The sequence below is a fragment of the Harmonia axyridis genome, chromosome X (assembly GCF_914767665.1).
Source record: "Harmonia axyridis chromosome X, icHarAxyr1.1, whole genome shotgun sequence".
NCBI lineage: Eukaryota > Metazoa > Arthropoda > Insecta > Coleoptera > Coccinellidae > Harmonia > Harmonia axyridis.
The window spans coordinates 21,962,822-22,065,010 of record NC_059508.1 but is presented as its reverse complement, the minus strand read 5'-3'; the positions used below and the strand labels follow the sequence as shown (position 1 = coordinate 22,065,010).

Sequence of the window (102,189 nt, the reverse complement as noted above, 5' to 3'; positions counted from 1 at the left end):
TTGAATATTTAGAAGCCCCATTTTCTATAGCCGATTCAGTTTATGGAAGAACATTCTTTATAGCTACAGGATTCCATGGTTTACATGTTATTATTGGTTCTATTTTTCTTTTAGTTTGTTTAACTCGATTAAACTTTAATCATTTTAGAAACAATCACCATTTTGGATTTGAAGCAGCAGCATGATATTGACATTTTGTAGACGTAGTATGACTATTCCTATATATATCTATTTATTGATGAGGTAGATATCTATATAGTATAAATATTACATTTGATTTCCAATCAAAAAATCTTTTAAAAGTATAGATAATATTCTTAATTTCATCTTTAATTTTAATAATTCTTAGAATTATAATAATTTTAATAATTACTGCAAATTATATCTCAATAAAAACATTTAAAGATCGAGAAAAAAGTTCTCCCTTTGAATGCGGATTTGACCCTAAAAATTCTGCACGCCTACCATTCTCAATTCACTTTTTTTTAATCGCTTTAATTTTTTTAATTTTTGATGTAGAAATTACCCTTATTATCCCTTTTATTTATAGAATAAAATATTCTAATATTATAATTATTAGCATTATATTTTTTATATTCATAGCAATCTTAATTTTAGGTTTATACCATGAATGAAAACAAGGAGCCTTAAACTGATCTTTATAGGATAATAGTTAAATTAACATTTAATTTGCATTTAAAAAATACTGTTTTTCAGTTTATCTTAAATAAGAAGCAAAATATTGCTTTTAGTTTCGACCTAAAAATTTGAATTTAAATTCCTTATTTAATTGAAACCAAACTAGAGGTAAGTCACTGTTAATGATTCCAATGAGAAACTCTCCAATTAAAGAAATATAAAAATTTAAGCTTCTAACTTAATATATAGCAATTTGTTAATATTTCTATTTATATAGTTTATCTAAAACATTATATTTTCATTATAAAAAAAGATTAATTCTTATAAATACTTAAAAAATATTTTAATTTACCTCAATATCTTCAATATTGCGCTCTATTAAGCTATTTAAGTAGAATATATAAATCAATAACAAAATAATTCAAATTAAAAATATGATTATATAAATCTTTAAACTATTTTTAAAAATATACTGAAATAAAACAGAAATTTTTTTAAAAAATTTAAATAAACCCTGACTTCCTAAGAACTCTGATCAACCCTGATCTAAAAATTTATAATTTAGTATTCCTAAATTAATAAAAAAATAATTTATTCCAAAAGTTGAAATATAAGGCAAATTCCATATTAATACTAAAAAAATTAAAATTTTTATTAAATTAGAAAAAATTAAATTATAATTTAATTTTAATAAAGAAATCTCAAAACCTATAATTACCCCAATTATTACTATAATTAAAATTAAAATTTTCATAAAAAAAGGTAATACAACTAAATTGATATCCTTAAATATAAATCATATAAGAACCGTTCCTGAAAATAATACAATAATAAATATAAATCCTATTCTATAAACTATTTCATCTCTTAATTCTTCAGTTCTATTTATTCTAAACCCACAATAATCTGTAAATATTAAATAATTTAATAAACGCACTGTATAAGAAACTGTTAATGTTAAAGAAATTAATATGATTAAATAAATTACAATATTTAATCTTATCATAGAATGAACCTCTATAATTAAATCTTTTGAGTAAAATCCAGAAAAAAAGGGAATACCACATAATGATAAATTTCTTACATTAAAATATATTACAGTTATAGGAGTTTTATAAACTAAACCTCCTATAAAACGAATATCTTGACATTCTCCTATTAAATGAATAAAATTACCTGCACATATAAATAATAAGGCTTTAAATAAAGCATGAATTAATAAATGAAAAAAAGCTAATTCATATAAACCTAATCTTAAAATAGTAACTATTAAACCTAACTGACTTAAAGTTGATAAAGCAATAATTTTTTTTAAATCATATTCAAAATTAGCTGCTAAACCTGAGATTAATATTGTTATCAATCCAATGAATATTAACACAAAAGAATAATTTTCCAATAATAAATGAAATCGAATTAATAAATAAACCCCTGCTGTTACTAAAGTTGAAGAATGTACTAATGCTGAAACAGGAGTAGGAGCAGCTATAGCTGCTGGTAATCAAGCTGAAAAAGGAATTTGTGCACTTTTAGTTAAAGCAGCAATAATAATTAACAAACCTACAATTATTATTCTTTTATCTCTATAATAATAATCAATATATAATATAAAATTTCATCTTCCAAAATTTATTATCCAAGCAATAGAAATTATTAATATTGCATCTCCTACTCGATTAGATAAAGCTGTTAATATACCAGCTGAATAAGATTTTACATTTTGATAATAAATTACTAAACAATAAGAAACTAATCCTAACCCATCTCAACCCAATAAAATTGAAATTAAATTTGGACTTAAAATTATTAATAATATAGATAGAACAAATATAAAAACTAGTATAATAAAACGATTAATAGATAAATCCTTAGATATATAAGATTTTCTATAAAAAATTACTATGGTAGAAATAAATAAAACAAAAGAAACAAATAATAAAGATATTCAATCTAAAAGAATTAATATTTCTACTTCTATTGAATTTAAATTAAAAATTCTTCACTCAATAAAATAAACCTTTCCTGTATTAAGTAAAAATAATCTAAAACAAAAAAAAAAAAAAAAAACCTAAGTATTAATCTAGAAAAAATTACACAAAAAGATATTACTTAAAGTTAAAGTAACTTCATTGACTCCACAAATCAATATTTTATATAAACTATTTAAGTAAAAGAAAAATAAATCTCTTTTTAATAAAATTAAATTTAAAGGAACCCAATGTATGAGTAATAAAATTAATTCTCGATAAGAAATTAATTCAAAAAAATATAATCTTCTGTAAAATTTTCCATGTTGACTAAAAGAATATAAATACAAACTATAAGAAGCTCTCAAAAAAGTTATAATTATTAATATAAATATACAAATATGAGAATAATTAATTAAACTATTAATTAACAAAATTTCTCTTAACAAATTTAAAGAAGGTGGTGCAGCTATATTTCTAATTACTAACAAAAATCACCATAAAGATGAAAAAGGTACAATATTAATTAAACCTTTATTAATAAAAATGCTTCGACTAACAATACGTTCATAATTTATATTTACTAAAACAAATAATCCTGAAGAACAACAGCCATGAGCTAATATTATTATTAAAGATCCAGTAATTCCTCAAGAATTAAATGTTAATAAACCTGACAATAAAAGTCCTATATGAACAACTGAAGAATAAGCAATTAAAGATTTTATATCTCTTTGACGTAAACAACTTAAAGAAACTAAAATCCCTCCTATTAAAGATAAATTAATTAAAAAAAAATTAACCTTAACTCCTAGATATATAAATATAGTTAAAAATCGAATAAGTCCATATCTTCCTAACTTTAATATCACTCCTGCTAATATTATAGACCCAGCAACTGAAGCTTCTACATGTGCTTTAGGCAATCATAAATGAAATAAAAATATCGGCATTTTAACTAAAAATACTATTATTATTATAAAATATAAAATAAAACTAAATAAATTTACATTAATATAAGTCAAATCTAATGTTTTAAACTTTGAATAATAAATAAAAATAAACAATATTATTGGTAAAGAAGCTATAATTGTATAAAAAAATATATATATTCCAGCTTGAATACGTTCAGGCTGATATCCTCAACCTAAAATCAAAATCAAAATTGGAATTAACCTAGCCTCAAAAAATATATAAAATAAAAATATATTTATAGAAGAAAAAGTTAATAATAAAAAAAGCAATAATAATAATAATAAAATACTAAATAACTCACTGAAATCTTTCAAATTAAAAAGTTTTTCTCTAGCTATAAATATTAAAAATGAAATTCAAAACCTTAATAATAACAAAAAATATGATAAAAAATCTATACCTATAAAAAAATTTAATGAACTAAAAAATAAAAAAGAAATTTTTGAAAAAAATCAAATTCTTATTAAAATTAAATAATTTTTAATTAATCAAAATTTATTTATAAAACATAAAGGAATCATAAATACTAATATTATTAATATTATCATAAAATATTTAATGAATTAAAATAATCATTTCCATAAGAACGAATTATTGACACTAATAAAGATAATCCCAAAACTCTTTCACAAACACTTATAGTTAAAAAAACTACTACAAAATAAAATTCATAACTAAAATAAGATAAATAAAAATATATTATTATAAATAAAGTTAAAATTACTAATTCTAATCTAAGTAATGTTATTAATAAATGTTTTCGATTAATAAAAAAATTTAAAATTCTAAAAATAAACATACTTAAAAAAATTATTTCCATATTTTAATAATTTAAAAAAAATACTGGTCTTGTAAACCAGCTTTAAGATTTAATCTTTTAAAATATCAGAGGAAAACAAATATATCTTTAATCTCCAAAATTAATATTTTTTATTAAACTACCCTCTGAAATCTTAATTTTAACATTTTTAAATTTTTTGGCAATTTTTCTTACCCACCCCCTATCCTTAGGACTACTTATTTTAACTTATACAATTATAACTTGTATCATTATAGGATTAATAAGATCAAACTTTTGATTTTCATATATTTTAATATTAATTATAATTGGAGGTTTACTAATTTTATTTATTTATATAACAAGAACTGCCTCTAATGAAAAATTTAAATTTAATAAATATATTATATTTATTATAATTAGTTCATTTATAATTACTATATTTATAAATAATATAAATCTATATTTAATAAATCAAAATATTAATAATGAAATTTTACATAAAATAGATTTAATTAGAAATTTTTATTTAAATTTAAATAAATTTTTAAATTACCCAAATTCTAACATATTTTTAATTTTGATTTTTTATTTATTAATTTCAATAATTGCAGTTGTAAAAATTACTAAAGTAAAATTTGGACCGTTACGTCAATTTAAATATGAAAATACCAATACGAAAAATTAATTCTTTAACGAAAATTATTAACAACTCTTTAATCGATCTACCTACACCAAGAAATATTTCATATTTATGAAATTTTGGATCTTTATTAGGCTTGTGTTTAATAATACAAATTATTACAGGATTATTTTTATCTATACATTATTGTGCAAACGTAGATTTAGCTTTTAATAGAGTGACTCATATTTGTCGAGACGTAAATATAGGATGGTTAATACGAACTATTCATGCAAATGGAGCCTCTTTATTTTTTATATGTTTATATTTACATATTAGGCGAGGCTTATATTTTGGTTCTTACAAACTTACAGAAACTTGAATGACAGGAACTACTATTTTATTTATATCTATAGCTACAGCCTTTTTAGGTTATGTTCTTCCCTGAGGGCAAATATCTTTTTGAGGAGCAACTGTAATTACAAATTTAGTTTCTGCAATCCCTTACCTAGGAAATTCTATCGTTATTTGACTATGAGGAGGTTTTGCTGTTGACAATGCTACATTAAACCGATTTTATTCATTTCATTTTATTTTACCTTTCATTATTTCAGCTTTAATTATAATTCATTTACTATTTTTACATAACTCTGGCTCTAGTAATCCTTTAGGATCTAATTCTAATCTAGATAAAATTAGTTTTCATCCATATTTCTCCTTTAAAGATATTTTAGGTTTTCTCATTATAATATTTTTTATTTTAAATATTATTATTCTATATCCTTATATATTAAGAGATCCTGATAATTTTATCCCAGCTAATCCTCTTTCCACCCCTCCTCATATTCAACCAGAATGATATTTTTTATTTGCTTATGCAATTCTTCGCTCTATTCCCAATAAACTTGGAGGTGTAATTGCTTTAGTAATATCAATTGCTATTCTTTATTTTATACCTTTTATTAATTTCAAAATAATGAAAAGAAACAGCTTTTATTATATTAATAAAATTATATTTTGAAATTTTATCGTTACAGTTATAATTTTAACATGAATCGGAGCTAAACCAGTTGAAAATCCTTTTATTTTCATAGGACAAATTTTTACCTTAATCTATTTCATATACTTTATATTAAACTCAATTATTTACAAAATTTGAGACTGATGAATATTTAATTAATCAATGAGCTTGAAAAGCATATATTTTGAAAATATAAGAAAGAATTTAAATTTCTATTGATTTATACAAAATTTAATTAACTATATAATTAATACTATAAATAATAATCTTAATCTAAAATTTAATATAAGTATATTCAAAGAAACAGGCAAAAAAACCTTTCAAGATAAATATATTAATTCATCATATCGATAACGAGGTAAAGTCCCTCGAACCCAAATTCATATAAAAGAAAAAAATAATAATTTTAAAAAAAATATAATAGAATAAAAATCTCCTCCTATAAAAATCAACCTTCTTATTATTCTTATAAAAATAATATTAGAATATTCAGCCATAAAAATAAAAGCAAATCCAAAACTTCTATATTCAACGTTAAATCCTGAAACTAACTCTGATTCACCCTCAGAAAAATCAAAAGGAGTTCGATTAGTTTCAGCTAATCTTGAAATAAATCATATTATTCTTAGAGGAAAATTAAATATAACAAATCAAACATATTTTTGATAAAAAATAAAATCTATTAAATTTAAAGATATAATTAACACTAAAAATGATAATAAAATTAAAAATATTCTTACTTCATAAGAAATTACTTGAGCAACAGAACGAAGCCTTCCTAATAAAGAATAAATCGAATTTGAAGATCAACCCGATAATATAATTGTATACACACTAAAACTAGAAATTACAAAAAAAAACAATACAGAAAAATTAAACTTAAATAAATAACAATAAAAAGGTATTCTAATTCATAATATTAATGCTAAAATTAAATTAAAAACTGGTGATATAATATAAATTAAAATATTAGCCATATAAGGAAAAATTATTTCTTTTCTAAATAATTTAATTGCATCACTAAAAGGCTGTAAAATTCCTAAAAAACCTACTTTATTAGGGCCTTTTCGAATTTGAATATACCCTAATAACTTACGTTCTAATAAAGTTAAAAAAGCTACTCTAACTAAAATACAATTAATTATTAAAATAAAAATTATCAAAATTAAAATTATATCAATTATTATTTGTATAAAATACTTATAAAGATTCTAAATCTAACGCACTAATCTGCCAAAATAATAATTTTATTCATTTATAAAATTTTAAATCATAAACTTGGTCCTTTCGTACTAAAATTTATTAAATTATTAAAGATAGAAACCAACCTGGCTTACACCGGTTTAAACTCAGATCATGTAAAGTTTTAATGGTCGAACAGACCAAATATTTAAGCTTCTACACCTAAATTTAACTTTAATCCAACATCGAGGTCGCAATCTTTTCTTTCGATTTGAACTCTAAAAAAAAATAACGCTGTTATCCCTAAGGTAATTTATTCTTTTAATCATAAAAATGGATCAATTTTTCATAAATTAATGGTTAAAATTAAAAAAGTTAATCTAATTTTTTTATCACCCCAATCAAATTTAACAAAAATTTTAAATTTTATAATTCTTTAAATTAAAAATCTTTTATAAATTAAACTCTATAGGGTCTTCTCGTCTTTTAAAAAAATTTAAGCTTTTTAACTTAAAAATAAAATTTTTAAATAATAAAATTTAGAAAGTTATCTTCTCATCAAACCATTCATACAAGCTTTCAATTAAAAAACTAATGATTATGCTACCTTTGCACAGTCAAAATACTGCGGCCCTTCAAATTTTATTCAGTGGGCAGGTCCTACTTTAAATTATAATCAAAAAGAGATGTTTTTATTAAACAGGTGAAAGATATTTTTGCCTAATTACTTAATTATACCTTTCGTAATTACTTATATTTTTACAAAATAATTAATACTAATTTTATCATTATTTCAATATAATTTTTATTATTAAATTTACTTTAATAAAAAAATTAAATTAATATATAAATATTTTTAATTAAATAACAAATTTTAACAAACTTCAAATAGTAAAAATTTCTAATTCTATAAATTATTAATTTATAATATTTAATTATAATAATTTAATTTTAAGCTTATCCCTAAAACTATTAAAATAAAAATTCAAAAAATTAAAAATTAAATTTTTATAATTTTTATAATGAATTAAATTCTTTTCTTAAAAAACTAGATATATTTAAAAACGAATAACGTTTCATTACTATATAATTATTATAAATATTTATTAAACAATAATATTTATAACTATATAGCTCTTTTAAATTCGAGATAAATATATAAATATTAAATTTTTAATAAACCCTGATACACAAGGTACACAATATTGTTTCTTTCATAAATTTATATAATTTTCCTTTTCAGTACTATTAATCTATCATAAAATAAAATTTTTCTTAATCTAATAAAAATACTAATTATTTAATAAAATTATATATATATATATATATATATATATTAATTAAATAAATTTTAAAATTCAATTTAAATTATTAATTATCTTCTTAATGTAAATAAGATGCTTATTCAAGCTCTAAACTGACATTCTAGAATCACTTTCCAGTAAATCTACTATGTTACGACTTATTCCATATTAGATGAAAGCGACGGGCAATATGTGCATATTTTAGTACTAAATCATTAAAAATAAAAATATTTAATTACAATCAAATCCAATTTCATAAAACTTTTAAAATATATAAATCCATAAATATAATTTAATGTAACCCATTTCTACTTTAATATAAACTTCACCTTGATCTGATTTAAATTTTTAAAAAATATCTAAATATTAATTTCTAAAAAAATATTTAACAACGACGATATAAAAGTTTCTAACTAAAGTAATTTTAATCGTGGATTATCGTTTATAGAACAGGTTCCTCTGAAAAGTAAAAATACCGCCAAATCATTTAGCTTTAAAGAACTTAACTATTAATCACTTAACTTTATAATTTACTTAATTAATAATAGGGTATCTAATCCTAGTTTATTATAATAATTTCTTAACCTCATAAAAACATAATTAAAAATATTAATAAATTAAAATTTCACCTTAAAACTTAAAATTTCTTTTTTAATTTTTAATTCTATTAATTAAAGCTAATAAATATATATTATATTTTTTGTATAACCGCTGCTGCTGGCACAAAAATTGCAAATACTAAATCTTATCACTAATTCTAAATTTCTTTAATAATTAAAAATATACACTACTAATTTATTAAATTTAAAACAATATTCATATAAATCTTGAATGAATATATATATCTAATACCATAATCAAATATCTAATTAACTAAAACCCAAAAAAGACTACATTTAGTTAAAATTTATTTCAAACAAAAAAAAATTAACTTTATTTAGAAATAATAATAATTAAATTAAATTTAAAAAATTAAATTATTAAAACTAATAATTTTAAAAACTTTATGTTAACAAATCTTTGTAACTTCCTCCCGTCAAAAGCGTCCCCTTAGATAATAACCAAACCTTAAACTTTTTAACTCTAAATTAAAAAATTTTCCCCCAAGGATTTACAAGTTATACCCTTAAATTTAGTGCTACCCTACTCACTAAATCCAATACTAAACAATTTAAATTGTAACAATTCTTATTGCCGACTGTTATAGCTTTATTCAAATTTAATTTTAATAAAATAAATTTTGTAATAAACTGAAGCCTACCAAATATCAAAAATATTTTAAATTATCGGATTTAAAAAATTCTTAATAAATACAATAATTTTTAAAAAATAAATTATAATTATAAAAACTTTATGTTAACAAATCTTTGTAACTTCCTCCCGTCAAAAACGTCCCCTTAGATAATAACCAAACCTTAAACTTTTTAACTCTAAATTAAAAAATTTTCCCCCAAGGATTTACAAGTTATACCCTTAAATTTAGTGCTACCCTACTCACTAAATCCAATACTAAACAATATAAATTGTAACAATTCTTATTGCCGACTGTTATAGCTTTATTCAAATTTAATTTTAATAAAATAAATTTTGTAATAAACTGAAGCCTACCAAATATCAAAAATATTTTAAATTATCGGATTTAAAAAATTCTTAATAAATACAATAATTTTTGAAAAATAAATTATAATTATAAAAACTTTATGTTAACAAATCTTTGTAACTTCCTCCCGTCAAAAACGTCCCCTTAGATAATAACCAAACCTTAAACTTTTTAACTCTAAATTAAAAAATTTTCCCCCAAGGATTTACAAGTTATACCCTTAAATTTAGTGCTACCCTACTCACTAAATCCAATACTAAACAATATAAATTGTAACAATTCTTATTGCCGACTGTTATAGCTTTATTCAAATTTAATTTTAATAAAATAAATTTTGTAATAAACTGAAGCCTACCAAATATCAAAAATATTTTAAATTATCGGATTTAAAAAATTCTTGATAAATACAATAATTTTAAAAAAATAAATTATAATTTTATTATAAAATAAAATAATCAAAAATTAAATTTTTTAAAATTCAAAATAAATTTAAATTTAAATTTATTAATTTAGTTCCCCCCGAAACTAAACATTTTCTATTTTTATTAAAATATTTAAATTAACCTATTCTAAAAATTTTCAAAATTATATAAAAATCAAATTTATGAAAAATGAAAAAAAAAATTCCTCCCCTAATCATCAAAATTTTCAAAAATCCATAAATTTTGATAAATTTTTAACAATTTTTCACAAAATTTTTAAACGAAATAACTTTATTACACTAACAAATAATTTTTTCAAAAAAAATTATTAGATAATTTCCATATCACAATTTTTAAAAATTATTTAAATTTAAATTTCTAACAAAAAAATATAGATTTTTTTTTTATGAGCGATTTCCTTTTAAGCATTTATATAAAATTTTCAAAAATTACTCGAATTTTATGAAAATCCTAAATTTTTATACATAATTTTTTTAACTATGTAATAATTAAACTTAAAATAATTATAATTTAAATCAAAATATTGACATAATAACTTTACTTTACTAACAAATCATTTTTTTACCCTTTAAGATCACTTTTTATCCAATAAATTAAAAATTATTCGAGACAACCAAAAAATAGACAAATTTAACCAAATATTTAAAAATTACATTTTTTTGTTAGATATTTTAATTTAAATTTTTTATGAAATCTTTATTAATTTTATTTTTCTAAATCTATTTTTCACGTAATTTTTAATAGATTTAGTTAAAATAAGAATAACCTCATTTTCATGATAAATACCATAATACTTTAGAAATAATATTTCTTAATGATAATTTAATTCATTAATACTTAGGTTTTTTTTTTTTTTTTTCATTAATTTTGAATTTTTCATTAAAAATTAACTTTATTAATAACTAATAATTTTTAATATATTATTAATAATTATAGATTAATTATAATTTAATTCTTATATAAATAAAATGTTAATATTTTAATGTTAAATTAATTATTAATAATTTATACTCTTTATATATATATTATAAATATTATTAATATATAAAATATTTATTAATATAGAAATTCTCGAAATTCACCGTCGTTTTTATATACTGATTTACTTTATATATTCTTTCTCTTTTTTTCGGGAGTACTATTATATATCCCTTAAGATACCAATATTAAATCGGTTTTTATATATTTAAAAATCTTTATTTTAACTATTTAATTAAAATTAGCACCTAGAATATTACTAATGGTACTATCCAATGTAAGATATATTTCGCCCTTATATATAAATAATTATATATTAATAAGTAATTATTAATTATTAAATATTATAGATATATATAAATAAATTCTTTAATTAAAAAGGCATAGGGTCCAAGAGAAAAACCCTATTAAAAGACAAAATTTAAATTAATACTGCTAATAAAGTATCGATTTTAGGCCATTTTTTTTTGCCCAAATTTTGACCCAAAAAATGCAAAAAATTGCAAAATTTTGCATTTTTTTCGTTTTTTTTTGAAATTTTTCAAAAAATTTGATCTTTAAAATTGACATTATTGTCTAAAAAACAATTATAACACTTGGATATAAAAACCGATGTATGAGGAAATTCCTATTAGGGCGCCTGAAGAAAGGGTCATTTTGATGAGATGAAACATGTGCAACCCACCCCTAGTTCCATCCCCGAAATTTTTGAAAAAAATGCCAAATTTCGTGAAATTTGATGAAATTTGGAAAAAATCTTCGGATTACAAAATTTTACAGGGATCGATTATTTTTTATGTGAAAAAAGGATTTATCATAAAATCTCTTTTTCCAAACTATTTTGTTAGAAAAATCAACTTTTAGAAAAAATTCTTCTTCTAGTCTAACAGAAAATTTATTTTATAGAAAATTTAAACCTTTTCTGTGAAAATAAAATTGAAAGAATAATTTTTAATTACAAAATTTTTTGATTTTTAAATATAAATCCATTTATTCAAATTTTTGTAAATTGAATTCTATTGATCCCCCCCCCATAGAATTCTTATACAAATTTATTAATAAGGTGATATTTAAAAATTTTAAAAATTTAAAAGTCAGTTTCTTAGTTATTCAAAATCAAAAACTAATAATTTTAAAAACTTAAACGTTGATTGTTGGACTTAGCCTCAGGATTAGTTTAGAATGTTGAAATTGATCCTGAAGTAGGACGACCGAAATCAACTCAAATTTATCGGATTTGGTGTTGATTGTTGGACTTAGCCTCAGGATTGGTTTAGAATGTTGAAATTGATCCTGAAGTAGGGCACCAAAATCAACTCAAATTTATCGGGTTTGGTGTTGATTGTTGGGCTTAGCCTCAGGATTGGTTTAGAATATTGAAATTGATCCTGAAGTAGGACACCAAAATCAACTCAAATTTATCGGATTTGGTGTTGATTGTTGGACTTAGCCTCAGGATTGGTTTAGAATATTGGAATTGATCCTGAAGAAGGACGACCAAAATCAACTCAAATTTATCGGGTTTGGTGTTGATTGTTGGACTTAGCCTCAGGATTGGTTTAGAATGTTGAAATTGATCCTGAAGTAGGGCACCAAAATCAACTCAAATTTATCGGATTTGGTGCTGATTGTTGGACTTAGCCTCAGGATTAGTTTAGAATGTTGAAATTGATCCTGAAGTAGGGCACCAAAATCAACTCAAATTTATCGGATTTGGTGTTGATTGTTGGACTTAGCCTCAGGATTGGTTTAGAATGTTGAAATTGATCCTGAAGTAGGACACCAAAATCAACTCAAATTTATCGGATTTGGTATTGATTGTTGGGCTTAGCCTCAGGATTGGTTTAGAATGTTGAAATTGATCCTGAAGTAGGGCACCAAAATCAACTCAAATTTATCGGATTTGGTGTTGATTGTTGGACTTAGCCTCAGGATTGGTTTAGAATATTGGAATTGATCCTGAAGAAGGGCACCAAAATCAACTCAAATTTATCGGATTTGGTGCTGATTGTTGGACTTAGCCTCAGGGTTAGTTTAGAATGTTGAAATTGATCCTGAAGTAGGACGACCAAAATCAACTCAAATTTATCGGATTTGGTGCTGATTGTTGGACTTAGCCTCAGGGTTAGTTTAGAATGTTGAAATTGATCCTGAAGTAGGACGACCAAAATCAACTCAAATTTATCGGATTTGGTGTTGATTGTTGGGCTTAGCCTCAGGATTGGTTTAGAATGTTGAAATTGATCCTGAAGTAGGGCACCAAAATCAACTCAAATTTATCGGATTTGGTGCTGATTGTTGGACTTAGCCTCAGGATTGGTTTAGAATATTGGAATTGATCCTGAAATAGGACGACCAAAATCAACTCAAATTTATCGGATTTGATGTTGATTGTTGGGCTTAGTCTCAGGATTGGTTTAGAATGTTGAAATTGATCCTGAAGTAGGGCACCAAAATCAACTCAAATTTATCGGATTTGGTGCTGATTGTTGGACTTAGCCTCAGGATTAGTTTAGAATGTTGAAATTGATCCTGAAGTAGGGCACCAAAATCAACTCAAATTTATCGGATTTGGTGTTGATTGTTGGGCTTAGCCTCAGGATTGATTTAGAATATTGAAATTGATCCTGAAGTAGGGCACCAAAATCAACTCAAATTTATCGGATTTGGTATTGATTGTTGGGCTTAGTCTCAGGATTGGTTTAGAATGTTGAAATTGATCCTGAAGTAGGGCACCAAAATCAACTCAAATTTATCGGATTTGGTGCTGATTGTTGGACTTAGCCTCAGGATTAGTTTAGAATGTTGAAATTGATCCTGAAGTAGGGCACCAAAATCAACTCAAATTTATCGGATTTGGTATTGATTGTTGGGCTTAGTCTCAGGATTGGTTTAGAATATTGGAATTGATCCTGAAGTAGGACGACCAAAATCAACTCAAATTTATCGGGTTTGGTGTTGATTGTTGGACTTAGCCTCAGGATTGGTTTAGAATGTTGAAATTGATCCTGAAGTAGGACGACCAAAATCAACTCAAATTTATCGAATATATTTATATAAATAATCCTATCTTATAGGATTTTTTACTTTGTGAATTAATTTTTGTACACTTAAATTAATGAAAATTTAATAGTTTTTATTTAAGGTTAAAATATTAAATTTTAAATTTAACTTAATAAGTTAAATTTTTAATTGTTAATTTTTTTTTGTAATTATATTCAATAAAATTAAATTATTTCTTAGAGTTTCAAAAACTCTTGTACATCTTATACTAGAATATAAAGATAAGCTAAAGAAGCTGATGGGTTCATACCCCATTTATAAAGGTATACCCCTTTTCTTTATAATTAAAACTATAAAATTAATATTTTTAATTTTAATAATAAGAGGAACTCTTATTTCTATTTCTGCTTATTCATGAATTAATATCTGGATTGGTTTAGAATTAAACCTCTTAGCTTTTATTCCTATTATAAATTTAGATAATTTTAAGTATTCTTCTGAATCCTCCTTGAAATATTTTTTAGTTCAAGTTTCTGCATCAATTCTAGTTTTATTTTCTTTTTTAAATTCATTTATTTTAATCAATTCTATCGAGCAATTAATACCTACTTCTATATTTTTGTTTAACAGAGCTATCCTTATAAAAATAGGAGCAGCCCCTTTTCACTTTTGATACCCAGAAGTCCTAGAAGGACTAAGATGAGCTAATGCATTATTATTAATAACTTGACAAAAAATTGCCCCAATAATTTTAATTATATATAATTTTAAATTAAACCTATTCTTTATTTTGATTATTTTGATATGTATAACCTTAGGGAGTGTAAAAACATGGAATCAAACCAGATTAAAAAAAATTCTTGCCTTATCTTCCATTAACCATATTGGTTGAATATTAAGAATAATAATATTAAATCAATCCTTATGAATATTATACTTTTTAATTTATACTTTTATTTCTTTAAATATAATCTTAATTTTTAATAAATTTAAAATCTTTAACATTAAAGATCTTATAAATAATATGAATTACAATAAAACTTTAAAATTCTATTTTTTTTTAAATTTCTTTTCTCTAGGAGGAATCCCCCCCTTTTTAGGATTTTTTCCTAAGTGACTAATTCTAAAAACTTTAATTGAAAATCACTTTTATTTTCTATCTTTTATAATAATTTTTATTACTTTAATTTGTATATATATTTATATACGCTTAATACTTCAATCTTTAATAATAAAATTAAATGAAAATAAAAAATTTAATTATATTAACTCTTACTATGTAATTTTTTTAAATTGAGTGAATATTTACGGATTAATCATTTTTACTGTAATTTTTAGAATTTATTAAGGATTTAAGTTAAATAAACTAGTAACCTTCAAAGTTAAAAATAGAATTATTCTAAGCCTTAGAATAATATTCACCTATAAATTTGCAATTTATAATCATAATTGAATATAAGGCTTAATAAAGGAGAAAACTCATAATTAAATTTACAATTTAACGCTTTAATTCAGCCACTTTATCGAATAAATGATTATTTTCTACTAATCATAAAGATATTGGAACATTATACTTTTTATTTGGAATATGGGCAGGAATAGTAGGAACATCGTTAAGTATTTTAATTCGGTTAGAATTAGGAACTAGAGGAAGATTAATTGGAAACGACCAAATTTATAATATAATTGTTACAGCTCATGCTTTCATTATAATTTTCTTTATAGTAATACCTATTATAATTGGGGGTTTTGGAAATTGATTAGTTCCTTTAATAATTGGAGCTCCTGATATAGCATTTCCACGATTAAATAACATAAGATTTTGACTTTTACCCCCTGCTTTAACTCTTTTAATTTTAAGAACAATCGTAGAAATAGGGGCAGGAACAGGATGAACTGTTTACCCTCCTCTTTCTTCTAATTTAACACATAACGGGCCTTCAGTAGATTTAGTGATTTTTAGTTTACATTTAGCAGGAATTTCCTCAATTTTAGGTGCAGTAAATTTCATTTCAACTATTATAAATAAACGTCCATTTGGTATAATACTTGATAAAACTCCTTTATTTGTATGATCTGTTCTTATTACAGCAATTCTTTTATTACTATCACTACCAGTTCTTGCAGGAGCAATTACTATACTATTAACTGACCGAAACTTAAATTCTTCTTTTTTTGATCCAACCGGTGGGGGAGACCCAATTTTGTACCAACATTCATTTTGATTTTTTGGCCATCCTGAAGTTTATATTTTAATTCTCCCAGGATTTGGTATAATTTCCCATATTATTACACAAGAAAGAGGGAAAAAAATTGCCTTTGGTTCTTTAGGAATAATTTATGCTATATTAGCTATTGGACTTCTAGGATTTGTAGTATGAGCTCATCACATATTTACAGTGGGAATAGATGTTGATACTCGAGCTTATTTTACTTCAGCTACTATAATTATTGCAGTACCCACTGGAATTAAAATTTTTTCTTGATTAGCAACTTTACATGGAATACAATTTTACTATACACCTTCAATTTTATGAACCCTGGGATTTTTATTTTTATTTACAATTGGTGGATTAACAGGAGTAATTTTAGCTAACTCTTCCATAGATATTATTTTACATGATACCTATTATGTTGTAGCTCATTTCCATTACGTTTTATCTATAGGAGCTGTATTTGCCATTATAGCAGGATTTATCCATTGATTCCCTTTAATTACAGGATTCAATCTTAACAATAAATTATTACAAATCCAATTTTTAATTATATTTATTGGGGTAAACTTAACATTTTTTCCTCAACACTTCTTAGGACTAAGAGGAATACCTCGACGATACTCTGATTATCCTGATGCTTATTACAAATGAAATAAAATTTCTTCTATTGGATCTATAATTTCCTCTCTTAGAATAATCTTTATAATCTTAATTATTTGAGAAAGATTTTATTCAATACGTTTAAGAAAGTTTAATTCTAATGTACCCTCTTTAATTGAATGACTCCAACTTTCTCCCCCTAATGAACATTCTTATTCAGAAGTACCAATCTTAGCTCAAAAATTCTAATATGGCAGATTAGTGCATTGGATTTAAACCCCAATTATAAAGATTTACCTTTTTTTAGAAATAGCGACTTGAAAATCATATATATTTTTAGACAGAGCTTCATATTTACTGGAACAATTAAGATTTTTTCATGATCACGCCCTTTTAATCTTAATAATAATCACTTGTATTGTAACATATACCATAATGAGACTAACATTAAATAATTATAACCATCGTTTTATATTAGAAGGACACAATATTGAAACAATTTGAACTATCATACCAGCATTAACTTTAATTTTTATTGCTTTTCCTTCTTTAAAATTAATTTACTTAATTGATGAAATCCGTAACCCTTTAGTTACTATTAAAACTATTGGTCATCAATGATATTGAACCTATGAATATACAGATTTTAAAAATCTTGAATTTGATTCATATTTAATTAATAATAATCAACTTTTTAATTTTCGATTACTAGAAGTTGATAATCGAACTATTTTACCATATCTTTCTCATATTCGAATTCTAACTTCATCTTCTGACGTAATTCATTCTTGAACAGTTCCTTCAACAGGAGTAAAAGTCGATGCCTCCCCAGGGCGATTAAATCAACTTAGATTTAATTTAAATCGAACTGGAATTTTTTTTGGTCAATGTTCAGAAATTTGTGGAGCAAACCATAGATTTATACCTATTTCTATTGAAAGAATTTCTCCCCAAAATTTCATTAAATGGGTAGAAAATTTTTCATTAGATGACTGAAAGATAAGTATTGGTCTCTTAAACCACTTTATAGTAATTAACGACTACTTCTAATGAAAAATTTAGTTAACCTATAACATTAGTTTGTCAAACTAAAATCATTCTCAGAATAATTTTTAATTCCTCAAACTATACCTATGGATTGGTTTTCCTTATATATTTTTATAACACTTTTATTTATTATTTTAAACATTAAAATATTTTATTCTCATAAAAAATCTCCTTTAAAAAATTTTAAATTATTAAATAAAAAACTTTCTTGAAAATGATAATAAATCTTTTTTCTTCTTTTGATCCTTCATCTTATTTTATATTACCTTTAAATTGACTAAGAATAATTATTAGTTTTTTATTTATTCCTTCTATATTCTGACTAATTCCTAATCGATTTAACTTTTTAATTCAAAATATATTAATTACTCTACATAAAGAATTCAAAATCATTACAAAAAAAAATAATACTTTAATATTTATTGTATTATTTTACTTCATTATAATTAATAACTTAATAGGGTTATTTCCTTACATTTTTACAGCCTCAAGTCATATAATTTTTACTCTATCCCTAGCTTTACCTTTATGGTTAAGATTTATATTAAATAGTTGAATTAGTCACACTTATCACTCATTTGCCCATCTAATGCCTCAAGGAACTCCTTCTATTTTAATACCTTTTATAGTATGTATTGAAACAATTAGAAATATTATTCGTCCTGGAACTCTCGCTATTCGTTCATCAGCTAATATAATTGCAGGACACCTTTTATTAACTCTTTTAGGAAACACTGGTCCTATAGTAAATTTGCTTATTTTATTAATTATTATAATTCAATTTATACTAATTTTATTAGAATCAGCAGTAGCTTTAATTCAATCTTATGTTTTTGCTATCCTTAGAACTCTTTATTCTAGAGAAAATAATTATGATAAAAAATCACCCATTTCATTTAGTAGATTATAGTCCTTGACCAATTTTAGGAGCTTTTAGAGCTATAACTGCAATAATAGGAATAATTAAATGATTCCATCTTTTTAACTCTAATTTATTTATTTTAAGAAATATAATTCTTTTACTAATTATATTTCAATGATGACGAGATGTAATTCGAGAAAGAACCTTTCAAGGAAACCACACTCTTTTAGTATCTTTTGGTTTACGATGAGGAATAATTTTATTTATTACCTCAGAGATTTTTTTCTTTGTTAGTTTTTTTTGAAGATTTTATCATATAAGATTATCTCCTTCTATCGAACTAGGAATAGCTTGACCTCCAAAAGGAATTAATACCTTTAATCCTAATGAAATCCCATTATTAAACACTATTATTCTATTAAGATCAGGCCTAAGAGTAACTTGAGCCCACCATAGATTAATAGAAAATAATTTTAATCAAACATTTCAAAGATTAATTATTACTGTTTTTCTAGGAATATATTTTTCTTTACTACAAGGAATTGAATATTTAGAAGCCCCATTTTCTATAGCCGATTCAGTTTATGGAAGAACATTCTTTATAGCTACAGGATTCCATGGTTTACATGTTATTATTGGTTCTATTTTTCTTTTAGTTTGTTTAACTCGATTAAACTTTAATCATTTTAGAAACAATCACCATTTTGGATTTGAAGCAGCAGCATGATATTGACATTTTGTAGACGTAGTATGACTATTCCTATATATATCTATTTATTGATGAGGTAGATATCTATATAGTATAAATATTACATTTGATTTCCAATCAAAAAATCTTTTAAAAGTATAGATAATATTCTTAATTTCATCTTTAATTTTAATAATTCTTAGAATTATAATAATTTTAATAATTACTGCAAATTATATCTCAATAAAAACATTTAAAGATCGAGAAAAAAGTTCTCCCTTTGAATGCGGATTTGACCCTAAAAATTCTGCACGCCTACCATTCTCAATTCACTTTTTTTTAATCGCTTTAATTTTTTTAATTTTTGATGTAGAAATTACCCTTATTATCCCTTTTATTTATAGAATAAAATATTCTAATATTATAATTATTAGCATTATATTTTTTATATTCATAGCAATCTTAATTTTAGGTTTATACCATGAATGAAAACAAGAAGCCTTAAACTGATCTTTATAGGATAATAGTTAAATTAACATTTAATTTGCATTTAAAAAATACTGTTTTTCAGTTTATCTTAAATAAGAAGCAAAATATTGCTTTTAGTTTCGACCTAAAAATTTGAATTTAAATTCCTTATTTAATTGAAACCAAACTAGAGGTAAGTCACTGTTAATGATTCCAATGAGAAACTCTCCAATTAAAGAAATATAAAAATTTAAGCTTCTAACTTAATATATAGCAATTTGTTAATATTTCTATTTATATAGTTTATCTAAAACATTATATTTTCATTATAAAAAAAGATTAATTCTTATAAATACTTAAAAAATATTTTAATTTACCTCAATATCTTCAATATTGCGCTCTATTAAGCTATTTAAGTAGAATATATAAATCAATAACAAAATAATTCAAATTAAAAATATGATTATATAAATCTTTAAACTATTTTTAAAAATATACTGAAATAAAACAGAAATTTTTTTAAAAAATTTAAATAAACCCTGACTTCCTAAGAACTCTGATCAACCCTGATCTAAAAATTTATAATTTAGTATTCCTAAATTAATAAAAAAATAATTTATTCCAAAAGTTGAAATATAAGGCAAATTCCATATTAATACTAAAAAAATTAAAATTTTTATTAAATTAGAAAAAATTAAATTATAATTTAATTTTAATAAAGAAATCTCAAAACCTATAATTACCCCAATTATTACTATAATTAAAATTAAAATTTTCATAAAAAAAGGTAATACAACTAAATTGATATCCTTAAATATAAATCATATAAGAACCGTTCCTGAAAATAATACAATAATAAATATAAATCCTATTCTATAAACTATTTCATCTCTTAATTCTTCAGTTCTATTTATTCTAAACCCACAATAATCTGTAAATATTAAATAATTTAATAAACGCACTGTATAAGAAACTGTTAATGTTAAAGAAATTAATATGATTAAATAAATTACAATATTTAATCTTATCATAGAATAAACCTCTATAATTAAATCTTTTGAGTAAAATCCAGAAAAAAAGGGAATACCACATAATGATAAATTTCTTACATTAAAATATATTACAGTTATAGGAGTTTTATAAACTAAACCTCCTATAAAACGAATATCTTGACATTCTCCTATTAAATGAATAAAATTACCTGCACATATAAATAATAAGGCTTTAAATAAAGCATGAATTAATAAATGAAAAAAAGCTAATTCATATAAATCTAATCTTAAAATAGTAACTATTAAACCTAACTGACTTAAAGTTGATAAAGCAATAATTTTTTTTAAATCATATTCAAAATTAGCTGCTAAACCTGAGATTAATATTGTTATCAATCCAATGAATATTAACACAAAAGAATAATTTTCCAATAATAAATGAAATCGAATTAATAAATAAACCCCTGCTGTTACTAAAGTTGAAGAATGTACTAATGCTGAAACAGGAGTAGGAGCAGCTATAGCTGCTGGTAATCAAGCTGAAAAAGGAATTTGTGCACTTTTAGTTAAAGCAGCAATAATAATTAACAAACCTACAATTATTATTCTTTTATCTCTATAATAATAATCAATATATAATATAAAATTTCATCTTCCAAAATTTATTATCCAAGCAATAGAAATTATTAATATTGCATCTCCTACTCGATTAGATAAAGCTGTTAATATACCAGCTGAATAAGATTTTACATTTTGATAATAAATTACTAAACAATAAGAAACTAATCCTAACCCATCTCAACCCAATAAAATTGAAATTAAATTTGGACTTAAAATTATTAATAATATAGATAGAACAAATATAAAAACTAGTATAATAAAACGATTAATAGATAAATCCTTAGATATATAACATTTTCTATAAAAAATTACTATGGTAGAAATAAATAAAACAAAAGAAACAAATAATAAAGATATTCAATCTAAAAGAATTAATATTTCTACTTCTATTGAATTTAAATTAAAAATTCTTCACTCAATAAAATAAACCTTTCCTGTATTAAGTAAAAATAATCTAAAACAAAAAAAAAAAAAAAAAAACCTAAGTATTAATCTAGAAAAAATTACACAAAAAGATATTACTTAAAGTTAAAGTAACTTCATTGACTCCACAAATCAATATTTTATATAAACTATTTAAGTAAAAGAAAAATAAATCTCCTCTTTTTAATAAAATTAAATTTAAAGGAACCCAATGTATGAGTAATAAAATTAATTCTCGATAAGAAATTAATTCAAAAAAATATAATCTTCTGTAAAATTTTCCATGTTGACTAAAAGAATATAAATACAAACTATAAGAAGCTCTCAAAAAAGTTATAATTATTAATATAAATATACAAATATGAGAATAATTAATTAAACTATTAATTAACAAAATTTCTCTTAACAAATTTAAAGAAGGTGGTGCAGCTATATTTCTAATTACTAACAAAAATCACCATAAAGATAAAAAAGGTACAATATTAATTAAACCTTTATTAAGAAAAATACTTCGACTAACAATACGTTCATAATTTATATTTACTAAAACAAATAATCCTGAAGAACAACAGCCATGAGCTAATATTATTATTAAAGATCCAGTAATTCCTCAAGAATTAAATGTTAATAAACCTGACAATAAAAGTCCTATATGAACAACTGAAGAATAAGCAATTAAAGATTTTATATCTCTTTGACGTAAACAACTTAAAGAAACTAAAATCCCTCCTATTAAAGATAAATTAATTAAAAAAAAATTAACCTTAACTCCTAGATATATAAATATAGTTAAAAATCGAATAAGTCCATATCTTCCTAACTTTAATATCACTCCTGCTAATATTATAGACCCAGCAACTGAAGCTTCTACATGTGCTTTAGGCAATCATAAATGAAATAAAAATATCGGCATTTTAACTAAAAATACTATTATTATTATAAAATATAAAATAAAACTAAATAAATTTACATTAATATAAGTCAAATCTAATGTTTTAAACTTTGAATAATAAATAAAAATAAACAATATTATTGGTAAAGAAGCTATAATTGTATAAAAAAATATATATATTCCAGCTTGAATACGTTCAGGCTGATATCCTCAACCTAAAATCAAAATCAAAATTGGAATTAACCTAGCCTCAAAAAATATATAAAATAAAAATATATTTATAGAAGAAAAAGTTAATAATAAAAAAAGCAATAATAATAATAATAAAATACTAAATAACTCACTGAAATCTTTCAAATTAAAAAGTTTTTCTCTAGCTATAAATATTAAAAAAGAAATTCAAAACCTTAATAATAACAAAAAATATGATAAAAAATCTATACCTATAAAAAAATTTAATGAACTAAAAAATAAAAAAGAAATTTTTGAAAAAAATCAAATTCTTATTGAAATTAAATAATTTTTAATTAATCAAAATTTATTTATAAAACATAAAGGAATCATAAATACTAATATTATTAATATTATCATAAAATATTTAATGAATTAAAATAATCATTTCCATAAGAACGAATTATTGACACTAATAAAGATAATCCCAAAACTCTTTCACAAACACTTATAGTTAAAAAAACTACTACAAAATAAAATTCATAACTAAAATAAGATAAATAAAAATATATTATTATAAATAAAGTTAAAATTACTAATTCTAATCTAAGTAATGTTATTAATAAATGTTTTCGATTAATAAAAAAATTTAAAATTCTAAAAATAAACATACTTAAAAAAATTATTTCCATATTTTAATAATTTAAAAAAAATACTGGTCTTGTAAACCAGCTTTAAGATTTAATCTTTTAAAATATCAGAGGAAAACAAATATATCTTTAATCTCCAAAATTAATATTTTTTATTAAACTACCCTCTGAAATCTTAATTTTAACATTTTTAAATTTTTTGGCAATTTTTCTTACCCACCCCCTATCCTTAGGACTACTTATTTTAACTTATACAATTATAACTTGTATCATTATAGGATTAATAAGATCAAACTTTTGATTTTCATATATTTTAATATTAATTATAATTGGAGGTTTACTAATTTTATTTATTTATATAACAAGAACTGCCTCTAATGAAAAATTTAAATTTAATAAATATATTATATTTATTATAATTAGTTTATTTATAATTACTATATTTATAAATAATATAAATCTATATTTAATAAATCAAAATATTAATAATGAAATTTTACATAAAATAGATTTAATTAGAAATTTTTATTTAAATTTAAATAAATTTTTAAATTACCCAAATTCTAACATATTTTTAATTTTGATTTTTTATTTATTAATTTCAATAATTGCAGTTGTAAAAATTACTAAAGTAAAATTTGGACCGTTACGTCAATTTAAATATGAAAATACCAATACGAAAAATTAATTCTTTAACGAAAATTATTAACAACTCTTTGATCGATCTACCTACACCAAGAAATATTTCATATTTATGAAATTTTGGATCTTTATTAGGCTTGTGTTTAATAATACAAATTATTACAGGATTATTTTTATCTATACATTATTGTGCAAACGTAGATTTAGCTTTTAATAGAGTGACTCATATTTGTCGAGACGTAAATATAGGATGGTTAATACGAACTATTCATGCAAATGGAGCCTCTTTATTTTTTATATGTTTATATTTACATATTAGGCGAGGCTTATATTTTGGTTCTTACAAACTTACAGAAACTTGAATGACAGGAACTACTATTTTATTTATATCTATAGCTACAGCCTTTTTAGGTTATGTTCTTCCCTGAGGGCAAATATCTTTTTGAGGAGCAACTGTAATTACAAATTTAGTTTCTGCAATCCCTTACCTAGGAAATTCTATCGTTATTTGACTATGAGGAGGTTTTGCTGTTGACAATGCTACATTAAACCGATTTTATTCATTTCATTTTATTTTACCTTTCATTATTTCAGCTTTAATTATAATTCATTTACTATTTTTACATAACTCTGGCTCTAGTAATCCTTTAGGATCTAATTCTAATTTAGATAAAATTAGTTTTCATCCATATTTCTCCTTTAAAGATATTTTAGGTTTTCTCATTATAATATTTTTTATTTTAAATATTATTATTCTATATCCTTATATATTAAGAGATCCTGATAATTTTATCCCAGCTAATCCTCTTTCCACCCCTCCTCATATTCAACCAGAATGATATTTTTTATTTGCTTATGCAATTCTTCGCTCTATTCCCAATAAACTTGGAGGTGTAATTGCTTTAGTAATATCAATTGCTATTCTTTATTTTATACCTTTTATTAATTTCAAAATAATGAAAAGAAACAGCTTTTATTATATTAATAAAATTATATTTTGAAATTTTATCGTTACAGTTATAATTTTAACATGAATCGGAGCTAAACCAGTTGAAAATCCTTTTATTTTCATAGGACAAATTTTTACCTTAATCTATTTCATATACTTTATATTAAACTCAATTATTTATAAAATTTGAGACTGATGAATATTTAATTAATCAATGAGCTTGAAAAGCATATATTTTGAAAATATAAGAAAGAATTTAAATTTCTATTGATTTATACAAAATTTAATTAACTATATAATTAATACTATAAATAATAATCTTAATCTAAAATTTAATATAAGTATATTCAAAGAAACAGGCAAAAAAACCTTTCAAGATAAATATATTAATTTATCATATCGATAACGAGGTAAAGTCCCTCGAACCCAAATTCATATAAAAGAAAAAAATAATAATTTTAAAAAAAATATAATAGAATAAAAATCTCCTCCTATAAAAATCAACCTTCTTATTATTCTTATAGAAATAATATTAGAATATTCAGCCATAAAAATAAAAGCAAATCCAAAACTTCTATATTCAACGTTAAATCCTGAAACTAACTCTGATTCACCCTCAGAAAAATCAAAAGGAGTTCGATTAGTTTCAGCTAATCTTGAAATAAATCATATTATTCTTAGAGGAAAATTAAATATAACAAATCAAACATATTTTTGATAAAAAATAAAATCTATTAAATTTAAAGATATAATTAACACTAAAAATGATAATAAAATTAAAAATATTCTTACTTCATAAGAAATTACTTGAGCAACAGAACGAAGCCTTCCTAATAAAGAATAAATCGAATTTGAAGATCAACCCGATAATATAATTGTATACACACTAAAACTAGAAATTACAAAAAAAAACAATACAGAAAAATTAAACTTAAATAAATAACAATAAAAAGGTATTCTAATTCATAATATTAATGCTAAAATTAAATTAAAAACTGGTGATATAATATAAATTAAAATATTAGCCATATAAGGAAAAATTATTTCTTTTCTAAATAATTTAATTGCATCACTAAAAGGCTGTAAAATTCCTAAAAAACCTACTTTATTAGGGCCTTTTCGAATTTGAATATACCCTAATAACTTACGTTCTAATAAAGTTAAAAAAGCTACTCTAACTAAAATACAAATAATTATTAAAATAAAAATTATCAAAATTAAAATTATATCAATTATTATTTGTATAAAATACTTATAAAGATTCTAAATCTAACGCACTAATCTGCCAAAATAATAATTTTATTCATTTATAAAATTTTAAATCATAAACTTGGTCCTTTCGTACTAAAATTTATTAAATTATTAAAGATAGAAACCAACCTGGCTTACACCGGTTTAAACTCAGATCATGTAAAGTTTTAATGGTCGAACAGACCAAATATTTAAGCTTCTACACCTAAATTTAACTTTAATCCAACATCGAGGTCGCAATCTTTTCTTTCGATTTGAACTCTAAAAAAAAATAACGCTGTTATCCCTAAGGTAATTTATTCTTTTAATCATAAAAATGGATCAATTTTTCATAAATTAATGGTTAAAATTAAAAAAGTTAATCTAATTTTTTTATCACCCCAATCAAATTTAACAAAAATTTTAAATTTTATAATTCTTTAAATTAAAAATCTTTTATAAATTAAACTCTATAGGGTCTTCTCGTCTTTTAAAAAAATTTAAGCTTTTTAACTTAAAAATAAAATTTTTAAATAATAAAATTTAGAAAGTTATCTTCTCATCAAACCATTCATACAAGCTTTCAATTAAAAAACTAATGATTATGCTACCTTTGCACAGTCAAAATACTGCGGCCCTTCAAATTTTATTCAGTGGGCAGGTCCTACTTTAAATTATAATCAAAAAGAGATGTTTTTATTAAACAGGTGAAAGATATTTTTGCCTAATTACTTAATTATACCTTTCGTAATTACTTATATTTTTACAAAATAATTAATACTAATTTTATCATTATTTCAATATAATTTTTATTATTAAATTTACTTTAATAAAAAAATTAAATTAATATATAAATATTTTTAATTAAATAACAAATTTTAACAAACTTCAAATAGTAAAAATTTCTAATTCTATAAATTATTAATTTATAATATTTAATTATAATAATTTAATTTTAAGCTTATCCCTAAAACTATTAAAATAAAAATTCAAAAAATTAAAAATGAAATTTTTATAATTTTTATAATGAATTAAATTCTTTTCTTAAAAAACTTGATATATTTAAAAACGAATAACGTTTCATTACTATATAATTATTATAAATATTTATTAAACAATAATATTTATAACTATATAGCTCTTTTAAATTCGAGATAAATATATAAATATTAAATTTTTAATAAACCCTGATACACAAGGTACACAATATTGTTTCTTTTATAAATTTATATAATTTTCCTTTTCAGTACTATTAATCTATCATAAAATAAAATTTTTCTTAATCTAATAAAAATACTAATTATTTAATAAAATTATATATATATATATATATATATATTAATTAAATAAATTTTAAAATTCAATTTAAATTATTAATTATCTTCTTAATGTAAATAAGATGCTTATTCAAGCTCTAAACTGACATTCTAGAATCACTTTCCAGTAAATCTACTATGTTACGACTTATTCCATATTAGATGAAAGCGACGGGCAATATGTGCATATTTTAGTACTAAATCATTAAAAATAAAAATATTTAATTACAATCAAATCCAATTTCATAAAACTTTTAAAATATATAAATCCATAAATATAATTTAATGTAACCCATTTCTACTTTAATATAAACTTCACCTTGATCTGATTTAAATTTTTAAAAAATATCTAAATATTAATTTCTAAAAAAATATTTAACAACGACGATATAAAAGTTTCTAACTAAAGTAATTTTAATCGTGGATTATCGTTTATAGAACAGGTTCCTCTGAAAAGTAAAAATACCGCCAAATCATTTAGCTTTAAAGAACTTAACTATTAATCACTTAACTTTATAATTTACTTAATTAATAATAGGGTATCTAATCCTAGTTTATTATAATAATTTCTTAACCTCATAAAAACATAATTAAAAATATTAATAAATTAAAATTTCACCTTAAAACTTAAAATTTCTTTTTTAATTTTTAATTCTATTAATTAAAGCTAATAAATATATATTATATTTTTTGTATAACCGCTGCTGCTGGCACAAAAATTGCAAATACTAAATCTTATCACTAATTCTAAATTTTTTTAATAATTAAAAATATACACTACTAATTTATTAAATTTAAAACAATATTCATATAAATCTTGAATGAATATATATATCTAATACCATAATCAAATATCTAATTAACTAAAACCCAAAAAAGACTACATTTAGTTAAAATTTATTTCAAACAAAAAAAAATTAACTTTATTTAAAAATAATAATAATTAAATTAAATTTAAAAAATTAAATTATTAAAACTAATAATTTTAAAAACTTTATGTTAACAAATCTTTGTAACTTCCTCCCGTCAAAAGCGTCCCCTTAGATAATAACCAAACCTTAAACTTTTTAACTCTAAATTAAAAAATTTTCCCCCAAGGATTTACAAGTTATACCCTTAAATTTAGTGCTACCCTACTCACTAAATCCAATACTAAACAATTTAAATTGTAACAATTCTAATTGCCGACTGTTATAGCTTTATTCAAATTTAATTTTAATAAAATAAATTTTGTAATAAACTGAAGCCTACCAAATATCAAAAATATTTTAAATTATCGGATTTAAAAAATTCTTAATAAATACAATAATTTTTAAAAAATAAATTATAATTATAAAAACTTTATGTTAACAAATCTTTGTAACTTCCTCCCGTCAAAAACGTCCCCTTAGATAATAACCAAACCTTAAACTTTTTAACTCTAAATTAAAAAATTTTCCCCCAAGGATTTACAAGTTATACCCTTAAATTTAGTGCTACCCTACTCACTAAATCCAATACTAAACAATATAAATTGTAACAATTCTTATTGCCGACTGTTATAGCTTTATTCAAATTTAATTTTAATAAAATAAATTTTGTAATAAACTGAAGCCTACCAAATATCAAAAATATTTTAAATTATCGGATTTAAAAAATTCTTAATAAATACAATAATTTTTAAAAAATAAATTATAATTATAAAAACTTTATGTTAACAAATCTTTGTAACTTCCTCCCGTCAAAAACGTCCCCTTAGATAATAACCAAACCTTAAACTTTTTAACTCTAAATTAAAAAATTTTCCCCCAAGGATTTACAAGTTATACCCTTAAATTTAGTGCTACCCTACTCACTAAATCCAATACTAAACAATATAAATTGTAACAATTCTTATTGCCGACTGTTATAGCTTTATTCAAATTTAATTTTAATAAAATAAATTTTGTAATAAACTGAAGCCTACCAAATATCAAAAATATTTTAAATTATCGGATTTAAAAAATTCTTGATAAATACAATAATTTAAAAAAAATAAATTATAATTTTATTATAAAATAAAATAATCAAAAATTAAATTTTTTAAAATTCAAAATAAATTTAAATTTAAATTTATTAATTTAGTTCCCCCCGAAACTAAACATTTTCTATTTTTATTAAAATATTTAAATTAACCTATTCTAAAAATTTTCAAAATTATATAAAAATCAAATTTATGAAAAATGAAAAAAAAAATTCCTCCCCTAATCATCAAAATTTTCAAAAATCCATAAATTTTGATAAATTTTTAACAATTTTTCACAAAATTTTTAAACGAAATAACTTTATTACACTAACAAATAATTTTTTCAAAAAAAATTATTAGATAATTTCCATATCACAATTTTTAAAAATTATTTAAATTTAAATTTCTAACAAAAAAATATAGATTTTTTTTTTATGAGCGATTTCCTTTTAAGCATTTATATAAAATTTTCAAAAATTACTCGAATTTTATGAAAATCCTAAATTTTTATACATAATTTTTTTAACTATGTAATAATTAAACTTAAAATAATTATAATTTAAATCAAAATATTGACATAATAACTTTACTTTACTAACAAATCATTTTTTTACCCTTTAAGATCACTTTTTATCCAATAAATTAAAAATTATTCGAGACAACCAAAAAATAGACAAATTTAACCAAATATTTAAAAATTAGATTTTTTTGTTAGATATTTTAATTTAAATTTTTTATGAAATCTTTATTAATTTTATTTTTCTAAATCTATTTTTCACGTAATTTTCAATAGATTTAGTTAAAATAAGAATAACTTCATTTTCATGATAAATACCATAATACTTTAGAAATAATATTTCTTAATGATAATTTAATTCATTAATACTTAGGTTTTTTTTTTTTTTTTTCATTAATTTTGAATTTTTCATTAAAAATTAACTTTATTAATAACTAATAATTTTTAATATATTATTAATAATTATAGATTAATTATAATTTAATTCTTATATAAATAAAATGTTAATATTTTAATGTTAAATTAATTATTAATAATTTATACTCTTTATATATATATATTATAAATATTATTAATATATAAAATATTTATTAATATAGAAATTCTCGAAATTCACCGTCGTTTTTATATACTGATTTACTTTATATATTCTTTCTCTTTTTTTCGGGAGTACTATTATATATCCCTTAAGATACCAATATTAAATCGGTTTTTATATATTTAAAAATGTTTATTTTAACTATTTAATTAAAATTAGCACCTAGAATATTACTAATGGTACTATCCAATGTAAGATATATTTCGCCCTTATATATAAATAATTATATATTAATAAGTAATTATTAATTATTAAATATTATAGATATATATAAATAAATTCTTTAATTAAAAAGGCATAGGGTCCAAGAGAAAAACCCTATTAAAAGACAAAATTTAAATTAATACTGCTAATAAAGTATCGATTTTAGGCCATTTTTTTTTGCCCAAATTTTGACCCAAAAAATGCAAAAAATTGCAAAATTTTGCATTTTTTTCGTTTTTTTTTGAAATTTTTCAAAAAATTTGATCTTTAAAATTGACATTATTGTCTAAAAAACAATTATAACACTTGGATATAAAAACCGATGTATGAGGAAATTCCTATTAGGGCGCCTGAAGAAAGGGTCATTTTGATGAGATGAAACATGTGCAACCCACCCCTAGTTCCATCCCCGAAATTTTTGAAAAAAATGCCAAATTTCGTGAAATTTGATGAAATTTGGAAAAAATCTTCGGATTACAAAATTTTACAGGGATCGATTATTTTTTATGTGAAAAAAGGATTTATCATAAAATCTCTTTTTCCAAACTATTTTGTTAGAAAAATCAACTTTTAGAAAAAATTCTTCTTCTAGTCTAACAGAAAATTCATTTTATAGAAAATTTAAACCTTTTCTGTGAAAATAAAATTGAAAGAATAATTTTTAATTACAAAATTTTTTGATTTTTAAATATAAATCCATTTATTCAAATTTTTGTAAATTGAATTCTATTGATCCCCCCCCCATAGAATTCTTATACAAATTTATTAATAAGGTGATATTTAAAAATTTTAAAAATTTAAAAGTCAGTTTCTTAGTTATTCAAAATCAAAAACTAATAATTTTAAAAACTTAAACGTTGATTGTTGGACTTAGCCTCAGGATTGGTTTAGAATATTGAAATTGATCCTGAAGTAGGACGACCAAAATCAACTCAAATTTATCGGATTTGGTGTTGATTGTTGGACTTAGCCTCAGGATTGGTTTAGAATGTTGAAATTGATCCTGAAGTAGGGCACCAAAATCAACTCAAATTTATCGGGTTTGGTGTTGATTGTTGGACTTAACCTCAGGATTGGTTTAGAATATTGAAATTGATCCTGAAATAGGACGACCAAAATCAACTCAAATTTATCGGATTTGGTGCTGATTGTTGGACTTAGCCTCAGGATTAGTTTAGAATGTTGAAATTGATCCTGAAGTAGGACACCAAAATCAACTCAAATTTATCGGATTTGGTGTTGATTGTTGGACTTAGCCTCAGGGTTAGTTTAGAATGTTGAAATTGATCCTGAAGAAGGACGACCAAAATCAACTCAAATTTATCGGATTTGGTGTTGATTGTTGGACTTAGCCTCAGGATTGGTTTAGAATGTTGAAATTGATCCTGAAGTAGGGCACCAAAATCAACTCAAATTTATCGGATTTGGTGTTGATTGTTGGACTTAGCCTCAGGATTGGTTTAGAATGTTGAAATTGATCCTGAAGTAGGACGACCAAAATCAACTCAAATTTATCGGGTTTGGTGTTGATTGTTGGACTTAGCTTCAGGATTGGTTTAGAATGTTGAAATTGATCCTGAAGTAGGGCACCAAAATCAACTCAAATTTATCGGATTTGGTGCTGATTGTTGGGCTTAGCCTCAGGATTGGTTTAGAATGTTGAAATTGATCCTGAAGTAGGGCACCAAAATCAACTCAAATTTATCGGATTTGGTGCTGATTGTTGGACTTAGCCTCAGGGTTAGTTTAGAATGTTGAAATTGATCCTGAAGTAGGGCACCAAAATCAACTCAAATTTATCGGGTTTGGTGTTGATTGTTGGGCTTAGCCTCAGGATTGGTTTAGAATGTTGAAATTGATCCTGAAGTAGGGCACCAAAATCAACTCAAATTTATCGGATTTGGTGTTGATTGTTGGACTTAGCCTCAGGATTGGTTTAGAATATTGAAATTGATCCTGAAGTAGGGCACCAAAATCAACTCAAATTTATCGGATTTGGTGTTGATTGTTGGACTTAGCCTCAGGATTGGTTTAGAATGTTGAAATTGATCCTGAAGTAGGACGACCAAAATCAACTCAAATTTATCGGATTTGGTGTTGATTGTTGGACTTAGCCTCAGGATTGGTTTAGAATATTGGAATTGATCCTGAAATAGGACGACCAAAATCAACTCAAATTTATCGGATTTGATGTTGATTGTTGGGCTTAGTCTCAGGATTGGTTTAGAATGTTGAAATTGATCCTGAAGTAGGGCACCAAAATCAACTCAAATTTATCGGATTTGGTGCTGATTGTTGGGCTTAGCCTCAGGATTGGTTTAGAATGTTGAAATTGATCCTGAAGTAGGGCACCAAAATCAACTCAAATTTATCGGATTTGGTGCTGATTGTTGGACTTAGCCTCAGGATTAGTTTAGAATGTTGAAATTGATCCTGAAGTAGGGCACCAAAATCAACTCAAATTTATCGGATTTGGTGTTGATTGTTGGGCTTAGCCTCAGGATTGGTTTAGAATATTGAAATTGATCCTGAAGTAGGGCACCAAAATCAACTCAAATTTATCGGGTTTGGTGTTGATTGTTGGACTTAACCTCAGGATTGGTTTAGAATGTTGAAATTGATCCTTAAGTAGGGCACCAAAATCAACTCAAATTTATCGGATTTGGTATTGATTGTTGGGCTTAGTCTCAGGATTGGTTTAGAATGTTGAAATTGATCCTGAAGTAGGGCACCAAAATCAACTCAAATTTATCGGATTTGGTGCTGATTGTTGGACTTAGCCTCAGGATTAGTTTAGAATGTTGAAATTGATCCTGAAGTAGGACACCAAAATCAACTCAAATTTATCGGATTTGGTATTGATTGTTGGGCTTAGTCTCAGGATTGGTTTAGAATATTGGAATTGATCCTGAAGTAGGACGACCAAAATCAACTCAAATTTATCGGATTTGGTGTTGATTGTTGGACTTAGCCTCAGGATTAGTTTAGAATGTTGAAATTGATCCTGAAGTAGGGCACCAAAATCAACTCAAATTTATCGAATATATTTATATAAATAATCCTATTTTATAGGATTTTTTACTTTGTGAATTAATTTTTGTACACTTAAATTAATGAAAATTTAATAGTTTTTATTTAAGGTTAAAATATTAAATTTTAAATTTAACTTAATAAGTTAAATTTTTAATTGTTAATTTTTTTTTGTAATTATATTCAATAAAATTAAATTATTTCTTAGAGTTTCAAAAACTCTTGTACATCTTATACTAGAATATAAAGATAAGCTAAAGAAGCTGATGGGTTCATACCCCATTTATAAAGGTATACCCCTTTTCTTTATAATTAAAACTATAAAATTAATATTTTTAATTTTAATAATAAGAGGAACTCTTATTTCTATTTCTGCTTATTCATGAATTAATATCTGGATTGGTTTAGAATTAAACCTCTTAGCTTTTATTCCTATTATAAATTTAGATAATTTTAAGTATTCTTCTGAATCCTCCTTGAAATATTTTTTAGTTCAAGTTTCTGCATCAATTCTAGTTTTATTTTCTTTTTTAAATTCATTTATTTTAATCAATTCTATCGAGCAATTAATACCTACTTCTATATTTTTGTTTAACAGAGCTATCCTTATAAAAATAGGAGCAGCCCCTTTTCACTTTTGATACCCAGAAGTCCTAGAAGGACTAAGATAAGCTAATGCATTATTATTAATAACTTGACAAAAAATTGCCCCAATAATTTTAATTATATATAATTTTAAATTAAACCTATTCTTTATTTTGATTATTTTGATATGTATAACCTTAGGGAGTGTAAAAACATGGAACCAAACCAGATTAAAAAAAATTCTTGCCTTATCTTCCATTAACCATATTGGTTGAATATTAAGAATAATAATATTAAATCAATCCTTATGAATATTATACTTTTTAATTTATACTTTTATTTCTTTAAATATAATCTTAATTTTTAATAAATATAAAATCTTTAACATTAAAGATCTTATAAATAATATGAATTACAATAAAACTTTAAAATTCTATTTTTTTTTAAATTTCTTTTCTCTAGGAGGAATCCCCCCCTTTTTAGGATTTTTTCCTAAGTGACTAATTCTAAAAACTTTAATTGAAAATCACTTTTATTTTCTATCTTTTATAATAATTTTTATTACTTTAATTTGTATATATATTTATATACGCTTAATACTTCAATCTTTAATAATAAAATTAAATGAAAATAAAAAATTCAATTATATTTACTCTTACTATGTAATTTTTTCAAATTGAGTGAATATTTACGGATTAATCATTTTTACTGTAATTTTTAGAATTTATTAAGGATTTAAGTTAAATAAACTAGTAACCTTCAAAGTTAAAAATAGAATTTTTCTAAGCCTTAGAATAATATTCCCCTATAAATTTGCAATTTATAATCATAATTGAATATAAGGCTTAATAAAGGAGAAAACTCATAATTAAATTTACAATTTAACGCTTTAATTCAGCCACTTTATCGAATAAATGATTATTTTCTACTAATCATAAAGATATTGGAACATTATACTTTTTATTTGGAATATGGGCAGGAATAGTAGGAACATCGTTAAGTATTTTAATTCGGTTAGAATTAGGAACTAGAGGAAGATTAATTGGAAACGACCAAATTTATAATATAATTGTTACAGCTCATGCTTTCATTATAATTTTCTTTATAGTAATACCTATTATAATTGGGGGTTTTGGAAATTGATTAGTTCCTTTAATAATTGGAGCTCCTGATATAGCATTTCCACGATTAAATAACATAAGATTTTGACTTTTACCCCCTGCTTTAACTCTTTTAATTTTAAGAACAATCGTAGAAATAGGGGCAGGAACAGAATGAACTGTTTACCCTCCTCTTTCTTCTAATTTAACACATAACGGGCCTTCAGTAGATTTAGTGATTTTTAGTTTACATTTAGCAGGAATTTCCTCAATTTTAGGTGCAGTAAATTTCATTTCAACTATTATAAATATACGTCCATTTGGTATAATACTTGATAAAACTCCTTTATTTGTATGATCTGTTCTTATTACAGCAATTCTTTTATTACTATCACTACCAGTTCTTGCAGGAGCAATTACTATACTATTAACTGACCGAAACTTAAATTCTTCTTTTTTTGATCCAACCGGTGGGGGAGACCCAATTTTATACCAACATTTATTTTGATTTTTTGGCCATCCTGAAGTTTATATTTTAATTCTCCCAGGATTTGGTATAATTTCCCATATTATTACACAAGAAAGAGGGAAAAAAATTGCCTTTGGTTCTTTAGGAATAATTTATGCTATATTAGCTATTGGACTTCTAGGATTTGTAGTATGAGCTCATCACATATTTACAGTGGGAATAGATGTTGATACTCGAGCTTATTTTACTTCAGCTACTATAATTATTGCAGTACCCACTGGAATTAAAATTTTTTCTTGATTAGCAACTTTACATGGAATACAATTTTACTATACACCTTCAATTTTATGAACCCTGGGATTTTTATTTTTATTTACAATTGGTGGATTAACAGGAGTAATTTTAGCTAACTCTTCTATAGATATTATTTTACATGATACCTATTATGTTGTAGCTCATTTCCATTACGTTTTATCTATAGGAGCTGTATTTGCCATTATAGCAGGATTTATCCATTGATTCCCTTTAATTACAGGATTCAATCTTAACAATAAATTATTACAAATCCAATTTTTAATTATATTTATTGGGGTAAACTTAACATTTTTTCCTCAACACTTCTTAGGACTAAGAGGAATACCTCGACGATACTCTGATTATCCTGATGCTTATTACAAATGAAATAAAATTTCTTCTATTGGATCTATAATTTCCTCTCTTAGAATAATCTTTATAATCTTAATTATTTGAGAAAGATTTTATTCAATACGTTTAAGAAAGTTTAATTCTAATGTACCCTCTTTAATTGAATGACTCCAACTTTCTCCCCCTAATGAACATTCTTATTCAGAAGTACCAATCTTAGCTCAAAAATTCTAATATGGCAGATTAGTGCATTGGATTTAAACCCCAATTATAAAGATTTACCTTTTTTTAGAAATAGCGACTTGAAAATCATATATATTTTTAGACAGAGCTTCATATTTACTGGAACAATTAAGATTTTTTCATGATCACGCCCTTTTGATCTTAATAATAATCACTTGTATTGTAACATATACCATAATGAGACTAACATTAAATAATTATAACCATCGTTTTATATTAGAAGGACACAATATTGAAACAATTTGAACTATCATACCAGCATTAACTTTAATTTTTATTGCTTTTCCTTCTTTAAAATTAATTTACTTAATTGATGAAATCCGTAACCCTTTAGTTACTATTAAAACTATTGGTCATCAATGATATTGAACCTATGAATATATATATATATAATCTGTATCCCATTTGATACCTTTCGGTGTATGGGTTTCATTATCTACATTTTCCAACTTAACAATAACTTAAGAATAATTCTAATTTGATTCAATGAATTTCTTCCATTCTGTCCTATTTGATGTCATCATCTCAGCTTCCCTGACGCTTTTCCCTCTTTTCTTTATTTCCTCCTCTACCATATCCTCCCATGTTTGTTGCGGTCTCCCCCTTTTTGCCTTTTTCTCGACTTTTGCCTCCCATATTTGTTTGATTGGTCTCTCCTCCTCCATACGATGTAAGTGTCCCCACCATCCCAACTGCCTCTCACCCACAAACCTTTCCAATGATTTTATCCCCAATTCACCTCTTATGTCGTCATTTCTCCTTCTGTCCATCCTTGTAACCCCCTTCACTCCTCTCAAAAATTTCATTTCTACTGCCTGTAGTTTACTCCTCATTCTCCTTGTTGTGTTCCAAGTTTCACATCCATACGACAGAACAGGTCTGAATATCGACTTAAACACGGTCATTTTAGTTTTCTCTTCGACTTCAGTTCTTCTTAGGAATTTCCTATTGACTGTGTGATATAATCTGCCGGCTTTTTCAATTCTCTCGTTAATCTCCTTTTCTTGGCTTCCCGTATTTTCTATGTTCACTCCTAAATATCTGAAACATTTCACCTTTTCAACTTCCTCTCCCTCAATTTCCAATCTCCAATCATCCTCCCGTTCATCGTTCACTTCCATCACTTTTGTCTTTCTTCTATTTATTTCCATCCCATATTTTCTCAGTATTCCATTCCATATATCCAAATTTCCCTGTATACTCCTCCTTGTTCCCGCCATCAATACGATGTCATCCGCAAAGGCACATTCTGATATTACAACTCTTCTTAAGTTCTTAAAACCAATTGTAAGCTTCTCTGTTCTCTCCTTTGCTTCTCTGATTATCTCATCCAAAAACAGTATAAACAATGTCGGACTCAGCACTCCACCCTGCCTCAGTCCCTCCTTTGTCTCAAATAACTCCGACTTCATATTTCTGACAATAACACAGTTCAAGCTTTCACAATAAACACTTTTAATAGACTCCACCAAATTTCTGTTTATCCCTCTTGTTTTCAATATATCCCACATTTTCGATCTACTAACCCTGTCAAAAGCTTTCACCAGATCTATAAATACAAAATAAGCCTTTCTTCCACTTCTTTTCATCTTATGAATGGTCTGTTTCAGAGTGAAAATGTGGTCTTGTACACTTCTCCCTCTCATAAACCCACTCTGAGCTTTATCTAGTGTGTCCTCTGTGCTTATTTTTAGTCTACTCTCCAATATCGCTTCGTATACTTTGAGAGCTGTACATAGCAAGTTTATACCTCTATAATTATCACATTTCTTTCTGTCCCCATTCTTGTAAGCTGGTACTATCATCGCCATTTTCCAATCTTGTGGTATTTCTTTCGAATTCCATGCTTTCTGACATATTTCCCTGAATACATTTATACCTTTTTCTCCCATGTTCTTCATCATTTCCGGTGTAATTCTATCGTATCCTGCAGCTTTTCCATTCTTGACTCTTCTGAGAGCTACCTTAACCTCTTCAATGCTTATCAAGTCTTCCCCGTCGTCCTCCCATCGCTTATCTTTTTTTTGTGTATCTTCTTTTTTGACTTCATTTCCCTTCAGTAATTCAATGAAGTGTTCCTTCCATCTTTCCATTATTTCCTTCTCTCCCACAAGCAATCTGTTTCCTTTACACTTGATCGATGTATTGTCAATCTTCTCCCCCTTCCTCATATTTTTCATGACTCTGTAAAAAAGCTTTCTATTTTCCGTGTAATTTTTCTCCATTCTCTCTCCAAAATCTCTCCATGTTTTCTCCTTTTCTTCCAATGTTACTTGCTTAACTCTCTTCCTTTGTTCTTTATATTTCCGATAATTACATGCATTTCTATTCTTTAGATATTCCTTCCACAATATTTTCTTCATTTTAATTTGTCTCTTCAAGTTGTCACTCCACCAGGCTGTTCCCCTTCTGTTTCTCCCAATTTTAACACTACCACACACTCTTTTTGCTGATTCCATTAGTATATTCTTGAACCTTCCCCATACTTCCTCCACTCCCTCCTCAACTCCTATTTCCACCCTAGTCATATTCTCTTCTACATCTTTCCTGTACTCTTCTGCTACACTCATTTCTCTCAGTTTATAGCTTTTTATATTTTCATATCCTTCATTAAGTTGCCTATGTTCGACCTTCTCTTTTCCTTCACTCATTATCTTTGCTACAAGCATATAATGGTCACTTCCTATTTCCGCTCCCCTGTGCACTCTTACATCTGCGATGTCCCTTCTATTATCTCTTTCTACTAAGAAGTAATCTATTATTGATCTATCGTCAACGTTATGTCCATGCCTTGTGTACCTATGTACATCTTTATGCTCAAAGAATGTATTCGAAACTATCATATTATTCATCCTGCAGTACTCTATAAGTCTTTCTCCGTTGTTCGTTTTCTTTGTTTCTCCATATTTACCGACGATCCCATCTCTTCCTCCTCCTATTCCAACCCTGCTATTAAAATCTCCACACACCACGATTTTTCCCCTGCATTCCTCTGTTACCATGTTCAATTCTTCCCAAAATTTGTTCTTATCCTCCACCTTTGCGTCTTCATTTGGTCCATATGCTACTATTATGTTCCACAACTCGGATTTTTCTCTCCTCAGACGTACCTTCAATAGTCTCTCCGAATATACCTGCCAGTGTTCCACATATTTTCTCCAATTCTTGTCAATTATGCATCCCACGCCTGCCGCTCCATGTTGTTCATATTTCACTCCTCCGTAAATCATTAAATGATCACCCCTCATCACTTGCTCTCCTATTCCTTTCTTCTTTGTTTCTGTCACCGTTAATATTTTTATCTGATACCTCTCCAATTCCTGTATTAGCTCGTCCTCTCTGCCTTTTATACCTCTCACATTCCAGGTTGCCAACTTCCAGTTATCTCTCCCTTTTTTCTCTTTTACTTCTCTAGTTTCCCTACTCATTTCTTCCATTTGTGTTTTCCTATACTCATATTCCTTTCCTCGCTTTGTCTCCAACTTAATAATCAGCCGTCCTTTATCTATCCCTATTGGTTTTTTGAACTCTGACCCAGGTCAGATTTCTTCAGAACTTCTTGTTCCTTTACACCTTGTTCTCTTTCATCCCATACAAAAACCTTCTCTTCTATGAACAATTTTCTGTATCCAACCCTCACATTCTTCCCTCTTTTCTTCTCCTCCTTGCTTATTTCCACAATCTGATTTTGTATCTTCCTCTCCTTCGCTGTCAGATCGTTATCAATAAAGATATCTTTTCCCTTTAACATTTGTTTCTTTCTCATTATATTCTGTTTCTGTTCCCAGCTTTCAACTTCAGCAACTATCATTTCATTTTCCTTTCCTCGATTTATTTTGTATGCCTTAGCTATGTTTACCTTTATCTTCAGCTCCTCATTGATGAATTTTTCGATCTTTTCCCTTTCATTTCCATCACTTGTTTTTAATTTCTTCACAACTATATTATTCTTCCTTTTCTGTCTTTCTTCTCGGTCTACTTTATCCTCCAAATTCCTTATTCTACTTTCTAGTTCTCTCTTTTCATTTTCCCACTGACTTTCCCTAACCTGCATTTCCTTCCTCAATTTATTCATCTCTAATTTTACTTCCTCCGTATTTCTTCGCATCTCCAATTTCATCTGCTCCATCATATTCTCAAACATTGCCTTCAAACTCTCGACTTCCATATCTTTTCCCTTATTTTTGATGTTGGGTGACCTTATTACCTTTTTTGACTTTGCGAAAATATCTTCCTCTTCTTCTTCACTTCTACTTCTTTTGAAATCGCCCTTGTTCATTAGAGATGTCGAGTTACAACACTCTCTTCAGAATTCACAAATCTCGTTCCGCTACCTCTGTGCGTCGAGAGCACGGTTGCGCCGCCGCCGGTCCCCTACTCGATTCAGGTCCCGACCCGATACTCTCGCTAGCGCTTCAGTTGCAGAAAACCTATGATTTCAATCTCTGTTATTGCTTAGTTTATTTTAACCTCAATCTTTTAAGTCTATATTTTCCTTCTTTATATTCTTACTATGAAATATCTCATCAACTGCCTTTATCACCACCTGAGAATTCCACCTTTCTCTCACTTCTCCACACAAGTCTTTTCAAATTCACTCACTTTTCCACTAATTATCGCTTTCTTGACACGACCGTACTTATCGGTTTGGCGCCTAAGAAATTAACCTATGAATATACAGATTTTAAAAATCTTGAATTTGATTCATATTTAATTAATAATAATCAACTTTTTAATTTTCGATTACTAGAAGTTGATAATCGAACTATTTTACCATATCTTTCTCATATTCGAATTCTAACTTCATCTTCTGACGTAATTCATTCTTGAACAGTTCCTTCAACAGGAGTAAAAGTTGATGACTCCCCAGGGCGATTAAATCAACTTAGATTTAATTTAAATCGAACTGGAATTTTTTTTGGCCAATGTTCAGAAATTTGTGGAGCAAACCATAGATTTATACCTATTTCTATTGAAAGAATTTCTCCCCAAAATTTCATTAAATGGGTAGAAAATTTTTCATTAGATGACTGAAAGATAAGTATTGGTCTCTTAAACCACTTTATAGTAATTAACGACTACTTCTAATGAAAAATTTAGTTAACCTATAACATTAGTTTGTCAAACTAAAATCATTCTTAGAATAATTTTCAATTCCTCAAACTATACCTATAGATTGGTTTTCCTTGTATATTTTTATAACACTTTTATTTATTATTTTAAACATTAAAATATTTTATTCTCATAAAAAATCTCCTTTAAAAAATTTTAAATTATTAAATAAAAAATTTTCTTGAAAATGATAATAAATCTTTTTTCTTCTTTTGATCCTTCATCTTATTTTATATTACCTTTAAATTGACTAAGAATAATTATTAGTTATTTATTTATTCCTTCTATATTCTGACTAATTCCTAATCGATTTAACTTTTTAATTCAAAATATATTAATTACTCTACATAAAGAATTCAAAATCATTACAAAAAAAAATAACACTTTAATATTTATAGTATTGTTTTACTTCATTATAATTAATAACTTAATAGGGTTATTTCCTTACATTTTTACAGCCTCAAGTCATATAATTTTTACTCTATCCCTAGCTTTACCTTTATGGTTAAGATTTATATCAAATAGTTGAATTAGCCACACTTATCACTCATTTGCTCATCTAATGCCCCAAGGAACTCCTACTATTTTAATACCTTTTATAGTATGTATTGAAACAATTAGAAATATTATTCGTCCTGGAACTCTCGCTATTCGTTTATCAGCTAATATAATTGCAGGACACCTTTTATTAACTCTTTTAGGAAATACTGGTCCTATAGTGAATTTGCTTATTTTATTAATTATTATAATTCAGTTTATACTAATTTTATTAGAATCAGCAGTAGCTTCAATTCAATCTTATGTTTTTGCTATCCTTAGAACTCTTTATTCTAGAGAAAATAATTATGATAAAAAATCACTCATTTCATTTAGTAGATTATAGTCCTTGACCAATTTTAGGCGCTTTTAGAGCTATAACTGCTATACTAGGAATAATTAAATGATTCCATCTTTTTAACTCAAATTTATTTATATTAAGAAATTTAATTCTTTTACTAATTATATTTCAATGATGACGAGATGTAATTCGAGAAAGAACCTTTCAAGGAAACCACACTCTTTTAGTATCTTTTGGTTAACGATAAGGAATAATTTTATTTATTACCTCAGAGATTTTTTTCTTTATTAGTTTTTTTTGAAGATTTTATCATATAAGATTATCTCCTTCTATCGAATTAGGAATAACTTGACCTCCAAAAGGAATTAATACTTTTAATCCTAATGAAATCCCATTATTAAACACTATTATTCTATTAAGATCAGGCCTAAGTGTAACTTGAGCCCACCATAGATTAATAGAAAATAATTTTAATCAAACATTTCAAAGATTAATTATTACTGTTTTACTAGGAATATATTTTTCTTTACTACAAGGAATTGAATATTTAGAAGCCCCATTTTCTATAGCCGATTCAGTTTATGGAAGAACATTCTTTATAGCTACAGGATTCCATGGTTTACATGTAATTATTGGTTCTATTTTTCTTTTAGTATGTTCAACTCGATTAAACTTTAATCATTTTAGAAACAATCACCATTTTGGATTCGAAGCAGCAGCATGATATTGACATTTTGTAGACGTAGTATGACTATTCCTATATATATCTATTTATTGATGAGGTAGATATCTATATAGTATAAATATTACATTTGATTTCCAATCAAAAAATCTTTTAAAAGTATAGTTAATATTCTTAATTTAATCTTTAATTTTGATAATTTTTAGAATTATAATAATTTTAATAATTATTGCAAATTATATTTCAATAAAAACATTTAAAGATCGAGAAAAAAGTTCTCCCTTTGAATGCGGATTTGACCCTAAAAATTCTGCACGCCTACCATTCTCAATTCACTTTTTTTTAATCGCTTTAATCTTTTTAATTTTTGATGTAGAAATTACCCTTATTATCCCTTTTATTTATAGAATAAAATATTCTAATATTATAATTATTAGCATTATATTTTTTATATTCATGGCAATCTTAATTTTAGGTTTATACCATGAATGAAAACAAGGAGCCTTAAACTGATCTTTATAGGATAATAGTTAAATTAACATTTAATTTGCATTTGAAAAATACTGTTTTTCAGTTTATCTTAAATAAGAAGCAAAATATTGCATTTAGTTTCGACCTAAAAATTTGAATTTAAATTCCTTATTTAATTGAAACCAAACTTGAGGTAAGTCACTGTTAATGATTCCAATGAGAAACTCTCCAATTAAAGAAATATAAATATTTAAGCTTCTAACTTGATATATAGCAATTTGTTAATATTTCTATTTATATAGTTTATCTAAAACATTATATTTTCATTATAAAAAAAGATTAATTCTTATAAATACTTAAAAAATATTTTAATTTACCTCAATATCTTCAATATTGCGCTCTATTAAGCTATTTAAGTAAAATATATAAATCAATAACAAAATAATCCAAATTAAAAATATTATTATATAAATCTTTAAACTATTTTCAAAAATATACTGAAATAAAACAGAATTTTTTTAAAAAAATTTAAATAAACCCCGGCTTCCTAAGAACTCTGATCAACCTTGATCTAAAACTTTATAATTTAGTATTCCTGAATTAATAAAAAAATTATTTATTCCAAAAGTTGAAATATAAGGCAAATTCCATATTAATACTAAAAAAATTAAAATTTTTATTAAATTAGAAAAAATTAAATTATAATTTAATTTTAATAAAGAAATCTCAAAACCTATAATTACCCCAATTATTACTATAATTAAAATTAAAATTTTCATAAAAAAAGGTAATACAACTAAATTAATATCCTTAAATATAAATCATATAAGAACCGTTCCTGAAAATAATACGATAATAAATATAAATCCTATTCTATAAACTATTTCATCTCTTAATTCTTCAGTTTTATTTATTCTAAACCCACAATAATCTGTAAATATTAAATAATTTAATAAACGCACTGTATAAGAAACTGTTAATGTTAAAGAAATTAATATAATTAAATAAATTGAAATATTTAATCTTAACATAGAATAAACCTCTATAATTAAATCTTTTGAGTGAAATCCAGAAAAAAAAGGAATCCCACATAATGATAGATTTCTTACATTAAAATATATTACAGTTATAGGAGTTTTATAAACTAAACCCCCTATAAAACGAATATCTTGACATTCTCCTATTAAATGAATAAAATTACCTGCACATATAAATAATAAAGCTTTAAATAAAGCATGAATTAATAAATGAAAAAAAGCTAATTCATATAAACGTAATCTTAAAATAGTAACTATTAAACCTAACTGACTTAAAGTTGATAAAGCAATAATTTTTTTTAAATCATATTCAAAATTAGCCGCTAAACCTGAAATTAATATTGTTATCAATCCAATGAATATTAACACAAAAGAATAATTTTCCAATAATAAATGAAATCGAATTAATAAATAAACCCCTGCTGTTACTAAAGTTGAAGAATGTACTAATGCTGAAACAGGAGTAGGAGCAGCTATAGCTGCTGGTAATCAAGCTGAAAAAGGAATTTGTGCACTTTTAGTTAAAGCAGCAATAATAATTAACAAACCTACAATTATTATTCTTTTATCTCTATAATAATAATCAATATATAATATAAAATTCCATCTTCCAAAATTTATTATCCAAGCAATAGAAATTATTAATATCGCGACTCCTACTCGATTAGATAAAGCTGTTAATATACCAGCTGAATAAGATTTTACATTTTGATAATAAATCACTAAACAATAAGAAACTAATCCTAACCCATCTCAACCCAATAAAATTGAAATTAAATTTGGACTTAAAATTATTAATAATATAGAAAGAACAAATATAAAAACTAATATGATAAAACGATTAATAGATAAATCCTTAGATATATAAGATTTTCTATAAAAAATTACTATTGTAGAAATAAATAAAACAAAAGAAACAAATAATAAGGATATTCAATCTAAAAGAATTAATATTTCTACTTCTATTGAATTTAAACTGAAAATTCTTCACTCAATAAAATAAACCTTTCCTGTATTAAGTGAAAATAATCTAAAACTAAAAAAAAAAAAAAAACCTAAGTATTAATCTAGAAAAAATTACACAAAAAGATATTACTTAAAGTTAAAGTAACTTCATTGACTCCACAAATCAATATTTTATATAAACTATTTAAGTATAAGAAAAATAAATCTCTTTTTAATAAAATTAAATTTAAAGGAACCCAATGCATTAATAATAAAATTAATTCTCGATAAGAAATTAATTCAAAAAAATATAATCTTCTGTAAAATTTTCCATGTTGACTAAAAGAATATAAATACAAACTATATGAAGCTCTCAAAAAAGTTATAATTATTAATATAAATATACAAATATGAGAATAATTAATTAAACTATTAATTAACAAGATTTCTCTTAACAAATTTAAAGAAGGAGGTGCAGCTATATTTCTAATTACTAACAAAAATCACCATAAAGATAAAAAAGGTACAATATTAATTAAACCTTAATTAATAAAAATGCTTCGACTAACAATACGTTCATAATTTATATTTACTAAAACAAATAATCCTGAAGAGCAACAACCATGAGCTAATATTATTATTAAAGATCCAGTAATTCCTCAAGAATTAAATGTTAATAAACCTGACAATAAAAGTCCTATATGAACAACTGAAGAATAAGCAATTAAAGATTTTATATCTCTTTGACGTAAACAACTTAAAGAAACTAAAATCCCTCCTACTAAAGATAAATTAATTTAAAAAAAATTAACCTTAACTCCTAAATATATAAATATAATCAAAAACCGAATAAGCCCGTATCTTCCTAACTTTAATATCACTCCTGCTAATATTATAGACCCAGCAACTGAAGCTTCTACATGTGCTTTAGGCAATCATAAATGAAATAAAACTATCGGTATTTTAACTAAAAATACTATTATTATTATAAAATATAAAATAAAACTAAATAAATTTACATTAATATAAGTCAAATCTAATGTTTTAAACTTTGAATAATAAATAAAAATAAATAATATTATTGGTAAAGAAGCTATAATTGTATAAAAAAATATATATATACCAGCTTGAATACGTTCAGGCTGATATCCTCAACCTAAAATTAAAATCAAAATTGGAATTAACCTAGCCTCAAAAAATATGTAAAATAAAAATATATTTATAGAAGTAAAAGTTAATAATAAAAAAGCAATAATAATAATAATAAAATACTAAATAACTCACTAAAATCTTTTGAATTGAAAAGTTTTTCTCTAGCTATAAATATTAAAAAAGAAATTCAAAACCTTAATAATAACAAAAAATATGATAAAAAATCTATACCTATAAAAAAATTTAATGAACTAAAAAATAAAAAAGAAATTTTTGAAAAGAATCAAATTCTTATTAAAATTAAATAATTCTTAATTAATCAAAATTTATTTAAAAAACATAAAGGAATCATAAATACTAATATTATTACTATTATCATAAAATATTTAATGAATTAAAATAATCATTTCCATAAGAACGAATTATTGACACTAATAAAGATAATCCCAAAACTCTTTCACAAACACTTATAGTTAAAAAAACTACTACAAAATAAAATTCATAACTAAAATAAGATAAATAAAAATATATTATTATAAATAAAGTTAAAATTACTAATTCTAATCTAAGCAATGTTATTAATAAATGTTTTCGATCAATAAAAAAATTTAAAATTCTAAAAATAAACATACTTAAAAAAATTATTTCCATATTTTAATAATTTAATAAAAATACTGGTCTTGTAAACCAGCTTTAAGATTTAATCTTTTAAAATATCAGAGGAAAACAAATATATCTTTAATCTCCAAAATTAATATTTTTTATTAAACTACCCTCTGAAATCTTAATTTTAACATTTTTAACTTTTTTAGCAATTTTCCTTACCCACCCACTATCTTTAGGACTACTTATTTTAACTTATACTATTATAACTTGTATTATTATAGGATTAATAAGATCAAACTTTTGATTTTCATATATTTTAATATTAATTATAATTGGTGGTTTACTAATTTTATTTATTTATATAACAAGAACTGCCTCTAATGGAAAATTTAAATTTAATAAATATATTCTATTAATTATAATTAGTTTATTTATAATTACTTTATTTATAAATAATATAAATCTATATTTAATAAATCAAAATATTAATAATGAAATTTTACATAAAATAGATTCAATTAGAAATTTTTATTTAAATTTAAATAAATTTTTAAATTATCCAAATTCTAACATATTTTTAAATTTGATTTTTTATTTATTAATTTCAATAATTGCAGTTGTAAAAATTACTAAAGTAAAATTTGGACCGTTACGTCAATTTAAATATGAAAATACCAATACGAAAAATTAATTCTTTAACGAAAATTATTAACAATTCTTTAATCGACCTACCTACACCAAGACATATTTCATATTTATGAAATTTTGGATCTTTATTAGGCTTATGTTTAATAATACAAATTATTACAGGATTATTTTTATCTATACATTATTGTGCTAACGTAGATTTAGCTTTTAATAGAGTACCTCATATTTGTCGAGACGTAAATATAGGATGATTAATACGAACTATTCATGCAAATGGGGCCTCTTTATTTTTTATATGTTTATACTTACATATTAGGCGAGGCTTATATTTTGGTTCTTACAAACTTACAGAAACTTGAATGACAGGAACTACTATTTTGTTTATATCTATAGCTACAGCCTTTTTAGGTTATGTTCTTCCCTGAGGGCAAATATCTTTTTGAGGAGCAACTGTAATTACTAATTTAGTTTCTGCAATCCCTTACCTAGGAAATTCTATCGTTATTTGACTATGAGGAAGTTTTGCTGTTGACAATGCTACACTAAACCGATTTTATTCATTTCATTTTATCTTACCTTTTATTATTTCAGCTTTAATTATAATTCATTTAATATTTTTACATAACTCTGGCTCTAGTAATCCTTTAGGATCTAATTCTAATTTAGATAAAATTAGTTTTCATCCATATTTCTCCTTTAAAGATATTTTAGGTTCTCTCATTATAATATTTTTTATTTTAAATATTATTATTCTATATCCTTATATATTAAGAGATCCTGATAATTTTATTCCAGCTAATCCTCTTTCCACCCCTCCTCATATTCAACCAGAATGATATTTTTTATTTGCTTATGCAATTCTTCGTTCTATTCCCAATAAACTTGGGGGTGTAATTGCTTTAGTAATATCAATTGCAATTCTTTATTTTATACCTTTTATTAATTTCAAAATAATGAAAAGAAACAGCTTTTATTATATTAATAAAATTATATTTTGAAATTTTATCGTTACAGTTATAATTTTTACATGAATCGGAGCTAAACCAGTTGAAGATCCTTTTATTTTAATAGGACAAATTTTTACCTTAATCTATTTCGTATACTTTATATTAAACTCAATTATTTATAAAATTTGAGACTGATGAATATTTAATTAATCAATGAGCTTGAAAAGCATATATTTTGAAAATATGAGAAAGAATTTAAATTTCTATTGATTTATACAAAATTTAATTAACTATATAATTAATACCATAAATAATAATCTTAATCTAAAATTTAGTATAAGTATATTTAAAGAAACAGGCAAAAAAACCTTTCAAGATAAATATATTAATTTATCATATCGATAACGAGGTAAAGTCCCTCGAACCCAAATTCATATAAAAGAAAAAAATAATAATTTAAAAAAAAATATAATAGAATAAAAATCACCTCCTATAAAAATCAACCTTCTTAATATTCTTATAAAAATAATATTGGAATATTCAGCCATAAAAATAAAAGCAAATCCAAAACTTCTATATTCAACATTAAACCCTGAAACTAACTCTGATTCACCCTCAGAAAAATCAAAAGGAGTTCGATTAGTTTCAGCTAATCTTGAGATAAATCATATTATTCTAAGAGGAAAATTAAATATAACAAATCAAACATATTTTTGATAAAAAATAAAATCTATTAAATTCAAAGATATAATTAACACTGAAAATGATAATAAAATTAAAAATATTCTTACTTCATAAGAAATTACTTGAGCAACTGAACGAAGCCTTCCTAATAAAGAATAAATCGAATTTGAAGATCAACCCGATAATATAATTGTATACACACTAAAACTAGAAATTACAAAAAAAAACAATACAGAAAAATTAAACTTAAATAAATAACAATAAAAAGGTATTCTAATTCATAATATTAATGCTAAAATTAAATTAAAAACTGGTGATATAATATAAATTAAAATATTCGCCATATAAGGAAAAATTATTTCTTTTCTAAATAATTTAATTGCATCACTAAAAGGTTGTAAAATTCCTAAATAACCTACTTCATTAGGACCTTTTCGAATTTGAATATACCCTAATAACTTCCGTTCTAATAAAGTTAAAAAAGCTACTCTAACTAAAATACAAATAATTATTAAAATAAAAATTATCAAAATTAAAATTATATCAATTATTATTTGTATAAAATACTTATAAAGATTCTAAATCTAATGCACTAATCTGCCAAAATAATAATTCTATTCATTTATAAAATTTTAAATCATAAACTTGGTCCTTTCGTACTAAAATTTATTAAATTATTAAAGATAAAAACCAACCTGGCTTACACCGGTTTAAACTCAGATCATGTAAAGTTTAAATGGTCGAACAGACCAAATATTTAAGCTTCTACACCTAAATTTAACTTTAATCCAACATCGAGGTCGCAATCTTTTCTTTCGATTTGAACTCTAAAAAAAAATAACGCTGTTATCCCTAAGGTAATTTATTCTTTTAATCATAAAAATGGATCAATTTTTCATAAATTAATGGTTAAAGTTAAAAAAGTTAATGTAATTTTTTTATCACCCCAATCAAATTCAATAAAAATTTTAAATTTTATAATTCTTTAAATTAAAAATCTTTTATAAATTAAACTCTATAGGGTCTTCTCGTCTTTTAAAAAAATTTGAGCTTTTTAACTTAAAAATAAAATTTTTAAATAATAAAATTTAGAAAGTTATCTTCTCATCAAACCATTCATACAAGCTTTCAATTAAAAAACTAATGATTATGCTACCTTTGCACAGTCAAAATACTGCGGCCCTTCAAATTTTATTCAGTGGGCAGGTCCTACTTTAAATTATAATCAAAAAGAGATGTTTTTATTAAACAGGTGAAAGATATTTTTGCCTAATTACTTAATTATACCTTTCGTAATTACTTATATTTTTACAAAATAATTAATACTAATTTTATCATTATTTCAATATAATTTTTATTTTTAAATTTACTTTAATAAAAAAATTTAATCAATATATAAATATTTTTAATTAAATAACAAATTTTAACAAACTTCAAATAGTAAAAATTTCTAATTCTATAAATTATTAATTCAAAATATTTAATTATAATAATTTAATTTTAAGCTCATCCCTAAAACTATTAAAATAAAAATTCAAAAAATTAAAAATTAAATTTTTATAATTTTTATAATGAATTAAATTCTTTTCTTAAAAAACTAGATATATTTAAAAACGAATAACGTTTCACTACTATATAATTATTATAAATATTTATTAAACAATAATATTTATAACTATATAGCTCTTTTAAATTCGAGATAAATATATAAATATTAAATTTTTAATAAACCCTGATACACAAGGTACACAATATTGTTTCTTTTATAAATTTATATAATTTTCCTTTTCAGTACTATTAATCTATCATAAAATAAAATTTTTTTCAATCTAATAAAAATACTAATTATTTAATAAAATTATATATATATATATATATATATATATATATATATATATATATATATATATATATATATATATATATATATATATATATATATATATATATATATATTAATTAAATAAATTTTAAAATTCAATTTAAATTATTAATTATCTTCTTAATGTAAATAAGATGCTTATTCAAGCTCTAAACTGACATTCTAGAATCACTTTCCAGTAAATCTACTATGTTACGACTTATTCCATATTAGATGAAAGCGACGGGCAATATGTGCATATTTTAGTACTAAATCATTAAAAATAAAAATATTTAATTACAATCAAATCCAATTTCATAAAACTTTTAAAATATATAAATCCATAAATATAATTTAATGTAACCCATTTCTACTTTAATATAAACTTCAACTTGATCTGATTTAAATTTTTAAAAAATATCTAAATATTAATTTCTAAAAAAATATTTAACAACGACGATATAAAAGTTTCTAATTAAAGTTATTCTAATCGTGGATTATCGTTTATAGAACAGGTTCCTCTGAAAAGTAAAAATACCGCCAAATCATTTTGCTTCAAAGAACTTAACTATTAATCACTTAACTTTATAATTTACTTAATTAATAATAGGGTATCTAATCCTAGTTTATTATAATAATTTCTTAACCTCATAAAAACATAATTAAAAATATAAATAAATTAAAATTTCACCTTAAAACTTAAAATTTCTTTTTTAATTTTTAATTCTATTAATTGAAGCTAATAAATATATATTATATTTTTTGTATAACCGCTGCTGCTGGCACAAAAATTGCAAATACTAAATCTTATCACTAATTCTAAATTTTTTTAATAATTAAAAATAAACACTACTAATTTATTAAATTTAAAACAATATTCATATAAATCTTGAATGAATATATATATCTAATACCATAATCAAATATCTAATTAACTAAAACCCAAAAAAGACTACATTTAGTTAAAATTTAGTTTAAACAAAAAAAAAATTAACTTAATTTAGAAATAATAATAATTAAATTAAATTTAAAAAATTAAATTATTGAAACTATAATTTTAAAAACTTTATGTTAACAAATCTTTGTAACTTCCTCCCGTCAAAAACGTCCCCTTAGATAATAACCAAACCTTAAACTTTTTAACTCTAAATTAAAAAATTTTCCCCCAAGGATTTACAAGTTATACCCTTAAATTTAGTGCTACCCTACTCACTAAATCCAATACTAAACAATTTAAATTGTAACAATTCTTATTGCTGACTGTTATAGCTTTATTCAAATTTAATTTTAATAAAATAAATTTTGAAATAAACTGAAGCCTACCAAATATCGAAAATATTTTAAATTATCGGATTTAAAAAATTCTTGATAAATACAATAATTTTAAAAAAATAAATTATAATTTTAAAAACTTTATGTTAACAAATCTTTGTAACTTTCTCCCGTCAAAAACGTCCCCTTAGATAATAACCAAACCTTAAACTTTTTAACTCTAAATTAAAAAATTTTCCCCCAAGGATTTACAAGTTATACCCTTAAATTTAGTGCTACCCTACTCACTAAATCCAATACTAAACAATTTAAATTGTAACAATTATTATTGCTGACTGTTATAGCTTTATTCAAATTTAATTTTAATAAAATAAATTTTGGAATAAACTGAAGCCTACCAAATATCAAAAATATATTAAATTATCGGATTTAAAAAATTCTTGATAAATACAATAATTTAAAAAAAATAAATTATAATTTTAAAAACTTTATGTTAACAAATCTTTGTAACTTCCTCCCGTCAAAAACGTCCCCTTAGATAATAACCAAACCTTAAACTTTTTAACTCTAAATTAAACAATTTTCCCCCAAGGATTTACAAGTTATACCCTTAAATTTAGTGCTACCCTACTCACTAAATCCAATACTAAACAATTTAAATTGTAACAATTCTTATTGCTGACTGTTATAGCTCTATTCAAATTTAATTTTAATAAAATAAATTTTGGAATAAACTGAAGCCTACCAAATATCAAAAATATTTTAAATTATCGGAATCAAAAAATTCTTGATAAATACAATAATTTAAAAAAAATAAATTATAATTTTATTATTAAATAAAATAATCAAAAATTAAATTTTTTAAAATTCGAAATGAATTTAATTTCAAATTTATTAATTCTGTTCCCCCCAAAACTAAACATTTACAATTTTTGGAAAATATTTAAATTAATCTATTCTAAAAATTTTCAAAATTATATAAAAATCAAATTTATGAAAAATGAAAAAAAAAATTCCTCCCCTAATCATCAAAATTTGCAAAAATCCATAAATTTTGAAAAATTTTTAACAATTTTTCACAAAATTTTTAAACGAAATAACTTTATTACACTAACAAATAATTTTTTCAAAAAAAATTGTTAGATAATTTCCATATCACAATTTTTTAAAATTATTTAAATTAAAATTTCTAACAAAAAAATATAGATTTTTTTTTATGAGCGATTTCCTTTTAAGCATTTATATAAAATTTTCAAAAATTACTCGAATTTTATGAAAATCCTAAATTTTTATACATAATTTTTTTAACTATGTACTAATTAAACTTAAAATAATTATAATTTTAATCAAAATATTGACATAATAACTTTATTATACTAACAAATCATTTTTTTACCCTTTAAGATCACTTTTTATCCAATAAATTAAAAATTATTCGAGACAATTAAAAAATAGACAAATTTAACCAAATATTAAAAAATTACATTTTTTTGTTAGATATTTTAATTTAATTTTTTTATGAAATCTTTATTAATTTTATTTTTCTGAATCTATTTTTCACGTAATTTTTAATAGATTCAGTTAAAATAAGAATAACTTCATTTTCATGAAAAATACTTTAGAAATAATATTTCTTAATGATAATTTAATTCATTAATACTTAGGTTTTTTTTTTTCATTAATTTTGAATTTTTCATTAAAAATTAACTTTATTAATAACTAATAATTTTTAATATATTATTAATGATTATAGATTAATTATAATTTAATTCTTATATAAATAAAATATTAATATTTTAATGTTAAATTAATTATTAATAATTTATACTCTTTATATATATATTATAAATATTATTAATATATAAAATATTTATTAATATAGAAATTCTCGAAATTCACCGTCGTTTTTATATACTGATTTACTTTATATATTCTTTTTTTTTTTTCGGGAGTACTATTATATATCCCTTAAGATACCAATATTAAATCGGTTTTTATATATTTAAAGATGTTTATTTTAACTATTTAATTAAAATTAGCACCTAGAATATTACTAATAGTACTATCCAATGTAAGATATATTTCGCCCTTATATATAAATAATTATATATTAATAAGTAATTATTAATTATTAAATATTATAGATATATATAAATAAATTCTTTAATTAAAAAAGCATAGGGTCCAAGAGAAAAACCCTATTAAAAGACAAAATTTAAATTAATACTGCTAATAAAGTATCGATTTTAGGCCATTTTTTTTTGCCCAAATTTTGACCCAAAAAATGCAAAAAATTGCAAAATTTTGCATTTTTTTCGTTTTTTTTTGAAATTTTTCAAAAAATTTGATCTTTAAAATTGACATTATTGTCTAAGAAACAATTATAACACTTGGATATAAAAACCAATGTATGAGGAAATTCCTATTAGGGCGCCTGAAGAAAGGATCATTTTGATGAGATGAAACATGTGCAACCCACCCCTAGTTCCATCCCCGAAATTTTTGAAAAAAATGCCAAATTTCACGAAATTTGATGAAATTTGGGAAAAATCTTCGGATTTCAAAATTTTACAGGGATCGATTATTTTTTATGTGAAAAAAGGATTTATCATAAAATTTCTTTTTCCAAACTATTTTGTTAGAAAAATCAACTTTTAGAAAAAATTCTTCTTCTAGTCTAACAGATAATTTATTTTATAGAAAATTTAAACCTTTTCTGTGAAAATAAAATTGAAAGAATAATTTTTAATTACAAAATTTTTTGATTTTTAAATATAAATTCATTTATTCAAATTTTCGTAAATTGAATTCTATTGATCCCCCCCAATAGAATTCTGATACAAATTTATAAATAAGGTAATATTTAAAAATTTTTAAAATTTAAAAGTTAATTTCTTAGTTAATCAAAATCAAAAACTAATAATTTTAAAAACTTGAACGTTGATTGTTGGACTTAGCCTCAGGATTGGTTTAGAATATTGGAATTGATCCTGAAGTAGGACGACCAAAATCAATTCAAATTTATCGGGTTTGGTGTTTATTGTTGGACTTAGCCTCAGGATTGGTTTAGAATGTTGAAATTGATCCTGAAGTAGGACGACCAAATCAATTCAAATTTATCGGATTTGGTATTGATTGTTGGACTTAGCCTCAGGATTGGTTTAGAATGTTGAAATTGATCCTGAAGTAGGACGACCAAAATCAATTCAAATTTATCGGGTTTGGTGTTGATTGTTGGACTTAGCCTCAGGATTGGTTTAGAATGTTGGAATTGATCCTGAAGTAGGACGACCAAAATCAATTCAAATTTATCGGGTTTGGTGTTGATTGTTGGACTTAGCCTCAGGATTGGTTTAGAATGTTGAAATTGATCCTGAAGTAGGACGACCAAAATCAATTCAAATTTATCGGGTTTGGTGTTGATTGTTGGACTTAGCCTCAGGATTGGTTTAGAATGTTGGAATTGATCCTGAAGAAGGACACCAAAATCAATTCAAATTTATCGGGTTTGGTGTTGATTGTTGGACTTAGCCTCAGGATTGGTTTAGAATGTTGAAATTGATCCTGAAGTAGGACGACCAAAATCAATTCAAATTTATCGGATTTGGTATTGATTGTTGGACTTAGCCTCAGGATTGGTTTAGAATGTTGGAATTGATCCTGAAGTAGGACGACCAAAATCAATTCAAATTTATCGGATTTGGTATTGATTGTTGGACTTAGCCTCAGGATTGGTTTAGAATGTTGGAATTGATCCTGAAGTAGGACGACCAAAATCAATTCAAATTTATCGGGTTTGGTGTTGATTGTTGGACTTAGCCTCAGGATTGGTTTAGAATGTTGGAATTGATCCTGAAGTAGGACGACCAAAATCAATTCAAATTTATCGGATTTGGTGTTGATTGTTGGACTTAGCCTCAGGATTGGTTTAGAATGTTGGAATTGATCCTGAAGTAGGACGACCAAAATCAATTCAAATTTATCGGGTTTGGTGTTGATTGTTGGACTTAGCCTCAGGATTGGTTTAGAATGTTGGAATTGATCCTGAAGTAGGACGACCAAAATCAATTCAAATTTATCGGGTTTGGTGTTGATTGTTGGACTTAGCCTCAGGATTGGTTTAGAATGTTGGAATTGATCCTGAAGTAGGACGACCAAAATCAATTCAAATTTATCGGATTTGATATTGATTGTTGGACTTAGCCTCAGGATTGGTTTAGAATGTTGAAATTGATCCTGAAGTAGGACGACCAAAATCAACTCAAATTTATCGGGTTTGGTGTTGATTGTTGGACTTAGCCTCAGGATTGGTTTAGAATGTTGAAATTGATCCTGAAGTAGGACGACCAAAATCAATTCAAATTTATCGGGTTTGGTGTTGATTGTTGGACTTAGCCTCAGGATTGGTTTAGAATGTTGAAATTGATCCTGAAGTAGGACGACCAAAATCAATTCAAATTTATCGGGTTTGGTGTTGATTGTTGGACTTAGCCTCAGGATTGGTTTAGAATGTTGAAATTGATCCTGAAGTAGGACGACCAAAATCAATTCAAATTTATCGGGTTTGGTGTTGATTGTTGGACTTAGCCTCAGGATTGGTTTAGAATGTTGAAATTGATCCTGAAGTAGGACGACCAAAATCAATTCAAATTTATCGGGTTTGGTGTTGATTGTTGGACTTAGCCTCAGGATTGGTTTAGAATGTTGGAATTGATCCTGAAGAAGGACACCAAAATCAATTCAAATTTATCGGGTTTGGTGTTGATTGTTGGACTTAGCCTCAGGATTGGTTTAGAATGTTGAAATTGATCCTGAAGTAGGACGACCAAAATCAATTCAAATTTATCGGATTTGGTATTGATTGTTGGACTTAGCCTCAGGATTGGTTTAGAATGTTGGAATTGATCCTGAAGTAGGACGACCAAAATCATTTCAAATTTATCGGGTTTGGTGTTGATTGTTGGACTTAGCCTCAGGATTGGTTTAGAATGTTGGAATTGATCCTGAAGTAGGACGACCAAAATCAATTCAAATTTATCGGGTTTGGTGTTGATTGTTGGACTTAGCCTCAGGATTGGTTTAGAATGTTGGAATTGATCCTGAAGTAGGACGACCAAAATCAATTCAAATTTATCGGATTTGGTGTTGATTGTTGGACTTAGCCTCAGGATTGGTTTAGAATGTTGGAATTGATCCTGAAGAAGGACACCAAAATCAATTTAAATTTATCGGGTTTGGTGTTGATTGTTGGACTTAGCCTAAGGATTGGTTTAGAATGTTGAAATTGATCCTGAAGTAGGACGACCAAAATCAATTCAAATTTATCGGATTTGGTATTGATTGTTGGACTTAGCCTCAGGATTGGTTTAGAATGTTGGAATTGATCCTGAAGTAGGACGACCAAAATCAATTCAAATTTATCGGGTTTGGTTTTGATTTTTGGACTTAGCCTCAGGATTGGTTCAGAATATTGGAATTGATCCTGAAGTAGGACGACCAAAATCAATTCAAATTTATCGGGTTTGGTGTTGATTGTTGGACTTAGCCTCAGGATTGGTTTAGAATGTTGGAATTGATCCTGAAGTAGGACGACCAAAATCAATTCAAATTTATCGGATTTGGTGTTGATTGTTGGACTTAGCCTCAGGATTGGTTTAGAATGTTGGAATTGATCCTGAAGTAGGACGACCAAAATCAATTCAAATTTATCGGGTTTGGTATTTATTGTTGGACTTAGCCTCAGGATTGGTTTAGAATGTTGAAATTGATCCTGAAGTAGGACGACCAAAATCAATTCAAATTTATCGGGTTTGGTATTGATTGTTGGACTTAGCCTCAGGATTGGTTTAGAATATTGGAATTGATCCTGAAGTAGGACGACCAAAATCAATTCAAATTTATCGGGTTTGGTGTTGATTGTTGGACTTAGCCTCAGGATTGGTTTAGAATGTTGGAATTGATCCTGAAGTAGGACACCAAAATCAATTCAAATTTATCGAATATATTTATATAAATAATCCTATTTTATAGGATTTTTTACTTTGTGAATTAATTTTTGTACACTTAAATTAATAAAAATTTAATAGTTTTTATTAAAGTTTGAAATATTAAATTTAAAATTTAACTTAATAAGTTAAATTTTTAATTGTTAATTTTTTTTTGTAATTATATTCAATAAAATTAAAATATTTCTTAAAGTTTCAAAAACTACATCTTATACTAGAATATAAAGATAAGCTAAAGAAGCTGATGGGTTCATACCCCATTTATAAAGGTATACCCCTTTTCTTTATAATTAAAACTATAAAATTAATATTTTTAATTTTAATAATAAGAGGAACTCTTATTTCTATTTCTGCTTATTCATGAATTAATATCTGGATTGGTTTAGAATTAAACCTCTTAGCTTTTATTCCTATTATAAACTTAGATAATTTTAAGTATTCTTCTGAATCCTCCTTGAAATATTTTTTAGTCCAAGTTTCTGCATCAATTCTAGTTTTATTTTCTTTTTTAAATTCATTTATTTTAATCAATTCTATCGAGCAATTAATACCTACTTCTATATTTTTGTTTAACAGAGCTATCCTTATAAAAATAGGAGCAGCCCCTTTCCACTTTTGATATCCAGAAGTCCTAGAAGGACTAAGATGAACTAATGCATTATTATCAATAACTTGACAAAAAATTGCTCCAATAATTTTAATTATATATAATTTTAAATTTAACCTATTCTTTATTTTGATTATTTTGATGTGTATAACCTAAGGGAGTGTAAAAACATGAAACCAAACCAGATTAAAAAAAATTCTTGCCTTATCTTCCATCAACCATATTGGTTGAATATTAAGAATAATAATATTAAATCAATCCTTATGAATATTATACTTTTTAATTTATACTTTTATTTCTTTAAATTTAATCCTAATTTTTAATAAATATAAAATCTTTAACATTAAAGATCTTATAAATAATATGAATTACAATAAAACTTTAAAATTCTATTTTTTTTTAAATTTCTTTTCTCTAGGAGGAATCCCCCCTTTTTTAGGATTTTTTCCTAAGTGACTAATTCTAAAAACTTTAATTGGAAATCACTTTTATTTTCTATCTTTTATGATAATTTTTATTACTTTAATTTGTATATATATTTATATACGCTTAATACTTCAATCTTTAATAATAAAATTAAATGAAAATAAAAAATTTAATTATACTAACTCTTACTATGTAATTTTTTTAAATTGAGTGAATATTTACGGATTAATCATTTTTACTGTAATTTTTAGAATTTATTAAGGATTTAAGTTAAATAAACTAGTAACCTTCAAAGTTAAAAATAGAATTATTCTAAGCCTTAGAATAATATTCACCTATAAATTTGCAATTTATAATCATAATTGAATATAAGGCTTAATAAAGGAGAAAACTCATAATTAAATTTACAATTTAACGCTTTAATTCAGCCACTTTATCGAATAAATGATTATTTTCTACTAATCATAAAGATATTGGAACATTATACTTTTTATTTGGAATATGAGCAGGAATAGTAGGAACATCGTTAAGTATTTTAATTTTAGGTGCAGTAAATTTCATTTCAACTATTATAAATATACGTCCATTTGGTATAATACTTGATAAAACTCCTTTATTTGTATGACCTGTTCTTATTACAGCAATTCTTTTATTATTATCACTTCCAGTTCTTGCAGGAGCAATTACTATACTATTAACTGACCGAAACTTAAATTCTTCTTTTTTTGATCCAACCGGTGGGGGAGACCCAATTTTATACCAACATTTATTTTGATTTTTTGGTCATCCTGAAGTTTATATTTTAATTCTCCCAGGGTTTGGTATAATTTCCCATATTATTACACAAGAAAGAGGAAAAAAAATTGCCTTTGGTTCTCTAGGAATAATTTATGCTATATTAGCTATTGGACTTCTAGGATTTGTAGTATGAGCTCATCACATATTTACAGTGGGAATAGATGTTGATACTCGAGCTTATTTTACTTCAGCTACAATAATTATTGCAGTACCCACTGGAATTAAAATTTTTTCTTGATTAGCAACTTTACATGGAATACAATTTTACTATACACCTTCAATTTTATGAACCCTGGGATTTTTATTTTTATTTACAATTGGTGGATTAACAGGAGTAATTTTAGCTAACTCTTCCATAGATATTATTTTACATGACACCTATTATGTTGTAGCTCATTTTCATTACGTTTTATCTATAGGAGCTGTATTTGCCATTATAGCAGGATTTATCCATTGATTCCCTTTAATTACAGGATTCAATCTTAACAATAAATTATTACAAATCCAATTTTTAATTATATTTATTGGGGTAAACTTAACATTTTTTCCTCAACACTTCTTAGGACTAAGAGGGATACCTCGACGATACTCTGATTATCCTGATGCTTATTACAAATGAAATAAAATTTCTTCTATTGGATCTATAATTTCCTCTATTAGAATAATCTTTATAATCTTAATTATTTGAGAAAGATTTTATTCAATACGTTTAAGAAAGTTTAATTCTAATGTACCCTCTTTAATTGAATGACTTCAACTTTCTCCTCCTAATGAACATTCTTATTCAGAAGTACCAATCTTAGCTCAAAAATTCTAATATGGCAGATTAGTGCATTGGATTTAAACCCCAATTATAAAGATTTACCTTTTTTTAGAAATAGCGACTTGAAAATCATATATATTTTTAGACAGAGCTTCGTATTTACTTGAACAATTAAGATTTTTTCATGATCACGCCCTTTTGATCTTAATAATAATCACTTGTATTGTAACATATACCATAGTGAGACTAACATTAAATAATTATAACCATCGTTTTATATTAGAAGGACACAATATTGAAACAATTTGAACTATCATACCAGCATTAACTTTAATTTTTATTGCTTTTCCTTCTTTAAAATTAATTTACTTAATTGATGAAATCCGTAACCCTTTAGTTACTATTAAAACTATTGGTCATCAATGATATTGAACCTATGAATATACAGATTTTAAAAATCTTGAATTTGATTCATATTTAATTAATAATAATCAACTTTTTAATTTTCGATTACTAGAAGTTGATAATCGAACTATTTTACCATATCTTTCTCATATTCGAATTCTAACTTCATCTTCTGACGTAATTCATTCTTGAACAGTTCCTTCAACAGGAGTAAAAGTTGATGCCTCCCCAGGGCGATTAAATCAACTTAGATTTAATTTAAATCGAACTGGAATTTTTTTTGGCCAATGTTCAGAAATTTGTGGAGCAAACCATAGATTTATACCTATTTCTATTGAAAGAATTTCTCCCCAAAATTTCATTAAATGGGTAGAAAATTTTTCATTAGATGACTGAAAGATAAGTATTGGTCTCTTAAACCACTTTATAGTAATTAACGACTACTTCTAATGAAAAATTTAGTTAACCTATAACATTAGTTTGTCAAACTAAAATCATTCTTAGAATAATTTTCAATTCCTCAAACTATACCTATAGATTGGTTTTCCTTGTATATTTTTATAACACTTTTATTTATTATTTTAAACATTAAAATATTTTATTCTCATAAAAAATCTCCTTTAAAAAATTTTAAATTATTAAATAAAAAATTTTCTTGAAAATGATAATAAATCTTTTTTCTTCTTTTGATCCTTCATCTTATTTTATAATACCTTTAAATTGACTAAGAATAATTATTAGTTTTTTATTTATTCCTTCTATATTCTGACTAATTTCTAATCGATTTAACTTTTTAATTCAAAATATATTAATTACTCTACATAAAGAATTCAAAATCATTACAAAAAAAAATAACACTTTAATATTTATTCTATTGTTTTACTTCATTATAATTAATAACTTAATAGGGTTATTTCCTTACATTTTTACAGCCTCAAGTCATATAATTTTTACTCTATCCCTAGCTTTACCTTTATGGTTAAGATTTATATTAAATAGTTGAATTAGCCACACTTATCACTCATTTGCTCATCTAATGCCCCAAGGAACTCCTACTATTTTAATACCTTTTATAGTATGTATTGAAACAATTAGAAATATTATTCGTCCTGGAACTCTCGCTATTCGTTTATCAGCTAATATAATTGCAGGACACCTTTTATTAACTCTTTTAGGAAATACTGGTCCTATAGTAAATTTGCTTATTTTATTAATTATTATAATTCAATTTATACTAATTTTATCAGAATCAGCAGTAGCTTTAATTCAATCTTATGTTTTTGCTATCCTTAGAACTCTTTATTCTAGAGAAAATAATTATGATAAAAAATCACTCATTTCATTTAGTAGATTATAGTCCTTGACCAATTTTAGGCGCTTTCAGAGCTATAACTTCTATAATAGGAATAATTAAATGATTCCATCTTTTTAACTCAAATTTATTTATATTAAGAAATTTAATTCTTTTACTAATTATATTTCAATGATGACGAGATGTAATTCGAGAAAAAACCTTTCAAGGAAACCACACTCTTTTAGTATCTTTTGGTTTACGATGAAGAATAATTTTATTTATTACCTCAGAGATTTTTTTCTTTATTAGTTTTTTTTGAAGATTTTATCATATAAGATTATCTCCTTCTATCGAATTAGGAATAACTTGACCTCCAAAAGGAATTAATACCTTTAATCCTAATGAAATCCCATTATTAAACACTATTATTCTATTAAGATCAGGCCTAAGTGTAACTTGAGCCCACCATAGATTAATAGAAAATAATTTTAATCAAACATTTCAAAGATTAATTATTACTGTTTTACTAGGAATATATTTTTCTTTACTACAAGGATTTGAATATTTAGAAGCCCCATTTTCTATAGCCGATTCAGTTTATGGAAGAACATTCTTTATAGCTACAGGATTCCATGGTTTACATGTAATTATTGGTTCTATTTTTCTTTTAGTATGTTTAACTCGATTAAACTTTAATCATTTTAGAAACAATCACCATTTTGGATTCGAAGCAGCAGCATGATATTGACATTTTGTAGACGTAGTATGACTATTCCTATATATATCTATTTATTGATGAGGTAGATATCTATATAGTATAAATATTACATTTGATTTCCAATCAAAAAATCTTTTAAAAGTATAGTTAATATTCTTGATTTCATCTTTAATTTTGATAATTTTTAGAATTATAATAATTTTAATAATTATTGCAAATTATATTTCAATAAAAACATTTAAAGATCGAGAAAAAATTCTCCCTTTGAATGCGGATTTGACCCTAAAAATTCTGCACGCCTACCATTCTCAATTCACTTTTTTTTAATCGCTTTAATCTTTTTAATTTTTGATGTAGAAATTACCCTTATTATCCCTTTCATTTATAGAATAAAATATTCTAATATTATAATTATTAGCATTATATTTTTTATATTCATGGCAATCTTAATTTTAGGTTTATACCATGAATGAAAACAAGGAGCCTTAAACTGATCTTTATAGGATAATAGTTAAATTAACATTTAATTTGCATTTAAAAAATACTGTTTTTCAGTTTATCTTAAATAAGGAGCAAAATATTGCATTTAGTTTCGACCTAAAAATTTGAATTTAAATTCCTTATTTAATTGAAACCAAACTAGAGGTAAGTCACTGTTAATGATTCCAATGAGAAACTCTCCAATTAAAGAAATATAAAAATTTAAGCTTCTAACTTAATATATAGCAATTTGTTAATATTTCTATTTATATAGTTTATCTAAAACATTATATTTTCATTATAAAAAAAGATTAATTCTTATAAATACTTAAAAAATATTTTAATTTACCTCAATATCTTCAATATTGCGCTCTATTAAGCTATTTAAGTAGAATATATAAATCAATAACAAAATAATCCAAATTAAAAATATTATTATATAAATCTTTGAACTATTTTTAAAAATATACTGAAATAAAACAGAAATTTTTTTAAAAAATTTAAATAAACCCTGGCTTCCTAAGAACTCTGATCAACCTTGATCTAGAAATTTATAATTTAGTATTCCTGAATTAATAAAAAAATAATTTATTCCAAAAGTTGAAATATAAGGCAAATTCCATATTAATACTAAAAAAATTAAAATTTTTATTAAATTAGAAAAAATTAAATTATAATTTAATTTTAATAAAGAAATCTCAAAACCTATATTTACCCCAATTATTACTATAATTAAAATTAAAATTTTCATAAAAAAAGGTAATACAACTAAATTAATATCCTTAAATATAAATCATATAAGAACCGTTCCTGAAAATAATACAATAATAAATATAAATCCTATTCTATAAACTATTTCATCTCTTAATTCTTCAGTTCTATTCATTCTAAACCCACAATAATCTGTAAATATTAAATAATTTAATAAACGCACTGTATAAGAAACTGTTAATGTTAAAGAAATTAATATAATTAAATAAATTAAACTATTTAATCTTAACATAGAATAAACCTCTATAATTAAATCTTTTGAGTAAAATCCAGAAAAAAAAGGAATCCCACATAATGATTGATTTCTTACATTAAAATATATTACAGTTATAGGAGTTTTATAAACTAAACCGCCTATAAAACGAATATCTTGACATTCTCCTATTAAATGAATGAAATTACCTGCACATATAAATAATAAAGCTTTAAATAAAGCATGAATTAATAAATGAAAAAAAGCTAATTCATATAAACCTAATCTTAAAATAGTAACTATTAAACCTAACTGACTTAAAGTTGATAAAGCAATAATTTTTTTTAAATCATATTCAAAATTAGCCGCTAAACCTGAAATTAATATTGTTATCAATCCAATGAATATTAACACAAAAGAATAATTTTCCAATAATAAATGAAATCGAATTAATAAATAAACCCCTGCTGTTACTAAAGTTGAAGAATGTACTAATGCTGAAACAGGAGTAGGAGCTGCTGGTAATCAAGCTTAAAAAGGAATTTGTGCACTTTTAGTTAAAGCAGCAATAATAATTAACAAACCTACAATTATTATTCTTTTATCTCTATAATAATAATCAATATATAATATAAAATTCCATCTTCCAAAATTTATTATCGAAGCAATAGAAATTATTAATATCGCGTCTCCTACTCGATTAGATAAAGCTGTTAATATACCAGCTGAATAAGATTTTACATTTTGATAATAAATCACTAAACAATAAGAAACTAATCCTAACCCATCTCAACCCAATAAAATTGAAATTAAATTTGGATTTAAAATTATTAATAATATAGAAAGAACAAATATAAAAACTAATATGATAAAACGATTAATAGATAAATCCTTAGATATATAAGATTTTCTATAAAAAATTACTATTGTAGAAATAAATAAAACAAAAGAAACAAATAATGAGGATATTCAATCTAAAAGAATTGATATTTCTACTTCTATTGAATTTAAACTAAAAATTCTTCACTCAATAAAATAAACCTTTCCTGTATTAAGTAAAAATAATCTAAAACTAAAAAAAAAAAAAAAATTTAAGTATTAATCTAGAAAAAATTACACAATAAGATATTACTTAAAGTTAAAGTAACTTCATTGACTCCACAAATCAATATTTTATATAAACTATTCAAGTATAAGAAAAATAAATCTCTTTTTGATAAAATTAAATTTGAAGGAACCCAATGCATTAATAATAAAATTAATTCTCGATAAGAAATTAATTCAAAAAAATATAATCTTCTGTAAAATTTTCCATGTTGACTAAAAGAATATAAATACAAACTATATGAAGCTCTCAAAAAAGTTATAATTATTAATATAAATATACAAATATGAGAATAATTAATTAAACTATTAATTAACAAGATTTCTCTTAACAAATTTAAAGAAGGAGGTGCAGCTATATTTCTAATTACTAACAAAAATCACCATAAAGATAAAAAAGGTACAATATTAATTAAACCTTTATTAATAAAAATGCTTCGACTAACAATACGTTCATAATTTATATTTACTAAAACAAATAATCCTGAAGAGCAACAACCATGAGCTAATATTATTATTAAAGATCCAGTAATTCCTCAAGAATTAAATGTTAATAAACCTGACAATAAAAGTCCTATATGAACAACTGAAGAATAAGCAATTAAAGATTTTATATCTCTTTGACGTAAACAACTTAAAGAAACTAAAATCCCTCCTATTAAAGATAAATTAATTAAAAAAAATTAACCTTAACTCCTAAATATATGAATATAATTAAAAACCGAATAAGCCCGTATCTTCCTAACTTTAATATCACTCCTGCTAATATTATAGACCCAGCAACTGAAGCTTCTACATGTGCTTTAGGCAATCATAAATGAAATAAAAATATCGGTATTTTAACTAAAAATACTATTATTATTATAAAATATAAAATAAAACTAAATAAATTTACATTAATATAAGTCAAATCTAATGTTTTAAACTTTGAATAATAAATAAAAATAAATAATATTATTGGTAAAGAAGCTATAATTGTATAAAAAAATATATATATACCAGCTTGAATACGTTCAGGCTGATATCCTCAACCTAAAATTAAAATCAAAATTGGAATTAACCTAGCCTCAAAAAATATGTAAAATAAAAATATATTTATAGAAGTAAAAGTAAATAATAAAAAAAGCAATAATAATAAGAATAAAATACTAAATAACTCACTAAAATCTTTTAAATTAAAAAGTTTTTCTCTAGCTATAAATATTAAAAAAGAAATTCAAAACCTTAATAATAACAAAAAATATGATAAAAAATCTATACCTATAAAAAAATTTAATGAACTAAAAAATAAAAAAGAAATTTTTGAAAAGAATCAAATTCTTATTAAAATTAAATAATTCTTAATTAATCAAAATTTATTTAAAAAACATAAAGGAATCATAAATACTAATATTATTACTATTATCATAAAATATTTAATGAATTAAAATAATCATTTCCATAAGAACGAATTATTGACACTAATAAAGATAATCCCAAAACTCTTTCACAAACACTTATAGTTAAAAAAACTACTACAAAATAAAATTCATAACTAAAATAAGATAAATAAAAATATATTATTATAAATAAAGTTAAAATTACTAATTCTAATCTAAGCAATGTTATTAATAAATGTTTTCGATTAATAAATAAATTTAAAATTCTAAAAATAAACATACTTAAAAAAATTATTTCCATATTTTAATAATTTAATAAAAATACTGGTCTTGTAAACCAGCTTTAAGATTTAATCTTTCAAAATATCAGACGAAAACAAATATATCTTTAATCTCCAAAATTAATATTTTTTATTAAACTACCCTCTGAAATCTTAATTTTAACATTTTTAACTTTTTTAGCAATTTTCCTTACCCACCCACTATCTTTAGGACTACTTATTTTAACTTATACTATTATAACTTGTATTATTATAGGATTAATAAGATCAAACTTTTGATTTTCATATATTTTAATATTAATTATAATTGGTGGTTTACTAATTTTATTTATTTATATAACAAGAACTGCCTCTAATGAAAAATTTAAATTTAATAAATATATTCTATTAATTATAATTAGTTTATTTATAATTACTATATTTATAAATAATATAAATCCATATTTAATAAATCAAAATATTAATAATGAAATTTTACATAAAATAGATTTAATTAGAAATTTTTATTTAAATTTAAATAAATTTTCAAATTACCCAAATTCTAACATATTTTTAATTTTGATTTTTTATTTATTAATTTCAATAATTGCAGTTGTAAAAATTACTAAAGTAAAATTTGGACCGTTACGTCAATTTAAATATGAAAATACCAATACGAAAAATTAATTCTTTAACGAAAATTATTAACAATTCTTTAATCGACCTACCTACACCAAGAAATATTTCATATTTATGAAATTTTGGATCTTTATTAGGCTTATGTTTAATAATACAAATTATTACAGGATTATTTTTATCTATACATTATTGTGCTAAAGTAGATTTAGCTTTTAATAGAGTAACTCATATTTGTCGAGACGTAAATATAGGATGATTAATACGAACTATTCATGCAAATGGGGCCTCTTTATTTTTTATATGTTTATACTTACATATTAGGCGAGGCTTATATTTTGGTTCTTACAAACTTACAGAAACTTGAATGACAGGAACTACTATTTTGTTTATATCTATAGCTACAGCCTTTTTAGGTTATGTTCTTCCCTGAGGGCAAATATCTTTTTGAGGAGCAACTGTAATTACTAATTTAGTTTCTGCAATCCCTTACCTAGGAAATTCTATCGTTATTTGACTATGAGGAGGTTTTGCTGTTGACAATGCTACACTAAACCGATTTTATTCATTTCATTTTATCTTACCTTTTATTATTTCAGCTTTAATTATAATTCATTTAATATTTTTACATAACTCTGGCTCTAGTTATCCTTCAGGATCTAATTCTAATTTAGATAAAATTAGTTTTCATCCATATTTCTCCTTTAAAGATATTTTAGGTTTTCTCATTATAATATTTTTTATTTTAAATATTATTATTCTATATCCTTATATATTAAGAGATCCTGATAATTTTATTCCAGCTAATCCTCTTTCCACCCCTCCTCATATTCAACCAGAATGATATTTTTTATTTGCTTATGCAATTCTTCGTTCTATTCCCAATAAACTTGGGGGTGTAATTGCTTTAGTAATATCAATTGCAATTCTTTATTTTATACCTTTTATTAATTTCAAAATAATTAAAAGAAACAGCTTTTATTATATTAATAAAATTATATTTTGAAATTTTATCGTTACAGTTATAATTTTAACATGAATCGGAGCTAAACCAGTTGAAGATCCTTTCATTCTAATAGGACAAATTTTTACCTTAATCTATTTCGTATACTTTATATTAAACTCAATTATTTATAAAATTTGAGACTGATGAATATTTAATTAATCAATGAGCTTGAAAAGCATATATTTTGAAAATATAAGAAAGAATTTAAATTTCTATTGATTTATACAAAATTTAATTAACTATATAAGTAATACCATAAATAATAATCTTAATCTAAAATTTAGTATAAGTATATTCAAAGAAACAGGCAAAAAAACCTTTCAAGATAAATATATTAATTTATCATATCGATAACGAGGTAAAGTCCCTCGAACCCAAATTCATATAAAAGAAAAAAATAATAATTTAAAAAAAAATATAATAGAATAAAAATCTCCTCCTATAAAAATCAACCTTCTTAATATTCTTATAAAAATAATATTGGAATATTCAGCCATAAAAATAAAAGCAAATCCAAAACTTCTATATTCAACATTAAACCCTGAAACTAACTCTGATTCACCCTCAGAAAAATCAAAAGGGGTTCGATTAGTTTCAGCTAATCTTGAGATAAATCATATTATTCTAAGAGGAAAATTAAATATCACAAATCAAACATATTTTTGATAAAAAATAAAATCTATTAAATTCAAAGATATAATTAACACTAAAAATGATAATAAAATTAAAAATATTCTTACTTCATAAGAAATTACTTGAGCAACTGAACGAAGCCTTCCTAATAAAGAATAAATCGAATTTGAAGATCAACCCGATAATATAATTGTATACACACTAAAACTAGAAATTACAAAAAAAAACAATACAGAAAAATTAAACTTAAATAAATAACAATAAAAAGGTATTCTTATTCATAATATTAATGCTAAAATTAAATTAAAAACTGGTGATATAATATAAATTAAAATATTCGCCATATAAGGAAAAATTATTTCTTTTCTAAATAATTTAATTGCATCACTAAAAGGTTGTAAAATTCCTAAATAACCTACTTTATTAGGACCTTTTCGAATTTGAATATACCCTAATAACTTCCGTTCTAATAAAGTTAAAAAAGCTACTCTAACTAAAATACAAATAATTATTAAAATAAAAATTATCAAAATTGAAATTATATCAATTATTATTTGTATAAAATACTTATAAAGATTCTAAATCTAATGCACTAATCTGCCAAAATAATAATTCTATTCATTTATAAAATTTTAAATCATAAACTTGTTCCTTTCGTACTAAAATTTATTAAATTATTAAAGATAAAAACCAACCTGGCTTACACCGGTTTAAACTCAGATCATGTAAAGTTTAAATGGTCGAACAGACCAAATATTTAAGCTTCTACACCTAAATTTAACTTTAATCCAACATCGAGGTCGCAATCTTTTCTTTCGATTTGAACTCTAAAAAAAAATAACGCTGTTATCCCTAAGGTAATTTATTCTTTTAATCATAAAAATGGATCAATTTTTCATAAATTAATGGTTAAAGTTAAAAAAGTTAATCTAATTTTTTTATCACCCCAATCAAATTTAATAAAAATTTTAAATTTTATAATTCTTTAAATCAAAAATCTTTTATAAATTAAACTCTATAGGGTCTTCTCGTCTTTTAAAAAAATTTAAGCTTTTTAACTTAAAAATAAAATTTTTAAATAATAAAATTTAGAAAGTTATCTTCTCATCAAACCATTCATACAAGCTTTCAATTAAAAAACTAATGATTATGCTACCTTTGCACAGTCAAAATACTGCGGCCCTTCAAATTTTATTCAGTGGGCAGGTCCTACTTTAAATTATAATCAAAAAGAGATGTTTTTATTAAACAGGTGAAAGATATTTTTGCCTAATTACTTAATTATACCTTTCGTAATTACTTATATTTTTACAAAATAATTAATACTAATTTTATCATTATTTCAATATAATTTTTCATTAAATTTACTTCAATAAAAAAATTAAATTAATATATAAATATTTTTAATTAAATAACAAATTTTAACAAACTTAAAATAGTAAAAATTTCTAGTTCTATAAATTATTTATTTATAATATTCAATTATAATAATTTAAATTTAAGCTTATCCCTAAAACTATTAAAATAAAAATTCAAAAAATTAAAAATTAAATTTTTATAATTTTTATAATGAATTAAATTCTTTCCTTAAAAAACTAGATATATTTAAAAACGAATAACGTTTCACTACTATATAATTATTATAAATATTTATTAAACAATAATATTTATAACTATATAGCTCTTTTAAATTCGAGATAAATATATAAATATTAAATTTTTAATAAACCCTGATACACAAGGTACACAATATTGTTTCTTTTATAAATTTATATAATTTTCCTTTTCAGTACTATTAATCTATCATAAAATAAAATTTTTCTTAATCTAATAAAAATACTAATTCTTTAATAAAATTATATATATATATATATATATATATATATATATATATATATATATATATATATATATATATTAATTAAATAAATTTTAAAATTCAATTTAAATTATTAATTATCTTCTTAATGTAAATAAGATGCTTATTCAAGCTCTAAACTGACATTCTAGAATCACTTTCCAGTAAATCTACTATGTTACGACTTATTCCATATTAGATGAAAGCGACGGGCAATATGTGCATATTATCGGATTTAAAAAATTCTTGATAAATACAATAATTTAAAAAAAATAAATTATAATTTTAAAAACTTTATGTTAACAAATCTTTGTAACTTCCTCCCGTCAAAAACGTCCCCTTAGATAATAACCAAACCTTAAACTTTTTAACTCTAAATTGAAAAATTTTCCCCCAAGGATTTACAAGTTATACCCTTAAATTTAGTGCTACCCTACTCACTAAATCCAATACTAAACAATTTAAATTGTAACAATTCTTATTGCTGACTGTTATAGCTTTATTCAAATTTAATTTTAATAAAATAAATTTTGAAATAAACTGAAGCCTACCAAATATCAAAAATATTTTAAATTATCGGATTTAAAAAATTCTTGATAAATACAATAATTTTAAAAAAATAAATTATAATTTTAAAAACTTTATGTTAACAAATCTTTGTAACTTCCTCCCGTCAAAAACGTCCCCTAAGATAATAACCAAACCTTAAACTTTTTAACTCTAAATTAAAAAATTTTCCCCCAAGGATTTACAAGTTATACCCTTAAATTTAGTGCTTCCCTACTCACTAAATCCAATACTAAACAATTTAAATTGTAACAATTCTTATTGCTGACTGTTATAGCTTTATTCAAATTCAATTTTAATAAAATAAATTTTGGAATAAACTGAAGCCTACCAAATATCAAAAATATTTTAAATTATCGGATTTAAAAAATTCTTGATAAATACAATAATTTAAAAAAAATAAATTATAATTTTATTATTAAATAAAATAATCAAAAATTAAATTTTTTAAAATTCGAAATAAATTTAATTTTAAATTTATTAATTTTGTTCCCCCCAAAACTAAACATTTACAATTTTTGAAAAATATTTAAATTAATCTATTCTAAAAATTTTCAAAATTATATAAAAATCAAATTTATGAAAAATGAAAAAAAAATTCCTCCCCTAATCATCAAAATTTTCAAAAATCCATAAATTTTGAAAAATTTTTAACAATTTTTCACAAAATTTTTAAACGAAATAACTTTATTACACTAACAAATAATTTTTTCAAAAAAAATTGTTAGATAATTTCCATATCACAATTTTTTAAAATTATTTAAATTAAAATTCCTAACAAAAAAATATAGATTTTTTTTTTATGAGCGATTTCCTTTTGAGCATTTATATAAAATTTTCAAAAATTACTCGAATTTTATGAAAATCCTAAATTTTTATACATAATTTTTTTAACTATGTACTAATTAAACTTAAAATAATTATAATTTAAATCAAAATATTGACATAATAACTTTATTATACTAACAAATCATTTTTTTACCCTTTAAGATCACTTTTTATCCAATAAATTAAAAATTATTCGAGACAACTAAAAAATAGACAAATTCAACCAAATATTAAAAAATTACATTTTTTTGTTAGATATTTTAATTTAATTTTTTTATGAAATCTTTATTAATTTTATTTTTCTAAATCTATTTTTCACGTAATTTTTAATAGATTTAGTTAAAATAAGAATAACTTCATTTTCATGATAAATACCATAATACTTTAGAAATAATATTTCTTAATGATAATTTAATTCATTAATACTTAGGTTTTTTTTTTTTTTTTCATTAATTTTGAATTTTTCATTAAAAATTAACTTTATTAATAACTAATAATTTTTAATATATTATTAATAATTATAGATTGATTATAATTTAATTCTTATATAAATAAAATATTAATATTTTAATGTTAAATTAATTATTAATAATTTATACTCTTTATATATATATTATAAATATTATTAATATATAAAATATTTATTAATATAGAAATTCTCGAAATTCACCGTCGTTTTTATATACTGATTTACTTTATATATTCTTTCTCTTTTTTTCGGGAGTACTATTATATATCCCTTAAGATACCAATATTAAATCGGTTTTTATATATTTAAAGATGTTTATTTTAACTATTTAATTAAAATTAGCACCTAGAATATTACTAATGGTACTATCCAATGTAAGATATATTTCGCCCTTATATATAAATAATTATATATTAATAAGTAATTATTAATTATTAAATATTATAGATATATATAAATAAATTCTTTAATTAAAAAAGCATAGGGTCCAAGAGAAAAACCCTATTAAAAGACAAAATTTAAATTAATACTGCTAATAAAGTATCGATTTTAGGCCATTTTTTTTTGCCCAAATTTTGACCCAAAAAATGCAAAAAATTGCAAAATTTTGCATTTTTTTCGTTTTTTTTTGAAATTTTTCAAAAAATTTGATCTTTAAAATTGACATTATTGTCTAAGAAACAATTATAGCACTTGGATATAAAAACCAATGTATGAGGAAATTCCTATTAGGGCGCCTGAAGAAAGGATCATTTTGATGAGATGAAACATGTGCAACCCACCCCTAGTTCCATCCCCGAAATTTTTGAAAAAAATGCCAAATTTCACGAAATTTGATGAAATTTGGGAAAAATCTTCGGATTTCAAAATTTTACAGGGATCGATTATTTTTTATGTGAAAAAAGGATTTATCATAAAATTTCTTTTTCCAAACTATTTTGTTAGAAAAATCAACTTTTAGAAAAAATTCTTCTTCTAGTCTAATAGAAAATTTATTTTATAGAAAATTTAAACCTTTTCTGTGAAAATAAAATTGAAAGAATAATTTTTAATTACAAAATTTTTTGATTTTTGAATATAAATTCATTTATTCAAATTTTCGTAGATTGAATTCTATTGATCCCCCCCAATAGAATTCTGATACAAATTTATAAATAAGGTAATATTTGAAAATTTTTAAAATTTAAAAGTTAATTTCTTAGTTAATAAAAATCAAAAACTAATAATTTTAAAAACTTAAACGTTGATTGTTGGACTTAGCCTCAGGATTGGTTTAGAATATTGGAATTGATCCTGAAGTAGGACGACCAAAATCAATTCAAATTTATCGGGTTTGGTATTGATTGTTGGACTTAGCCTCAGGATTGGTTTAGAATGTTGAAATTGATCCTGAAGTAGGACGACCAAAATCAATTCAAATTTATCGGGTTTGGTGTTGATTGTTGGACTTAGCCTCAGGATTGGTTTAGAATGTTGGAATTGATCCTGAAGTAGGACGACCAAAATCAATTCAAATTTATCGGGTTTGGTGTTGATTGTTGGACTTAGCCTCAGGATTGGTTTAGAATGTTGAAATTGATCCTGGAGTAGGACGACCAAAATCAATTCAAATTTATCGGATTTGGTATTGATCGTTGGACTTAGCCTCAGGATTGGTTTAGAATGTTGAAATTGATCCTGAAGTAGGACGACCAAAATCAATTCAAATTTATCGGGTTTGGTGTTGATTGTTGGACTTAGCCTCAGAATTGCTTTAGAATGTTGGAATTGATCCTGAAGTAGGACGACCAAAATCAATTCAAATTTATCGGGTTTGGTGTTGATTGTTGGACTTAGCCTCAGGATTGGTTTGGAATGTTGAAATTGATCCTGAAGTAGGACGACCAAAATCAATTCAAATTTATCGGGTTTGGTGTTGATTGTTGGACTTAGCCTCAGGATTGGTTTAGAATGTTGAAATTGATCCTGAAGTAGGACGACCAAAATCAATTCAAATTTATCGGGTTTGGTGTTGATTGTTGGACTTAGCCTCAGGATTGGTTTAGAATGTTGGAATTGATCCTGAAGAAGGACACCAAAATCAATTCAAATTTATCGGGTTTGGTGTTGATTGTTGGACTTAGCCTCAGGATTGGTTTAGAATGTTGAAATTGATCCTGAAGTAGGACGACCAAAATCAATTCAAATTTATCGGATTTGGTATTGATTGTTGGACTTAGCCTCAGGATTGGTTTAGAATGTTGGAATTGATCCTGAAGTAGGACGACCAAAATCAATTCAAATTTATCGGGTTTGGTGTTGATTGTTGGACTTAGCCTCAGGATTGGTTTAGAATGTTGGAATTGATCCTGAAGTAGGACGACCAAAATCAATTCAAATTTATCGGGTTTGGTGTTGATTGTTGGACTTAGCCTCAGGATTGGTTTAGAATGTTGGAATTGATCCTGAAGTAGGACGACCAAAATCAATTCAAATTTATCGGATTTGGTGTTGATTGTTGGACTTAGCCTCAGGATTGGTTTAGAATGTTGGAATTGATCCTGAAGAAGGACACCAAAATCAATTCAAATTTATCGGGTTTGGTGTTGATTGTTGGACTTAGCCTCAGGATTGGTTTAGAATGTTGAAATTGATCCTGAAGTAGGACGACCAAAATCAATTCAAATTTATCGGATTTGGTATTGATTGTTGACTTAGCCTCAGGATTGGTTTAGAATGTTGGAATTGATCCTGAAGTAGGACGACCAAAATCAATTCAAATTTATCGGGTTTGGTGTTGATTGTTGGACTTAGCCTCAGGATTGGTTTAAAATATTGGAATTGATCCTGAAGTAGGACGACCAAAATCAATTCAAATTTATCGGGTTTGGTGTTGATTGTTGGACTTAGCCTCAGGATTGGTTTAGAATGTTGGAATTGATCCTGAAGTAGGACGACCAAAATCAATTCAAATTTATCGGATTTGGTGTTGATTGTTGGACTTAGCCTCAGGATTGGTTTAGAATGTTGGAATTGATCCTGAAGTAGGACGACCAAAATCAATTCAAATTTATCGGGTTTGGTATTGATTGTTGGACTTAGCCTCAGGATTGGTTCAGAATGTTGAAATTGATCCTGAAGTAGGACGACCAAAATCAATTCAAATTTATCGGGTTTGGTATTGATTGTTGGACTTAGCCTCAGGATTGGTTTAGAATATTGGAATTGATCCTGAAGTAGGACGACCAAAATCAATTCAAATTTATCGGGTTTGGTGTTGATTGTTGGACTTAGCCTCAGGATTGGTTCAGAATGTTGGAATTGATCCTGAAGTAGGACACCAAAATCAATTCAAATTTATCGAATATATTTATATGAATAATCCTATTTTATAGGATTTTTTACTTTGTGAATTAATTTTTGTACACTTAAATTAATGAAAATTTAATAGTTTTTATTAAAGTTTAAAATATTGAATTTAAAATTTAACTTAATAAGTTGAATTTTTAATTGTTAATTTTTTTTTGTAATTATATTCAATAAAATTAAATTATTTCTTAAAGTTTCAAAAACTCTTGTACATCTTATACTAGAATATAAAGATAAGCTAAAGAAGCTGATGGGTTCATACCCCATTTATAAAGGTATACCCCTTTTTTTTATAATTAAAACTATAAAATTAATATTTTTAATTTTAATAATAAGAGGAACTCTTATTTCTATTTCTGCTTATTCATGAATTAATATCTGGATTGGTTTAGAATTAAACCTCTTAGCTTTTATTCCTATTATAAACTCAGATAATTTTAAGTATTCTTCTGAATCCTCCTTGAAATATTTTTTAGTCCAAGTTTCTGCATCAATTCTAGTTTTATTTTCTTTTTTGAATTCATTTATTTTAATCAATTCTATCGAGCAATTAATACCTACTTCTATATTTTTGTTTAACAGAGCTATCCTTATAAAAATAGGAGCAGCCCCTTTCCACTTTTGATATCCAGAAGTCCTAGAAGGACTAAGATGAACTAATGCATTATTATTAATAACTTGACAAAAAATTGCTCCAATAATTTTAATTATATATAATTTTAAATTAAACCTATTCTTTATTTTGATTATTTTGATGTGTATAACCTTAGGGAGTGTAAAAACATGAAACCAAACCAGATTAAAAAAAATTCTTGCCTTATCTTCCATCAACCATATTGGTTGAATATTATGAATAATAATATTAAATCAATCCTTATGAATATTATACTTTTTAATTTATACTTTTATTTCTTCAAATATAATCTTAATTTTTAATAAATATAAAATCTTTAACATTAAAGATCTTATAAATAATATGAATTACAATAAAACTTTAAAATTCTATTTTTTTTTTAATTTCTTTTCTCTAGGAGGAATCCCCCCCTTTTCAGGATTTTTTCCTAAGTGACTAATTCTAAAAACTTTAATTGAAAATCACTTTTATTTTCTATCTTTTATGATAATTTTTATTACTTTAATTTGTATATATATTTATATACGCTTCATACTTCAATCTTTAATAATAAAATAAAATGAAAATAAAATATTTAATTATATTAACTCTTACTATGTAATTTTTTTAAATTGAGTGAATATTTACGGATTAATCATTTTTACTGTAATTTTTAGAATTTATTAAGGATTTAAGTTAAATAAACTAGTAACCTTCAAAGTTAAAAATAGAATTATTCTAAGCCTTAGAATAATATTCACCTATAAATTTGCAATTTATAATCATAATTGAATATAAGGCTTAATAAAGGAGAAAACTCATAATTAAATTTACAATTTAACGCTTTAATTCAGCCACTTTATCGAATAAATGATTATTTTCTACTAATCATAAAGATATTGGAACATTATACTTTTTATTTGGAATATGGGCAGGAATAGTAGGAACATCGTTAAGTATTTTTATTCGGTTAGAATTAGGGACTAGAGGAAGATTAATTGGAAACGACCAAATTTATAATATAATTGTTACAGCTCATGCTTTCATTATAATTTTCTTTATAGTAATACCTATTATAATTGGAGGTTTTGGAAATTGATTAGTTCCTTTAATAATTGGAGCTCCTGATATAGCATTTCCACGATTAAATAACATAAGATTTTGACTTTTACCCCCTGCTTTAACTCTTTTAATTTTAAGAACAATCGTAGAAATAGGAGCAGGAACAGGATGAACTGTTTACCCTCCTCTTTCTTCTAATTTAACACATAATGGGCCTTCAGTAGATTTAGTGATTTTTAGTTTACATTTAGCAGGAATTTCCTCAATTTTAGGTGCAGTAAATTTCATTTCAACTATTATAAATATACGTCCATTTGGTATAATACTTGATAAAACTCCTTTATTTGTATGATCTGTTCTTATTACAGCAATTCTTTTATTATTATCACTACCAGTTCTTGCAGGAGCAATTACTATACTATTAACTGACCGAAACTTAAATTCTTCTTTTTTTGATCCAACCGGTGGGGGAGACCCAATTTTATACCAACATTTATTTTGATTTTTTGGTCATCCTGAAGTTTATATTTTAATTCTCCCAGGGTTTGGTAGAATTTCCCATATTATTACACAAGAAAGAGGAAAAAAATTGCCTTTGGTTCTTTAGGAATAATTTATGCTATATTAGCTATTGGACTTCTAGGATTTGTAGTATGAGCTCATCACATATTTATAGTGGGAATAGATGTTGATACTCGAGCTTATTTTACTTCAGCTACAATAATTATTGCAGTACCCACTGGAATTAAAATTTTTTCTTGATTAGCAACTTTACATGGAATACAATTTTACTATACACCTTCAATTTTATGAACCCTGGGATTTTTATTTTTATTTACAATTGGTGGATTAACAGGAGTAATTTTAGCTAACTCTTCCATAGATATTATTTTACATGACACCTATTATGTTGTAGCTCATTTTCATTACGTTTTATCTATAGGAGCTAAAGATTTACCTTTTTTTAGAAATAGCGACTTGAAAACCATATATATTTTTAGACAGAGCTTCGTATTTACTTGAACAATTAAGATTTTTTCATGATCACGCCCTTTTGATCTTAATAATAATCACTTGTATTGTAACATATACCATAATGAGACTAACATTAAATAATTATAACCATCGTTTAATATTAGAAGGACACAATATTGAAACAATTTGAACTATCATACCAGCATTAACTTTAATTTTTATTGCTTTTCCTTCTTTAAAATTAATTTACTTAATTGATGAAATCCGTAACCCTTTAGTTACTATTAAAACTATTGGTCATCAATGATATTGAACCTATGAATATACAGATTTTAAAAATCTTGAATTTGATTCATATTTAATTAATAATAATCAACTTTTTAATTTTCGATTACTAGAAGTTGATAATCGAACTATTTTACCATATCTTTCTCATATTCGAATTCTAACTTCATCTTCTGACGTAATTCATTCTTGAACAGTTCCTTCAACAGGAGTAAAAGTTGATGACTCCCCAGGGCGATTAAATCAACTTAGATTTAATTTAAATCGAACTGGAATTTTTTTTGGCCAATGTTCAGAAATTTGTGGAGCAAACCATAGATTTATACCTATTTCTATTGAAAGAATTTCTCCCCAAAATTTCATTAAATGGGTAGAAAATTTTTCATTAGATGACTGAAAGATAAGTATTGGTCTCTTAAACCACTTTATAGTAATTAACGACTACTTCTAATGAAAAATTTAGTTAACCTATAACATTAGTTTGTCAAAATAAAATCATTCTTAGAATAATTTTCAATTCCTCAAACTATACCTATAGATTGGTTTTCCTTGTATATTTTTATAACACTTTTATTTATTATTTTAAACATTAAAATATTTTATTCTCATAAAAAATCTCCTTTAAAAAATTTTAAATTATTAAATAAAAAATTTTCTTGAAAATGATAATAAATCTTTTTTCTTCTTTTGATCCTTCATCTTATTTTATAATACCTTTGAATTGACTAAGAATAATTATTAGTTTTTTATTCATTCCTTCTATATTCTGACTAATTCCTAATCGATTTAACTTTTTAATTCAAAATATATTAATTACTCTACATAAAGAATTCAAAATCATTACAAAAAAAAATAACACTTTAATATTTATTGTATTGTTTTACTTCATTATAATTAATAACTTAATAGGGTTATTTTCTTACATTTTTACAGCCTCAAGTCATATAATTTTTACTCTATCCCTAGCTTTACCTTTATGGTTAAGATTTATATTAAATAGTTGAATTAGCCACACTTATCACTCATTTGCTCATCTAATGCCCCAAGGAACTCCTACTATTTTAATACCTTTTATAGTATGTATTGAAACAATTAGAAATATTATTCGTCCTGGAACTCTCGCTATTCGTTTATCAGCTAATATAATTGCAGGACACCTTTTATTAACTCTTTTAGGAAATACTGGTCCTATAGTAAATTTGCTTATTTTATTAATTATTATAATTCAATTTATACTAATTTTATTAGAATCAGCAGTAGCTTCAATTCAATCTTATGTTTTTGCTATCCTTAGAACTCTTTATTCTAGATAAAATAATTATGATAAAAAATCACTCATTTCATTTAGTAGATTATAGTCCTTGACCAATTTTAGGCGCTTTTAGAGCTATAACTGCTATAATAGGAATAATTAAATGATTCCATCTTTTTAACTCAAATTTATTTATATTAAGAAATATAATTCTTTTACTAATTATATTTCAATGATGACGAGATGTAATTCGAGAAAGAACCTTTCAAGGAAACCACACTCTTTTAGTATCTTTTGGTTTACGATGAGGAATAATTTTATTTATTACCTCAGAGATTTTTTTCTTTATTAGTTTTTTTTGAAGATTTTATCATATAAGATTATCTCCTTCTATCGAATTAGGAATAACTTGACCTCCAAAAGGAATTAATACCTTTAATCCTAATGAAATCCCATTATTAAACACTATTATTCTATTAAGATCAGGCCTAAGTGTAACTTGAGCCCACCATAGATTAATAGAAAATAATTTTAATCAAACATTTCAAAGATTAATTATTACTGTTTTACTAGGAATATATTTTTCTTTACTACAAGGAATTGAATATTTAGAAGCCCCATTTTCTATAGCCGATTCAGTTTATGGAAGAACATTCTTTATAGCTACAGGATTCCATGGTTTACATGTAATTATTGGTTCTATTTTTCTTTTAGTATGTTCAACTCGATTAAACTTTAATCATTTTAGAAACAATCACCATTTTGGATTCGAAGCAGCAGCATGATATTGACATTTTGTAGACGTAGTATGACTATTCCTATATATATCTATTTATTGATGAGGTAGATATCTATATTGTATAAATATTACATTTGATTTCCAATCAAAAAATCTTTTAAAAGTATAGTTAATATTCTTAATTTCATCTTTAATTTTGATAATTTTTAGAATTATAATAATTTTAATAATTATTGCAAATTATATTTCAATAAAAACATTTAAAGATCGAGAAAAAAGTTCTTCCTTTGAATGCGGATTTGACCCTAAAAATTCTGCACGCCTACCATTCTCAATTCACTTTTTTTTAATCGCTTTAATCTTTTTAATTTTTGATGTAGAAATTACCCTTATTATCCCTTTTATTTATAGAATAAAATATTCTAATATTATAATTATTAGCATTATATTTTTTATATTCATGGCAATCTTAATTTTAGGTTTATACCATGAATGAAAACAAGGAGCCTTAAACTGATCTTTATAGGATAATAGTTAAATTAACATTTAATTTGCATTTAAAAAATACTGTTTTTCAGTTTATCTTAAATAAGGAGCAAAATATTGCATTTAGTTTCGACCTAAAAATTTGAATTTAAATTCCTTATTTAATTGAAACCAAACTAGAGGTAAGTCACTGTTAATGATTCCAATGAGAAACTCTCCAATTGAAGAAATATAAAAATTTTAGCTTCTAACTTAATATATAGCAATTTGTTAATATTTCTATTTATATAGTTTATCTAAAACATTATATTTTCATTATAAAAAAAGATTAATTCTTATAAATACTTAAAAAATATTTTAATTTACCTCAATATCTTCAATATTGCGCTCTATTAAGCTATTTAAGTAAAATATATAAATCAATAACAAAATAATCCAAATTAAAAATATTATTATATAAATCTTTAAACTATTTTCAAAAATATACTGAAATAAAACAGAATTTTTTTTAAAAAATTTAAATAAACCCTGGCTTCCTAAGAACTCTGATCAACCTTGATCTAAAAATTTATAATTTAGTATTCCCAAATTAATAAAAAAATAATTTATTCCAAAAGTTGAAATATAAGGCAAATTCCATATTAATACTAAAAAAATTAAAATTTTATTAAATTAGAAAAAATTAAATTATAATTTAATTTTAATAAAGAAATCTCAAAACCTATAATTACCCCAATTATTACTATAATTAAAATTAAAATTTTCATAAAAAAAGGTAATACAACTAAATTAATATCCTTAAATATAAATCATATAAGAACCGTTCCTGAAAATAATACAATAATAAATATAAATCCTATTCTATAAACTATTTCATCTCTTAATTCTTCAGTTCTATTTATTCTAAACCCACAATAATCTGTAAATATTAAATAATTTAATAAACGCACTGTATAAGAAACTGTTAATGTTAAAGAAATTAATATAATTAAATAAATTAAAATATTTAATCTTAACATAGAATAAACCTCTATAATTAAATCTTTTGAGTAAAATCCAGAAAAAAGAGGAATCCCACATAATGATAGATTTCTTACATTAAAATATATTACAGTTATAGGAGTTTTATAAACTAAACCCCCTATAAAACGAATATCTTGACATTCTCCTATTAAATGAATAAAATTACCTGCACATATAAATAATAAAGCTTTAAATAAAGCATGAATTAATAAATGAAAAAAAGCTAATTCATATAAACCTAATCTTAAAATAGTAACTATTAAACCTAACTGACTTAAAGTTGATAAAGCAATAATTTTTTTTAAATCATATTCAAAATTAGCCGCTAAACCTGAAATTAATATTGTTATCAATCCAATGAATATTAACACAAAAGAATAATTTTCCAATAATAAATGAAATCGAATTAATAAATAAACCCCTGCTGTTACTAAAGTTGAAGAATGTACTAATGCTGAAACAGGAGTAGGAGCAGCTATAGCTGCTGGTAATCAAGCTGAAAAAGGAATTTGTGCACTTTTAGTTAAAGCAGCAATAATAATTAACAAACCTACAATCATTATTCTTTTATCTCTATAATAATTATCAATATATAATATAAAATTCCATCTTCCAAAATTTATTATCCAAGCAATAGAAATTATTAATATCGCGTCTCCTACTCGATTAGATAAAGCTGTTAATATACCAGCTGAATAAGATTTTACATTTTGATAATAAATCACTAAACAATAAGAAACTAATCCTAACCCATCTCAACCCAATAAAATTGAAATTAAATTTGGACTTAAAATTTTTAATAATATAGAAAGAACAAATATAAAAACTAATATGATAAAACGATTAATAGATAAATCCTTAGATATATAAGATTTTCTATAAAAAATTACTATTGTAGAAATAAATAAAACAAAAGAAACAAATAATAAGGATATTCAATCTAAAAGAATTAATATTTCTACTTCTATTGAATTTAAACTAAAAATTCTTCACTCAATAAAATAAACCTTTCCTGTTTTAAGTAAAAATAATCTAAAACTAAAAAAAAAAAAAAAAACCTAAGTATTAATCTAGAAAAAATTACACAAAAAGATATTACATAACGTTAAAGTAACTTCATTGACTCCACAAATCAATATTTCATATAAACTATTTAAGTATAAGAAAAATAAATCTCTTTTTAATAAAATTAAATTTAAAGGAACCCAATGCATTAATAATAAAATTAATTCTCGATAAGAAATTAATTCAAAAAAATATAATCTTCTGTAAAATTTTCCATGTTGACTAAAAGAATATAAATACAAACTATATGAAGCTCTCAAAAAAGTTATAATTATTAATATAAATATACAAATATGAGAATAATTAATTAAACTATTAATTAACAAGATTTCTCTCAACAAATTTAAAGAAGGAGGTGCAGCTATATTTCTAATAACTAACAAAAATCACCATAAAGATAAAAAAGGTACAATATTAATTAAACCTTCATTAATAAAAATGCTTCGACTAACAATACGTTCATAATTTATATTTACTAAAACAAATAATCCTGAAGAGCAACAACCATGAGCTAATATTATTATTAAAGATCCAGTAATTCCTCAAGAATTAAATGTTAATAAACCTGACAATAAAAGACCTATATGAACAACTGAAGAATAAGCAATTAAAGATTTTATATCTCTTTGACGTAAACAACTTAAAGAAACTAAAATCCCTCCTATTAAAGATAAATTAATTAGAAAAAAATTAACCTTAACTCCTAAATATATAAATATAATTAAAAACCGAATAAGCCCGTATCTTCCTAACTTTAATATCACTCCTGCTAATATTATAGACCCAGCAACTGAAGCTTCTACATGTGCTTTAGGCAATCATAAATGAAATAAAAATATCGGTATTTTAACTAAAAATACTATTATTATTATAAAATATAAAATAAAACTAAATAAATTTACATTAATATAAGTCAAATCTAATGTTTTAAACTTTGAATAATAAATAAAAATAAATAATATTATTGGTAAAGAAGCTATAATTGTATAAAAAAATATATATATACCAGCTTGAATACGTTCAGGCTGATATCCTCAACCTAAAATTGAAATCAAAATTGGAATTAACCTAGCCTCAAAAAATATGTAAAATAAAAATATATTTATAGAAGTAAAAGTTAATAATAAAAAAAGCAATAATAATAATAATAAAATACTAAATAACTCACTAAAATCTTTTAAATTGAAAAGTTTTTCTCTAGCTATAAATATTAAAAAAGAAATTCAAAACCTTAATAATAACAAAAAATATGATAAAAAATCTATACCTATAAAAAAATTTAATGAACTAAAAAATAAAAAAGAAATTTTTGAAAAGAATCAAATTCTTACTAAAATTAAATAATTCTTAATTAATCAAAATTTATTTAAAAAACATAAAGGAATCATAAATACTAATATTATTACTATTATCATAAAATATTTAATGAATTAAAATAATCATTTCCATAAGAACGAATTATTGACACTAATAAAGATAATCCCAAAACTCTTTCACAAACACTTATAGTTAAAAAAACTACTACAAAATAAAATTCATAACTAAAATAAGATAAATAAAAATATATTATTATAAATAAAGTTAAAATTACTAATTCTAATCTGAGCAATGTTATTAATAAATGTTTTCGATTAATAAAAAAATTTAAAATTCTGAAAATAAACATACTTAAAAAAATTATTTCCATATTTTAATAATTTAATAAAAATACTGGTCTTGTAAACCAGCTTTAAGATTTAATCTTTTAAAATATCAGAGGAAAACAAATATATCTTTAATCTCCAAAATTAATATTTTTTATTAAACTACCCTCTGAAATCTTAATTTTAACATTTTTAACTTTTTTAGCAATTTTCCTTACCCACCCACTATCTTTAGGACTACTTATTTTAACTTATACTATTATAACTTGTATTTTTATAGGATTAATAAGATCAAACTTTTGATTTTCATATATTTTAATATTAATTATAATTGGTGGTTTACTAATTTTATTTATTTATATAACAAGAACTGCCTCTAATGAAAAATTTAAATTTAATAAATATATTCTATTAATTATAATTAGTTTATTTATAATTACTATATTTATAAATAATATAAATCTATATTTAATAAATCAAAATTTTAATAATGAAATTTTACATAAAATAGATTTAATTAGAAATTTTTATTTGAATTTAAATAAATTTTTAAATTACCCAAATTCTAACATATTTTTAATTTTGATTTTTTATTTATTAATTTCAATAATTGCAGTTGTAAAAATTACTAAAGTAAAATTTGGACCGTTACGTCAATTTAAATATGAAAATACCAATACGAAAAATTAATTCTTTAACGAAAATTATTAACAATTCTTTAATCGACCTACCTACACCAAGAAATATTTCATATTTATGAAATTTTGGATCTTTATTAGGCTTATGTTTAATAATACAAATTATTACAGGATTATTTTTATCTATACATTATTGTGCTAACGTAGATTTAGCTTTTAATAGAGTAACTCATATTTGTCGAGACGTAAATATAGGATGATTAATACGAACTATTCATGCAAATGGGGCCTCTTTATTTTTTATATGTTTATACTTACATATTAGGCGAGGCTTATATTTTGGTTCTTACAAACTTACAGAAACTTGAATGACAGGAACTACTATTTTGTTTATATCTATAGCTACAGCCTTTTTAGGTTATGTTCTTCCCTGAGGGCAAATATCTTTTTGAGGAGCAACTGTAATTACTAATTTAGTTTCTGCAATCCCTTACCTAGGAAATTCTATCGTTATTTGACTATGAGGAGGTTTTGCTGTTGACAATGCTACACTAAACCGATTTTATTCATTTCATTTTATCTTACCTTTTATTATTTCAGCTTTAATTATAATTCATTTAATATTTTCACATAACTCTGGCTCTAGTAATCCTTTAGGATCTAATTCTAATTTAGATAAAATTAGTTTTCATCCATATTTCTCCCTTAAAGATATTTTAGGTTTTCTCATTATAATATTTTTTATTTTAATATTATTATTCTATATCCTTATATATTAAGACATCCTGATAATTTTATTCCAGCTAATCCTCTTTCCACCCCTCCTCATATTCAACCAGAATGATATTTTTTATTTGCTTATGCAATTCTTCGTTCTATTCCCAATAAACTTGGGGGTGTAGTTGCTTTAGTAATATCAATTGCAATTCTTTATTTTATACCTTTTATTAATTTCAAAATAATGAAAAGAAACAGCTTTTATTATATTAATAAAATTATATTTTGAAATTTTATCGTTACAGTTATAATTTTAACATGAATCGGAGCTAAACCAGTTGAAGATCCTTTTATTTTAATAGGACAAATTTTTACCTTAATCTATTTCGTATACTTTATATTAAACTCAATTATTTATAAAATTTGAGACTGATGAATATTTAATTAATCAATGAGCTTGAAAAGCATATATTTTGAAAATATAAGAAAGAATTTAAATTTCTATTGATTTATACAAAATTTAATTAACTATATAATTAATACCATAAATAATAATCTTAATCTAAAATTTAGTATAAGTATATTTAAAGAAACAGGCAAAAAAACCTTTCAAGATAAATATATTAATTTATCATATCGATAACGAGGTAAAGTCCCTCGAACCCAAATTCATATAAAAGAAAAAAATAATAATTAAAAAAAAAATATAATAGAATAAAAATCTCCTCCTATAAAAATCAACCTTCTTAATATTCTTATAAAAATAATATTGGAATATTCAGCCATAAAAATAAAAGCAAATCCAAAACTTCTATATTCAACATTAAACCCTGAAACTAACTCTGATTCACCCTCAGAAAAATCAAAAGGAGTTCGATTAGTTTCAGCTAATCTTGAGATAAATCATATTATTCTAAGAGGAAAATTAAATATAACAAATCAAACATATTTTTGATAAAAAATAAAATCTATTAAATTCAAAGATATAATTAACACTAAAAATGATAATAAAATTAAAAATATTCTTACTTCATAAGAAATTACTTGAGCAACTGAACGAAGCCTTCCTAATAAAGAATAAATCGAATTTGAAGATCAACCCGATAATATAATTGTATACACACTAAAACTAGAAATTACAAAAAAAAACAATACAGAAAAATTAAACTTAAATAAATAACAATAAAAAGGTATTCTAATTCATAATATTAATGCTAAAATTAAATTAAAAACTGGTGATATAATATAAATTAAAATATTCGCCATATAAGGAAAAATTATTTCTTTTCTAAATAATTTAATTGCATCACTAAAAGGTTGTAAAATTCCTAAATAACCTACTTTATTAGGACCTTTTCGAATTTGAATATACCCTAATAACTTCCGTTCTAATAAAGTTAAAAAAGCTACTCTAACTAAAATACAAATAATTATTAAAATAAAAATTATCAAAATTAAAATTATATCAATTATTATTTGTATAAAATACTTAAAAAGATTCTAAATCTAATGCACTAATCTGCCAAAATAATAATTCTATTCATTTATAAAATTTTAAATCATAAACTTGGTCCTTTCGTACTAAAATTTATTAAATTATTAAAGATAAAAACCAACCTGGCTTACACCGGTTTAAACTCAGATCATGTAAAGTTTAAATGGTCGAACAGACCAAATATTTAAGCTTCTACACCTAAATTTAACTTTAATCCAACATCGAGGTCGCAATCTTTTCTTTCGATTTGAACTCTAAAAAAAAATAACGCTGTTATCCCTAAGGTAATTTATTCTTTTAATCATAAAAATGGATCAATTTTTCATAAATTAATGGTTAAAGTTAAAAAAGTTAATCTAATTTTTTAATCACCCCAATCAAATTTAATAAAAATTTTAAATTTTATAATTCTTTAAATTAAAAATCTTTTATAAATTAAACTCTATAGGGTCTTCTCGTCTTTTAAAAAAATTTAAGCTTTTTAACTTAAAAATAAAATTTTTAAATAATAAAATTTAGAAAGTTATCTTCTCATCAAACCATTCATACAAGCTTTCAATTAAAAAACTAATGATTATGCTACCTTTGCACAGTCAAAATACTGCGGCCCTTCAAATTTTATTCAGTGGGCAGGTCCTACTTTAAATTATAATCAAAAAGAGATGTTTTTATTAAACAGGTGAAAAATATTTTTGCCTAATTACTTAATTATACCTTTCGTAATTACTTATATTTTTACAAAATAATAAATACTAATTTTATCATTATTTCAATATAATTTTTATTATTAAATTTACTTTAATAAAAAAATTAAATTGATATATAAATATTTTTAATTGAATAACAAATTTTAACAAACTTCAAATAGTAAAAATTTCTAATTCTATAAATTATTAATTTATTATATTTAATTTTTATTTTATTTTTTTAATTTTTTAATATTTATAACTATATAGCTCTTTTAAATTCGAGATAAATATATAAATATTAAATTTTTAATAAACCCTGATACACAAGGTACACAATATTGTTTCTTTTATAAATTTATATAATTTTCCTTTTCAGTACTATTAATCTATCATAAAATAAAATTTTTCTTAATCTAATAAAAATACTAATTCTTTAATAAAATTATATATAATATATAATAATTTAAATTGAATTTTAAAATTTATTCAATTAATATATACATATATATATATATATATATATATATATATATATATATATATATATATATATATATATATATATATATATATATATATATATATATATATATATATATATATATATATATATATTAATTGAATAAATTTTAAAATTCAATTTAAATTATTAATTATCTTCTTAATGTAAATAAGATGCTTATTCAAGCTCTAAACTGACATTCTAGAATCACTTTCCAGTAAATCTACTATGTTACGACTTATTCCATATTAGATGAAAGCGACGGGCAATATGTGCATATTTTAGTTCTAAATCATTAAAAATAAAAATATTTAATTACAATCAAATCCAATTTCATAAAACTTTTAAAATATATAAATCCATAAATATAATTTAATGTAACCCATTTCTTCTTTAATATAAACTTCACCTTGATGTGATTTAAATTTTTAAAAAATATCTAAATATTAATTTCTAAAAAAATATTTAACAACGACGATATAAAAGTTTCTAATTAAAGTTATTCTAATCGTGGATTATCGTTTATAGAACAGGTTCCTCTGAAAAGTAAAAATACCGCCAAATCATTTAGCTTTAAAGAACTTAACTATTAATCACTTAACTTTATAATTTACTTAATTAATAATAGGGTATCTAATCCTAGTTTATTATAATAATTTCTTAACCTCATAAAAACATAATTAAAAATATAAATAAATTAAAATTTCACTTCAAAACTTAAAATTTCTTTTTTAATTTTTAATTCTATTAATTGAAGCTAATAAATATATATTATATTTTTTGTATAACCGCTGCTGCTGGCACAAAAATTGCAAATACTAAATCTTATCACTAATTCTAAATTTTTTTAATAATTAAAAATAAACACTACTAATTTATTAAATTTAAAACAATATTCATATAAATCTTGAATGAATATATATATCTAATACCATAATCAAATATCTAATTAACTAAAACCCAAAAAAGACTACATTTAGTTAAAATTTAGTTTAAACAAAAAAAAAATTAACTTAATTTAGAAATAATAATAATTAAATTAAATTTAAAAAATTAAATTATTGAAACTATAATTTTAAAAACTTTATGTTAACAAATCTTTGTAACTTCCTCCCGTCAAAAACGTCCCCTTAGATAATAACCAAACCTTAAACTTTTTAACTCTAAATTAAAAAATTTTCCCCCAAGGATTTACTTATACCCTTAAATTTAGTGCTACCCTACTCACTAAATCCAATACTAAACAATTCAAATTGTAACAATTCTTATTGCTGACTGTTATAGCTTTATTCAAATTTAATTTTAATAAAATAAATTTTGGAATAAACTGAAGCCTACCAAATATCAAAAATATTTTAAATTATCGGATTTAAAAAATTCTTGATGAATACAATAATTTTAAAAAAATAAATTATAATTTTAAAAACTTTATGTTAACAAATCTTTGTAACTTCCTCCCGTCAAAAACGTCCCCTTAGATAATAACCAAACCTTAAACTTTTTAACTCTAAATTGAAAAATTTTCCCCCAAGGATTTACAAGTTATACCCTCAAATTTAGTGCTACCCTACTCACTAAATCCAATACTAAACAATTTAAATTGTAACAATTCTTATTGCTGACTGTTATAGCTTTATTCAAATTTAATTTTAATAAAATAAATTTTGGAATAAACTGAAGCCTACCAAATATCAAAAATATTTTAAATTATCGGATTTAAAAAATTCTTGATAAATACAATAATTTTAAGAAAATAAATTATAATTTTATTATTAAATAAAATAATCAAAAATTAAATTTTTTAAATTCGAAATAAATTTAATTTTAAATTCATTAATTTTGTTCCCCCCAAAACTAAACATTTACAATTTTTGAAAAATATTTAAATTAATCTATTCTAAAAATTTTCAAAATTATATAAAAATCAAATTTATGAAAAATGAAAAAAAAATTCCTCCCCTAATCATCAAAATTTCCAAAAATCCATAAATTTTGAAAAATTTTTAACAATTTTTCACAAAATTTTTAAACGAAATAACTTTATTACACTAACAAATAATTTTTTCAAAAAAAATTGTTAGATGATTTCCATATCACAATTTTTTAAAATTATTTAAATTAAAATTTCTAACAAAAAAATATAGATTTTTTTTTTATGAGCGATTTCCTTTTAAGCATTTATATAAAATTTTCAAAAATTACTCGAATTTTATGAAAATCCTAAATTTTCATACATAATTTTTTTAACTATGTACTAATTAAACTTAAAATAATTATAATTTTAATCAAAATATTGACATAATAACTTTATTATACTAACAAATCATTTTTTTACCCTTTAATATCACTTTTTATCCAATAAATTAAAAATTATTCGAGACAACTAAAAAATAGACAAATTTAACCAAATATTAAAAAATTACATTTTTTTGTTAGATATTTTAATTTAATTTTTTTATGAAATCTTTATTAATTTTATTTTTCTAAATCTATTTTTCACGTAATTTTTAATAGATTTAGTTAAAATAAGAATAACTTCATTTTCATGATAAATACCATAATACTTTAGAAATAATATTTCTTAATGATAATTTAATTCATTAATACTTAGGTTTTTTTTTTTTTTTTTCATTAATTTTGAATTTTTCATTAAAAATTAACTTTATTAATAACTAATAATTTTTAATATATTATTAATAATTATAGATTTATTATAATTTAATTCTTATATAAATAAAATATTAATATTTTAATGTTAAATTAATTATTAATAATTTATACTCTTTATATATATATTATAAATATTATTAATATATAAAATATTTATTAATATAGAAATTCTCGAAATTCACCGTCGTTTTTATATACTGATTTACTTTATATATTCTTTCTCTTTTTTTCGGGAGTACTATTATATATTCCTTAAGATACCAATATTAAATCGGTTTTTATATATTTAAAGATGTTTATTTTAACTATTTAATTAAAATTAGCACCTAGAATATTACTAATAGTACTATCCAATGTAAGATATATTTCGCCCTTATATATAAATAATTATATATTAATAAGTAATTATTAATTATTAAATATTATAGATATATATAAATAAATTCTTTAATTAAAAAAGCATAGGGTCCAAGAGAAAAACCCTATTAAAAGACAAAATTTAAATTAATACTGCTAATAAAGTATCGATTTTAGGCCATTTTTTTTTGCCCAAATTTTGACCCAAAAAATGCAAAAAATTGCAAAATTTTGCATTTTTTTCGTTTTTTTTGAAATTTTTCAAAAAATTTGATCTTTAAAATTGACATTATTGTCTAAGAAACAATTATAACACTTGGATATAAAAACCAATGTATGAGGAAATTCCTATTAGGGCGCCTGAAGAAAGGATCATTTTGATGAGATGAAATATGTGCAACCCACCCCTAGTTCCATCCCCGAAATTTTTGAAAAAAATGCCAAATTTCACGAAATTTGATGAAATTTGGGAAAAATCTTCGGATTTCAAAATTTTACAGGGATCGATTATTTTTTATGTGAAAAAAGGATTTATCATAAAATTTCTTTTTCCAAACTATTTTGTTAGAAAAATCAACTTTTAGAAAAAATTCTTCTTCTAGTCTAACAGAAAATTTATTTTATAGAAAATTTAAACCTTTTCTGTGAAAATAAAATTGAAAGAATAATTTTTAATTACAAAATTTTTTGATTTTTAAATATAAATTCATTTATTCAAATTTTCGTAAATTGAATTCTATTGATCCCCCCCAATAGAATTCTGATACAAATTTATAAATAAGGTAATATTTAAAAATTTTTAAAATTTAAAAGTTAATTTCTTAGTTAATCAAAATCAAAAACTAATAATTTTAAAAACTTAAACGTTGATTGTTGGACTTAGCCTCAGGATTGGTTTAGAATATTGGAATTGATCCTGAAGTAGGACGACCAAAATCAATTCAAATTTATCGGATTTGGTGTTGATTGTTGGGCTTAGCCTCAGGATTGGTTTAGAATGTTGGAATTGATCCTGAAGAAGGACACCAAAATCAATTCAAATTTATCGGGTTTGGTGTTGATTGTTGGACTTAGCCTCAGGATTGGTTTAGAATGTTGGAATTGATCCTGAAGAAGGACACCAAAATCAATTCAAATTTATCGGGTTTGGTGTTGATTGTTGGACTTAGCCTCAGGATTGGTTTAGAATGTTGAAATTGATCCTGAAGTAGGACGACCAAAATCAATTCAAATTTATCGGATTTGGTATTGATTGTTGGACTTAGCCTCAGGATTGGTTTAGAATGTTGGAATTGATCCTGAAGTAGGACGACCAAAATCAATTCAAATTTATCGGGTTTGGTGTTGATTGTTGGACTTAGCCTCAGGATTGGTTTAGAATGTTGGAATTGATCCTGAAGTAGGACGACCAAAATCAATTCAAATTTATCGGGTTTGGTGTTGATTGTTGGACTTAGCCTCAGGATTGGTTTAGAATGTTGGAATTGATCCTGAAGTAGGACGACCAAAATCAATTCAAATTTATCGGATTTGGTGTTGATTGTTGGACTTAGCCTCAGGATTGGTTTAGAATGTTGGAATTGATCCTGAAGTAGGACGACCAAAATCAATTCAAATTTATCGGATTTGGTGTTGATTGTTGGACTTAGCCTCAGGATTGGTTTAGAATGTTGGAATTGATCCTGAAGTAGGACGACCAAAATCAATTCAAATTTATCGGGTTTGGTATTGATTGTTGGACTTAGCCTCAGGATTGGTTTAGAATGTTGGAATTGATCCTGAAGTAGGACGACCAAAATCAATTCAAATTTATCGGGTTTGGTGTTGATTGTTGGACTTAGCCTCAGGATTGGTTTAGAATGTTGGAATTAATCCTGAAGTAGGACGACCAAAATCAATTCAAATTTATCGGGTTTGGTGTTGATTGTTGGACTTAGCCTCAGGATTGGTTTAGAATGTTGGAATTGATCCTGAAGTAGGACGACCAAAATCAATTCAAATTTATCGGGTTTGGTGTTGATTGTTGGACTTAGCCTCAGGATTGGTTTAGAATGTTGGAATTGATCCTGAAGTAGGACACCAAAATCAATTCAAATTTATCGAATATATTTATATAAATAATCCTATTTTATAGGATTTTTTACTTTGTGAATTAATTTTTGTACACTTAAATTAATGAAAATTTAATAGTTTTTATTAAAGTTTAAAATATTAAATTTAAAATTTAACTTAATAAGTTAAATTTTTGATTGTTAATTTTTTTTTGTAATTATATTCAATAAAATTAAATTATTTCTTAAAGTTTCAAAAACTCTTGTACATCTTATACTAGAATATAAAGATAAGGATAAAATAGGAAATGAGTTCGGATAGAAATGAAATTTATCCCAAGATTTCTTGACTGCAACCTGTCTACGAATATGAGGTGGAACTATATGTGATAGCACCGGTAACCAAACTAAAGGAGTAGATCTAATAGTCCCACTAATAATTCTCATAGAAACATTAAGCTGTGCATCAATTTTATGAACATGAGCACTATTAAACCAAACAGAACAACAGTATTCAGCAGCAGAAAAAACCAAGGCCAAAGCTAGAATATAAAGATAAGCTAAAGAAGCTGATGGGTTCATACCCCATTTATAAAGGTATACCCCTTTTCTTTATAATTAAAACTATAAAATTAATATTTTTAATTTTAATAATAAGAGGAACTCTTATTTCTATTTCTGCTTATTCATGAATTAATATCTGGATTGGTTTAGAATTAAACCTCTTAGCTTTTATTCCTATTATAAACTTAGATAATTTTAAGTATTCTTCTGAATCCTCCTTGAAATATTTTTTAATTCCAAGTTTCTGCATCAATTTTTGTTTTATTTTCTTTTTTAAATTCATTAATTTTAATCAATTCTATCGAGCAATTAATACCTACTTCTATATTTTTGTTTAACAGAGCTATCCTTATAAAAATAGGAGCAGCCCCTTTCCACTTTTGATATCCAGAAGTCCTAGAAGGACTAAGATGAACTAATGCATTATTATTAATAACTTGACAAAAAATTGCTCCAATAATTTTAATAATATATAATTTTAAATTAAACCTATTCTTTATTTTGATTATTTTGATGTGTATAACCTTAGGGAGTGTAAAAACATGAAACCAAACCAGATTAAAAAAAATTCTTGCCTTATCTTCCATCAAACATATTGGTTGAATATTAAGAATAATAATATTAAATCAATCCTTATGAATATTATACTTTTTAATTTATACTTTTATTTCTTTAAATTTAATCCTAATTTTTAATAAATATAAAATCTTTAACATTAAAGATCTTATAAATAATATGAATTACAATAAAACTTTAAAATTCAATTTTTTTTTTTAATTTCTTTTCTCTAGGAGGAATCCCCCCTTTTTTAGGATTTTTTCCTAAGTGACTAATTCTAAAAACTTTAATTGAAAATCACTTTTATTTTCTATCTTTTATGATAATTTTTATTACTTTAATTTGTATATATATTTATATACGCTTAATACTTCAATCTTTAATAATAAAATTAAATGAAAATAAAAAATTTAATTATATTAACTCTCACTATGTAATTTTTTTAAATTGAGTGAATATTTACGGATTAATCATTTTTACTGTAATTTTTAGAATTTATTAAGGATTTAAGTTAAATAAACTAGTAACCTTCAAAGTTAAAAATAGAATTATTCTAAGCCTTAGAATAATATTCACCTATAAATTTGCAATTTATAATCATAATTGAATATAAGGCTTAATAAAGGAGAAAACTCATAATTAAATTTACAATTTAACGCTTTAATTCAGCCACTTTATCGAATGAATGATTATTTTCTACTAATCATCAAGATATTGGAACATTATACTTTTTATTTGGAATATGAGCAGGAATAGTAGGAACATCGTCAAGTATTTTAATTCGGTTAGAATTAGGGACTAGAGGAAGATTAATTGGAAACGACCAAATTTATAATATAATTGTTACAGCTCATGCTTTCATTATAATTTTCTTTATAGTAATACCTATTATAATTGGAGGTTTTTGAAATTGATTAGTTCCTATAATAATTGGAGCCCCTGATATAGCATTCCCACGATTAAATAATATAAGATTTTGACTTTTACCCCCTGCTTTAACTCTTTTAATTTTAAGAACAGTCGTAGAAATAGGAGCAGGAACAGGATGAACTGTTTACCCTCCTCTTTCTTCTAATTTAACACATAATGGGCCTTCAGTAGATTTAGTGATTTTTAGTTTACATTTAGCAGGAATTTCCTCAATTTTAGGTGCAGTAAATTTCATTTCAACTATTATAAATATACGTCCATTTGGTATAATACTTGATAAAACTCCTTTATTTGTATGATCTGTTCTTATTACAGCAATTCTTTTATTGTTATCACTTCCAGTTCTTGCAGGAGCAATTACTATACTATTAACTGACCGAAACTTCTTTTTTCTTCTTTTTTTGATCCAACCGGTGGGGGAGACCCAATTTTATACCAACATTTATTTTGATTTTTTGGTCATCCTGAAGTTTATATTTTAATTCTTCCAGGGTTTGGTATAATTTCCCATATTATTACACAAGAAAGAGGAAAAAAATTTGCCTTTGGTTCTTTAGGAATAATTTATGCTATATTAGCTATTGGACTTCTAGGATTTGTAGTATGAGCTCATCACATATTTACAGTGGGAATAGATGTTGATACTCGAGCTTATTTTACTTCAGCTACAATAATTATTGCAGTACCCACTGGAATTAAAATTTTTTCTTGATTAGCAACTTTACATGGAATACAATTTTACTATACACCTTCAATTTTATGAACCCTGGGATTTTTATTTTTATTTACAATTGGTGGATTAACAGGAGTAATTTTAGCTAACTCTTCCATAGATATTATTTTACATGACACCTATTATGTTGTAGCTCATTTTCATTACGTTTTATCTATAGGAGCTGTATTTGCCATTATAGCAGGATTTATCCATTGATTCCCTTTAATTACAGGATTCAATCTTAACAATAAATTATTACAAATCCAATTTTTAATTATATTTATTGGGGTAAACTTAACATTTTTTCCTCAACACTTCTTAGGACTAAGAGGGATACCTCGACGATACTCTGATTATCCTGATGCTTATTACAAATGAAATAAAATTTCTTCTATTGGATCTATAATTTCCTCTATTAGAATAATCTTTATAATCTTAATTATTTGAGAAAGATTTTATTCAATACGTTTAAGAAAGTTTAATTCTAATGTACCCTCTTTAATTGAATGACTTCAACTTTCTCCTCCTAATGAACATTCTTATTCAGAAGTACCAATCTTAGCTCAAAAATTCTAATATGGCAGATTAGTGCATTGGATTTAAACCCCAATTATAAAGATTTACCTTTTTTTAGAAATAGCAACTTGAAAATCATATATATTTTTAGACAGAGCTTCGTATTTACTTGAACAATTAAGATTTTTTCATGATCACGCCCTTTTGATCTTAATAATAATCACTTGTATTGTAACATATACCATAATGAGACTAACATTAAATAATTATAACCATCGTTTTATATTAGAAGGACACAATTTGAACTATCATACCAGCATTAACTTTAATTTTTATTGCTTTTCCTTCTTTAAAATTAATTTACTTAATTGATGAAATCCGTAACCCTTTAGTTACTATTAAAACTATTGGTCATCAATGATATTGAACCTATGAATATACAGATTTTAAAAATCTTGAATTTGATTCATATTTAATTAATAATAATCAACTTTTTAATTTTCGATTACTAGAAGTTGATAATCGAACTATTTTACCATATCTTTCTCATATTCGAATTCTAACTTCATCTTCTGACGTAATTCATTCTTGAACAGTTCCTTCAACAGGAGTAAAAGTTGATGACTCCCCAGGGCGATTAAATCAACTTAGATTTAATTTAAATCGAACTGGAATTTTTTTTGGCCAATGTTCAGAAATTTGTGGAGCAAACCATAGATTTATACCTATTTCTATTGAAAGAATTTCTCCCCAAAATTTCATTAAATGGGTAGAAAATTTTTCATTAGATGACTGAAAGATAAGTATTGGTCTCTTAAACCACTTTATAGTAATTAACGACTACTTCTAATGAAAAATTTAGTTAACATATAACATTAGTTTGTCAAACTAAAATCATTCTTAGAATAATTTTTAATTCCTCAAACTATACCTATAGATTGGTTTTCCTTGTATATTTTTATAACACTTTTATTTATTATTTTAAACATTAAAATATTTTATTCTCATAAAAAATCTCCTTTAAAAAATTTTAAATTATTAAATAAAAAATTTTCTTGAAAATGATAATAAATCTTTTTTCTTCTTTTGATCCTTCATCTTATTTTATATTACCTTTAAATTGACTAAGAATAATTATTAGTTTTTTATTTATTCCTTCTATATTCTGACTAATTCCTAATCGATTTAACTTTTTAATTCAAAATATATTAATTACTCTACATAAAGAATTCAAAATCATTACAAAAAAAAATAACACTTTAATATTTATTGTATTGTTTTACTTCATTATAATTAATAACTTAATAGGGTTATTTCCTTACATTTTTACAGCCTCAAGTCATATAATTTTTACTCTATCCCTAGCTTTACCTTTATGGTTAAGATTTATATCAAATAGTTGAATTAGCCACACTTATCACTCATTTGCTCATCTAATGCCCCAAGGAACTCCTACTATTTTAATACCTTTTATAGTATGTATTGAAACAATTAGAAATATTATTCGTCCTGGAACTCTCGCTATTCGTTTATCAGCTAATATAATTGCAGGACACCTTTTATTAACTCTTTTAGGAAATACTGGTCCTATAGTAAATTTGCTTATTTTATTAATTATTATAATTCAGTTTATACTAATTTTATTAGAATCAGTAGTAGCTTCAATTCAATCTTATGTTTTTGCTATCCTTAGAACTCTTTATTCTAGAGAAAATAATTATGATAAAAAATCACTCATTTCATTTAGTAGATTATAGTCCTTGACCAATTTTAGGCGCTTTTAGAGCTATAACTGCTATAATAGGAATAATTAAATGATTCCATCTTTTTAACTCAAATTTATTTATATTAAGAAATTTAATTCTTTTACTAATTATATTTCAATGATGACGAGATGTAATTCGAGAAAGAACCTTTCAAGGAAACCACACTCTTTTAGTATCTTTTGGTTAACGATAAGGAATAATTTTATTTATTACCTCAGAGATTTTTTTCTTTATTAGTTTTTTTTGAAGATTTTATCATATAAGATTATCTCCTTCTATCGAATCAGGAATAACTTGACCTCCAAAAGGAATTAATACTTTTAATCCTAATGAAATCCCATTATTAAACACTATTATTCTATTAAGATCAGGCCTAAGTGTAACTTGAGCCCACCATAGATTAATAGAAAATAATTTTAAT

The 102,189-nt window shown here is 23.6% G+C and overlaps 1 protein-coding gene and 11 pseudogenes across 1 annotated transcript; 7 read left to right on the top strand and 5 right to left on the bottom strand.

Annotated features, from left to right (window-relative positions):
- Positions 1 to 1,031: 1,031 nt before the first annotated feature.
- On the bottom strand, positions 1,032 to 2,671 carry LOC123686206 (annotated as a pseudogene).
- Positions 2,672 to 5,006: 2,335 nt separating this feature from the next.
- Positions 5,007 to 5,959, top strand: LOC123685860 (annotated as a pseudogene).
- A 10,141-nt stretch (positions 5,960 to 16,100) lies between these two features.
- LOC123686631 lies at positions 16,101 to 18,385 on the top strand (annotated as a pseudogene).
- Positions 18,386 to 20,810: 2,425 nt separating this feature from the next.
- On the bottom strand, positions 20,811 to 22,450 carry LOC123686235 (annotated as a pseudogene).
- A 2,354-nt stretch (positions 22,451 to 24,804) lies between these two features.
- Positions 24,805 to 25,944, top strand: LOC123685889 (annotated as a pseudogene).
- Positions 25,945 to 36,168: 10,224 nt separating this feature from the next.
- On the top strand, positions 36,169 to 42,749 carry LOC123686630 (annotated as a pseudogene).
- Positions 42,750 to 45,695: 2,946 nt separating this feature from the next.
- On the bottom strand, positions 45,696 to 49,243 carry LOC123686628 (annotated as a pseudogene).
- A 175-nt stretch (positions 49,244 to 49,418) lies between these two features.
- Positions 49,419 to 63,370, top strand: LOC123686627 (annotated as a pseudogene).
- A 2,772-nt stretch (positions 63,371 to 66,142) lies between these two features.
- Positions 66,143 to 67,860, bottom strand: LOC123686626 (NADH-ubiquinone oxidoreductase chain 5-like). Its single transcript, XM_045626858.1, has 2 exons — positions 67,845 to 67,860; positions 66,143 to 66,884 (listed from the first exon to the last, which is right to left on the bottom strand). Exons 1-2 carry the CDS (start codon positions 67,858 to 67,860, stop codon positions 66,199 to 66,201), a joined length of 702 nt encoding a protein of 233 aa, XP_045482814.1. The 3' UTR covers positions 66,143 to 66,198.
- A 12,137-nt stretch (positions 67,861 to 79,997) lies between these two features.
- Positions 79,998 to 81,850, top strand: LOC123686625 (annotated as a pseudogene).
- Positions 81,851 to 84,402: 2,552 nt separating this feature from the next.
- Positions 84,403 to 85,893, bottom strand: LOC123686170 (annotated as a pseudogene).
- A 14,413-nt stretch (positions 85,894 to 100,306) lies between these two features.
- LOC123686171 lies at positions 100,307 to 100,859 on the top strand (annotated as a pseudogene).
- Positions 100,860 to 102,189: the final 1,330 nt, after the last annotated feature.